The following is a 144179-nucleotide window of genomic DNA, read 5'->3' as shown; positions in this document are numbered from 1 at the left end:
CAATTTTGCTTTGTTCTGCTGTGACAGTTCTCTTTTCTTTGCAGTACGGCACCTCCCCTTTCCTGTTCTGCAGGTAGCTGCTAGCAGCCTTGTTAGCTGTTGTCTATGGCCCACTGTGAGTTCCTAGGTGTTAATTACTCATTTGTACTCCAATTACCATGCTGCAGCATTTCCTTATTCTCTTCCTGCATCCTTCCTGTTTCAATTATGGTGTGCACCGCACACAGCCATTTACTGGGTTTCGAGCGTTTTCATCCACGTTTACATGCACTTTCGGTTACCTTGTGTGCTCTCAGCTAAGTAAAGCTATGGCTACTTCCACACCCCTATCCTGCGGCTTTGCTTAGCAAAAGGCAACCCAGATTAGCAATGCTTCAATGTGCTTACAGCTACGGTGGCATCCCCCTCTCTTGATGTCATGTTTACCTCCAGGCCACACCTCGGTGTTGTACCACTACACTGTGTGGTACATCCTTATGCTAGCGGGGAGTTTGCGATTCAGTATTACTTGACTCATTTGCATGGCATTGACTACTAATTCCTAGTTACCATGCAGAACACTGTCACAGACCCTTAGCAACCCTTGCACCATGGTTGTGGTGTAGCATGTGTGCCATTGACTATTATGGGGAATTCATGAATTGTGTTACATTGCAGTTTTATGACATCTAAATATATTTTCATTGTGATCCCATTTACTGCGAGTTTACTTTGCGTTAGTGTGGCCATGACATTAAATGTTATTTTTATGTGTTGTGCATGTTTTTTTATGCCATTGGCTATACATTTAGCCATTGGCATATATTAACATTATAATACGTAAGTTTGGTCCACTTTCATGGCTCCGATTTTATGTTTGAAAAAATATAAACCGTTTTTTTGGTTTACATTTCTTCATGCTTACGCTATGCCTGCACCATTTCATGATACCGCTATATACCTTCATTTGCATGCTACACTGCTGCACATGGGGTAATTAGCATACATGTACTGGGAGATGCGCAGCTCTGGTGTACGCTGGTAGTGCACGTGGAAACAGCTCATACCTGAATGGCTCAGCGGCCATATTTAGAATTAGATCGCCGACGCTACTCCTGCGCCTGGCGCAAGCTTCATGAATCCCGGGGGATATCTATTTGTGAGCATAACTGTTGACCTCATATTTGCTGAATTGCTGTAATAAAGTGAAGAGTTCATTTGATATTCAATCTTAAGAGCACTGCTAGTGCTTTTCATTCATCTAACATTCTAACTTATTTCAGAGAAGAATGTTATATACTGGGTTTTCTTTGCCAGCAGCTGTCATCCTTAAAAAAATTATATATACCCTGGCTTATCAAATAATGCTTAATAACATGTTTTTTGACTGAATGACTTGACAGAAAATTGCATTTGATCAGATACACATTAAAAATAAGTGGAAGAAGGTTTTTGATAGGATAAAGCATTCCATTCCCTTTCGCAAAGACATTTCTGCCCTCACTGACATGGTAGTCAAACTTTTGACTGAGTACATGATCAACCTCCTCTTTAAAGAAGTCTTCAGATTTAAGTCTGTAAAACTGAACAGACACTGTGAGCTAAACTCAGACATCAGGATTGTTAAAATAGTATCCATACCATGTGGCCCACACTGTTGCCAGTGAGTGGTAAAACAAATGGCAGCACACATAAATACATAGCAGGAATCCAAAGAAGAGAGTATTATATGCAGTGCAAACAGAGATGCAGAGCAAATGAACAAAAACAACACTTCGCTCATATGGAGTTGCTATGGTATATGTGTTAAAGGAGGAGCTTCAGTGTGCTGTCTCGTAAGAACAAACTTTCAGAAAAATGCCATAAACATTTAAGCATCGTGTGCAGAGACAAAAGGATGTTTGATTGTATGAGGTAGTCGACATCGTCTGTTTTGAATATCTTCATGTCACAAACAGACATTCCTTATTTCTTACTACTGTTGCCACCTACTTGTCCTCTCGATGAGATTCATATTATATGAGCAGTTTGCTGCTTCATAAGAGTGTGATGGCCAGATGAAATTCCTGTTGAAAATAAGAGTAATTCTAGCTTGTTCATTCTTTTCATGCACATATTTATGTGTGCTCCCAAGTGTGGACATTGTTATATTGGCATGTATTGATTTTATGCATATTCTTATATCTAATGTAGTGCATGTCTATTAGATACACTATGACTATACTGTGAGTATACTGACATATTGTTCATTGTTGTTTCTCTTTTATTTTCTCTCTGTTATTATGCATCTTTCTAATAGTATTAGTGATTGTGATGCATACATTCATATATATATATATATATATATATATATATATATATATATATATATATATATATAAATGTAGATATATATACATATATTTTACCGGGTTGGTTCAACTGAGCCAATGGCTCATAATCAGTAGAGACCTGAGGGGAAAAGCTCCAATTACAAATTACAGTTATACAAAAAAGAAATTACATTCATACAAAAAAAATATCTCTAAAAGAGTTTATGCAACAAAAGATAACACAATTAAAATTGTTTTGTACAGGTTTTTGTAAAAATGAAATAATGTACAGTATCAACATGATGGTGAGGAAGCTAGGTGAAAACAAAGGAGTTGTTTACACATAGAGGAAGCTGGAGTTTTCCATGGAAGAGGGGTAAGAAAAGAAGAAAGAGAAAAGATGGTGGGTAAAAGGAAAAGGTTTTAGGAATTCAGGTTGGAGCTAAATAGGGGCAGGACCAGGTGTTCTTTAGGTAGTGCTTGCATGCTAGTTTGAATTGTGATTTATGGGGGATACATCTTATATTGTAAGGAAGGGAGTTCCAGGAGTGAGCAACTGAGTATTTATATAAAGACTTGCTAATGTTTTTAGATGGTTTGCATATATATATATATATATATATATATATATATATATATATTTAGATATATATATATATATATGTATATAGGGTCTATATTATAACCCGAAAGTTCTAAATAGTGAATACATCTACATCGACACATAAAGGTCAATGTACAAAAACAGCGAAATACGTTATCGGCGAAAATAAAAACATCAAACATATTTGCTTAACCAGCAGCGCAATTGTGGGGATGAAGAAATATATCATTTTCCCCACTGTAGTGCAGTCTCGGAGTTGGTATATTTAAGTAGGGGGGTGTGGGGAGGCGCAGGGGGGCTTGCCCCCCTACAAAAGTGTATTAATTTAATTTTATTTAGTTAGTTTGAGCATACCTGCGTGGCGCTTTTGGTTGATGAAACACGTTCGGTGTTTTCATTTTTGCAGATTACGCATTTTGCTGTTTTTGTACATCAACCTTTATGTGTCAGTGTAGATGTATTCACTATTTAAAGCTTTCGGGTTCATAATATAGACCCATATCTATATATATATATATATATATATATATATATATATATATATATATATATATATATATATATTTTTTTTTATATATATATATATATATATATATATATATATATATATATATACATTGTTTAATATTACTATTTAAGGCTTATTTAGCTACACCCTGGGTCATGGCCAGAAAGAGCCCTGGGGTCACTCCATCAACCCAATTTACAAACAAACAAATAGAAACTGCAATATCAGCAGACTGTAAATGGTGCAGTGCTACAAAGGACAGGCAGATGTTTGCATTTTTTTTTTATATTTCAAAATACTAAATAAGGGTGTAAAAATAATTAACTGCTTGCTTATATAATAGGTGTGCATTCAGCAACAAAAAGCAATAGGATATTAGTGCTATGACAGTTTATTTTAGATGATTGTGTGACTGTCCTTAGCAGAGTATGGTCTGACTTTGGTCAGGTGGTGGTGTGGGTTTTGGCAGAGGTCAGAGCTGTCATCCCTGGTAAATTGTAGTACAGAACATAAGTGTAGGTGGTAGTCACAGTCAAAATGTTTAGACATGACAATGCATGTTCACTGACAAGAGGCACTGTTGCATGAAAAGGAAAATTACTTTTGGTATTATGAATGCTTAAAGTACAACCAGTAAGGGGTGGCTACAGCCATACTTATGACAATGACACTTTTCTTGCCACACTTGGGGATCAGGAAGAAGTCTATAAAATCCTTGGTGTACATTACCTTTATGTATTTTCTAACTTGGCATTATATATGATTGCATAGCACAGAAAATTTGTTTTTTTCTTTGTCATGACATGTTGGTTAATACCTGCTTATAGGTTCATAGATTAGTACAAATCTAACTGCCCTTGCAAGCCATTTTAAGCATAGCCAGGTATCCCTTGTAAGACTCAAACCCTGCACCTTGTGCTTGTAAGGCAAACACCTTTACCATTAGGCCACCCTCCCTGCATTATGTTCTCTTGAAGTTCTGAAGATATTGACATTTTTGGGTTCTAACTTCTTGTCTCCAGGAAGGGTCAGCCAGGTATGAGATTAACATGGCACCCAATGGGAAGATGCAAGATCTTATTGCCATAGTCTCAGTGGTTCAACAGGCAGCACATCTAGTCTATGAAACTATGAGCATATCAACCTTTGGTGCTGGAAGGTCAGAAGATAGTTGGTTCTATTCTCACTCCAGATAACTGAATTGCTGACACTACAGTGCAGCATTAGGGGGTATTGCGCCCCTGAGTAAATTGTCCTTCAGATGAAATGTTAAACCAGGATCCCATCTGCTTGATTTGGTAGTAGCTTAGGTGGATGTAAAAGATCCCATGGCACCAATCGAAAATAGTAGGGGTCCTTTATTTAATACAATGTAAGCATTATTTACATATTTATATATTTACAAATTATACACATTCATATATATATATATATATATATATATATATATATATATATATATATTTATATATGGATTCGTATCACTTCACTGAAAGACCAATTCACTGACACCCATTGCAGTGAGACCAAATCACCTAAAGTTCATTTCACTGAAAGTGCATTTCACCTAAAACTCAATTCACTGACAAGTAGTACTCTAAGGCAAGTCAAAGGTATATGTCTTTTTTCCCACTGTAGTGTGATCCTGGTGTTAGTATATATAGTTGGGGGATGTGGGGGGTGTAGCCCCCCACTTAATTTATAGGTTCATAGGTTCATACTAGGCTATCTGCCCTGGGGCATTTATAAGCCTAGTCCGAGTGTGTTTGGCTTTCACCACCCTTTGATTTGAGTTTGCTGCATCCTTTTTAAGGTTAGTTTACTGTGCCTCTGTCTAGCAGTGACACAGAAGTAATCCCCAGGGTAAACCTACGATCTCCCATCCACTCATCAAGATTCCTCTTGAAGAGAGTCAGTGAGGTGCTCTGCCTAACATGGACTGGGATTTTATTCCAGAGCGAAGGGAGCCTCTGTGTTATGAATCTGTCCCTCCAGCATGTTCTATTTATTTCTGTGCTGAGGTTCAAGTCCCTCGAGCGCGTGGTTTTGAGGGATTTAGATTTTCTGAGGTGGAGCATGTCCATTAATTCTGGGTTGGACATAGCTTTGTTTCTGTTGTCTGGTTTTGTTTTTAATTATTTGGTAAAACCCATCTAAGGTAGGGGACTATGCCCTCACACCCCCAATGTATGGGTGTGTGCCCCTCACACCCCCCCTCTAACTATATATACTAACACCAGGATCACACTACAGTGGGGAGAAGGAAATATACCTTTGACTTGCCTTAGCGTACTAATTGTCAGTGAAATGAGTTTTAGGTAAAATGAACATTAGGTAATTTGGTCAAAGTGAAATGGGTGTCAGTGAAATTCAATGAAGTGATACAAATCCATATATATATATATATATATATATATATATATATATATATATATATATATATATATATATATATATATATATATATATATATATATATATATATATATATATATATATATATATATATATATATATATATATATATATATATATATATATATATATATATATATATATATATATATTCACTACTTCGAACTTGTAATAGGAAGCCTTACTTCTGCGAAAGTTCACCTTAATGAAAGTGAACTTTTGCGTAAGTGCACTTCACCGAAAACACCGCAGCATAGTGGAGGACATAAAAAAACAAGCTATGTCCTTCACTATGGTGCAATAGTCATGGACTTTAGGGTTAGGGCAAAGCTTAGGGTAAGGGAATAGTTAGTAAAACTATCCCCTTACCCTAACCCATGCCCTAACCCTAAGGTTCGTGACTATCGCACCATAGTGGAGGGCATTGCTATGTCCTTCACTGCGCTGCAGTCATCACGGAGCTTAGGGTTAGGGCACGGGTCATGGTAAGTGGATAGCCCTTCAGGCTATCCCCTTACTATGACCCATGCCCTAACCCTAAGGTCTGTGAGTACTGCATGGAAGTTCAGTACAACACCCATTCGTTGTACTGAACTTCGCATAAGTGGACTTTCGCTGCAGTGAGCATTCCATGCACTATTTCAAATTAGTGAAAAGTCGATCTAGTGTATGGCACCACACACAACCATGATCTGATTTTTAACAATATATCTGCAGCAATTAATTTCCCATTGAACAACATTTCTTCAATATTTCATTCCAAATAACTCATATTACATAAAACAAAAATTCTTACCTATTCTTCTCACATATTCTTTTTTCTTGTTTTTATAATATCCATACATAATCATATTCAAATTTATTTTGTTTATACTCTTTTACATTTCAAAAAACATCCTCTCTTGTCTCTTCCTTACCACAAAATAAACAGGCTCTTTCAACTTTCTTTTTAAATAGCATTTTTATTACCAATCTCCACAGGAAGTTCTCACGATCTACTATCTTGGTGTACAACTTTTTTCTTACTTTAATGGCTTCTTCTGGTACAATTCCCATGGATTATACAGTAGTATTGTTTCACCAAATTATTATACCACATCATTCTATCTTTTTCTATATCATCAATTTTTATTTTCCATGTTAGTATTTTTTCTTGATATTTTTTTATTTACATATTCTTTTTGTTATATTTAAACATTTTCACTATTACTTTCTCATTCTATTCCTTGACCCACTTTAATACTTTATTTACAGGTTTAAAGTAGACTAAACAACTAGATTTAGTAACCCCAATCCCCGTTCATCTTCACTCATATACAACACATCTCTTCTCACTGAGCTTAGTCTTCAAGCTCATATGACAGAAAACACCAACTGCACAATCTCCTTTATTCATTTCATGTAACATGGGTTATTTGGAATGAAATTAAAGATTTTCCATGATCATACAAACATTTGACATATATGCTTCTTCTTCTTCTTCTGTTTTTTTCCCGGTTAGGGGTCACCACAGCAAATCACCTGTCTGCTCATGATTGGCAGTGGAGTTTTATGGTGTTGAGTTGCCAGCCCATCACCCAATCTTCCACAGAAGGCACACACATGCATGAACTCACACCTAGGGCCAATTTAGAGTGTCCAATCTACCTACAGCATGTCTTTGGGATGTAGGAGGAAACCGGAGCACCCAGAGGAAACCCATGCATCCACAGGGAGGACATGCAGACTCTGCACAGAAGGCACCCCAGACAAGGATCGAACCGGAGAACCTCTTGCTGTGAAGTGGCAACACTAACCGCTGCACCACCGTGGCCACCCATATTTGACATATATGCTGTTTTTCACATTAATACAGAATTTGCCAGATAAACCATTTTCCTGAATGCTAATCTATACATCCTGCATTGAAGACATATTTCTTTCATTTCAGATTTTATCCCTAGCAAATTCACTTAATTCATTGAAAAATACACACTGGCAATTTTCATCACATCACCCAAACCCTTACTTTAATCTTTATTCAATGTCATTTCTAGTTTCTTTAAACATCCATTCAGACAAAGCAATACTTCTTTCATTCATATTTTATTCTTAGCAACTAAAAATATATCATCTGTGTATATAAAATCTATTGGAATCACTACCTCTTTTTGTATCACATATCTAACATCTTCTATTTTATAAGCAACTTCATTCACTATCACATTCATTACCAAAGAAAACAATACTCTACTCATGGGACATCCTTCGTGCATATTTCTTCACTTAGCCATCCAGTCACTAATTCGCTCACTCTGTTGTTTTGATATGCTGACATACACACTCTCCTAATTCTATTACCTATTCCATACCTTTCCATAACATCCATTAAAGCATTCTGCCCTGTTGTATTAAATGCCTTGCTATCACCTGCCATACATTTCACGTCCTCCTTTTTACTTATATCATCCACAATATCTCTCACAACCAATAAAAATTAGTGACATCCCTTTCTTTTTTATATTACATATACTTTCTTCCATAAGATCCTTCATCCTTCCTTCCTTTCCCCTCTGTATTATTCTCATAAAAGTTTTATAATCTGTGTTATTTACAGCGAGGGGTTTCCATTTTTTATTTAACTCTTCTCATATTTTTTTAATATAAATTGTAATATTCCACTATATAACTCTTCATAAAGAAACATTTTGTTCAACTATTCATTCAGTACATTTACAAAATACTTTTTGCCAGTCCATTAATTTCTTGAATATGCCATGCCCTATACCATCTAGGCCTGATACTGAATCAACATTTACTTTCCAAGTACTTTATCAAATTCACTAATGGTAATTTATTTTTGAAATTCTTCATTAACTTGTTCTGGATGTTTTTATTTTCTTTCCATTTTCTCTTATTTTCCTTCTTTTTACTGTTATACATAGGTTCTAAATGTTGTACTGCAATACTCATTATTTGTTTTTATCTTCTTTCTACTTCTCCTTTTACATTTTTCATTTCACTTATTATACTAATATCCCCTTTACTATTTTACCTAAAATATGCTCCTCCCTTTTCCCTTGTAATGAATATATGTTCCTAAACAGTAATCCCTTCATCCTGCTTGAGTTATCTTGTATATTTCTTTTTTGTATCATAATATTCTCATGTATTGCTCTCTGAAGTCTCTAAAACAGTTCTATACATTTCCACATACATTACTTTCTCTTCCTTTCTTGCATCATCCTATCAATGGGGAAAAAATACTTTTTATACTTCTTTATAGATTCAATCCACCATTCAAGCAAGGTTTTACAAAAGTCTGTCAGTTATATGACTCGTCCATAACTGCAATACTCCCCACTCTCTAGTTTCACCCCATAATTTATCATTTATTCATTTGATTCCCTTTCTTAACATACTCTCTTTCTTCCATCACCTCCATCCATATTGCTAAATGGTCTGAAAAACCTGTCACAACTGTGTCACCATCTGCTACCCCAAGCCTTCTGATAATACAAAATAATCAATTTCAGATCCAAGTGGCAGTCTTCTATAAGTCCATTGTTTTTCATTCCACAAAGTTAATTTACACTTTTTATCACTTCCTGTATTTTTTACATCTTTCCCTTTCTTTTTATATTTTCCCTATAAATCAGAATTAAAGTCCCATGTGATTATAATTTTCATGTTAACCATTACATAGTGTAATGTTTGATGAAAGAGATTCTTCATTTACTTTTTAGCTGTATATGCATGCAATACTATAATTTTGTAAACATGTTCTCTCCACCTCACATCCACAACGGTTAACCTTACCATCCTTACCAATACTGCATCTAGTATTGCCATTGTTTTTTACACATTACAGCTACTCCAGAACAGCTCTTACTTCCTAAGTTCCATATTATATTTCTATCCAACAAATTTTTCTATTTTCAGTCTTTCTTCACTTGTCAAGAATCTTGCACCCTCTAACACTATAGCATCCACATCACATTTAGCACAGCATTCCAGCATCCCTATCATTCCTACAGTGTTAATAATCCTATTCACATTTACTGAAAGTACTAAAGAAGTGTTGTCTTTCCTTCTTTTTAAGTTTAGAGGAATGAGTTTTAAATTTTAATTTTCTTATTTTTACTTTTTCTCCAATTAAAATGTTTTCCTGGGCTTGTATACAAATAATCCTTGATCTTCAGAATCAGATTTTTCACTGGCTAGAACTGCAAAAAATAATATCAATCCCTTCTCCTGACCTTTCTTCCTGCATGCACAGTTTCCTCATTTCCTCTCCATGTTCTTTTCTTCTACAGTTTCTTCTTTGCCTAGTTCACCTTTTTCCCAGCCTGTTGTTGTCATTCCTTGTGTATGTTTCTTCCCTTTCACCTTCTTTCTCATTACTATTTGCTCTTGACAATCCATCCAAAAGTGTCCCTTTTTTACACAATCTGCATTTAGACACACATATTTTTGCTGTTATCCCTTCCTCCCCACAATGGCTACCTTGCATCCTGTCATAGTCATTAATTTAATGAGAAAAGTCTCCCAAAAAATAACATGATTTAGGCTAGCCAGCATAAATTAATGTCTCTCTATGACTAGCCATAAAAATAATACTTGCCAAGTGTTTCTCCATTTTTGTCACATTTCAGAAAAGCTTCCATCTACCATCCTCCAATCCAAAACTTTGTCTTATTTTAAATTTTAAGACCCTGTATGCATCTTTTAATATTGTCTTCTTCTAGTTCATCAATTCTAAACTGCAAAGTAAATTTTTTAATGATTAACTTGCTACCAGAAAAAAATAATTATTCTATAGATGATATCTTTTTTGTTACACATTTCCAGAAATTCCATCATCAATCCATCAGTTTCAAAAGTTAAATCATAACACGTCTCTGTCCAAATGTGTACAAAACACTGCATTTCTTGAGCTTTAAGACCCAGAACAGTTACCAAATGGTTACATACTTAATGTTTCTTTATTACAGTGTCAGTTTTGATCATACTCCCACAGTTGATCTTCTTTTTAAAAGCAGTTTTACTTGCATTTTTTTCTGCTCTTCTTTTTTGCTAGCTCCCACTGCTGCATTTGTTTTAGTTACTGCATTATTTGTTGTCACAAAACCAGACACCTTCTCAATTTATTGCTGCTTTCCTCTTTTGCTTTTTCTCACAACTGCATAAGTTTTAACTGCTGCATCCTCTGTTGCCACATCACCTGATTCCTTTTCCACAGTACCATCCTCAGCATTTCTGAAAAGGTTATCTACCATCTCACCCCATGAAACAGTAGAACTGTCACCTGGATCATCCTGCTCAATCATTTTTAATCGAACATAATTTGAAAACCCTCCTCATGTCAGTTCTGTTATCTGCACCACTTTAATAGACTCACATAACTCCTCCATGGAGACAGCTAAATGCTGCTCATTTGTAGCATGCGCCACATAGGAATCATTGTTTATATTCTGAAGATCAATATCTAACAACCTTTTCTCTAAATTCTCACTTTCTACCTCCAAATTCTCCATATCTTTTTCTTTTTGTACTTATACATTCTTATTTAAATCTGACCCCCACTCTTTTTTCCTTAACCACCATCTATTTTTCTTAATATTGTCAACAGTATCCATTTCCCATTAAGCATAATTTCATTTATTCTCTCATTCCATATTACCCATACAACATTTTTATCCATTCTTGCTTTTGATTCTTTATTTCTGATCTTATAATATCCATATTCAATCATATCCTTATTTATATTGTTACTGTCTTTGAAATCTTCAAAGAAATTTTCATCATGCAACTTTTCCCCATTTCTTTTTACTCTCTTACATTTCAAAATACATGTTCTTAGGTTTCTTCTTCAATACAATATAAACATATTATTTCACTTTTCTTTTTATATGGCGTATTACCTTTTACTCGTAGTTTTTATTCCTAATTCAAATTTCATGCTGCTACATTCTTTCTTTTTATTGCTTTAATCTTTTCCTCTAGTAAATTTTCAAATGGATTTAATATAATAATGTTGTCTCATTATATTTCATACCATGTTTTTCTGTTATCTTCTAATACATCAATCTCTATTTTCCATAATAGTATCATTTGTTGATAGTTCTCTGTTTTGTCATTAAGACCTTATTTTATTCTTTTATTTCTTCTTATTTCCCAAAATTCTTCATACTTGTATTTAAACACTTTTGATACTGATTTCTCATTTAGCTATTTCAATACTTTGCACAAATTTAATAATGCTGCATTTCACAACTGGATTTAACAAACTTAATCCTCCTTCTGTTTTATTCATACATAATACTAACTGTGTTTCATCAATAACCCCATATAAACAAAAAAAAATCACTTCTAACAATTGTTTCTCTTATGTTTTCAGAAACATAAACACACTTGACAAATAGGACATTTTACACATGAATATTGAATTTATCAAGTTCACTTTTTATTGTAAGCCAATTTATATGTTTTCCATAAAAAACAGATTTTTTTAAATTCTTCCAACAATGATTCCCATTGTATTTTGTATATCTCTTTACCAAAATTTGTACCCAACACAACAAACTCTTTCATTGTAAATTAAATACTTGCTATTTTTACTATGTCTCACATTCCTTTACTTTTATCTTTATTTAATGTTATCCATATACTGTTTTTGCTGTTATAACATCATCTGCATACGTCATTAAAACTGGAATTTCTATGTCTTTATGCATAATATATTTTATTCTTCATTTTACAATTAACCTCACTACCACATTCATTACTAAAGCAAATAAAATTCTTGTAGGCTGTCATACAAACTTTCTTAATTTTATTACTAAAATTTTATCTTTTCATTAAATCCCAAAACATATCCTGTTCATTTGAGTCAAAAGCTTTATTAATATCACCTACCGTAAGTTTGAAATCCTCTTTTCATTTTAAAATTTCAATCACAATTTCCTTTATTATCATTAATTCTTGACTTCCTTTTATTTTCATACCATATAAACTTCCTTTCATCATATGTTCCATCTTATTTTCAAGTCTTTTCTGTATTATTTTGATTATTTTGTAATCTGTATTGTTTAACGCTATTAGTCTCCAGTTTTTTAAATATTTTTTCTCCTTTTTTCCATATGAATTTTAATATTCCACTACATGATTCCTTATGGTTAAAAAATATATATAATATATATATATATATATATATATATATATATATATATATATATATATATATATATGGGTCTACCTGATAACACCAACACGCCAAAACACTGACAACGAAACAACCGACACCACAAAACCGAAAGTTCAAAAACACGAAACTTCACATGCCCGACAAACCACAATCCTGACAATCAAAAAAACAAATACCTTTTCTGAAAAACACACACACAACACAAGCACACCAACAGCCTTACAAACCTACAATAAACCTTACATACACAACTATTTATGCACTGACCTTAACCCAAACCCTAACCCTAAGGTCCGTCACTATCACACACTTACCTTACCCGCACTCTATTCCTAACTCACTTAATCTGCCCCTAACCCTTAAGTCTGTCACTATCACATACTTACCTTACCTGCACCCTAACCCTAACTCACTTAATCCACCTCTAACCCTTAAGTCTGTCACTATCACACACTTACCTTACCCGCACCCTGACCCTAATGTCCGTCCCTATCGCACACTTACCTTAACATGTCAGTGTTCTCAGCGTCGGGATTTTCATCTTTCGGTCTTCTTCGTTGTTGATCTTCTGGTGTCGGATATCTCATTATTGTTTTTCCGAGCTTTATTTAACTGTTTTTCATAATTTCTTTAATATAATTCTTTCTCTTTATCATAATACTCTCTTATTCTTTTCTAATTTTTCAAAAGCATCATTATATGTTTTAGCATACCCTTTTTACCAATCTTTCTTAGCTTACTCTGTCATTATAAAAAAATCTTTTATATTTTCTTTTAAACATAATCCACCATTCTGACCAATTAATATACAATTTCCTCATAGTAGAATCATCTTTCCATGACTGTATTATTATTTTCATTTTTCATTCCATCTTTTTTTCATTTGTTATTATATCTATACCCTTTCCTATTCTAGTATATTCTTTATTTTTGTTTGCTCCAGTCCATATAACCAGATGATCAGTAAATCTGGTTATAAATGAATCTCCTTCTGCCATACTTATAAATTCTAAATTCAGATATTATAAAATAATTGACCTCAGATTTTAATATACCTCTCCTACATACCCACACTTTTCTAGCCTATATTACCAATTTACCACATTTCATGACTTCTTTCATTTTTCTTGCATCTTTTCCAGTCTTTCTTTTTCCCCAATAATCACAATTAAAGTCTCCTGTTATTATAATGTTCATATTTACTATTATGTAATCTACCAACTGTTGAAATAAATTTTTCTTTCTTTATAAACATATGTATATATAGTTATAAGTCTATAAACCTTTCCTTGGCACCATAAATGCACTATAGTAAGTCTTCCCATTTTAAATAATGATACACCCAAAATTATACTCTTCAGCATAAAACTGCTATTCCTGAAAAGCACTGTTTCCACAAATTCTATGTTATCTCACCATCACGTATTTGTTTCTGTTTGTAATCTTTCTTCATTTGTTAGAAACCTTATATCTTCTAGAAAAATCATATCTATATCACATTTATTCTGCCATTCTAAAATCCCAGTCCTTTTTTGTTATATTCTTCACACTGTCTATAGTTATTGACAGAATTTTTAAATTATTCATTTTTTTTTTTTATTTAAAGGAAATCATGTTCTTCTTATACTGCTTTTTAAAAGTATTGCTTCTTATCCATTTCTTTTTCCTTTTAAAATTATACATTAAATCCAGTTCTCCATCTATTATTCTTTTACCAATGGAGTTATTTTTTCCTTTTACTACTTTCTAAGTTATATCTTCTTCATCACTAACTTCTGAATGTATTCGCATTTCTTCCTCTTCCCTTTTATTAACATCCTTTTGTTTTTCTGAGTTTTTTCCCATTCTTATTTCTACAGCTTCTGCATTTTGTTCTTTGCCTTCCCTCTTATTTTTACTATCAGTTTCATTATTATTTTCTCTACAATCTATCTATACATGTCCATTTTTTTTTACATTTGTAACATTCAAGTTCACATTTCTTTACATCATGTACAGCCTTTTCACATATATAACATTTCTTTTTATCAAAATTATTTACTAAATGTTCTTCTCTGCCACAAAAAATGTTCTTGTTTGTCCCCAATATTTTACCACATCCTTCAACATTTATAATGCTTGGAATAGGTACATTCAAGTTCGTATTTCTTTACATTGTGTCCAGCTTTTTCACATATATAACGCTTCTTTTATCACAATTATTTACTTAATGTTCTTCTCTGTCATAAAAAAAGTTCTTTTTGTCCCTAATATTTTACCACATGCCTTCTTCCTTCAACATTTATATTCCTTAGAATATGTACAGTTGTTTTCGCTTTCCATTTTTAACACATTACAATCCCATCTGCAGTCCATAATCCCTTATTATCATAAACTTCAGAAATGTCCATCACTTCTTTACAAATACTTTTTAAAAGTCCTTTCAAAGTCTCTCTTTCAACCTCTGTCTGAAACTCTCTCTCTCTCTCTCTCTCTCTCTATATATATATATATATATATATATAGACTCTCTCAAAAAAAAACTTTTAGTACATAATCATTCCACAGATTTTTGTCTTTGTCTTTTCTCATATTCACAGAAAGGCTTTTTCATTCCATGTGCAGTCTCAAAAATATCTATTTATTAAAATAAATGCTCTTTTTTGTGTGTGTTTAACAACCAATGGAATCATTACAGGGTCCCATACCTAACATCTGTCTATCTCCTAGTTTCTTTTACTCTGAATCATCACCACAAATTTCCTTTTGGTGCTATCTCCTTTTTACTTTTCTTTCTGTTCCCTGCCATTATTAGCTACTGTCTCCACATATTTCCTTTAACAGGTAATTTGTTAATTTGCAATTTCCATAAAAAGTCTTGATATACAACACTTTTCATACACCATCTATTTCTCTGCTTTATAGCTTCAACTTTTTCTTTAGTTAAATGTTCCCAAGGATTCACATAATTTTTGTCATAATATCTTTGTACTAACATTTCCAATTTTCATCAGTTTTGTATCTACTTAACTTCCACACTTTTATTTTTTGTTGGAACATCCTTATCTCATTTTTCCCATTCCTGCTCTCTTGTATTCATTTTAATTAAATTCCATTCTTTCTTATATTTTCATTAAATATATTCATCACCAACTTATTCTCTTTTCCACTTATTCATCTCAGAACTTTTTATAAATTTAAAGACACTTCACACTATCAGATTCAATAAACCCAGGCCCCTTTTGTCTTTTTCCATATACAAAACTCCTCTTTTGACTGGATTCAATCTGTATCTGCAAATAAATTTAAAAAATAATATTAATATTGTGCCACACCACTTGGAATCATGCATAGATATATATACTGGCTAAATGTGACAAATTCACCATTCATATTGAATTTATCAAGTGTATTTTTATATAATGACAACTTATACATATTCCACATAACTTTAAGTCCTTGTAAATTTCTGAAGATTTCCTCCCATTGCTCCTTCATTATATCATACTCTCCAAATTAATTTCCTATTGTTTCCCAAATTGCATACCTTCCAAATCTTTCTCACCTTTTAAACTTTTACATTTCTTTTTATTAATATTCAGACCAACATCTTGTAATCTATCCTATACATTTCAAATCATTTTCCCTTTTCTTTTCCATTTTTGCTATTAATATATCATCAGCATAAGACATAATAACAATATACTTTACCCTGATTTATTGTATATATTTACTCTTATCCAAATCTTCATTTACTTATTTTATCACACTATACATAACCATTATAAACAAAAAAAACTGCTAATTGGGCATCTCTGTTTTAAACTTCTTTTCATCTCTATTTTTTCACTAAACCAAACATTTACTAAAACTTCAATTTTATTGTTTTTATATACGGATTCATGTACCTTTTAATCTTTGTACTAAAGTTATATTATTCCATTAATTGTTATAAAATTTCTTGCTCAATTGAATCAAATGTTTTATTTATATCTGACACTATTACTTTTGTTTCTGCCTGACCTATCTTAATATCATCTACTATTTCCCTAAGTATCATTAATATCTCTTGAATTCCTTTTCGCTTAATCCCATAAACATCTTCGTCTATTAGATAATATAAATTGTCTTTTAATCTTTTCCTTATTACTTTCATGACTAACTTCTATTCTAAATTATTCAACATGTCAGGTCTTCCATTTTAATTTAATTGTTCTCCCTTTTTCCATATAAATATCGCCACAGCCTAATATATTTTATCATAATTTATCTCATTTAACCACTCACTAAATAATTTTATTACTATTTCCTTCTGCCATATCATTAATTTTGCATACATTTGATATCATAAATCACCCAGTCCAGCTGCTATCTACATTTACACTACTTATTACCGTATCTATCTCAGTTATTATGATTTGCTTCTCCATTTCTTTATTTACATCCTCTGTAAACTGTTTTACCTTCCACTTACTTTTTCTTTTTAATCCTCTTTCTTGTACCATCCTTTTCACATATTTGAATACAATAGCCATTATTTTAGATTGCTCTTTTTTTCATTTTCCCATCACTACTTTTCATATCTATCATTACACCATGATCTTCTTTAACTTTAATATTTAATTATGGGGATATGTCTTCCTTCTTTCCCTGCAAAGAAAAAGATATCTTTGCCTATATAATAATTTTTGATTTCCTCTTGATTTTTTTGTAAATGTCTTATTTCCTAAAATAATAATTTGCATTCCTATCTAAACTATTCAAAACAATGTTTAATTTGTCCATATTCATTTTTATTTCTTCTTCTTCTCTTAGTCTCTCATACTAAATACATCTTCTTAGAATTCTCTTTAAATGATATCCACCATTCTGACCAAATTTTATAAAAATCTTGCATTGTTAAATGATCTTTTATTATGTCTTCTTGTTTTTTCTTAGTCCATTGTTTTTCATTTATTCAATCAATACCTTTTCCTATTTTAATATATTCTTTATTGTCATTTATCTCAATCCATATTGCTATGATCAGTCAATGATATGATCAACGATCTGAAAAAGCCATCTCTTCTACTTGTTCTAGTATAACTTTTATAGTTTTAGATAGAAGACAATAATCTCTGTTGAAATCTCCTTCTCAGATGTGTATTTTCACTTTCTTTAATTCCATAATTTTAGATTTCCACATTTTATTATCTCTTCCATTGCCTTCTTATCTATTCAACATTTTTGCTTCTTGTGTCTCAAGTTACATTTAAAATCTTCTGTTACTATAATATCAATATTCACTATAGCACTGTTTAATATATCTAAAATATTTGCTCCCTTTCTTTATATTACACATAATCATATATTGCTATTAATCTATACACCTTTCCTTCCCATCTAAAATCCACTACCATAAATCTTCCTAGTATAACTTATGTATAATCTAAAACTTGTATTCCTTTTCTATACTATATAGCAATACCTGAACATTTTTCATGTCCCAAATTCCATATTATACCACCTGGCCATAAGGCCTCTGTTTATTCTCTTTCTTCTTTATTCAAAATCCTAATATCTTCTAATATTATTAAATCCAGTTTGCAACTCTTACACTCTTCTTGTATTCCAATTATTCTAGCTAAATTATTAATACTATTAACATTAATATATAGAATTCTAATACTTTTAATTTATGGAAAATTATTTTAAATTATGCATTTCCTTTCTTTTTAACTTTTATTCCTGATTCCTGAAATTTTCTTTTCCGGTCTTTAACTCTTTTTCCAATCATATTATTCTTAACTACTTTCAATATATATCCTCTTCATCATTAATTTCAGTATCACTCTCTTTCTCCCCTTCTACGTTTTGTGTGTTTTCCAAACTCTCTTCTTGAGTTATATCATTATGTTCTCTCTTCTTTTTTGTTGCTCTTCCAAGCGTATTATTTCTTTATCACTTATATGTTGTTCAACTTCACTTTCTAACTTCCACTCTTTTTCAGAATCCATTCATATGTCCTGTTTGCTTACATTTGTAATATACTACTTTACAGTTCTTTACATTATGACTAGTTTTTCCATATACCTGATATCGTTTTTATCATAATTATTTACAAAATGTCCTTCCATCCTACAGAAAAAAAACATGTTTTTGGTTTGCCATTTACAAAATATCCCTTCCTCCCACAGGAAAAAAAAACATGTTTTCGGTTTCCCCAATATTTAACAACTGCTCTATGTCCATCAACATTAATCATTCTAGGAATACATACAATTTTACCATTCTCCATTCTCAGAATTATATTAAAGTCCCCAGCTCCTATCTAAAGTCCTCTATTATCAAACATGTTTGAAACATCCAAAATTTTTAATAACTATTTTTACAGCCTTTGGAGGTAGCGTTGTTACCTCACAGCAAGAGGTTCTCCTGTTCAATTCTCGGCTTGGCTTGGGAGTGCCTTCTGTGTGGAGTCTGCATGTCCTCCCCATGGTTGGGTAGCATTTGAAAGACATGCACGCGTAAATGGGTGTGCCTTCGTTGAAGATTGGGCATTGAGCTGGCACATCAGCGTTTCATAAAAGTCTACTGCCAATCATTAGTGGACCAGACTTCCGCTGTTGCAACCCCTTACCGTGAAAAAGCAGAAAGACAAACAACATTTTTACAGCCTGTCTTTCAATGTCCATTCAAAAGTGTATATTCATTTTTTTAATGTTTCTCTAGAGAAAGTATTTAAAACATAATTGTTCCAAGGATAAATGTCTTTTTTTTTCTCAATATTTCTTTAGAAAAGTTTTTAAGATGTCAGAAGTCTCAAAAAATGTCACAGTATGTCTCTTTTTAATTAGAATGAAACCTCTTATCTCCTGTGCCTTTATGCCTAAAGGCACAACAAACTTGTCCCAAACCTCAAACCTGTCCATTTCTAATACTTCTTTATTTTGTATTCTCACAACAAATTTCTTCTTTCCTTGGCTTCAATCTTCTTTTCTCTTTTTCATTTCTTCTTGTGTGCCTAATATCTCCTCAAATGATTTTTTCTGCTTTCCTTCCTTACTACTTAGCTTTTCCATTATTTCACCTCATGAAGCACCTTTCCCTGTCTCTAGTTCACTCTGCTCTAACAGATTTTCCAGTATATCATCCTGCAACCCTCCTCACTGGAGGCTTGTAATTATACTTCCTTCCTCACTTCTTGACCCCTCAAACAGTTCCCTCTGAAAGATTTTCTCTAAATCTTCCACTTGATTCTCTTTTTCAACATCTCAAACTGTGTTTCTTTCCTCAAGATCAGAAAACATTACGACGGATTTGGAATTTGCCTCATCTCCATCTCCTGCAGTTGCCAACTTTGTGCACTATTCTCACAGTCGCCTACATGCTAAGAATGGAACAGATGCTTGCAATCATTAGCCTCATGTACTATGAGTGCCATAACAAGTAGGGGAATTTAACCAATCGCCTGGTCAAATTTCAACCAGAAGTATGAATGCCATCTTGGGTTTGAAAAAAATGCCACTACCCTAATGGCACTAACTGGATCAACAGATGATAAATAAATAGATACGTGGATATCAGCCACTATCACTGATGTAATTGCAGTGCATTGTTGGAATGCCTGGTGCACCTCTTGATGTTGTTGCTCACAGGGACAGTCACTGAAAGTTAAATGGGTTTCACAGCTGTGGTGTATGTGATGTTCATATGCAATATCACGTTGTTGATAGGTTTATTTTTAAAGTGTGTTGCCTGTAATCTGTAGGTCCTATTTTCACATTAAGTGACACTGTTATTGTAGTTGATGCACAGGTGCAGATAACACTGTAATCTCAACTGCACTTCCATGTACCAATAAGGCACCTTGTCAGCCAGAGACATTGTTAAGGTATCCAGTGATGAGATGCAGATGACTAGTGCAGCCTTTAAGAAAAATACTCAGCATTAGTGACTAGAACATAGCATAGTCCATCATACATCAGGGAGTGAGATAACAGCAATGTTACTGACGGTGCAGAAATACTATTTGAAATTTTGTCACACTCCACAGACAAGGATATTGTATGTGAGAGTTTGGACTGCCTATGGCCTTCAATTTTGAGGAAGGTGACTCAGTCAGGATCACACGTGGTATTTTGGGGGTGTTAGTAGATGAACACTTAGGTCTTAGAGCCCAAGAATGACTATTACTACAAAACTTGTCTGCAGGACACGGACAAGATGTGAAGTCCAATATTCAGATAGTTGCAAAGATTACAAAGTACCAGTCAGTTTCCTCCAAGAACATACTTATTTTCTTAATTTACTGCACTTATACTTGTTTTATATGGTGACACTACTGTTTTTTGTGTATTTTTAAAGCATTTATTTAATTTTGTGGCAAATATAGTCATTTCTCTGTTTGATGGCTTTTCTAGTTCTGTTTGCCTCCAAATCACCTACAGAAGGGCAAATTAGCCAGGGACTGAGTTGTTTTGCAGTTGCTTGTTGTTTAATCTGTGTTTGAAAGCTGTTTTGGGTTGTATTTTTACATTAAGAAATTCCAGGAGCATCCAACTTGTGGCAGAAGGCTTTTACCTGGTCCCTCTGAGTTGGGAAGTACTCCAGGGAGCTCAGCATGTAGTTGTTTATTGGCTAGAAGGCATAGGATTCAGTTTTCAGTCTTTTCTCTGGTGTAAAGCAGGCAGGTTTACAAAGCTCTGTATTTCAAGTATTTCAATTATATCCAGAGACATGCAAGCTAAGACAAGGACATTTTCTGGATTTTCTGCACTTATACTTGCTTCATACAGTGGTCACAACTATTTTTGAGCATTTTAAAGCATATATTCAGTTTTGTGGAAGAAATAGTAATTTCTTTATTGACTTTTCTAGTTCTGTTTGCCTCCAATTCACTATGCAGAAGGGTGAATAAGCCAGCGACTTAATTATTTTTGGTTGTTGTTTAATCTACATTTGAGAGTTGCATTTGCTTTGCTTTTACATTAAGAAATTCTGGGATCACTCATTTTGTTGTAGAAGGTGTTTATCTGGTCTTTTTCTCTGTTATAAATCAGGCAAGTTTGTGAGGAGCTGCCCACCAAGCAATGCAGTGTATAGCAGTAAATGCCCAGAGAGTAAAATTTTCCTATAAAGTTAGGATTACGTCAAAAACCTTTTAAATGGTATGGCATTGTGCAGAGTTAAGTTTAGGGAAGTTAGCTTGCAAATGGAATAGCACTACTATATCCTATCAGTATATAACATTTTATCCTTAACCCAGAAACTACATATGAGACCCCTGTTAAAACCCAATACTTAATCCAAAACAGCCCGCCCTATCACAGAACCAGACAGCATGGATATGCAATTTCTAAATGTCTCTGTGACCAGATTGGTAGATTTGGGCATCCTAAGGCAATTGTCTCATATTTTCAGACAACCATTTATCATTAAAGAAAGTAACATGGCATGTGACAAATGTAAACATGCAACTTCCTTGGATCTTGCATATAAATGAGGCTATCAGACATATACACACTACATCCTTCACACACACCATTCACCAGACGCACACAGATTGCCTTATACTGAGGTGCTTTAAAGCAACCTTCCCAAATCTCAAAGACCTCCAAAGCCACCTAACAGCAACACTGCTCCTAAGCAATCACTAAAACACACACCAAAAGCAACACCAAACATCTTGCATAAGCCTGCACCCAATGTTCCTCCAGGTGCAAAACCCATAAGGTAAGACTCCATTGTCTGATGACTAAAACCCACGTTGCTTTAAATTGAAAGTGCTTGTTCACACTAGAACAATGCATTGGTTGGTTTAATCATGTGCCCCAAAAGGGTGTATATTTAAACCAAGAACTGTTTTTAAAATGTACTAGACATCTGAAGTAGTGGGGTTACCCATGAAAGCGCTTGTGTCGAATAAAGATTTTTATACTGGATTTTACAGCCATCTCCAAGTCCTGGCATTTTGCTTTTTACTCCGGATCTGTTTTGTGCAGGACAAGTGAGTTCTAAAGCTTTGGTGGCAGTTTTGTGTTTTTTACTTATTAGTATTTTATTTAGCTGTATAAGTCCAACAAGACCAACTGTAAGGTCAGGATAGCCTCACAAACTAAGGACAATCACAAGTTCTTCTTCAGCTATGTCTGTAGACTTAACAGTAACACACAGCAGTGTGCCGAACTGATGGTGAATGGAATCACCTTCACTCATCAGGGTGACAGGTGAGATGTACTGGGTAATAAATTCAGCTCAGATGTCACACTCCATTCTCCCCATCTCCACCAGGTGAAATCTTTTCCAACATACTACTCCCATCTATTAGTAGGGACCAAGTTGTGGCAACACTCGCTAAAGCCAAGAACACCATCTCCATGGGTCCCTATAGCATTCCTTGTTGCTTTCTGAGCAGTCTTAAACATGACCTGTTAGGACCACCTGAGGCACTCTTCAACTACTCTCTTGAAACAAGCTGCATTCCAAGTGAATGGAGAACTGCAACAGTCATTCCCCTCTACACAGTCAGACCATTAACTGACCTAGGGAACTACAGTCCCATCATTTTAATAAGCCTAATATGCCAAGCCATGGAACAAATTGTCATGGAAGTGATAAACAAGGACATTGACAACCTACAGACACTGGACCTGTCCCAATTTGACTTTGTCAAGGGAAGGGTATGCCTACTTAACCTGACAGACTTCTTTGAGAGGGTCATCGTGGCAATGGAAGAGAGTAAAATAGAGTATACAGCATATCTTGAACTAACCAAGACATTCAATGTAATATCCCACTCAGGCATGCTTGACAAGCTATAAGTTCTTTGAGCTAGTTATAAATCCCTCCATAACTCACTAAGTTACCAGCTGGCTCACAGACAGGGCCCAAGAAGTCAGGATCTATGAGACTACCTCCACCAAGAGACCATTCACCAGCAGAGGAGGGCTCCATGCTGACCCTACTCCTGTTTGGCATCTACTTCTTGGAAGTGAAGGTTGCTGTTCAAGACCTTTGGCTCATAAAGTTCACAGATGATTATAAATTAGGAGCTAATATAGTTTTCCTCTAAGACACCAACATGTTGCAAGAGAGTTTAACACAGACAAATGAGTGATGCCAAAACCATGTTTTAAAACTCAGTACCAAGAAATGCATTATAATTCTCTCTGGGAAACTCTCAACCCAAGTTAACTACTCCATCAATAAAACATCTCTAAGAGTCAACCCAGTAGTAAAAGATCTGGAAACATACATAGACAGCAATCTAGGCTTTGACTGACAGGTAGCTAAGATAGCAAGAAAATCATTCTATGTCACCAAACGTATTGGAACAGGTATGGCATCCAGGTCCAAGGAAGCTATAGTATCACTCTATTAGACCCTTTACAGGCCTATCATTGAATGCAATGCCTCCCTTGGCATGTATCTAACCAGACACTTGCAATAGTTAGCTTGGCCACAATGATTTCTCACCAGGAGAATTGAGGGCATGATTACCCTGTCTTACACCGATCGCCCAAAGGATCTGTCTTTCTTTTCATTCTCCTGCAGGCTGCTGAGGGGTATCTTTGCCTGTCTTACAGGGCTTCATCACACCAAGCCCTGATGGATCTGTTGCACATGTGCAAAACAAACACCTTCAGAAACACTAGCTCCAGAGATTTGAACTTCACTTGTGACATAAACAGAACATGCTGGAGAGACTGATATGTGTCCCAAAGGATCCTGCAATATGAAATAGGCATTTCATCCATTTAAAACAGAGTTCTTTCCTGATCCTATTCAAAAATAACCTTCACACTTAGATGGGAAATTGTAAATTTACCTCTGGTCTGGCCCCCATGTCCCTTATGGACAGAAACTATCAATAAGAAAAGTATAATCCTAACAACCAACCCCCATACAACTCCTTAGTTACCTCCCTACAAATATGTCCCCACTTCTCATATAGGTGTCCATGAAACTCAGGGACCTAAATGGTTTGAGGTGATGGCTAGGCTTGTAAGGACCCTATTGGTCATTAGCCTAGTAACAATCTATCAACATATACCAAATTTGACATGAATGATGGGCATCTGCAAGGTGGAGCAGGTCAACCAAAATCAGATAGATATGACAGACATCATGTATGAATATGCAAGCAATGATGACATAGACCACTCATTTAGTGTATATGGTTGTGACACTGTATCTGCAATGCACAACTATCCCACAGGCATTGGTGACCAACACTATAGCTTGTGAAAAGCTGGTGCTGAACAGTCAGTAGATGCTGCATATAAGAGTGATGACGTTCAAGTTGCAGCTGCATCTGCCATCACTGTGACACCTGAGTGCAGAAGGATATATTCCTCTGCATCATCTTCCATCAGGGACTATCAGTATCCCACTGAGTAACCACATCTATTCACTCACAGACATCTGCACACACACACACACACACACACACACACACACACACACACACACACACACACACACACACACACACACACACACACAGACACCTCATCTCCTCCTGGCTGTTTCCTCCAGTGAATGAAAGATCCTGACAGAACATTTCAAGGTGATGACATTTCCCTCATTATCACTGTTGTGAGAGTGCACATCAAACCATGCTGTACTATGACATCACCCTTATTGTGGCTGCATCACATCACATAGTATGACTGCTGTAAGAGTGCACATCATGCCATATTGTATTATGACATCACCTGTACTGTGGATACATCACATTCCTCAGTACTACTGTTTTGAGAGTGCAGTTCATACCATGCTGCACTATGACATCACCTTTACTGTGTCTGCATGACTTTTACCTGTGTCCTGTTTGCTTTTGTCATATAAACAGATGTCACTGACTGTAGCATGTGACAATATCAGTTTTATATTGGAATGTAGTTAATGTCGACTACACATTGTGGGTACATCATATTTTTGTCAGTATAGCCTGTATAGGCCATGCATTAAATCTCCCTTTAAGTGCACACTGCTTTGTTCTCTGTGATTCAGAAACATATGGTCTATTACAGTATATATTTGTCAGACATTCATGGCTTGCCTGCTGTCATGTGTGTTGTATACAGATGTAAGTCACTGTGGATTGCCTGCATTTTTATCTCTGCACTCTTAACTCTCAGTATGTGAGGGTTGTTGTGGCAGAATTGAGCTCAGAATAGACTAATGCAGTCATTGATTTCCATGCCTCATCTTGTTTAGAAATATGACACATCACTATTTTTAGGATCATATGATCACAGGAAGTTGCTAGGCTAATGGCCCCAGGGCCCTTACAAGCCTAGCCAAGTTCTACCCTTATTTCCATGATCAGCAACTATTGCCCCGGCCCAAGAGGGACACCGATGGAACCCCCAGGGTGAATTTATGGTTACCCATCCAATCATCCAGATTGCATTTGAAGAGGGCCAATGACATGAAGTGGGAGTCTGTTCCAAAGATGTGCTAACCTCTGGGAGACAAATCTGTCCCTCCAGCAGATTCTATTGATGTCACATACCAGGTTAAAGTCTATAGAGTGAGTAACCTATGTTACCATTTGACTTGCAGATATGCAGCATTTCCAATAAAGCAGGGTCAGAGATTGCCTTATATGCAAGGCAGTGATTGCCTCTGAGCAGTCTGTATGAAACAGAATAAAGTGGCAGTGATTTCAGATAATCCACATTGGATATATGCTGAAAAACTTGAATTTTCCTTGTGAGAAACCTCTGTGGTCTCTCCAATTGCTGCAGGTGCTTGGAAAGGTACATACCAAAAGGGGCATTGCACTCAATTATTGGCCTTATGAGGGCAGTACAGGGAGGTTATAACTTCTTTTTTTTTTGGAGGAAATGCCCTTGCTTATGAGATGAACAATATAGAATGCCCTTCTTACCACTGTGAAGACATGACGGTCAAAGGTAAGGTTGTTGTCAACGTGTGTGCCCAGGTCTCTCACTTTTGAGTGTGTACTTAAGGTGTTGCTGTTGATGTGGTAATTAGCAGGACCATCACCCTTATTAAAAGGGATGATAACACATTTTTTTTGCATTGAGTTTAAGGCCATGACTTTGGCACCAACCATTTGTTTGTGTAAGACCCTCTTTTAAGATGTTGACATCATTTAGAGATTCTATGACCGCTCCCAGTTTGCAGTCATCAGCAAACTTTGTCAGCCACAGACCTTTAGTTTTTCCTTGCACTTCAGAGAAATAGATTCCAAACAGTAGAGGTCCCAGGACTGATCCCTGTGGAACACCACTGGTTACAGGTCTGCTGTTGGAGGCAGAGTACCCTATTTAGACTATATGGGTTCTTTCAGTGAGCCAGTTAGCAACCAGTGATATAAGGATTGATACCTAGCTGGCTGAGTATGTCAATGATGCCTGAGTGGGGAATAATGCCAAATACCTTGGTTAAGTCCAGGTTGGCTGTATGCACTGATTTCCCCTCATCCATGGCCTTGGTGAGTTTGTCGAAGACATCCACCAGGTTTAACAGCCACGATCTCCCTTTGACAAATCTAAAACTGAGTGCGGTCAAGTGTTTGGACATTACACGCATCGTTGTTGATAAGGTCCATGATGATTCACTCCATGGCCTTGCTGATAAGGCTAGTCAGGCTAATAAGTCTATAGTTCCTGGTCAGTCAGAGCACCACCTTTGTGCAAGGGAATAACGGTGACCATTTTCCATTCAGCTGGGATGAAGCCAGTGCTTAGACTATGATTGAAAAGAGCATCCAGTGGTGTTGCTAATTCTTGTTGGAGCCCATGTAGGATGCAGCTTAGGATGTTATCAGGACTCATAGATGCTGTGTTTTTGGCCTTAGGGAGGGCATTTATAACCTGCTTTTTAGAGATACAAGGTAAGCGACAGGTGGTAGGGATGTCATGGGGGATGTCATGGGGTACATATGGTGGGGACAGAGGAGTGAAGGTTTCACAGAACCTGTTGGCCAACAGGTTAGCTATGTCCACAGGCTCAATATATGTGGTATCATTAACTACCAACTTGGCACAAATCAGGGCCTTTCCTTTTATGTTAAGGATATAACTAAAGAATGCCTTATGGTTGTCTTTAGTTGAAGAAGTTAATTTGGATTCATGGTTTGTTTTGGAAGATGTCACACAAAGGCATATTTGCTTATTTAAGCTGAGGAGGGAGTGTTTCCAAATTAGGGCTCACTCTCTCTAACTCTTAGATAGCAATTTCTTCCTCTTATTGTAAAGCCTGTTAATGGCAGTTGTCCACCAGACAGGTTTACTTTTCCTTGAGTTGCTTTTTTTGGTCCTATCAGGCATGACCAAGTCAATGACTTTATACAGGTGTTTGTATAAAGCATTGGTGTAGAACTTGGCATAGTTGTCAGTTCCATCTGAGGGGAAAGGTCCATTGAAGCTATTTATACTATCCTGTAAGAGGTTATAATCTGCTTTGGAGAAGTTTTTCATTTATTTGCTGTGTGTATGTGTGTGTGTGTGTGGGGGGGCACTCATGATATTTACTTCAAATAAGACTGATTTGTGGTCAGATCTCTCCCAGGAAGACCTCACAGTGGGCATGTTACAGTGAGTGGTCCTCGATATTGGTAAGCACCAGATCCAAGATGTTGGCAACCCTTGTGGAGGTTTCAACCAGCTTGTCCAGGGCTTTGAAGTTAACGAAGCTGAGGAACCTTTGGGCAACTGAGTCTGAGCATGAGTAATTTATCTAATCAATGAATGGGTAGTTAAATTCAGTCAAACCCATGGTGTTCAAATGTATCTTGATAGGCTCAAGTAGATCTAAATAGGCAGAGTGGGTGTCCTGATTTATGGACGGGGTCCTGTAGCTGGCAATGACTTGAATAGGTGTCCTGCCAACAGTTAATTGCAACTGAAGTATCTCCAGGGAATCATACTGTTTAACCAATCTGGAGTTGTATTTATCTTTAATGAATATTGATTCACCACATTCTTTAGTTTTCACACCTTCAGTTTGTGGTCTGAACTTGTGGAAGGATTATGGCTGGAGTGGTCTCCACAGCCTTGAACCAGGTCTCCATGACTGCACAAATATCTGTATCTCCTATACCAACTTCACCCCCCTTTCACCCCCTAAAGGGCCCATCTCAATACCAAAAGATTGCAAAATTCTAGTTATCACGGCCACACAGGTAGAAACCGCACTCTCCAAAGCTAAGAATACAGCATCCATGGGACCAGATGATATCCTGGGCTGTGTACTACATGAACTACAAAATGAACTGGGACCTCACCTAAGTGTCATGTTTAATCATAGCCTCACCTCAGGCTTTGTGCCCAATGAGTGGCACACAGCTATAGTTATCCCACTCCACAAAGGGGGATCCACCTTGGATCCCAGGAACTACCATCCCATCAGTTTGATGAGCCTGATCTGCAAGGGCATGGAACACATTATCATGGAACTTATAAACAAAGACATTGGCAACCTTCAAACACTGGACTCCACCCAGTTTGCATTCGTGAAGGGCCGATCTTGTCTCCTGAACCTGACTGACTTCTTTGAATCAGTCTCCAGAGCTGTGGACGAGGGTAAGAAGGTCGTAACAGCCTATATGGACCTTGCCAAGGCCTTTGACACCATCCCCCACTCTGGAATCATAGATAAACTTACTAAGCTGGGCATAAATCCCTACATCACCCGATGGGTTGCCAACTGGCTTATTGACAGAACCCAGACTGTAAAAGTAGCCAACTCCAAATCCAGCTCAAGACAGGTGACAAGTGGACCTGGGACTGCTCTTGTTTAGCATCTACTTCTTTGAAGTACAGGCCAACACTAAGGGACTCTGGCTAACAAAGTTTGCAGATGACTGCAAACTGGGAGCCATTATTGAATCCCCAAATGATGTGGATATTCTACAAAAAGGCCTTACAGAAACAGATGCTTGGTGCCAGAGCCATGGGCTTAAGCTTAATGCCAAGAAATGTATAGTTATCCCCTTTGGGAAAAAACATGTACCCATGTGGGAGTATACTAAACACCGGAATTGTGATGAGAGACTTAGGGACACAGATGGACAGTGGTCTTACCTTTGATAACCACATCGTTACAACAGTCAGGAAATCCTTCTATGTGGCACACCTCATCACTAAGGGCTTTTCATCCAGAAAAAAGGAGGTCATTGTCCCACTGTACTCATCCCTCATTAGACCCATTATAGAGTACAACGCCCAGTTTGGTATGTACCTCACAAGACATCTGCAACAGCTGGAAAGGCCACAGAAATACCTCACTAAAAGAATCACAGGCCTAAAGCAGATGCCCTATGCTGACTGTCTAAAAAAACACTAGCTATACTCTGTGGCATATCGTTTACTCAGAGGTGATCTCTGTTTAACATACAAGGCCATGTCAAACACTGAGCTGTTGGACATGCTCCACTTAAAGAAATCTCAATCCCTCAGAGCCACACTCTCCAGGGATCTAAACCTTGTCATCACAATGAACAAAACATGCTGGAAGGATAGGTTCCTGACTCAGGAACTCCTCATACTCTGGAATAGACTGCCCATACATGTCAAACAGAGCACCTCCTTGGCCCTCTTCAAAAGGAACCTTAACAATTGGATGGGAGATAGGAAATTCATCTCGGGGATCATGTCAGTCGCCCTGCTAGACAGGGGTCCAGGGAAGTAAATATTGTGGGAAGAAATATCCAGGGAATTGTTATGGCTAGGATTGTACAGACCCTAGGGCCGATAGCCTAGTACCAACCAATGAACCTATGAAGACTCCTAGTGTTTAGCAGCATAACCTTGAGGTTGCTTTTAGATGGGGTTTTTACATCAGGAATTTTGTCCTTGAGACACTGCCTATAAAAGGCACTATGGGGATGGCAAGAGCCTTAGCCAGCAGCCAAAATCCCAGGGGTGACAGATGATGATCATCTCTGGCAAACCATCAAGGTCTGTTGATCATGTCATCCCAGGCTGACAGATACTGGATCCCTTTAGAATGACACCATAAACTAAGCCAATTACTGAAGTCAATCATTTTCTGTTTGTATTGAGGCATCATCCTAAGTGATGGTAAAATGCTGCTTAAGGCTAGGGACATACTTGCCTGAGACATACAGTCCGAGAGCTCAGTCATGTCTCTATTCATATAGTCCAGAGAGGTACGTCTCAAGTCATTCACACCAGCATGGACTATGACGGAGTCATAACAGTACCTGTTGTTGAGAGACTTAAATGCATGTGTGATATGGCGTATCCTGGCACCTGACAGACAACTGACTGTGACCTTTTCCTTATCCAGCCTGGTGAGAGGGACACCTGTGTGTCTCACGATGGAGTCACCTATGACTAATATGTTTGGTTTTGTTGTTTGCCTTAAGGGCTTGACAGGTGAGACACTGGTGTGTGAGCTATTATGTGTATTGTGTTCTACAGAGGAAGTATTATGTGTAGCATGCTTGTGTATGTGTTTGGGAGGTCTCTGGTGTTTAGGTATGTTTCTGGTGAGGACCTCCGCATATGTAAGTATGTGTGATGTGGGTTTGGGTGGAGTAGGGGGTGAGGTGTGCATGCCGACAACCTCAGAGTTTGTGTGTTTTGGATAGTACCATCTGAAAAGTGGTATACATTTTTTAAAAGTGACAAGGGATTGAGGCAACAATATGGCTGTGAATATAAAATATAAATTTATGTTGCTCTACTACAGAAGCAATGCTTTATAAGTTGCAATGATTTTTTAAAACTTTCTTTGTCATAATGGCCCATCATTTTATGCAATGATTTGGAGCAAGTCAGGAAGGGAACATAGCCTCTTTACCAATGATGTGTGCTGTTTTCTCCAGACAAACTAAAATGCCTGAGGTATACTTCCTCTAAATATCTTCCTCTAATTTTTTTTGTGATTTGCCAGTATGCAGCTGTTACATAACAAAGAAGGAACAACTGCATTTTTATCCACTATGTCCCCAACACAAGTTGTCTGCAGCCTGAAACATGCTTGATCATCCAGGGACATGATGTACTGAACAATAAAAGTGAAATAAGATATGCTGTATTAGATAGAGGTTTCACAAAAATGTATATGAAGGTATACATCATATACAGAAACACACACACACTCACGTGCATGACTGTGCACATGAACTCACTTCCCAAATACACTCAGCACAAATATGCAATGCGAATTACTGCATTCATTTTCCTGCAGCTTTCTGATTCAGAATCTGTACGAGGAGATTCTAAGACATATTAAGAAGAAACTGCATTACTCTAGAACTAATCAAAAATGTTGTTAATCAATGAACTGTTGATAACCAGATTTATTGATTATCAGCTGTGTTTTATCAACTCAGTGGTGTTATAATATTGAAGCGTCCTAATGTCAGAAGATTTCTCCTTGCATTTTTCCATAGTATCTAATACCTGACAGACCTCTCTGTTCATTGAATGCAAATACTACACCAATTCCTTCTTACAGTTTAATTCAATAAATATGCATGAAACAGTCATGTCACAGTCAGATTTTTCTTTCTCTTGCCATCTTTTATCAAAATGGAATAATGAGTGTCTTGAAACAATATTAGAAAGTGCTCTATAGGAATACACATCCTGTTCTCATAGCTGAAAATGTACAGTGTTCTATACTTAGAAAATCATAGAAGGTATTGGCAAGCAAAGTTATCATGACTCATACAACTGTAATGTGCTTGAAATGAATGTATAACTCTGGAATGAGTTGGAGTTCCTTGGGGTGATTGTTTTGTTATTTCTGTTCCAGGCCATTCTGAGTTAATTGAGCATTTTAGCACCATGTAATTGAGCATTTTAGCACCATGGCTTCTGAAGGAGACGGAAAGAAATGCTTACTTTCATTTTTCTATGAGTCTCTCTCATATTTCACTTTGTATCAGCTATCCTTCACTGTTTCAAGTGTCTGCATTTTTTTCCAATGTTATTATTTCTTTGTCACACTGAAACACTTGCAGCTCATCATAATTTTGTCTGCCACGTCTTTGCTGCAGGGGTCACACACACAGATCTCTGATCCTTCATAAACTAGGACTAATCTTCACATGCAACAAATTCATCTTACAGTTATATGCTGCTCCTTCTTTTGATTGGTTTGTTCTTAATCTTGGCAGCAGTTGAATTTCCCTTGTAAATGATGTGTTCTGTAAATCAGTCAGAGCTTTTCCTTTGATATAAAGGGCTGATGGCATCCTTGAAATATTTTTGTTTACTACAAAAGCACATTTAGCATTAATCTATCCATACTTTTGAGTTACAGCTGACTCCTAGAGTGACCCCACAAAGGGTCGCTACTATCCAGAGTTTGCTAGGGAAGAAGGTAATGGAAGTAGATTGCTAGGCCTTTCTTCCGTATCTCACAAATTGAATGCACACCACAGAAAACTTTGAGTCACCAGTCAGTCCACTGCATGTGCTTGTGAGATGGAAGGAAACCACAGTCCTAGAGAAAATATACAAAAATACACAAAGACATATGAGAGGACTTGCAGATGCAACAGAGAAGGCATCCCAGCCGAGAATCGAACCAGAAAATGTCTTGCTGTGAGGCAGTAATGCTGCTCATGGTACTTATATAAAAAGGTAAAAGTACTTACTTTCTGTGTAGCAAATTCTAAGACTTTGTAAATGCTGTTTGTGCAATTTATTTTACATGGTGCAATGAATAAAAACAAGTAAGATGTTTATATCAGTAAGCTGTACTAAAATCCTTTGGTATTACTTTGTTTTTTATTGCCTTATGAATGTGTGGTGACTGTCAGAACTATTTAAATAACTTATTCTTTTGTTTTTACTTCATAACATTTTATGTTTGAGGCCAATACAAAGGTTTTGACTTTGAGTGCAGGTAACAGCCATGTTTGCCCTGAATAATCAGTATAACTTTAGCAGAGGAAGTGACAGATGGACTACGGCAGTGATTGCTAGAACTCTTTATATACAGACTAGCTGCTGAAATAAGAATGTGGCGCTATGGAACTGCAACTAATCTGAAGATAGTGCACACATTTTTTAAACTTAGATTTGCTGTAGTGTACTGGTTCATGACAGGGCAATGATAGTGAGCTCTAGGATAACAAATCCCCAAATAACCAGCACCTACAAGATTATTATGCAGAAGAGAAAGATTCAGTGTTCCAAGGAGCTTGTCTTAATTTATATAGTCAATCAGCAAATGTTTTCTGCAGACATCAAACAGTATTCATTGGAATAGGGCCAGTTATGAAAATGTTAAGCTCTCCTCTCAAGATGAGGACGGAGTAATCATATAGTCGTAAAGGTATAAATCTCTGAAATAAGTTAGTCTGCAGATTCGATGCCCCTGTATCGTTGTGGCTTCAGTAATGGATTCAAATAAATTAAACAGGCATTACTAGCTTGATGGAAAAGGTACAAATATCAGGGTGTAAGCCAACAAACAACCAATCACATGGCAAAAACTGAAAAGAGTAAAATAGATTTGTGATATTCCTGCATGCACTCATAGCCCTATGTGATTACCTGAAGATTTACACGCCTTAAGTTACTCCCGGTTTAATTTTTCCAAGTGTTTTGGGTTTCTAATACCATGATGGGAATGGACCCCATTCCTAAGTCAGGGTATGATTACATTTCATGAAATTAATATTGTTTCAGTCTTTGATGTCAGTCAAAAGTGGTCTTAGCAGCACCCAGAATGTGTACAAAATTGACACTTGCAATTAATATGCAGTTACATGTATTAGTAGCATATCTAAATATGACTGTAGAATCTTTTTATGAGACCCATTGTTCCCACTACTATTGCAACTGTGTAGGTATCTTTCTTCCACATTGCTCTCATTTCTGCCTGCAAATTCTAATATTTTATGACTTTGTGCCTCTCTGTATGTGAGACACGGTCATCATTAGGCATAGCAACGTCAATGATCAGTGTTACTTTTGCCTTTTTTTTCACAGACTACCATATCTTATTTTCTTGCATCTATTTTTTTTTTTTGAATTGTTGGTAATGGGTGATACAATAATACAATATTAATCCCATAATTAATATTAATTATTATCTGATAATATAATTTGATATTTTCTTGTTACTGAAACTTATATCATCTGAAAAAGTTTTAACCACTTCTTTTGTGCTTTCAATGCCTTATTTGATGAATTATATAATATTAAGCCTTCCACAAAAAACAGATGAAAAATCTTTAAGAAAATTTGTATACTGAGAGCCAAATTATAGCCAAGACCAAATCTGTTAATTAAACAGCTTAACAGGCTATGGGTAAAACATATACACACATATATATATATATATATATATATATATATATATATATATATATATATATATATATATATAAAATATTAGAATATATATATATATATATATATATATATATATATATATATATATATATATATATATATATATATATAAAATAAATCACTTGAAAACCAGGCAAAAATGAGGAGCAACTGTAGAACACAATGCAATGTAGGTGAAGGGCAATAAATAGCAAAGAAACATGGCAACAACTGTAGAGCTAAGTGCTTTTGTTCTTTTATATGAACTTCTTTAGAGCTGCAGTACAATGCCAACACATCCCAAGTACTAAATAAAATCACCTGACCAATTAAATTCATTAAAAATTTAATTTTGCACAGTTAAAAATGAAATATATATAAATAATCAAAAGTGTAATATAACAAAAAACATGTACTATCCATATATATATATATATATATATATATATATATATATATATATATATATATATATATGTATTTATAAAAGTTGATGTTGAGCTTTTTGAGTTTTAAAAGGCTGAATTTCCTAAAATTGGTCATAAGACCATAAGACCATTGTCAAGGGCAGTTTTCCTTCCTCTAGACCCATTATTGCAGCAAATGGAAGTAAAATGGAAACTATTTTCATTTTTTTATTCTATTATGAATCCTTTAGTCTAGAGTTTTATGTTTTATTTAAATGACTCTTGGGCTTTGTTGGATTTGCTGCGGCAGCACTTCTTTACTGGCTATGAAAAGTTTATGCTCATAGGTTCATAGGTAGGTACTAGGCTATCGGCCCAAGGGCCTAAGTAAGCCTTGCCAACAAGGTTCCCTGGATTACAGTACCCATGAAAGTTAATTTCCTGTGCCCCTGTCGAGCAGAGACACAGAAGTGATCCCTGGAGTGTATTTCCTATTTCTCATCCACTCATCAAGATTTTTTTGAAGAGTGCTAATGAGGAACTTTGCTGGACAATGATGGGTAGCTTGTTCCAGAGTATAGGAAGTCTCTGGGACAGGAATATATCCCTCCAGCATGTTCTGTTTATTGTGGTGACAAGGTTTAGGTCTCTAGAGCATGTAGCTTGGAGGGATTGGGATTTCTAAGGTGTAGCATGTCCAACAGCTCTGGGTTTAACATAGCTTATATGTTAGGCAGAGATCTCATCGTAGTAGTCGATATGCTACAGAGTAAAGCTGGAGTTTTTTGAGACGGTCAGTGTAAGGCATCTGTTTGAGGCCAGTAATCCTCTTTGTGAGGTACTTCCATGGCCTTTCCAGTGGCTGCAGATGTCTTGTGAGGTAGATGCCAAAAAGGGGCATTGTATTGTACTCTATAATGGGTCTAATGAGTGCCGAGTAGAGGGGAACAATGACCTCTTTTTTCCTGGATGAGAACCCTTTTGTGATGAGATGTGCCACATAGAAAGATTTCCTGACTACTCTGGTGATGTGATTATCAAAGGAGAGACTACTGTCCACTTGGGTCCCAAGGTCTCTTATCATACATTCGGCATTAAGTAGACTGCCATTTATATGGTAGTTCATGGGTATAGAGTTTTTACCAAAGGGGATGACAATGCACTTTTTGGCATTGAGCTTGAGGCCGTGCCTCTGACACCAGGCATTTGTCTCAATGAGACCCTTCTGTAGTATGTCCACATCATTCGGGGACTCGACTATGGCTCCTAGTTTGCAGTCATCTGTGAACTTTGTTATCCAGAGGCCTTCTGTGTTAGCCTGTACTTCAAAGAAGTAGATACCAAACAGGAGAGGTCCCAGGACTGAACCCTGTGGTACTCCACTTGTCACTGGTTTGAAGTCAGATTTGGAGTCTGCAACTTTTACAGTGTGGTTTCTGTCAGTGAGCCAGTTGGCAACCTATCTTGTGATGTAGGGATTTATACCTAGTTTAGTGAGTTTAGCTATAATTCCAGAATGGGGGATGGTATCGAAAACCTTGACGAGGTCAAGATAGGTTGTGTGAACCACCTTACTCTCATGTATGGCTTTGGTGACTGCCTCAAATAAGTCGATCAGGTTCAGAAGGCATGATCTGCCTTTCACAAACCTGAACTGGTGGGGTCCAGAGTTTGGAGATAACCAATGTCTTTGTTTATGAGTTCCATGATGATACATTCCATGGCCTTGCAGACCAGGCTTGTCAGGCTAATAGTGTGATAGTTCCCAGGATCAGTGGTGGTTCCCCCTTTGTTGAGTGGGATAACTGTTGATGTGCGCCATTCAGTGGGCACAAAGCCTGACGTGAGACTATGATTAAACATGGTGCTTAGGTGGGGAGCCAGTTTGTTCTGAAGTTCTTGTAAAATGCAGCCTGGGATGTTGTCCGGTCCCATGGATGCTGTGTTTTTGGTTTTAGAGATTGCAGCCTTTACCTGCATAGATGTGATTACAGGGACTCTGCATTCTTCCTGTATAGATATGGGCCCTTTAGGGGGTGAGAAGGGGGTAAAGCTAGCACTGAACCTATCTGCCAGTATGTTGGCAATATCAGTTGGTTCTGTAATTTTCATGCCGTTGTGCTGTAACTCAGAGCAGATCTGGGTGTTGCATTGAGATTCTTGACATAACTATAGAATGCTTTGTGGTTGCCCTTAGAATCATTGGCAATTTTGTTTTCATAGCTAGCTTTGGAGGATCTTATAAGGGATCTCAGCTTCTTACTGAGGCTGACCAGGCTGCTCCTGCACTCATGGGATTTTCCTCTCTTTTGAAACAGTTTCTTCCTTCTGTTGTAGAGATTGTTTATGGCAGGGGACCACCAGATTGGCTTCCTTATTTTTGGAAGATAGCATCTTGGTTCTGTTTGGCATAGCATGATCCATGCACTCACGTAAGTGCTTTTAAAGTGCATTTGTGTAGGATTCAGCAGTCGTAACTGTATTGTCCATCTGCATGGGTGTCATGAAGTTCGCCACTTCTGTCTTAAGAAGCACAAAGTTAGCTTTGGAGAATTTTTTTACCATGGTTTCCTTAATGGTGGGTCAGGGCAGGATGCGGATATCTAGGCTGATTAGCTTATGGCTGAATCTGACCAATGAGGAGTTGATTTTAAGTGTGGAACACTGGTCACTCATGTTGGTAATGACTAGGTCTAGGATATTGTTGTCTCTGGTGGGGGTGTGGATAAGTTGATCCAGGGCATTGGAATTTATGAATTCCAGAAAGCGTTGAGCAAACGAGTTGGTACATGAGTAGTTTTCCCAGTTAATGGTGGGGTAGCTGAAACTGCCCATTATTAGGGTGTTTGGCTGAACCCTAATATTTTCCAGCATATCAAAAAAAGAGGAGTGGAAATCCTAGGGCATGGTGGGTAATCTGTAGCAAGCTACAATTTGGATTGCAGTTTTGCCTAGAGTTAGTGTCACTTGGATAACCTCGGATGCATTATGCTGTGCAACTAGCCTGGAGGTGAGGATATCCTTAATGAATATGGACACACCTCTGCCTTTGGTGTCCTGGTCCAGGTCTTCTTTTTTCACATTACCAGCACCGGTGAAGAAGAAGAATTCTCGGAAGAAGAGTTTTTCACATCAGATGGACTAGGACTACAAGAGACGACGGACCTCCAATTGACTGTTGATAATGCATGCAACATTTGCAATGTTCTAATATCTCAGGTATTTCTCTTTCTGAATTACAACTATCAGTGTTAAGCAAGGTTTTAAATTTTGTACTGATTACAAGGAGAGATTTTTGTACTCTAATACCTGAGCTGCTATACTTTGCACGGAATGTAATGTTGAAGTGAATGTTTAATGATACTAATAGTGTTCAAACACCTCATGTATTGATGCAACCTAGCATTTATTTCACCTACTTTAAATTCTACACTGTTGTTTTTTGTTAAATCCTGTGAACGTGAAATTGAACAGTATCTACAGAATATACATAGATCTATGTATTTCAACTTAGACCAACCACATAGAAATGCACTGCAAGAGCTAAAGAATAATACCAACATAGTTATAAAATCTGCTGATAAGGGAGGTGCTGTTGTACTTAGCAAAGAGTTTTATAACACACAGATAGATCTGTTGCTAGCTGACAGACTGACTTTTCTTCAGCTGTCACCACTAATGGTGAATTCTTATATACAAAACGTACACAGATCTTTATTTAACATGGAAAAAACTGGTTTGATATACCATGAGCTGCTGACATTTTTATGTATACAACATCCTACTATCCCAGTTTTTAAAGCCTTACCAAAAATTCATAAGGATCCTAAAACACCACCCATGAGACCCACCATAGTATTGGGTAGGGGTTGGGTAACAGAAAATATTTCCATCTAGTTAGAATGTACTCAGACCAAGTTATAAACCTTCCCTAGAATTTTGAAAGATACTGCTACATTTCTGGAATCATTGTGTGCTTATTTACAAGAGAACAGTGACATTTCCTATATGTTTGTTATCCTAGATGTAAAGAATTTGTTCACTGTCATAGAAAATCAATATGGCATTACTGCCATGGAAGAAATACTGAACAAAAGGTGAATATACATATAGATGAAAATATACGGTTTTGTTCCTTATCAAGGCTAGTATTAGAGAACAGTGTTTTTCTTTGTCAAAGTATTATTGCCAGAGACAAGGTATAGCTATGGGTACGCCTTGTGCGAACACATATGCTAACTTAGTCCTGGCATATCGGGAAGATATGATGATATTTGAGGCAGCACATGATTGGTAAGACAAACTTTTCTTTTACAATAGATTTGTGGATAATGTTTTCTTTTTGTGGGGGGGGGGGCACCACATCAGAATTAACATCCTTTGTTAAGTATCTAGAGTCTACTACCAGCTTCTTCAGATTCTCATTGAATTAGTCTAGTTCAGTTATTGACTACCTGGATGTTAGTATTTGAAGAAAGAAAATGGGGAGGTAGAGACCTCACTATATAGGAAGCCATGTTGAACCAACAGCTTGCTTAGATATGATAGCAAGCACCCTAGACATGTACTCCAACACATAGGCAAGGGACAAGTCTGCAGAATATCCAGACATTGCACGAATGAAAATTCCTTTGTACAGGAATTGGACTCTTTAAAGAATAATTTTCAAGCACGAGGTTACAGTAAAAGTCTACTGAAAAAGGAAATGGACAGCAACAGTCTCTATAGAAAACAAAGTACAAAACCATGGTTACACAGAGGTAAAAAATGGCCTAATAAGGTAGATGCACAGGTCCAAAAAGCTAATGAAGGTTTGAAAATAAGTTAAACATACAGTAATGATATAGGTGGTATATGTAATATAATTAGAGACAACTGGAGAACTCTTTTAACAGATGAGATTATAACTAGAGTTGTAGGGACACAACCTAGATTTATTTTTAAGAGAAATAAAAATTTGAAAGATATTTTGTGTCAAGAACCTATGCATTTTAAAAATTCAGGCATTAAGAAGAAGGGAACTTATTCATGCCTACATTGTAAAGCCTGTAAGCACATTTTACAAGGGAACTGTTTTATACACCCCAAGACCAACAAGAATTACTTTTTGAATAGGTATGCTGACTGTAACAAGCAAAATGTTGTCTATATTGTGAACTGTCAACAGTGTACTGCATATTATGTAGGAAACAAATTGCAGACTTAAAGATAGAATTTTTAAGCATCTATCTATCTTCTGATTTATTTCTTAGAAAAACTGCATTGCTGCCTACTTTTTTGCATTTTCTTGCTTGCAAAAGTTGATATCTGTGTTAGAAACAGTATTTAGAACATACCTAGAGCCTGTTTATTGCATTTTTGTGTTGCACTTAATTTAAAATCGTTTTTTCTTAAAATTGCATTTTACCTGCCTCTGACCTAGCACACACATGTTGGGGTCATTTATTGCACTGTTCTGACTAGTTTGCTACTTGTGTGTCTCTGCTATCCTTAAACAAAAACAAAAACAAAAAAAACTTGCTATTTTCCCACTTTCTATAATTTAAAAAAAGTTCAGTTACAGAGTTGCTGTTCTGAACTGTTTGTAAGTTTCTTGGAGGCCAGTGCTTGCTTGGGCTAAAGGGAAGTCTCTGTGTTCACCAGTGGCAGTGGTTAACACTGAGCAGCCTGCCTGTCCCTGTAGGAGTGGTTACTGCCTAGTTTTATTGGCCATTTTGGGTCAATTCCAAACTCCTTGATCTCTCTCTCTTAAAACCCTGCAGCCGTGTGGTTTTGGCGTCTTTCCAGGCTTGATAGTTGTTGCTGAAGCACCTACCAAGAGGAGAAAATGCTGAGAGAAGAAAGGAGCCACTTTTGAGATTTTAAGTATTTTCTTGTGATTTATTTCTTAGAAAAACTGCATTGCCGCCTACTTTTCGGCATTTTCTTGATTGCAAAAGTTGATATCTGGGTTAGAAACAGTATTTAGAACATACCTAGATCCTGTTTACTGCATTTTTTGTATTGCACTTAATTTAAAACTGTTTTTTCTTAAATTGCATTTTACCTGCCTCTGACCTAGCACACACGTGTTGGGGTCATTTATTGCACTGTTCTGACTAGTTTGCTACTTGTGTGTCTCTGCTATCCTTAAACAAAAACAAAAAATCTTGCTATTTTCCCACTTTCTATAATTTAAAAAAAAGTTCAGTTACAGAGTTGCTGTTCTGAACTGTTTGTAAGTTTCTTGGAGGCCAGTGCTTACTTGGGCTAAAGGGAAGTCTCTGTGTTCACCAGTAGCAGTGGTTAACACTGAGCAGCCTGCCTGTCCCTGTAGGAGTGGTTACTGCCTAGAAACTGTAGTTTTATTGGCCATTTTGGGCCAGTTCCAAACTCCTTGATCTCTCGCTCTTAAAACCCTGCAGCTGTGTGGTTTTGGTGTCTTTCCAGGCTTGATAGTTGTTGCTGAAGCACCTACCAAGAGGAGAAAACGCTGAGAGAAGAAAGGAGCCACTTTTGAGATTTTAAGTATTTTCTTCTGATTTATTTCTTAGAAAAACTGCATTGCCGCCTACCTTTCGGCATTTTCTTGCTTGCAAAAGTTGATATCTGTGTTAGAAACAGTATTTAGAACATACCTAGAGCCTGTTTATTGCATTTTTGTGTTGCACTTACTTTAAAATCGTTTTTTCTTAAAATTGCATATTACCTGCCTCTGGCCTAGCACACACGTGTTGGGGTAATTTATTGCACTGTTCTGACTAGTTTGCTACTTGTGCGTCTCTGCCATCCTTAAACAAAGACAAAAAAACAAAAAAAATCTTGCTATTTTCCCAATTTCTATAATTTAAAAAAAAAGTTCAGTTACAGAGTTGCTGTTCTGATCTGTTTGTAAGTTTCTAGGAGGCCAGTGCTTACTTGGGCTAAAGGGAAGTCTCTGTGTTCACCAGTGGCAGTGGTTAACACTGAGCAGCCTGCTTGTCCCTGCAGGAGTGGTTACTGCCTAGAAACTGTAGTTTTATTGGCCATTTTGGGTCAATTCCAAACTCCTTGATCTCTCTCTCTTAAAACCCTGCAACTCTCTTTTTGCGCAGTCTTGCGCACAGAGCAGTGTCGGGCAGCGCCGGTTAGCTGGGGTATACTATACCTATCTCCACAATGTCTGCGCTGCAAATTTTCCCTTAGAACTAGGCAAGCCTCAACTCAAGTGCTTCATATCAACTGCTCTTATTGTAGCACTTGCATAACCCAAACCAGCACTTGTCCAAATCTCCTAGATAGCACTATTATTTTCCAAATCTCCTAGACAGCACTATTATGATACAGCGTAAGACCCTCGATTGTCCGCAAGACAAGTGAAATTTACTTTTCCAAGCATGTCCAGAGGTCAGCTTCAGGTGAACTCTCCAGTTCATCTGGTGGAATTAGGCATCCTGAGGCAATGTCACAACTGCCTCATGTATACAGACAACCCTCTCCTCTTACCTCTAGACACAAACACTTGTGAGAGATGCAAATACACAGCCAGACTGGAGGCTAAGCGCTCTCAACCCATGACTGTAACAGACAGTCAAGAGGAGAAGAGACACACTAGCATCACGCCACCAGTCACACATGGATCTACAAAACAAGCACCGGCAAAACATACACATAAATACACAAAAACATATTCGGAGGCACTAGGTACCAATCTGAAAAAGAAACAGGGCCCTCCAAAGCAGACAAGCAAGCAACCTGCACCCCCAAACATAGGCCAGAAAACACATAATTCACCTCAGCAGTGTGCCTCACGACAGCCCCTAAGGCAAAACACCATACCCAACACGCTAGTAATAGGAGACTCTATAGTAAGGCACACAGATGTTCCATTCACAAGGCTGAACAAGGAGAAGGTTACTGTCAGCTGCCTGTTGGGTGCTCGGATCCGCCACATAACACAGGCACTTAGGTCACTCCAGAACAAGTACAAGTATGACGCTGTCATTGTACATGTTGATGTGAATGATCTAAGACGTACCTCACTGGACTACATGAAAAGAGACATTGAGGAGCTCTCTGATCATGTAGCCCAAGCTGGTATGACCCTGACCTTGCGTAGCATACTACCTTCACCTAGAATGATACCACAATACAAAGACAAAATGATCAATTTCAACAACTGGCTAAGCTTCTGGTGTCATTCTAAGGGGATCCAGTGTCTGTCTGCCTGGGATGACATGATAGACAAGCCTCGCTGTTTTGCCAGAGATGGTTTGCACCTGTCACCCCTAGAATTTTGAATACTGGCCAAGGCTCTTGCCGTCCCCATAGTGACTTTTTTAGGCAAGGCTCGAAGGACAAACCAACCACCGTAACCAGCACAGGTAACCAAAAACTAAGGGTAATGCTACTCAATGCCAGAAGTCTCAACCTCAAAATGCACGCACTTGAGGCACTCCTCAGTATTGAGAAAATCTATGTTTGTGCAGTGACAGAAACCTGTTTCAAGGCTCCAGAGAGCACCCCAGCACTACCAGGTTACAATTCATATCATACCTTCCAGCCTCAGTTACCGGATCACAGTATAAAGGGTGGAGGTGTATACCTCAAGGATACCCACATCTCCAGGTTAGTGGCGCAGCATGATGCCCCAGAGATCATTCATGCACAACTATCAGCAGGCAAAACCACATTTCAAGTCGTAGCCTGTTATAGATCTCTCACCATGTCCCAAGATGCTCACTCAGCATTTCCTGAGGCATTGGAAAATATAAAGGTCCTACCCAACACCATAAAATTTGGGTGATTTCAACTACCCTGGTATAGACTGGGTGAACTACCAAAGTTCTAACTCCTATGCCCAGTGGTTCATAGAATTTATAAATTCAAATGCCCTTGAACAACTGGTATGTTCTCCCACTAGAGGGGACAACATATTGGATTTAGTCATCACAAATATGGGCGCCCATTGTACCACACACGTTATCACTCCCTCTCTGGTCAGATCAGACAACAAACTGATAACCCTGGACATCCTCACCCCTCCACCTCCCCCAGTCAAAGAAACCATCGTAAAAAACGTTTCCAAAGCAAACTTCAAACAACTTGCGTCAGAAGTGGAAAGCTTCACTATTCCCTTGCAGAAGGACAATGATATCCAGGATGCGGAATCCTACACCAAGGCACTCTATATGCATCTTCAGGATTGCATGGACCGTGCTATCCCAAATAAAACCAAGACTCCTTCCTCAAGCAAGAAGAAACCAGTCTGGTGGACCCCGGCCATAAGCACACTATACAATAAAAGGAGGAGACTTATACAAAAAAGGCCAAATCTCAAGTAGAAAAATCATCCCTGATCAGCATTAGTAAGAAATTGAGGGCCCTCATCAAGTCAACTAAAGCCAATTTCGAAAAGAAAGTTGCCAAGGATGCCAAGGATAACCATAAGGCCTTCTATGGTTACATCAAAAACCTAAATAGCAACGCTCAGGTCTGTTCTGAGCTAGTACAAAATGGAACAAAATACACTGACCCCACTGACATTGCCAACATCTTGGCTGACAGGTTCAGTGCAAATCCCCCCACCACCACCACTACCTGCAGGGCCTATTACTATTCCAAGGGATTGTGTAACTCCAATTATTACTGGTACGTTGGTTAATAAGGCTCTATCTAAAGCTAAAAACACTGCCTCCATGTGACCAGATGGTGTCCCGGGCTGTGTCATACGCGAGCTCCAAAATGAATTAACCCCACATCTGAATACCCTGTTCAGTCTCAGCCTCTCGACAGGATATGTTTCCATAGAATGGCACACAGCAACGGTGGTTGCGCTGCACAAGGGTGGGCCCACAACCAACCCTGGGAACTACCGACCAATAAGCCTGACCAGTCTGATCTGTAAGGCAATGGAGTGAATCATTATGGAACTCATAAAAGGAGAGAATGGGAACCTCCAAACACTTGACCCCACACAGTTCAGCTTCGTCAAGGGCAGATTATGCCTCCTGAACCTGATGGACTTCTTTGAGACAGTTACTCAGGCTATAGATAAGGGAAAGGGGGTACACACGGTTTACCTTGACCTTGCTAAAGCATTTGACACCATTCCCCATTCGGATATTATTGATAAACTCACCAACCTGGGCATAAACCCTTAAGTCACAAGATGGATCGCAAACTGGCTCTCAGACAGATACCACAAAGTAAAAGTAGCGGGATCTATATCTGAATCCAGACCAGTAACGAGCGATGTGCCTCAGGGCTCTGTCCTGGGGCCCCTCCTGTTTGGCATATACTTCTCAGAAGTACAGGCAAGCACTAAAGGGCTGTGGCTGACCAAGTTTGCAGATGACTGCAGACTGGGTGCTGTAATAGAGTCTCCGGCCGACATGGATATCCTCCAGAAGGGCCTTAATGAGACTGATGCGTGGTGTCAAAGCCATGGTCTCAAGCTAAATGCTAAAAAATGCGTAGTAATCCCCCACAAACTACCACATAGGAGGTAACCCCCTGAAATCTGAAGAAGTAATAAGGGATCTAGGGATCCAAGTAGATAGTCAGCTTTCCTTTGATAACCATGTTGCCAAGGTGGTTAGAAAATCATTCTATGTGACCCATCTGATCACGAAAGGGTTCGCATCAAGATCTGAGGATGTAGTGGTGCCCCTCTACTCTTTCCTCATCAGACCCATTATTGAGTACAATGCACCAATTGGAATGTACCTGGCCAGGCATCTCCAGCAGCTGGAGAGACCACAGAGGTACCTCACTAAGAGGATTACTGGCCTCAAACAGTTGCCCTATGCAGCACGATTGAAAAAACTAAGGCTTTTCTCTGAGGCATACCGCCTTCTCAGAGGTGATCTCTGTCTAACATATAGAGCCATGTCCAACCCAGAACTGCTGAACATGCTCCATCTTAGCAAAATCAAATCTACTCGAGCTACACGCTTTAGGGCTATAAACCTCAGCACAGCAATGAATAGAACATGCTGGAGGGATAGATTCCTTTTGCAAAGACTTCCCTTGCTATGGAACAAGGTCCCGATCTACATAAGACACAGCCCCTCACTATCACTCTTCAAGAGGAACCTTGATGAGTGGATGGGTAACAGAAAGTTCACACCAGGGATCATACCAACAGCTCTACTAGATAGGGGCCAAGGGTACTAGCTGCTAGATCAAGGGCCTAGGGAACTAACCAAAGGGGTGGTGAATACCGCACAACATGGCTGGGCTAATATATGCCTTCGAGCAAATAGCCCAGTACCTACCTATGAACCTATGAACCTATATAAGGTTAAGAAAAGAACACATTGCACTGTACAAGCATATAGAATTGCATAGTGATCATGTATTCGCCTTTATGGTTATATGTGTTGTAAATAGAAGTCAAAGAATGAGTGACTTGTATAATGAAACTGAATAGAAAGAGATGCGATGGATTCTTAGATTGGGAGCTGACAAAGACCCAGGATTAAATGATGTTGTCCCTTTAAAATCAGCTCTAGCAAAAGGAGGGTAAACTATTGATTTTCATTGGCTGTGTTGTACTATATTAGCTACTATGTTTTTACTAGTGTTTTATCATCTGATGAAGGGATTTACCCGAAAGCACTTATGATACTGCTTTTATTGTTTTAATAAAGTGAAGTTGCTTCATACACAGTGTGGTAGTACTTGCCTTACTTTTGGATTTAACCATCTATATGAGACAAGACTTTGTGACCATGTAATCAATAAGAATTGATATGGATGTCAGTTAGAGCATATAATGATGGTGTGTAGACACATACACACCTGTGCCATACTGCCGGTGTTACTGTGATGGTGGAATGTGAACTGTGTAGAAGGTTGATCTGCTCCTCTACAAAAACACATGCCCAGTATACTTAACAGTACATCATACCATGTCAACAGTTCTTAGGAGGCATATTACTATAGATGTTATAGAAAGAGCATGTACAACTATGGCATCAAAGGCCATCAATACATTTGCTCACATCAAAGATTGTAAGACCCTTTTGCAGCCGTACTATACATCCACACCACAATATAGAACATGTCAGTGACAGCAACATTGACATGTCAACCATTCATAGGGCCATAGGATATTATTAAGCTAATGGCCAACATCACCTAAAATCATCTGAAATCCTAGCCATTATTATACCTTGTAAAAAATCCCTTTAACTACCATAACTGCACCTCTTTACCGTAACTCTGCAACTCTGGTGGTGCACAGATACTAATGTAAATACAACTGATGTTTATGTGACTTTCTGAAGATCTGTATTAAGGATCCTGACAAAATTTCTGTGCTGACCACAAGTACTACCAACATGCAGAAGAAGTCCTAACCCGCCTTCCAATACCAGGCGCTATGGTTTCTGCAAGCAAACTAATACAATACTGCATGTGTACCATATAAAGCAATGTCCTTCTAAATATCTATAGCTACAAGTACTGTATAAAGCATATTTCTCTGTAAATATCTATAGCTCTAGGATTGTCTTAGTACCATCAAGCCATACTTCTGCTCCTAAACCCTTCTCGAATGTCGCTACTTCTTCCTCCCCTTCCTTCCATCTATGCTGATACTTTCTGTTTGTTACCAGAATTTAATATTTTTTTCTTCCACACCATCACTCTCTCTAGCACAAACATCTCTCCCCACTGGTAAGCCTAACAATTTCTATTACTAACCTGATTGTTTTCTTAGCTGTATGAAGCCATCTCTGTCTTCTCTGGCTCTTTATGCTCTGTTTGCCCTCGCTATGCCAAGGGTCACTTCGCTCCCCTACCGCTTTTCACACCCACCCTCCATATCAATAAACTTAAAGACCCCACCCGCAATTACCTCTCAACAAACCAGACTACTTCCCTCCAAAAAAAGAAAAAAACAGCACATTTTTTAAATTGTCCACTCCCCAAAAGCTACATTGAATTCAATCTATACTTTGATAAACTCTATTCTCCCTCCTGCACACCACAATGTTCCATAGCCTGGACCAAATACACAAGCAAACCCCAAAACCATAAACCTATTTACCTTTAACATATGAAGTTTATGCAGTAAAATAACTTCCCTGCATGCTTGCATAGAACAAAACAAACCTGATATTTTAGCCCTTACAGAAACCTGGCTGCACCCTAGCAGAAAAGACACCAAAATCATACCCAGTAACTTTGCCATATACAGACTGGACAGACCTAATAAGAAAGGCGGAGGAACAGCACTCCTATATCCCTCCATACTCAACATAACTCCATATCCATACATTATACCTAAATTCCATAACGCCAAATTACTAATAAGTACCCTAAGTCTTAACTCTAAAAACATCTGTATCATAACAGTCTATATCCCACCAAGAAACAATGTACTAGTCCTGGAAGATATACTGGCATGGATAACAGAAAACATCAAGCTAGAAACAGTAATCCTAGGTGACACAAACATAAACTGGAAATCCATCACTGCAAACTCCCACAACACAGATATATATCTATACAGTTTTAAACAATTAATCACTGAGCCTAGAAGGTACAATAAAGACTTCACTAGCTACTGCACCCTAGACTGGATCCTTATATCCCACCCGACCAAGTTCTCCTCCTCAGGTACACTCTTGGTCTCACTAAGTGACCAACTTCCAGCTTTTGGCATTAGAGCAACCACCCACCTTCCAAAAACACATACCATACAAAGAGTTAGAAATACAAGACTCAACCAATAAACCCTCAGCAATCTACTAATAAAATATAACTGGACACCCCTATAACTACTACCATTCACCAATGATGAACAATACTTTAATACTACCCTTCATGAAAATAATTGATAGTCTCACCCCTGTACAAACAATGAGAGTAAGGAAAACAAAATTCCCATGGCTAACAACTAACTGTATTGATCTCATGAAGTAATGAGATACTGCATGTAACAAATGGAAACAAAATCTGACCGAAAAAATCTCTAAGCCTTTAAAGCACCATGCAACAGAGTAACCAAACTAGCTAACAAATGTAAAAAATCCTACTACACTAACCTCCAGCTTCAACACAAACAGAGCCCAAAAAATGATAGCACTCTATAACTACCATCCTCAACCCAGACTCAAGCAAAGACCACTGCCCTTCACTGAATGCCCCCTCCATCACAAATTGTAGAGGAATTTAGCAAACACTTGGTCAAAAAAGTACCAGGGCACTAATGAAAATCAGAGACAGAGCCTGGGATCACTGGTGCTTAAAACCCCCCACCTCTAGACAGTCATTCCTAGAATTCTGTAATAAGGTCAATAAGCAAATAAAGGTAGACAAAACTCAATATTATCAGTCTAGCTTAAACTCCTCCCAACACATTAACTCCATCCTCCACCCCGGTAAAGATGGCAGCCCCTCACCCACCACTCCCTCTTCCTCCAACAGTATTGCCTCCTCATTCAATAAACACTTTACAGAATCTATACTATCTTTGGTTAAACAACATAACCTCCTACCCACACTCTCCACAAATAAACCAAATACTCTGCACACTGTCTTTTCATTCACACCTGTACCTACCTCCTACATAAAAAAAAAAAATTCTACTAAAACTTAAGCCCACAAAGCTTGCTGCTGACAATCTCCCCTGTGTGGATACCTAAAAATTGCAGCCAACGCTCTAGCCTATCCAGTCTCCATCTTGATTAACTGGTCTTTATCAGAATGCTATATTTCTACATTGTGGAAAATATTCCATATCATTCCCCTCCATAAAGGAGGCTCCTCCACTGAGCTCTCCAACTACCACCCCATAGCCATCCTCTCTCCTCTTTCCAAGATACTTGAGAAATGTATCCACTCTCAAGTTTCAAACTACCTCCTAACTAATAACCTCCTTTCCAGCACCCAGCATGGCTTCAGGCCACACCTTAGTACTACACCCACCCTGGTCTCATTCACTAACACTATCCTTCACCATAAAAATAACGTCCTTTTCTCCTCTGCTATATTCCTGGATCTCTCCAAGGCCTTTGACATGGTCTCACACAAACTACTAATCCCTGTTCTCACTAGCCTATCCTTTTCACAATCTGCTATTAACTGGTTTCATAGCTACCTAATTGGACGTCAACAATCCATTGTTTGCATAATGATCTATCTCCTCAACTTCCTGTTATACATGATGTACCCCAAGGCTCCATTCTTGGTCTCCTGCTATTCTCACTCTTCACCAATAATCTATTCACAGCTACCATGCAGGCTTCGTTTATCCAGTATGCAGGTGATTCCACCCTCATCTGCTCAGCCCCAATTGTACACAAACTCCACAAGGTCACACAAGAAACCCTTTCCTCTGTAGAAACCTGGCTATCTAATACCCAGTTAATACTCAATCCTAACAAGGCTAAACTCCTTATCTTCCAACCCACCAAATCTAAGACAACTGTCCCCACTATAATATTTTAGCCAATGACAATACCATCATCTCCCCAACTGAACATGCCAAACTACTTGGTGTTGAGATTTATAACAATCTCAGATTTGATACTCACATCTCCCTAACTATAAAAAAGTACACAAAAAACGAGGGGCATTGTACAGAAACAAACACTTCCTGAACAAAACAGCAAGAACTTCTGTTGCTAATTCCCACCTAATCTCCACTTTACTCTATGCCTCTCCTATACTCACCAAATGTAGACAAACTGATCTGAATAAACTAGAGACGTGTTACAACAAAATTGCTAAGTTTGTCACTGGTGCATCCTATCGTAGCCACCACTGTATCTCTCTTAGGGAACTTGACTGGCTTGAACTCCCTCAACTTTTTCACCTTAACCAACTCTCACTCACTCATAAGTTAGTAAACCATCCTTTTAAAGCCCCATCTCTCCAAAACCTCCTCCAGCCCTACTACAGCACTCATCCACTTCATTCCAGCAGTAAAAATCAACTTCTAGTAAACAAAGCCAAAAATTCAGCTGGGGAAGCACTTTTCTCCGACATAACATCCAGATTATGGAACACTCCCCCCTATAACCACCTTACCATCAAGCAAACACTTTAAGGCTGCAGTAAAAACTCACTTAATAAGTCACTGGTTATGTCCATGCACCATTTCCCATTAATGCTCTTCCTATTACTCCCTCTTGCTCTCCTCTTCCCTAGCCACTGTTACACAGTAGGGTCACCACAATAATTTCCTCTGCAGGTTTTTGACTGCTGTCCTCCCATGCCCAATCTCTCTGCCCCTTCTTACATAATCCTCAATTACCATCCTTCATCTCAACTAGTTATTACATCTCCAGCTGTCACACAACTAACCACCTTTCACCATCGCTTTTACTCACTCTATCACTTCTCGTACTCCCTCCTTCCTATTCCCCTAGTATACCTCTGAGCCCTTCCAGTTTTTTCCACTATTCCACTGGTATGTCTGTATATATATATATATATATATATATAATTATTTGATTGCTATCTGAATATCCATAATAGCTTCTTCTTACTTTCTAGGTAGATTTAAAATTTCTCTGTTCAAGACCATGACTATTATTTGTATGTATAAATATTGTCTTCATTTGTTTATTATGTACTGTGTATTTCATTTATTGTTGTATCTTGTAATGTGGAGCTTTTCTCCCCAGGCTTCCACTGAAAATGGATCTGTGTTCAGTTGGAATTTCCCCATAAACAAACATAAATAAATAAATAAATAAAATAATAAATCCATAGCAGACCTTCTCACCACTAATAACTCAGAACACCCCAACCAAACCTTCAAACCAGCAACTATACTTCAACACCCCTCACAACAGAGCAACCCCTTAACTATACCACTAACCAACAAAATAACTCCAACAATACTTTCACCTTTCAGCCTATAACCACTTCTAAAATAAAAAAGGTACTACTCAAGTTAAAACCCTGTTCCACATCAGCAGACAACCTCCTACCCAATACCTGAAACTCACTGCTGACTCAATTTGCATATCCAGTCAGCATTTTAATAAGGAGATCACTCTTAGAAGCTACAGTCCCCACAATATGGAAACAACATAATGCCAATTCATAAAAGAGGACATTCCATGGAAATATCCAATTTCCACCCTATATTATCCCCTCTACTTAAAATCATGGAAAGGTGTATACACCAGCAATTAATGTAATATCTACTCAGAAACAACCTGCTCATTCCAACTCAGCATGGCTTCAAGTCAGATCATAGCACATCCACTGCATTACTGTCCTTCACCAACACTGTTAACAAAGTTAACAAGGCCAGGGACCAATGTTAGCTAGTATGCACAGTATTCCTGAACCTCTCAAAAGCCTTTGACACAGTTTCACACTCTTTACTGCTTAACACACTTTCCAGCTAAGGTTGCTCCAACACACTTCAGTGGTTCCACAGCTACCTATACGATTGGAAGCAAACAGTAAAATGATGTAACCAACTCTCCCCCTTCCTCAAAGCCCTACAGGAGTCCCCCAAGGCTCTATTCAAAGACCCTTACTATTTAACACATTTACCAATAATCTACTAACCTCCACTTCCCCAGGAACATTAATATGGTATGCAGATGACTGAACCTTAATCTGCACCTTCCTTACTGGCCGTTAACTCCTAATCAAAACTCAATAATCATTCACAACAATTGAATCCTGGCTCACAGAGACTCTTTCTAAGCCCCTCCCCCCCAAAAAAATATAGTCTTTCAAATACCACCCTCAACCCAGTCCAATTTAATATTCTTGCAGCTGGCAAAACCATCATAGACATCATACAAGTAACAAAACTGCTAGGTGTTATTATCGATAGCAAACTCAACTTTGACCTTCATAGCCAATACAACATCAAGAAGACACATAAAAAACTAGGAATCCTTTTGAGAAACAGACAGTTCCTTACCACTCCAACCAAGATGACCATGGCTAAAACTTTCCTGCTCCCCTCCCTATTCTACAGTTCCTATATACTAACCAATCTGCAAAACACCACCAAGACTAAATTAGAGCAATGATACAACAAAGTTACAAAGTTTGCAACTAACTGCAACTACAGTACACATCACTGTATACCACTAAAGGAACTAAACTGGCTGGAATTATCACACCAGCAAGCATATACATACCTGACTACAACACACAGCCTATAATATAGACTCACTGCCTGTCCTGTGGTAGTAAACCTAATCCAACACTACAAACAAAACAGAACTTTCAGATCTGAATATAAAGACCTCATAGAAATCTATGAACCTACTAGAAACCCAGGAAAATTGGGCTGGATTTGAATATTATGCCTGTGTAGCTATAGAATATGAACACCATGCACTGTCACAGTAGCAACTCCACATATGTTTGACTGCAACACAGTCACTTGGCACTTTATGGAATATGATGTCATCACTGTATGCTGAGGGAAACATGTTGAAAGCAGTGTAGGATATGGATGTGGAGTCACATCCCTGTGTACAATTGTCTCAAAACTTATAGGTGTATGTACAGACAAACACGTCATCTACTGTCAGATTAGAACCCCTACATGTGTAGGTACAGTAGGTTGCAAACACAGTAGTTAATGTTACTGCTACAGGACAAGTTTGTCTTGAATTCTGTCAGAGTGCATGTAATACAGGATGGCATCATCATTGTACGCTACAATGAGATGATCAGAGTAGGGTTTAACATAGCTGTTGACTCACATATCATTTTAAAATTGTCAACACAGTGAGTGCTGACTGTACACACAGTTGACTGAAATGAGAATAGAAACTACCTAATTATTTACAAAGCACAGTATTTAATGCAAGTACCTCAAAACATGTCTAGTATTTATAGTGTCTGACAACTATTTATATCTGATGACATCAGCAGTGTCTGGTGAGAAAGAAATGATAATAGCAATGTTTTACATGCTGGTGTAAAATGCTCTCTCAAATGTCAACCAAATGAACACACTCACAGACATACCAATTGACCACAGTGAGAAAAGAATCCCTACCTATTTTCAAAGCACAGTACTGAACACAAGCACCACAGTGCAAGTCTGACTTAAATCATACAGAAGTCAATTCATAGTGGATGACATCACCGTTGGATGTTTGAAAGTAGATGTTGTGAGGCCTGCTTTAAAGGGATGTGTAGGCATGTACAAATGTGAAAATATTGGTATTCCATGGGATGGTACTGATGAGTAAAGGACACATAGAAAGATACATGAATTGACCACAGTGAGATTAATACCCCTCCCTAGCTAGATACACTAGAGTACTCAGTACTTAATGCAAGCGCCATGGCACAATACATGCTAATAAGCACTTTCCATAGCACACCACCAAACAGCTGGCTTGTTCAATGGCCCAGTGTTTGCACATGCAAGATAAATATTTAAGGACTCTTATTTGAACTTGAGACATACTTATCCATACTGGCGATGGTAGATACAACTAACGGACCCTATGTTGTTCATAAATAGTTCATATGGGAAATGTAGTGTTATAAATTGTCGAACCATAAACAAATACTTATACTGCTTTTCCCATTTGCACTTAGTTAAGCAAAGAGCAAATGTGAGCCTCTGCTGCAGTGAGAACATTATGACAGTTCTATTGATTTGCTTACCTCTGCACAAACTTGTGAAGTGGCGACTCATGGTAGTCAGCACTGTGGATAGTACTGTGTGTCAGAAAAACAACTGCTGCTTAGCTGACACTGTGATAGTAGGTGTAAATGTCCTGAGAAGTTTCTTTTTGAGCCCAGATGATACAGTGTTCAAATCTAGATGTATTTAATACTTTTAAATATGCATTTATAATGCAATGAAATAATTCTTTATTCTACTTTCACTGTGTGTTAAGTGAGCACAGAGTGTTTAAACAACACTGTGCAGAGGTAATTGCACCAATGGCATTGGTGCAAGATGCCAAACTCCACACAAACACAGAAGACAAACATTAAAGGGCTTCATTTTTTTCACTTATGTGTGTAGTGTGTGATTCTATTTTTTAACCAGATTAAAGGTGTTAAAATGGGGTAGATATGAAAGTGGTGAAATGGGGGCAAGCAGGGGGAAGAACAAAGGGAAAACAATGTAAGAATGTGCAGGAGGGAGGTAGGAAAGAGCCATAGCTATCCACTTCTTCAACAGTGTAAAATGAAAATATGTATAAAATATTAACTGAATTTGAACTGTCACCTCAACAAAGAGGGGTGACGACAATTCAATCAAGTTGAATAACTAACTGGACTAAATCAAGCATGTCAAGAAGATACCTGTGTGAAGTGGAAAGCTATTTATGGGATGATATTTTTGTGGGACCAGTGCCCATTTTTGTTTTCTACTTCATTAAAAAGGGAGTGTTGGGTAAGGGACATAGGTATTTCTTGGTCTGTTAAGTTAAGTAGGTAAGGAAGCAGATGCAGACAGTAAAAAAGACAAGACAAGGGGACAGTAAGGGACACAACAGGTTGGGGGCCATGATGAATGGGGATAGAGAGGGGAGATCAGATGCCCATGCATGTCAAACATGGAGATAGTAAGAATCTACTCCTCACCTGCCGGACTGTCATCACTGTCCCCTTACTCCACTGACTGTTGGATTGCTTGACATCTTCTCCTACAGACCATAAAAGAGAGCATTGTCTCTATTTGGCATAGGTGTGCACCAATCGTGCTGTGCAAGACCCTAAGCACAAAGCCTGGCAACTCCTGGTGGGTGACAAAATCCCCACCTCCACTACTACTCCCAGAAGATACCACATCACCAGCTGCCAGGATAGTACTACCTGAGGTGGAAGCTCCATGTAGTGCAGGGGCAGCAGAGGTAGTACTGGGAGGTTGAGTCCCAGATGTGCTGGGCATCAGTGCAGGAGCCGATGGAGCATGGGCAGGTTGAGCCATGGAGGTTAGCCTACCTCCCTGTACTGTAAAGCATTTTGTGATTTGTCAGAGATGGATGGCATGGAAAAGTTTTGAGCACACATATAAAAATAAAAAAAATAGAGATAAGGGTTGGGGTAGGTGAAAAAAAAGATAATTAATACCATCATATCTGATGTACAATGCATTATCATAATAATAAAGTATTTATTTATTTCTACTTTTGTATTTATGTATACTTCTTATCAACTACAAACTATAACCAATGATCGCTCAAAGTAATCCTTGTAATGTGCATCTTATTGCATATATGCTTAGTCAAATTATACAGATTAAGTTAACAGTAGGGCATTTATGCCGATTCTCTCAAAATTATGTAATATTTTTTAAATTTTTACTATATATTTGTTACTTGTGGTATTTAAACCAATAATGTCTGACTACAATAATAGACTTGATTCCTACAGTTGGCTTGTGCTGCAGGCTGAAACATGCATGCTTGCTTTTACAGTTTGGATATGCATGCTTAATTTGCTGCTACTGTATAGAAGAGCAATACCTTAGATACAATAATAGTTATGTTGTGCTGCATACATATCCCTTGCTTCTTTTAGTCTATCTAAATGGTTAGCATGGGCCTCTTTGTTCATCATTATCTCCTGGTTGGCAATGGAATAAAAAAAAAGAAAACAAGAGAAGAGCATTAAGCATACTAATCTTACTTATATGCAGCTGCCTGTCTAGTTTTATTTCTCTCTATCACAACTGTGGGATGTCAGCAGTCCTAAACACAGCCAGCCACTGGTTGAGTGTATCCTGCTTGCACCTTTTGAGGTCATTAAAATGATGCCTGCACAGTTGTCCAGTGCGTGGAATGCCATTCACACTGGAGAGAGCCTTGGCGGGACTATTCCTGGCCTCAGACTTCTTCTTGGAGCCAGTACAGTCCCCCTGCAAGAACCTTCACCTGTGGTGCTTTACAAGGAGTCCAGTACATATTCTGGATTTCTTAATACCCCACCTCTGTGCCCTAAATTTTACACCTTCCCTTCTACATCTGGACATGTCTGATCAGGGCAAACAGTAACAGATAATATTGCTTTCCCGCCAATTCCTTTTATCGCATTTACTACTGGTACACAAACCCAAACAACAATGCCAATTGTATTTATGCAATGTTAAGAGGAGAGCAACAGTACCAAACAGACAGGTAAGTGGTTTTTGAAACAGGAAAGTTAAGCTGACAGTTGGCATTAGTTGATGGGCTGGTTGCTGTTGTAACTGTAAGATGACAGAACTTTGCAGGTATGTTTTGAGGCCATACATTTTAGGACCTGACATTTTTGGTGTGGCTTTACACACTCATAAAATTAATGTGTACAATCTGGGATTCAAATCTATGCATTGAGACAAAATATAGGTGATCTTGCATTCTTGCCACAGAGGAGGTGCTTGTTGGACATGCTTATTAAAAAAAAAAAAAAAAAAAAATATATATATATATATATATATATATATATATATATATATATATATATATATACACACACACACATAACAAGAGTGAGGGGTTCACCATGTATGTGTGTGATCTGACAAGATCCTGGATTATACACTCATGTGTGTTTGACTATCATTTATGTCTGAAGGCCATTCAAAGCCAGTGAAGATAATTACAATTACAGCAACAGAATACTCAGTATATCCTCTGTCACACATATAATTAATTTGAGCTCCACTGCTATACATACTTATTGTTACTTATTATTATGTTTACATTTTTTATTTTTTTAATTGAGTGAACATGCATTAATAAAATAAGGAGTGTGCTAGATTAGAACCCTGGCTCCCCTGTATTGTGAGCACTAACTTATACCAGTTGTCACAGGGAAGGATGGACTGCAAGTGTATATTTTACACTCATTACTGTTGCAGAGTGCTCATTGAAATTGAGACCTTGTTTGTCAGACCATTAGTTATACATATTCAATAAAGGGTTGGGGTGTTTAAACATAATGTGTATGACATGACAGTTCAGAAAATGAATGTGTAGTTGTAGAACCATACTTCTACCAACACCAACAGCAATGCATTTAATATATATCTGATATCCTGTGTATACTCAGTGCTCCTGCTAATGATAGTTATTTCCATGTTTTATTGTTTTCATGTAAATTCTAATATAAAATAATCTGGAATGACTGGTGTAAAACTTTGGACTTTGCTGTATTAGACCCCTGACTCACCTGTATTGAATCCCTACACTTACACCTGCTGCCATAGGAGCAGATAAGGCACAGCTGCATACTTTCATATTCATTATTAAGTATGTGTGCTGAATGCCATGCAATGCTGCTTAGCATGCTTACGCAGTGGCAATCCATAGAGGATAGAATGTATCCATTTTGAAATTGTCTAGTGTCTGCTTCCTCTCTGCAGGTGTTCTAGTCTTGCAGGTATTGGGAGGTTTGCTAACCACAGCGCAATGTCACCTTACGTCAGCTTACTGTGTTTGCGAGCTGTATAGCAAAAGATGCAGCAATGTATCCTTTTTGTAATCAAGAACATCAGCTTCCTGTCCACAGCTGTTCTGTCTGCTTCCTGTATGGGTCAATAGTCCAGGTTTGCATGAAGTTAAGTGATGCACAAATACGACAAACAAAGCTCACTTTGTTTTATACTTGTGAGTAGAGTTTTGTAGGTTTTATCCTTAAAATGCAAGTGTGGGACTTAAACAGCGATCAATGGATACTATATACCGTGGGATCCACCATGTTTAGCAGGTGTGCCACACATGTGATCTACAGGTGTAGTTTATGCAGCCTTTAAAATAGTAGTACATTGCAAGATATTTATTGAATTTATCCATTTCCCTGTATTTGCGCTAAGTGATCCATCATGCAAATAGTGACATTAAAAAAATTTTAAAGAAAAATAAAACAGAATAAACATTACAAAAAGAATGCTAGTACATGTTAAAGAAGTTTACCTAAGTCTGGATTTGAATTGTGATACCAATGAGCCTACATGGCACAGTAAGTGTGTCTTATTCCTCTTTGCCACAGAAATAGCTTTGCAGCAAGAATGAAAATCATTGTGCATACAAGCAAGTTCCATATCATAACAGTAAAAAATCCAGGAATTGGTAAAATGCTCTCTGTTCAAATAGTCCAAGTCAATTCCAAAAAAGAAAGAGAGCACACCACGGCTGGAGTGCTGTAAAAACTTTACTTCACCATAAAACAATAAAAGCAATAGAACACGGTAAGTGCTTTCACAGTCTATTATACAACTGCTTCTTCAGACCTAAAACCACACACAGCCTAAACTCATTTATGCTAATGAAAGCCCAATCAGCAAGCAGCAGTAATTAAGGCTTCTTATTCACTCAGCTAGATTACAACAGAGTAATCTTTAGTGTGCAACGTGTCGTGCTTTCAAAACTGGTTTCAAAGAGACCTTGTTATTAAACCCAGGGGACTTACATTATTCAAACTTATAATCCATTCTTGTTCTTTCACCTCGGTTAAGTTCTTAAAGTCTGTCCCTTGTGGAATACATGCTGGGTTAGGGTATTTGTAGTTTTCATATTTTTAACGTCATTGACATGCTGTAATACTCTATCATTCAAATGTCTGTCAGTTTTCCCTACGTAAGGCATAGCATACCACACAGTATGAAAAATAAATCAAGTCCTTAGTTAGACAGTCTGCATAAAGGGATGTCTCAGTAACAAAATTCAGCACAGGATGTACAAACCTGTTACTGTTTGTATAAACCTACAAGCCTTACATTTCCTACAACTAAACGTCCCTTCACGATCTGATAGGCGGGTATATAAATCCCTCTTCAAGGACACTGTATTCCTGAATGTAAAGCTGGGTTTCTCACTCAATACTTTCCCTATTTTCTCATCTGACTTCAAAATAGGCCAGTTTTTCTTAATGACATCACAGACCATGTTAATATTACTGGAGTATGTTAGAGCTAACCTTGTTTCATTCCTAGGTCTCTGTTTTTAGTGTGTCTATGTCTACATGGGCTCAAAAAATATGGTCTCGCCAAACCTTCTCTCTCTGATAGCAGTTCTTCTATGCATTTATCAACATCATGACTGTTGTATCCTCTCTCTACAAAACTTTGTTTTAATTCAACTAGTGCTTCATCTAAATCACCTTCATCAATATGTAGCCTCATAGCTCTTACTACTTGTCCCTTCACTACATTACGTGATACATGTCGAGGATGCATACTGCTATAGTGTAATAAATTATTCTTTTTGCATTCTTTCTTAAATATTAGCATTTTAAGACTACAACCTTCTGTCTTACTGATAGCTACATCCAGGAAATTACTAGACTGCTGTGGACAAGTGTCTGTAAACTTTAAAAAGGGTGTCTTGGAGTGTAAATAGTCTATAAAACCTTTCACTAGGCTTAATGGTCCTTTCCATAAAATGAACACATCATCCAGGAATCTCAATAATAAAAAATGTGGTCCATAAAATCATTATTTTTAAGTATAAAATCATGCTCCCAACTGGCCAGAACAAGGTTAGCCTAGCTGTTGGCACAAGCTGTGCCAATCACAATGCCAACCTTCTGTAAATAATGGTTTCCATTAAAAATAAATACATTATTATTCAAAACTAAATCCAACAGCATGCATATTAAATTAGTCTTATCTGATGTCATATGATCACCAACCGTTAAAAAAGACATGATATTCTCAATACCCAATTCATTGGGTATCACTGCAAAAAGTGAGGCTATATCTAGTGTGATAAATATAAAATTATCATTCAGATTCACATTACAAGTCACATGAAACAAATAATGTAAAAACTATGTGTCCTTTAAAACTATAGTCACAGTATCCAAAACTGGTCTTAAAAGTTTTCTCTGTATAAATCGAGAGGGGCTCAGTAGCCCAGCCTCTACTAGAAACTATTGGATGCATGGGGGGGGGGGGGCACACCACATCCGTGTGTACTTTGGGGAGTCCATACAGAACTGGTATCACTGGGTGCCTAACCACAAAATAATTATATAAGTCTTCAGTAATACGTTTTGTCATACATAAGTCAAATAGGCAGAACTCCAATCATTCTGTAATGCTAGATAACTGACTTTTAGAAATCAAAACATACACTCCATTATCACTCTGTATCTCAAGCATTCTTTCAATATAAACAGTTTTATCTAATAGCACTATACCCCCTCCCTTATCGGCTGGTCATATTTCTATTGAAGATAGTCCTTTCAATTCTCTCAAAGCCTCACATTCAGAGGGTTCCAGGTTAAAAAACTTAGTTATCTTTGCTAGACAAAACTGAATATATTTCATTTTCACAAACATTAAAAAATATTTCTAAAGCTGCAGTATTGTCAGGTATATAAGTGCTGGGTTTCAAAAAAGTCTCAGGTGTATTCAGTATCAGAAGTAAACTGTAAATGTAAAGCAACATTCCTTATGAACATCATTAAGTCCATATAAACATCCTCTATACGCGTTTTATGTGCTGGTACAAATGAGAGTCCTTTTCATAAAAGTGTAAAATGTTCAAGTGTTAGTGTAACAGAAGACTAATTAAAAACTAGCTCACCTGAGCTGTGCTTCATGTCATTACCTTGTACGCCATTGAAAACTTCTGTTGGAGTCATCCTTTCCTTGAGCGGCTCCTCGACCTGCCTTTTCTGGGTTCTTGCTGTATCAGTAGGAGTTCCTTCAATAAAAAAACTGAGGGGTGTGCAGCTGATGAAATTATCTCTCCATTAGGAGCTTTATTCCTTGTAAATAACTCAATGTTCACTGTACTTGCTACTGCATTGGAGGATTCCGCCATTGTAGAGGTGCTTGCTCTAGCCTGTGACATCACTTCCTCAAAACCATTCAAAGGAACCTCACTCTATCTAGAGGGAGGAACTCCATTCTCCCTTAAAGGAGACAGCTCACTCTCAGCATGATTCTGTTCTAATTCATTATCTGCAGTATTATCAGTGCCGGCTCTCTCTCTCATGTTTCTCTTTGGCTACAAAAACACCATTCTTGCATTAAAATCATTCAGATCTCTCTGTAGCTTATGTGGCTTAATGCCCTGTTGTCCCTTGTCATATGCTGCAACCTTGTCGAATGCTACATCAAACTTATCACCAATAATCAGCCATGGTATGCTCTCTGTCTTTTTTGGAATTTAAGTCCCATATCATCCACAGTATTAACAAGACATATCACACTTGAACACTCTCAGCTGATTGTACGTGTTCATTACAGATTTAGTGTAATAAGTGTTCACACAGTCATTTATGACTATTGTTTGCACCAGTGCAGCTCTGTCTTTTCTTTGTAATGTCTTCATTCTTATTTCATCTGAGCATGCAACATGTAATGCAATCAACAAGATCTAAGGCAAAAATTGCATCATGGCTTTCCAAAGAGTCTAGACTAAAAATCACCCTTAGAAATAAGGCATGGGTATTACGGCAAACTACTAAAGACCCCCAAAATCACATTAAATATAGACAAATAAGGAACAACACTTAAAAAAAAAATTCTACAAGACTAACAAAACTACTACTATAATCTACAGGAAATTAATCAAAATAAGCCTCAGAAGTTCTGGGCAGCTTTAATAAACTATTACATCCTGGACAAACGTCTACCCCAGTCCCTGCAGCCACCATTGACAAACCTTCTGAGGAAGTCTCTGACAGTTTTAACCATTTCTTTACTGAAACTATTCAAGCCCTAGTGAGCCAGGTAACTCCCAGCTCCCTTTGCTATGAAAGTAACTCCCCCAGAAACCAACTCACATTTAGATTCCAACCAGCTGCCACCTCACTCATCAGTACCTTGATTAAAAAACTAAAACCAACTACACTCTCCGCTGATCAACTCCCTGCCGAGTATCTACAAAAAGCAGCTGATGCCATTTCTTAACCCATTCAGTATTAATCAATCGAACGATAGCAGAAGCCAAAATCCCTTCTGTATGGGATTATATCATATGTAATCCCACTTCACAAAGGAGGTAGCTCTACTGAGTTATCCAATTATAGGCCAATAGCAATACTATCCCCACTTGCAAAAATTATGAAATAATGTATCCCTAGACAACTGATGCATTACCTAACTCAGAATAACCTCATGGCAGACTCCCAGCATGGCTTCTGATCTCATCAAAGCACTACTTCAGCCCTTCTAGCCTTCTCCAATACCATAAACCATAATTACAATAACAATAACATATCCTCTGCCCTTTTCTTGGATCTCTCCAAGGCATTTGATATGGTGGATCACCAATTATTAATCCACACCCTGAAAACATTCTGCCTAGATACTACAGCCATTCAATGGTTCCAGTCTTATCTGAATGATAGACAGCAGGCTGTCCTTTGGCAAAACAAACTTTCTAAACTCCTACCCAACACACTAGGTGTACCCCAGGGATCCATACTAGGGCCCCTTCTATTCTCTATCTTCATTAACGACCTCTATACTGCTATCCCTAACGTCAGCTGTGTCCAATTTGCTGACAACGCCACCCTGATATGCTCAGCCACATCTCCGAACAAACTGTGGTCAGCTACACAAACCACATTCAACACAATTGAAAACTTGCTTTCGGGTCATCGTCTGATCTTAAATCCCAAAAAACTAAACTGTTGCTTTTCTCGCCAACACACAGGTCTACTGAATTCACTTTTATCATTAAATCTAATAATGGCACAATAATCTCCCCAGACTCCTCTACAAAACTGTTAGGTGTTATCATCAATAATAATCTTAAATTTGACCTACATGTTAATCAGTCCATTAAGACCATCAATAAAAGACTAGGCTCACTTTACAGGATAAAAGCCTTCTTAACCCCTCCTGCTAGATTTGCCATAGCTCGCTCTCATCTACTTTCAACTCTCCTGTATGCATCCCCGATACTGTCCAATCTAAACAAATCTGTCCTTAACAAACTCTCTATCTGCTATAACCATATTCATAGGTTCATAGGTTAATACTAGGCTATCTGCCCTAGGGCATTTATAAGCATAGCCAGAGTGTGTTTGGCTTTCACCACCCATTTTAAATTAATTTTAATATGCCCTTTTTCAAGGTTAGTATACTGTGCCTCTGTCTAACAGTGACACAGAAGTGATACCTGGGGTAAACCTACGATCTCCCATCCACTCATCAAGATTCCTCTTGAAGAGAGTCAGTGAGGGACTCTGCCTAACCTGGACTGGGATTTTATTCCAGAGTGAATGGAGCCTCTGGGTTATGAATCTGTCCCTCCAGCATGTCCTATTTATTTCAGTGCTGAGGTTCAAGTCTCTCGAGCGCGTAGCTTGATGGGATTTGGATTTTCTGAGGTGCAGCATGTCCATTAATTCCGGGTTGGACATGGCTTTATACGTCAGGCACAGATCGCCTATGAGCAGGCGGTATGCCACTGAGTAGAGCTCGAGTTTCTTTAACCAGGCAGCATATGGCATCTGTTTGAGCCCTTTGATCCTCTTGGTGAGGTACTTTTGGGGTCTTTCCAGTTGCTGCAGATGTCTGGTAAGGTACATCCCAAAAGGGGCATTGTACTCAATTATGGGGCTGATGAGGGATGAGTAAAGAGGCATGATGACCTCCCCTGATCTAGATGTGAATCCCTTCATGATTAGGTGGGCTATATAAAATGTTTTTCTAACCACTTTGGCCACGTGGTTGTCAAATGAGAGACTGCTATCAACTTGGGTCCCCAGGTCTCCAATTACTTCTTCTGTACTTAATGGATTACCACCTATGTGGTAATTTGTGGGCACTTTGTTTTTGAAAAGGGGATGACTATACACTTTTTGGCGTTTAGCTTGAGGCCATGGCTCTGGCACCAGTTGTCTGTTTCTATGAGGCCCTTTTGGAGGATGCTTGTGTCGGCTGGAGAGTCGATTATGGCACCCAGTTTGCAGTCATCTGTGAACTTGGTCAGCCACAGTCCTGTCATGTTGGCCTGTACCTCCGAGAAATATATACCGAACAAGAGAGGTCCCAGGACTGAGCCTTGTGGGATGCCACTTGTAACTGGTTTGGAGTCTGACATGGCTCCAGCAATTCTAACCATGTGGGTTCTGTCCTTGAGCCAGTTTGCAACCCATCTAGTGACATAGGGGTTTATATTTAAGCTGGTGAGCTTATCTATAATGCCCGAGTGGGGTATTGTATCAAAGGCCTTTGCGAGGTCCAGGTAGGCTGTGTGGACCACCTTCCCCTCGTCAATGGCCTTGGTGACTGTTTCAAAGAAATCAACCAGGTTTAAGAGGCAGGATCTGCCCTTAACAAAGCCGAACTGGGTAGGATCCAGTATCTGTAGGTCCCCAATATCTTTATTTATGAGGTCCATGATGATCCTTTCCATAGCTTTGCAGACCAAGCTAGTCAGGCTTATGGGGTTATAGTTTCCAGGATCCATTGAGGCACCACCTTTGTGGAGAGGGACCACTGTTGCTGTACACCACTCTTTGGGTACATATCCTGTAGTAAGGCTGAGATTGAACAGTAGTTTTATGTTTGGGTTTAGCTCTTCTTGGAGTTCATGTAGGATGCAGCCCGGGACACCGTCTGATCCCATTGATGCTGTGTTTTTTGCTTTGGAGAGGGCAGCTCTTACCTGAGCATCTGAGATGTCAGGGGGGCAGCACTCTGCTGGGATTGATATTTGCCCTTTTGGTGGGGAGTTTGCGCTGAACCTGTCAGCTAGGATGTTGGCAATGTCTGTGGGTTTGGTGTATTTTTTGTCATTTTGGACTAATTCTGAGCATATCTGGGAATTCCCACCCAGGTTCCTAACATAACTAAAGAAAGCCTTGTGATTATCCTTAGTGTCCTGTGCAATTTTTCTCTCGAGCTGGCCTTAGACAATTTAATGAGTGCCCATAGTTTTTGCTAATACTGATCAGAGATGCCTTCCCTTTTTGGGATTTTGCTCTATCATGTAGTAGCTTCCTCCTTCTATTGTATAGTTTGTTTATGGCTGGGGTCCACCAGACAGGATGTCTGCCTTTGGAGGATTGGGTCTTGGTTTTATTTGGGATTGCATGATCCATGCATTCCTGAAGGTGTTCATAGAATGCGTTTATAAAGGATTCTGCGGTCTGGGCCATATTTTCCACAGGCCCGGGGGCTTTGAAGGATTCCACCTCAGTTTTGAGGAGTGTGAAATTTGCTTTAGAGAAGTTTTTCACTGTGGTTTTCAGGGCAGGGGTTGGAGTCGGGATGTGAATATCCAGTGACATTAGTTTATGGTCTGGTCTTACCAGTGAGGGATACACTTCTGGTCTGGAGCATAGAGTCCCCATGTTGGTGATGATCAGGTCCAGTATGTTTTCCCCTCTTGTGGGAGTGGTAACAAGTTGTTCCATAGCATTTGAGTTTATAAATTCTAGGAACCTTTGGGCTAGGGTGTTGGAGCTAGAGTAATGCTCCCAGTCTATGTTTGGGTAGTTGAAGTCGCCCAATATAATGGTGTTTGGAGAGACCTTCATATTTTCTAGTGTTCTCAGGAAGGCCGAGTGGGGTTCCTGGGTTTGGGAGGGTGGTCTGTAGCAGGCTATAAACTGGAAGGCAGTTTTACCCTCTGTTAGTTGCACATGGATAGTCTCTCATGCTTCGTGCTGTGCCACCAACCTGGAGTTGTGGGTATCTTTGACGAATATTGATACTCCCCCTCCTTTTGTGGTTATGTCCAAGTTTTGGGGCCAAAAATCATGGTATGAGGTATAACCTGGTAGTGCTGGGGTGATCTTGGGAGCCTTGAACCAGGTTTCTGTTACTGCACAGATATCGATATTCTCCATGCTAAGGAGAGTTTTGAGTACGTGCATCTTGAGGTTTAGACTTCTGGTATTGAGCAGCATTACTCTTAGTTTCATATCCCTTGTGATACCTATGGAGGTGGGTTTGTCTTTTGAGCCTTGCCTAAAAAAAAGCACTATGGGGGTAGCAAGAGCCTTTGCCAATATCTGAAAGCCCAGGGGTGACAGGTGCAAGCCATCCCTAGCGAAGCATCGTGGCTTGTCGAGCATGTCATCCCAGGCTGACAGGCATTGGATCCCCTTTGAATGACACCAATACTTAAGCCAATTGTTGAAATTGATCATCTGGTCTTCATAGTGTGGCATCATTCTTGGTGAGGGTAAGATGCTACTCAAGGTCAGGGTCATACCGGGCTGGGCTACATGCTCAGAGAGCTCCTCTATGTCTCTTTTCATGTAGTCCAGGGAGGTACGTCTCAGGTCATTCACACCAGCATGGACAATGACTGAGTCATATTTGTACTTGCCTTGGAGTGACCTGAGTGCTTGTGTTATGTGGCAGATCCTAGCGCCCGACAGGCAGCTCACCGTGACCTTCTCCTTGTTCAGCCTGGTGAGCGGGACGTCAGTATGCCTGACGATCGAGTCACCTATTACAAGTGTATCAGGTGTGTTGTTTAGCCTTAAGGGCTGTGACTGTTCAGCACACTGGCTTTGTGAGCTATGTGTTGCATGTGTTTTGTTTTGGGATAGCGGTTGCTTGGGTGTCTGCTTTGGAGGTCTCTGCTGCTTAGGCAGATTTTTATTTAGAGCCTCCGAGTATGTTTTTGTGTGTTTATGTGTTTGGTTTGCTGTCATGGTAGGTCTATGTGAGACTGGAATTGTAGTGAGTGTGGTTTCATTCTCCTCCTGACTGGTTTCGCCAGTACTGAGTTGAGAGAGCTTAGCCTCCAGTATATCTATATGGTTGCATCTGTCACATGTGTTGGAATTTGTTGGGAGGAGGAGAGGGTTGTCTGTGTACATGAGGCAGTTGTAACATTGCTCAAGATTCCCAGATTCACCGGAGAGGAGATTGACAACTGACCTTTGGACATGCTAGAATAGTATTGGGAATTCCTTTATAATTGAAAAAAAGGGACAATGGGGAATGAGGCACTCAAGGGGAGTTTGTAAGGGTGTAGTGCTTTTAATATTTTAGTGCTGACTTATATAATTGCTTTAGTGAGCAAGTGCCACGTAACTTAAATGCAATGTGTTACAGGTAACTTAAATGTAAAAATGACAAACAGTAACTTTCTTTCAAGTGAAACAAGGAAATAAGTACAGTAAGCAATGCAGATATCACTAGGGATCCACAGAAGCACTGAAAAGCTACGTTTTAGGTGGAATTAGAGTTTCAGGGAAGTAACAAGCAAACAAACAACAAGCATACAAATAAAGATAGATTCAGCAGGCCTGGATCTAGTCTATGCTACAGCAAACAAGGTGTACCAATTTCAGTAAGAAACAGTTCAAATATGCAGGCACTATAAGCCTTTAACCAGAAATTCCCAGCTCAGAAGGGCAGAGTCCAGCCTCTCTTCCCACAAGAGTGCAGACCACGAACCTTCTTAATGTAAAATAACTGGCCTGAAGCCCAAGTGCTTAATCCAGAACTAATACACTTTTAGAATAACAGACACTGAGCCCTCAATCAGCAGTTCCCAACTTAGAAGGATGTAAGCTACCTGTCCTGCCACCACAGTGCAGGCCACAAACCTTCCTAATGTAAAACAACTGGTCTGAAGCCCAAGTGCTTAATCCAAAAGACTTAGAATGATAGCTACACTTTAATCAAGTTACTACCAAGCAGTAATAAATACAAGTGAATACTTTAAAGAATGCTTGGATTAGTGCTCAAGTTATACAAACAAAGCTAGATTCAGCAGGCCTGGATCTAGTCTATGCTACAGCAAACAAGGTGTACCAATTTCAGTAAGAAGCAGTTTAAATATGCAGGCACTATAAGCCTTTAACCAGAAATTCCCAACTAGAAGGGAAATATTGCCAGATTTGCCACTGGCCTGCCTTATAGGACTCATTGTATTAACCTCAACCAGCTTGGGTGGCTAGAATTACCCAGCTTGATCCAGTATAACCTTATGATTACTGCCTATAAGATCCTTTACAATCCAGATAATTCTCCTGGTCTTAAAAATATTATCATTCCCTATCACAATCCCCGAACTCTTCGATCCTCTAATAAATTAGTAGTCCAGACTATCAAAACTAATAACTCCGCCGGTGACTCTCTCTTCACAAACTCTGTAGGTAGATCCAGGAACTCTCCCCCACCCAAAATTACTTTGCTCAACTCCCTGAGTTAATTCAAGACTAGATTCAAACAATATCTGACACTAAACTAGCTACATCAATGTAGCAAACCTGATTAACTCTCCTTGACAATGAGACAAAAACGGTAATTTTAGCCTACTTGTGGCACTATCCTGACCTCTACTTTGTTTAACTCTAAACATGTTTAGGTATGTAACCACTGCCTATATTGCATCTGTAACTTATTGTATGAGTTAATAACAGTATTTTGTAGCTGACTTGTGTTACTTAATGATGACCTACTCTTGGGATTTTTCTTTAACCCCAGAACTTCTATAATTTGCTTAGGTATGTAACTTCTGTAAATATTGTATCTTAAACTTAACTGCTTGCTTAGATATGTTAACTACTGTAAATACTGTATTTTTTAAATCTAAATTGCTGACCTTGGAGCTTTTCTCCTCGGGCCTCCGCTGAAAATGGACATGTATCCAGTTGGACTAGCCCGGTCAACAAATGTAAAATAAAATAAATACATTTTATATCATTGTCCTTAAAAGGTATGAAAATATTACATGACAATAATATATAGTTTTCAACAAAGGCAGGGGAGTTTGGATATTAGTGAACAGTAACTATGAAATGTTTGCTGCTTACTTACATTTAAGGCCTTGATTCAGGTTCTTCCACACTGTGTAAGTATAACCTGGCTAACACACACACTGCAGGTAGGGAATCTGAATTGTGTATTCGTTCACCTTCCCACTAATCATACACAGCTGCAATCCTTTAGCAAAAACACTGAGGTAGTTCCTACACTATGTTTACTTATGCTACACAAAGTTGCAACTTTGGGATTCAGCAATTCTAATGCGTTCACACCTTATTTGCATCTTCACTATCCTCAGACACCTAAATCTACACCATCAGAATGTGACCATGTAGCTAGGGAACTTGACAGTGAGGGGAACTGTGTATATTGGGAACACAGAGGATTGATATTCCTTTTGATTTATCTGCACAAAATGTTTTGGATGTTGCTAAGAAATTATTGTATTTTTCAAGTACATATTAGATATGTTCACATGTTATAAAGAAAATCTATTTTATATATATATATATATATATATATATATATATATATATATATATTAGAAATTAAGATTTTTATCTGTATACACATATTATATTTCACTCTTGGCATAGGCAAAATTATTTTATAGGCATTACCTTCACGGATAGACAGCTGTATTAACTGTCATCACAAGTGTTATTGATAAAACAGGTTATCTTACAGTCTTCTATCTTATTTCATGTAAATGTACAGTACTATATTGTCAATGACACAGGAGTGTTATGATTCTAAGAAGGCCCATAAACACCTCCAGCATAGTGCTTGGCACAGTGAGGGGTGACTGGCAATGGTATACAATTGACTTTTCTGTTTTATGTGTACACATTTTGTGAGAGTTGTGTTGAAAGTACCTATAAGACGTGATTACTGTGGTATTCCTTGGATTTTTAAATTGTCATTTTTTTTTGTGGGGGGGGTAGGGTCAGGGAGCCAAGTACCATTTGTGTGCTGCCACAGCAGAAGTGTGTTTCAGAAGTTTTGCTATTGCAATTCTGTAGTCATCTGTGTTATTTCCATGGTAGACAATACGGTACTCCATTGGCATTCTTTGTTTTGGCCCAAACATTGGTTTGTGAGTGAATACAATATGGTACAAACACAACAATCTTACATCACACACCATCTACTTACATACATTAGCAAGTAACAGTATACAAGGATATGTCATTCATCTGTGTTCTTTTTACATCACACACCATCTACTTACTTACATTAGCAAGTAACAGTATACAAGGATATGCCATTCATTTGTGTTCTTATACATTTATTTTTCTATTCTGGGTTCAACACTTACCTTGGATTCCATCAGTTGCAAGACTGTCTGATGCTAGCAGTACACAGTTATTACATGGGTAAGTAAAGGTTGTGAACATTGCCTTGCATCAATGTTACTGTATGAATGTACATAGAATGGAGATTCTAGCCCCTTAGGTGATGAGCGCATGTGCTATCTGTTGCTTCTTGGCCAGTGAGAAGGCATATTATGCATGCCTATATCCACCTGCACCCACAGCAGTTGCTGATTTCCCCTCTGACTACTCATCTGCATGTGGCTATGGTGAACTTGCCAATGGTGGTGAGATGTGTGGACCTTCCCCTTGCCATTTCTGCTGAAGCTGTTTTCTCAGTATAGTGTTGTGAAACATGACACAGACAGTGAAAATTTTAGCACATGTATGGGGATTTTACTGCAGGGCTACCCCTAGATGTACCTAAGCACTGGAATGTGACTTCAGCAGACCAAACACATGCTCTATGATATTTTTTGTTTGAGAGTGTGCCTTATTATAGCGTTCTTCTGTTGGTGTATGTGCATTCCTGAGGTGTGTCATCAGCCACAGTTCCAGCGTATAACCTGCATCCTCCAGTTAATGACCTGTGGGATATCCCTCCCTAGAAAATATCTGATACAGCTGTGAGTTGTGTCAGATATGCGAGTCATGGTAACTGCCTGGGTTGCCAGCACACACATTCAGGATGAGTCCCTTAGCATTGCACACAACATGGCAGTTGATGGAGTGGAAACCCTTTCTATTTATGTACACCCTTCCCTGTTCTCTAGGTGTTTTTTTTTTAGTTCTATAAGTGTACAGTCTGCAGCACTCAGGACTTCAGGGAAGTGTGCTACAGGGTAAAACTCCTGCACAGTTGTGGCTCTGTCCTCCAATGTGCATGAAAAATATATGTACTCATTTATATGTTGCAACATAACATTCAGGAGCTGATGCAGGATCAGAGATGCTGTGCCTGTGACACCCCCAACATGTCTCCTGTTAGTCTCTGGAAGGTTCCTGTATCTAACATTCTAAGTGCTACACATACCTTAGTCTCCATTGGTATTGGTTCCCCTTGGTTTGCCCTTGCTCTCAGCTGAGGATGACAGAGGTTGCAGAGTTTCTGTACTCTAGTGCTCTGCAATCTCCACATCATGCAGACCATAGAAAGTTAATTGGGGTCTAAACACCCTTCTCATTCATGGCCAATCAATATTAGGAGCAGCAGCATAGACTTCAGCCTGTTGCACATACACATGAATAAGAACAACTGCAGCCCCTAATGTAATTTCTGTGTAGAGAGGTTTCAGTGGCTGTATTCCAGCAGGTTTTGGAATTCAGAGGAAAACCAGCACTGAGTCTACATGATTGTTTTATAGCTTGTTGAATAGCTCCTCCATCTTGGATTGGTTGATTAGCATACAATTCAACTTCTTATGCTGTAAGTAGTATGCCACTTTGTTTACTGTATTTTCATGGCTCTACATGCCATGTAGAGACATTTACTGAATACAAAATGGCACACTACCACGTGCACGTCACGCAGGACCTTTGTGTATTTGTACAACAAATCATTTGTCTGCTGCTCCAAGTATCTGTTAATTGAATGTTGGATTCTCTTAATCTCTGCAGGTTTAAGACAGACATTGTCCTATCTGACCTTTCTCTGCCAAGCTGACTACACATTTCTAATTTTCTCTGATTGAAGTAAAACAGGTACAATAAGCACCTGAGTCTTCATTCTCCTTCTGCTCAACAACTGTGAACTTGAGAGCTCTTTTGGTTTCAATGCAGTGCTTCTGTACTCAATGACTGTTAAATAACAGTCTTGCTTGGGACTTGCAGCACATTTTTTCATGATATTGTTTTAAAGTTCAGAGAATTCTTTCTGCCTGTTCATTTAACACTTGATTGCATGGTGAATAACTTATATCCTGGAATTGACAATTTTGTCAATTATAAATAACTGGAATATCAGGGATATCATGGTGTGAAAAAATGGATTTCATTAGTGTGATAACTGTGACAATGTATCTCTCAGTTTGAAGAACTCAGAACATTTTGAATGGTAGTAAACACCAGTGAGGTTCTGATTGTCCTGGAGTTAAAACAAACCAGCTATTACTTTATTCCATGCTCTTTCTTGAATTTGCTGCAGTATTAGAGTATATTTTACTTAGATCTTTTTATTCAGATTTTACGGTTGTATTGTAATAGCTTCCCTCTGATTGGACATACTATGCAAGAAAATAGTGCCCCATATTCTTTCTTCAAACTTGGAAATGCCAAAGTATGCATTGTAAATTTTTCCCATCTTTTGATTATGCAGATGGTTTTGACACAATCAGTCTTTTGGATATGAACAAAAATCTTTGGGATTCATGAATTTCATAACAAAAAAGATAATGGACTTGAACTGGTAATGGAACCCTTCATCTGGCCATCCTGCCATTACCATGTTTTTAAGCAGCTATAGTTTTTTGTTTGTTATATAAAGTCATGTTGCTTTCTAACATTGGTAGGTAGAAAACAATAGCCATGCCTTACAGGCCATGGTAGAAAAGATGCTTCCTACATTCCGTGAGATATGCTTTAGGTAACACATTGGCTATGTCCATTTCCAAGCTAAGTTTATTAACAACAGATAAGTCAAATCATTGTGGTAAAATTAAAAGCTCCTGTAGCTGCAGGTGTGCTTTGTATAATGGTTTACAGAACATGCTCTGCAGTGTTTTACGATCAGATTCTACAAAGCGTGATCTGTCATAAATATTTTCATTAAATGTTTGTATCCATACACTGCGGTTGACAGTACCTTTTCACTTTGGCATAAAAGACATGTGCCAACCATTGCTTTAGAGGTGTATGAATGAATGGCATCAAACTGCAACACCACAAGCTTTGAGTCACTTCACACTATTAATAAGTCAGGGCTTCAGTAACTTGTTTTTTGAGGAGTAGGAAACTTTTCTCTTGTTGCTGTTTCCACTGATATGTAACATCCCTTTCTGTAACTGTCTCAATGACATTGACTCTTCAGACAAATTTTGAATGAACTTTGATAAATATTGTACTCTATCCAAAATATCTTAACAAAACATCTTTATTAGTATAGCCCACCTGGGCTTCTGCTCTTGGTTTTATGAAAATTCATTTGAATGCCTTGGGTGGTTAGCATATGTTCTTAATTACATAACACTGGCTATCCAAACTTGGAATTTCCCTTTGTTCATTTTTAAATTATTGGGCCTGATTCCAAAAGAATTGCTTTCATTGTAAGTTAACATTTACATTAAGGACAGGCTGAAAGCTGTTGTTTTGGAATCTGGCCACCTGTGCAAACCTGTTTATAGACAGACCTTACACAGAAGTAAGTCACTTACATTGACAGCAAGTCTTTCAGAATTAGGGCAGACTTGCAGTGAGAGCAATTGTTTTGGAATATGGCCCATTATGTCACACCCTGTCAAGCAATCATTTAAGTATGATACTTTGTTGTTTTATTGATTAATGTCATACTAGAATGTGATATATTATGTTTATGACACCTTCACTGACCTGTTGTATGGCATACTGGAAACCTCCGTTGCTGAAGAAATTAAAAATAGATGACTAAATAAAAATCAATGTCTGCCAAGTGAAATTTGGTAACTGGTGTCATATCTGGCTTTATTTTAAAGCTGTACTAACTTGCTATACATCCCAAGCCAATATAAGTCAGCATATTGTCTAAAATATTAATTGCAAATTTGCTCTTTCTCTTTTCTGCAGTTTAACTATTTTTTTCCTCGAAATCAGAAGCTACAGCTATGAATTGATTTTGGTTTTATAGTTTCCAATGTTGTTTTTTTGAGCTCTTACTTGGATTAATCAGCACTGCTGCATCTAATTACTTTGCTTTACTTACTTTTCAAATTTAGAGCTTGCAGCCAGTTTTAGCCAGCTCTCTGAATTTTCTTTAGTGCTTGTGGTAATTAAATCCAGTGGTAGTGGGGGATTTCTGCAGTTCTGAGAATATAAGCCGTATTGGCTACAGCTTTAAGCCTCACTTACTCCTGGTATTGTACATTACTCAAGTAGTCAGCTATCTTTGTCTTTAACAGTCTTGGAAACTGAATGTTTTTCTGAAGCTAAAACCACACAAAGCATTTGGGCTTCATTATGAATCCAGGGAAGCACATTTAAACTAGTGCACTTATCTTACCATTTAAAACAGTTTGTTGTTTCCCACCCACAAACTCCATCCCATTTGTGCTTTTAAACTCGAAGGCCTTTGAACTACCCACCTCTATTGTGGTGCTCCTCCAAGTCTCATCTTCTATATACTTGGCCTTGGTAGTTCTTCCCAGTCTCATCCCCTCTGCTAATTTTATTAGGCACACTGACAGAGATCAGACTTAAATACCTTCCCTGTTTACTGTTAAAACTTGAGTTAGCTTCTGTTTCTCACATTTTCTGGTTCATATTATATATTTAACCTGTACTTATAGTTGTATACGCTTTGATACTTTTATGTCTGCATTTTCTGCCACTGATCTAGTTTTGTATCAAAAGTAACATGTTCTAAGACCTTGGACTTGTAGCTTCATTTGCAAATGTGGGAGAATTGTGAATTACTGCAAGATCTACACTTCATTTATACATAATACTGCACTTCTGTCTCCGTAACTGGAATTACTTATAAAAGCTGTTTGCATTTGAGTTCAGTATGAAAGCTTATTCTTGTAGTTTCATTTACAGTAATGGGAGAATTGTGAATTAGTGCAGGATAACTACTCATTTATTACTGATTTTTTTTCCATAATCTATTTTACTGGTAATTCTTTGCCTGGCCTGAGGGCCTTAGGCTGTAGTTTGGATTGCAGTGGTGGTAGTTTTGAAATTTTTGCTAAATAATATGTGCTTCTGTGCTTCTACAACTGTTTACATTCAAGCGTTGCTGCTAGAGTCTTATATTCTGGTTATCATATGTCTTCTTAAAGTTGCATTATAGTACCTGTTTGTTACATTTTTTACTGTTGACACATTTGCTACAATTTCCCCTGTTGTTTAGTCTGATTCATTGTTACAGCCCTCCTAGAACCAACTGATACATTAAGTACTACTCTCCCTGCTGCTCCCTACTGCTTTGTTGCACTTTTTTCTGCCCCTACTGTGACAGCTAAAGTTTCTGAAATTCTAACCTATATGTGGTCATTCATTGACTTAGAGCTAAGTGACACAGGACTGAGTAAACTGTGATTTGCTACAGATTCTGAAGTCACAGAGCTCCACTATTGGCTTCATTTGATTAGATCTCGCTTTAGCTAATCTGCTATTACTTGCACAGAGCTACACCTACCCAGGGTCTTTTATTCAGTACTTGGAGAACTATGGAAAGCCATGAACTGTGAGAAACTAGCTTTTCATCAAAAAAGGATGAAAAAAAACAGTGCTTCACTGCACTAAGTGCACCTCAATCTTTGGGCTTGCTCTGTAGTGGGCTGTCTGCACAAAAACTTAAGAGGCGTGCAGAATATATACAACCTTAGAGCTCCAGGTATGAGGCTCATATAATTCGAACAAAGGGCATATAAACATGCCTTGAGATGTAGTACACCATGGACCAGATAACTAGGCGATTACCCTACCTTTCAAGTAAGGCTTCCCAAAAGTTATCCTACACAAACTGAACTCCAAGCAGTTATACTCACCCTTGCCCCTCCAAGTCATTCCTCTTGAAACCATGAACCAGCATTTCCACACAACTTCTGTAGCCAACGTGATTGAGATAGGTCCCAAAATAGTCAGCAGTACTCGGCACATCATACCTCACTAAGGCTATCACAATACATATAATCCATCATATATCATATGCTGAGGTTCTAAACATTAACATGCCTAAACCTCAAAGACTTCCAAGTATACAACACAGTCAAAAAAGCATACTCAAAAAGCTAAATCTACCTCCTCTCATAGCACAAGGAGTCCCAAAGTCACTGATGCTGAGCCCATAAGGCAGGCATCTAACCAACCAAACTTTCTAGTTATAATTGACTTCACTGTAATATATACAGGTGCAGATCTTAATAAGGATGAGCAAGGAAAGAGCAATGGTTAGCTGCTTATGTGGTGCCAGAATCAGTCTAATCACACATGCACTCAAGTCCTTGAACAAGTACCGGTATGACCCTGTTATAAAACGTGGTTGTTAATGTCTTGAAATATACTTCCCTGGACTATATGAAGAGACATGATGGAAATCTCATACTATGTGCCCTTGGGCAATATAACCTTAGCACTAAGCATTCTACCTTCTCCAAGGATGATGCTACTATATAAGCTAAAATAGTTGCCTTCAATAACCGGCTTAGTATTTGGTGTCATTCAAAGGGGGTCCAGTATTTGTCAAAATGGGAGGATATGCTAGACAGACTATGTTTCTTCACCATGGATGACCTGCATACCTCCCCTTCTAGGGTTTTAATTATTGGCAAAGATATTGTCCACCCCCAAGAGTATCTTTTTAGGCAATGTCAACCTGATAAACCTGCCAACATAGTGAAGTATGCAAAGGAAAATATTAAGGCGTTAGTGATCAATGCTTAGAGCCTAAATAAGAACATCCTCTCCCTATAAGCCTTCTCACCCTGAAGGATGTATGTGTCTGCGTAGTGACTGAGACATGGTTTAAAATAGAGGAGAACATTTCAGCCATGCAAGGCTATAACACTTTCCACACATTAAACCAGCTACTATGCAGAAGGGAAAAAAAGGTGGAGGTGTTTCAATTTTCATCCAGAAGAGACTTACATCAAGGCTGGTAAAGCCACATGATGCACAAGAGCTTTGCCATGTCCTAATATCCATCAGAAAGGTCCTGTACTATGTATTAACTAGCTATAGATCTCAAACCATGACCAAAGAAAGCCACAATGCCTATCTACAGGAACTAGAATCACTCACTATTAAACCCAGTACAATTTTCCTAGCTGGCATAAATCATCCAACTATAGACTGGGAAGCCTACCCCACCACTGGTGCATAAGCACAGAGATTCTTGGACATTATCAATGCAAATGCCTTATAACAATTAGTCAGAGTACCCACTATAGGAACAATATCTTGGATCTTGTCCTTATTAATATGGGGCATCTCTCATCATTTCTTGTGTATCTTTGTCATTTGTTAGGTCTAACCATAAAGCTGTCTTACTGGAAATAAAATTTGAAATCAGAGACCACTTCTACTGAATGTACCTTTAGAAATTTCTCTAAGACAACTTATCTACTCCCATTTGATAAATTGGGAAGCTTCAAATCCACACCAAACAATGTTCTCTCTGCTGAATTCATTAAAGCATACAATACTATATTTACATGTTAACAGATGCATAGATGCAGCTGAACCCTGTAGAACAAGGGCAGGGCAAACCTCAGAAAAAATCCATAGTGGAACCATAATATAAACAAGCTTTACAATAAACTGAAGATAATTTTGACTAAAAGTAAGAAGAGTAATCCCCAGAATGATAGAGCTCACAACAATACAAAAAAAAAAAAAAAAACTCAAGAGCTTAATAAAATCCACCAGAGCCAAGTTTGAGACTAAAATAGCCACTCAATCAGAAGGCCTTTTTTAGTCATGTTTGTAATCTCAGAAGCACAACACAGCAATATGCTGAGCTAATTATGAATTATATTAGCTACCCTGAGGTTGAGCAATAGCAAACTTGCTGGTTGATGAATTCAGCTCATACTTTACCACTCTCTCCTCTCCTTCTGTCACACAAGATATTCCTGAAACAAACTCATCTCTACCTGTCACATAAGGCCAGATCCTAAAAGTGCTATCAAAAGCTAGAAGTACTGCATCCATGGGTCCTGACAATATCCCTGGAAGCATCTTAAGTAGCATGAAGCAGGATTTAGCCATCGCCCAATAACATTGTTCAACCTCAGCCTCTGCACTGATTTTATACCAAGTGAACGGAGAACAGCTACAGTCATCCCCCTGCTTAAGAGAGGACCTTTCAAAGACCCAGGAAATTACAGACCCGAAAGTCTGACCAGCCTTATATGCAAAACCATGGAAAGACTTATCAAGGAACTAATCGGTAAGGGCATAAGGAATCTCCAAAAAATGGACCTGTCTCAGTTTGGATTTGTCAAGGGCAGGTCATGCTTACTCATCCTGGTGGACTTTTTGAAAAGGTTACAAAAGCAATGGATGAAGGTAAAATGGCACACTCCACATACCATGACGAGGCCAGAGTTTTGACTCAATCCTCCACTCAGGCATAGTAAAGAAATGTAATAAACTGGGAATAAACTCCTATGTCAATTGATGGATTGCCAGCTAAATCACATATAGGACACACAAGATCAAAGCAGGGAAATCTATCTTCACAAAGAGATCCATCTTCAGTGAATTCCCCCAGGGTTCTCTGCTGGGACCTCTCCTGTTAAGTACCTACTTCTCTGAAATAAAAGTTAATACCAAAGGGCTCTGGCTGACTAACTTTGCAGATGACCGCAAGCTTATTCATTAAAATCACAAATGGTTTAACATACCTGCAAGAAGGTTTGTGCAAATCAATTAACTTTTGACAGAATCACAGGCTGAAACTAAATTCCAAAAAATGCATTATTGTATCCTTTGACAATACATTCCTAAAGGCTCACTCAGTTGTTTGAGATTTGGAAACTTATGTGGACAGTGACCTAACTTTCGGCCAATATGTGTCCATTGTTTGAAGAAATTCCTTCCATTTTGTGCCGCTTATAAACAAAGGGATTGGTTTTAGATCTAGGGATGTCATTGTCCCCCTTTAGTCAGCCTTTACTCAGCTTTCTTAAGGCTAGTCATTGAGTATAATACCCTCTTTGGCACATATCTGTCCAGACACATGCAACAACTAGAATGCCCACAGAGGTATCTTACTAAAAGGATACAAGATCTTAACAATATGTTCTACATGGACTGACTCAAAACCATCTCACTATACTCAGTATCCTAAAGACTGCTAAGAGGTGACCTGTATCTGGCATTCAAGGCATTCTCTGACTAAATACCGATAAACCTACTGCACATCAGCAAGTCACATTACATCAGAAATACTTGGTTCAGAGATCTAAACCTCTTCTGAAACATTAAAAAGTGGTTTGCAGGGACAGGTAATAGCTTGCACAGGATACCACTGCTCTGGGACAAACTCCCCATCCAGATAAAGCAAAGTTCATCCCTGTCCATATTAAAGTGTAACTTGGATATATGGATGGGTAATAGAAAGTTTACCCCAGGACTGCCTCCTGCACTACTAATGGACACAGACAACTCTTAAATGCTTTATCCCACACATGGATCTTTTCAAGTTATCTATGATATAATCCCAGTCATTCTCACAAGGAAGTAATACATAATTATCAACCAAGTGATGGCTAAGGCCAATCTAAAACTAAATGGGATAGGTTAATTTGAGAAAATAAAGTGAAATTGGTTAAGCTTAAAATGTCTGCAAGGGCAGCTAGCCTAGTACTCACCTGTGAACCTATGGACCACTAATGACCCCACAACACTGCATAATGCACTCTGTGTCTGCAGTAATATAGACTGTGCTGCATTCACCAATGAATTACTGTTTATGTAAACATGTGAACTATGTGTTTCATGAACAAAGAAATCATGTTCACTGCCAATCCATGAATATTTGACTCTCTGTTACTGTGTGAATCATGGTTACTCTGTTTCCAACTATTTGATTCTATAATTGCGTGACTTGTAATGATTGACTGCATTGTAACCTATGGAGTTTTGTTCATACTATAAACTTGCTTTATCAAATCCAGCTGTTCAAAACCTGTCTTCCAAAGATACTCTATTTCTGTAATGACAGAACCACAAGCAACAAACTGTACTCTTTTTATTTTGAAAAACAGTCCAACTTTATTTTTACCTAGTGGTTTCACTTTATGAGTGGAATAAGTTAGTGTGATGCCTAATTTAGGCAATTAATCAAGGAGCCTCAATCCTCAGCATTGGCACCTATGAGGAACGTTCACTGGGAAGAAAGCAGGTACACGCACAGTATCTCCAGTTGCAGCTCTCTACATCAAGCGCAATCAAGCACAATTTCCCTTAAAAGCACACAGGGAACACAGTCAGTCTGGGGGCTGGTTCCTCTCTCTTTCTCCAGATCCCCAATAAGGCTCCCCACTGGCACAGCTATAGAGTTGAGTCCTTAGCCAGGGTTCCAAGCCAAGTCCTCTGACACTCCCTCTGTCCAACCAGTGCTTCCTGTCCCTGCCCAAGAGCTGACACACACACACTGTTTGAGATTTGATTTGCACACACACACACACACACACACACACACACACACACACACACACACACACACACACACACACACACACACACACACACACACACACACACACACACACACACGGGAAAGGCTGGTACAGATTTACTAGCTATGCCCCCTTTTGCCCAGACTATAAGGTAGTTATCACTGCCACTAGAACCCCTCTCCAGCTACTTTAAGGCCGTTAACAAAGGGTTCCAATTTTACTGTGTAATATTAATACTAATACAAATGGTAGTTTGACCAAGAGCAAGGCTATTAGGACTGTCCCACACAGTGTCACCAAATAAATATGCAAATTCTCTCCTAACTTAAATATCTCTACAAAGATCAACCACAATGAAAGGTTTAAATATATTTAATAATAAATAATAAAAGAAGAAGACAATACCAAATATCTATTCACAGTAATATCAGAGTTCAAAATCACAGGAAATATTTAAAATAATATTGAAGGACAGACTCAGACAAATAAAGAAAAACAATATTTAAACTAAGCTTCACTGTATTCCTGACTGAATCCGAGAGAATTACTATTCCCTACTTACTTAATAGAACAAGCCAGATGATGTGGTAAAAGGGCATTCTTGCTGTCAGGCCCAAGACAGAATGCTCAGCCTCACTAAGAGACTTCTCAAAATATTATCTAAAATATAACTTATAGGATACCTTGCAAAATTATATCACTTCTGGTCATCTAACTTCTAGTTCCCATGCAAAACCTTATTGCTGGAACCTGGCAGGATTTAGCACCTACCTGTAACCTACAAGGGATTTTGCTCAGATCTGTTGCAGGTGCTCGAAGTCATAAAACAATTTCATACCTCCCTGCTTCCAGAGCAGGAATTAGTTCACTCCAAAGACAATACAGAAAAATTACTAGTACAGACTTTGTATCTCAGTCTGCATTAAAACCTGTGAGATAGCATATTTATGGTCTAGCTCATAAAGTGAGTTAATTTTAGATATACTTTAAAGTTTGCTGGACTGAGGTTAACCTTCCAGTTTTCTCTGTTAAAACAGACACATTTAAACAGTTACAGCAGTGCATAAACATTTCTGTTCCCTCCAGTATAGCACAGTGTGGATACATTTCAAACACAAGTACTTTACAAATACCTTTTTAACACAAACACCTGTACAAATCAGTTTGATATACACATGACATACAGTTCTAATACATTTGTAACACAAGCATTTTGTGTAAATCAGTTTGATATTCACAAATGACATATAGTTATTTACAAAATTTCAGCTAGCTGTGCTGGCAGTATCTCCTATCATCACACCTCTCCCCCTTCAAAGACTTAAGCTAGTATTTCAAGTAATCCTTGAAAAACATTGCTTGACAGGAATGAGCCAGTCTTGGAATACATTACCGAATACCCTGTCTTGAGATCCCAGCTGCCTTGGCATTGCTGACCCCAGTACACTGCTACACTGTCATATCATATACCTGAAACCTTAGGCTCCACCACTGTAACTTGGGATTTTGCTGATGGGCTTGCTGTAGCCATAGAGCCCCCTTATACTCCTCCTGACATATATTGAAAATACTTAGCACCAGGGCCTCCTTATCAATGTAAGAGTTCATGGAGTTAGCATGGTACAATGTGTGCCCCTGCCTCCTGTCTAGCAGTTCTGCCATGTAGTTAATAGCACTGACCTTCCTTACACTTTGAAGGGTTCATCCCACCCTGACTGCAGGTTACTGTGTCTAACAGGAATGAGAACCATAACCTGCTGCCACACAGTATATTCTCTAGCTCAAGCATTCCTGTCATAATAAACCTTTTTCTGCTGTTGGACTCCTGCCAGGTTCTCTTGGGCCAAGCCCATGAGCTCCCTAAACCTTGTCCTGAGGTTTAGGACATGTGCCACAACAGACTCCTTGTGGGATTGACACTCACCCACCCACTCATCATGAATCAAATCTAAAAGCCCCCTCACCCTATGCCCACACAGCAACTCAAATGGTGAAAAAAGTGGATTCCTGGGATACTTCTCTGTATGCAAACAGCAGATGGAGCAAATATTTGTCCCATTCTCTCTTAAACCGGTCTGCAAATGCCCATAGCATGGTCCTTCGTGTAGAGTTTAACCTCTCCATAAAACCATTTGTCTGGGGATGGTGGGGGTTGATCTTTAGGTGCTTCACCTCACAGTGCCTTCACAGGCAAGCCAGCAGGTCTGACATGAAATTGGCACCTCTCTCAGTCATTATTTCTCTTGGGAAACCTACTCTGCTGATAATCTGTAATGAAGCATGTGCTACTTGTTCTGCCTCAATGGAGTACAGACCCACTGCCTCAGGGTATCTAGTAGCAAAATCTACTACCACCAGGATTTTCCCTGTGGAACTTGGGGTACTCAGAGGCCCTACAATATCTATAGCTAGCCTCTGAAATGGCTCCTGAAACACAGGCAAAGGCACCAAAGGAGCTTTGACCTTGTCTCCTGCCTTGTTTACTTGTTGGCACTGCTCACAGGTCCCACAGTACCCGGTTACATCCCTTGCAATCCCAGACCAATAAATGTTCTGCATAATACATCTCTTGGTATGCTTTATACCCATATGACCTGCAAAAGGAATGTCATGGGCTATGGCTAAAAGTGCCAGATGGTAGGCTCTGGGCACTACCAACTGCTGTATTCTCTCATCATCTAGCCCTTCCTCAAGGGGCCATTCTTTAGACAGTATCCATTTGTTCTAGTATATGGAATCCCCTTTTCCTTGAGAAGCAAGCGCCTCCCTAGCTACCTCCCTCAAGCCTTGTAATGTAGGGTCTGAGAGCTGAGCCTGTCTCACCTCTTTCTTTGTAACCCTTCCCAGCTCCCCTTCCACAGGAATTCTGGTATCCTCTGAAAGTGGTGCCTTACTTTCAGCCTGGGTACTACTACTCACATCTGCCCTTGCCATCAGTCTGTCTAAGGGAGCATCACTACCCACCAGCAGCTGTGGCTCACATTCAGTCTCACTGCTACAGGGTAGCTCCTTCCCTGATATAGCTGCCTCACCAGTCCTAGCTTCAGGTGTGGTGTCTTTCTGGGTCTTCCCCAGGCTAACAGACCCACATGTCTGTCTCCAAGCCTGACTGTGTATAACAGCATGCACACAAGATACTGCATTATCAAAACCATTCCCTATTAGGACATCTGTAGGGATATCCTCAAACACACCTACTTGCTTCCTTCCCCTCCTCCCTGTCAAGGAGAACCCCAAGCCAAAGGTATTTGGATTGGGGTGCCTCCTAAAGCTCTGACTGGAGTAGACTACTCAAGCAAGTAGTGCACCTCTTTAACCATTACAGGCTTCACAGTGGTTAGGTCAGAGGCTGTATCTCTCTTAGCAGTGGTCTGTTTCCCATCTACTATGATAGGATATAGCCTCTTGTGGTAGTTTGGTACCCTTGTTGTCTCCAGACAACTTACCACAGGCATTCTGTTATTCCCACTTGCTGGCAACCCTTGCCTCTGTGGACATCTATATGATACATGGCCCCACTGGTTACATTTAAAACATGTAACCCCTGATCCTGGCTGTGTACCCAAACTAGTGGCTTCCCCTATTTCTGGTGGACTCTGTTGAGGTGGCTTAGGCAGCCCACCATGGGTTCCCTTGTATCCATGTGCAGCACTGGGTATCCCTTTCCTGTGTAGTGATGCCCTGCTTGCTAAGTAGAGATCCCCTTTTTTTCCCCAGCTCATCTACAGTGTTGCATTGCTTATCTGTTAACCAGATTTTCATGTCCTCAGGCAAAGTGCTAAGGGCTTTTTCCCTCACCAAAAGGCCTGCCAGCCCATCAGAAGTGGTGGCCTGACACTCACTCACCCACCTATGAAAATAAGTGCTTAACTCACCAATATAATCGCATACACTTTCATCTGCCTTGTGTCTATGATCATGAAACTTTTTTCTATAAGCTTCAGGCTAGCTGTGCTGGCAGTACTTCCTATTGTCACTATTAGTAATAAAGTTTTGACTCAGATGGTGAGTTCTCTGCATGTACTTTTAGGTTTAATATTGCTTTCTGCTCTACTGTCAAGCAGAAGTGAAATAAATAACTTATTGTGTACAACTTTTTAGTCTGTTGATTTTTAATTAAAAATACTGATTAATTTCTATTCCCAACAAAGAACTAATGCGCATAATTTCAAAACACACATCAACTTCATTCACAAATAAATTATTCTCTTGAGTAGGTGATCAAATAATATACTTATCTGCTGCATTCAAAAGTGAATCATTATTTATATTAAATTATCTGCATGGATCACTCTAGGAATGGTTAATTCAGAGACTGCACACGTCATTTCATTTTCATCAGTTACATCTGTTCTGCTAATTAAATCTTGAATAAGATGATAGTTACTGAGATAAATGCTTTTTATTTGTAATTACATTATCAGAAGCCTGCATTACAATAAATGTCTTTGCAGTCATACTGTTTAAAACATTTCAATGTTTCTCACATTGTACTTTACCTTAACAGTATTATTATGAATAGCACAAACATATTTTATCTTTATTTTAGTTTTGCACACATCCAGATCACCTGCAATCTCTCACATCTAAATACTTCTTGTTAATTTTGTACTTTACACAAACTGGCAAATTCATCAGTGTTAATTCAAACCAGCAAATGTTGTCATTAATAATACCACAACAGCAGTTAACCATGCAGCCTACTGAATTCAAAGTCTTTAGCTGTATACTTTAATTCATTCATTATATATGGCATTTTTTTAGGCTCACAGTACTTCAGGAAGTTGTCTTTAATGACAACCAAGCCAGCCTCAATTCCTTTACTTTATTAAGAATAAACATAGTAAATTCCTTATCTCTATCCTCATCATCTAGGCAGTATAAGAAAAGTAGCAAATTGTACCTCTTGGCTTTTTTTCAGTGACAGTAGTGCTGTAAATAATGAATTTCTGTACCCTCTGCTCCCAACTTCCTGCTGAATTACCTTGTAACATGAAATATACTAGTGGAATAACGGGCAAGATGACCAACATACTAATTGATATAACTGCAGTCAAAAGGAAACAATGAGAGCTGTCAAAACATTTGCCTAGACGGATGTTGATTGATTGATTGATTGATTGATTGATTGATTGATTGATTGACAATTTCCCTTATGTTTTACCCACACTTGCAAATAAGTTTTAAAGCAAACTTGTTATCATTGCTAATGTATACTTCTTGGTTCCTTGGCATCTTAATGATCTGTCATTCTGAGTTTTAAGTATCAAGCTATGTTTTTCTTAAAACTGTGGAAACTGTATATAGTCTTTATAAAGTCTCCCCATTCCAAAAAAACATGATCTGGTAAATGATATGGGCAAACCTGGAAAGACATGACCATTTTAAGATTATATAATAGGCTAGGTCAGTATATTGAACAAATAATGCAGTATTTAGCAGAAAATTATGTGAACTATGGTCTGTAAAAGGCAGTACATTTTCTGAACTTTATTAATTTTTCATTCTGAAAGATCTTATATTGATACTTTGTAAGATCTGAAACTTTTGGCTTCGTCTCAGCACTTATGTGTGCAGCTGACAACACACAGTTAACTTTCCCAGTCATTATCACATGACCTTTGGGGAGGTCTAACAGTAGATTCATTATATATTTAGATATACTCCATGCCAGCATGCAGGTATGTAGATGCAAGAACGCATTGTTCCTCATTAAAGGTGTCAGTTACTGTCTGTATCATATTGTATCATGACACAATTTTGTATACAGCATTTTATATGTCACACTTTTTGTGTAAGGTGTGAGAGTAAGGAGCAAGCCCTTGTTATCCAGATCTAAGAATTTTTAAGTGACACACACGAGCTTCCAAAAGAAATTAGTTATCTACAACTGAAGCTCATGGCCATGAAAAAAGCACAAGTGTTTCTCTGGGCTGGACAGATCAATATTTCATTTTATAATATATAATCTGTATGGTTAAAGGAAAAGAAAAACATTTTTTCATAGACAACACATATTCCTCTTCCTTCATCTTCTCTGTCAGTTTCAATCTTATGAAGCATAGATGTGAGTTTTGAACTGAATCACTCTTAAAGGATTCAGCAGTGCTCACAAATAAAATAAATGAGAGTCATTGTAAAATGTACTAGGTTATGGAAGATGTATGATCAATCTACAGCACAAAGGAAAAAATAACAGAATAAAATAAAATGATCTACAAAAAACAACCTAACTGGTACAACAAGATGCCTGCTGGAAGTCATGAACAAAAAGCATCATACCTAGTACAATTCTATACCTGCTGGAAGTATGAAGTATCAGGTACAGGATACGAAGCTTGTGCTTCATTGTTTCCAGGAAATATATCCTGAATGCTACAAGCCTTAGTATAACCACCAGTCTTGTCCCACATGATCCATTCTGCCCCTAGATCCTAGAGAAAAGAGCATTATACAACGACCCCCCCATTAATATTCCAAAACGTGCACTCTGATTGGTCAACGTGCACATTGTAAATCAGAGTTATACTAATGGAAAAGGTCCGGTCGCCCAGACTTTTTCCATTAGTATAAGTCTTTTTTTACAGCAACGGAGAACGCAAAATCTCTGTTGATTTTTACACACTGTCTCGCTATGTTAAATGAGTTTAACATAGCGAGACAGCTTTAAAAAATGTAGCGGAGATCTTCCTATCTCTGTTGCTTTTTTTAAAGCTGTCTCGCTATGTTAAACTTCTTTAACATAGCGAGACACTTTGTAAAAAGCAACAGAGATCTTGCTTTCTCCATTGCTTTTTTTAAAGCTGTTTCGCTATGTTAAATGGGTTTAACATAGCGAGACAGCTTTAAAAGAAGCAACTCAGATTCTCTGTTGCTTTTTGGAAAGCTGTCTCGCTATGTTAAACTCCTTTAACATAGCGAGACAGTTTGTAAAAAGCAACAGAGGTCTTGCTTTCTCCGTTGCTTCCGCCCACAGCTCTGATGTACTGCGTAAACATACGCATGCGCAGTACATCAGAACTGCCGCAGAATACCAGACAGCTGCGGAAGGGAAGCAAGGAGGCATTATACAATGCCATTATTTAAGAAAAGTAATTATTTTTTTTCTTAAATAATGTCATTGTATAATAGCAATAACACACTTCTGGGTGTGGGTAATGCTGAATTTACCCATAGTTGTCTTTGTTTGGCCACTCGTGCTTCATCCTCGTGACCAAACCACATCAACCGTAGGTAAATCCAGCATTATCCCCACCCAGGCGTGGGTTATTGCTATAGTATTCCTCAGTAGTCAATAGTTTCATGACAGAAAGTATGGAATGTCTAGTCTGATGATATTCTGGGAAGATACTTAATCTAATAAAAAGGAGCTACATTTCCCATTGACTAGGGGTTAGATGTAGTGTGTGTGTGTGTGTGTGTGTGTGTGTGTGTGTGTGTGTGTGTGTGTGTGTGTGTGTGTGTGTGTGTGTGTGTGTGTGTGCATGTGCGCACGCACTTGTACACTCAGTGAGTGTCTAAGCTCTCTTGTGTAGTGGTAGTGTTATGGAAAGGGTTTTTAAGGTAAGCTGCACTGTTGGGACAGGGGCAGGAGTGAGGTTAGAGTTTGTCATTGTTTATCGTTTCCATGATAATTCTTTCCATGGCTTTGCATATGAGACAATGGGTCTGTAATTTCTTGGATCCATAGATGGCCTGCCCTTGTGCAGGGGGATGACAGTTGCAGTCCTTGATTCACTTAGCATAAAGCCTGGCTGATGGCTGTGGTTAAAAAGTGATTCTGGTGATCCTGACCCAGCTCTGTTAGAAATGCTACATCTAATGAAATCCCAATCCCTCTGCATCACATGCCCCAGAGATCTCAACCTCATTACCACAATAAATAAAACATGCTGGAGGGACAGGTTCATAACCCAGAGACTGCCCATGCTCCGAAATAGACATGTCAGGCAGAGAAATCTTGATGAGTTGATGAGAAATAGAAAGTTCACCCCGGGGATCACTCCAGTGTCTCTTCTTGATAGAGGAACTGGGAACTAATGTCGGGCAGCACGATGCCAGGGCACTTCTATGGGCTAGGCTTATAAAGGCTCCAGGCCCATTAGCCTACTACACACCTATGAACCTATGATGGATTGTGTTTCATACTGCTCAGAAGGCATCCTGTCCCCCACTCAGGCATCATTGACAAACTCTCCCAACTAGGCATCAACCCTTATATTGTTAGATGGGTCACTAACTAGCTCACTGATAGAATTCATATAGTCAAAATATGGGAATCTACCTCCAACAGTGGACCTGTAACCAGTGGTGTTCCACAGGCATCAGTCCTGGGACCTCTACTGTTTGGAATCTATTTCTCCAAAGTACAAGCAAAAACTAAAGGTCTGTGGCTGACAAGGTTTGCTGAAGACTGCAAACTGGGAGTGGTCATAAAATCTCCAAATGATGTCAACATCCTGCAAGAGGGTCTTACACAAACAAATGATTGGTGCCAAAGTCATGACCTTAAGCTTAATGCAAAAAAATGTATTATCATTCCTTTTGGTAAAAGTGATGTTCCTGCTAACTACAGCATCAGTAGCAACACCTTAAGTATGAATTCAGTGGTGAGAGACCTGGGCACACAGGTTGACAGCAACCTTGCTTTTCACCACTATGTCTCCACAGTGGTAAGAAGGGCATTCTATATTGCTCATCTCATAAATAAGGGCATTGCCTCCAGCAAAAAATAAGTTATTACCCCTCTTCAGGCCAATAATTGAGTACAACGCCCCTTTTTGCATGTACCTTTCTAAGCACCTGCAGTAATTGGAGAAACCACAAAGGTTCCTCACAAGGAATATTCAAGGTCTTCACCATCTGTCCTATGGGGATTGTCTGAAATCAATGCCACTTTATTCGGTTTCATACAGACTACTCAGAGGTGCTGTCTGCCTTGCATATAAGGAGATCTCTGACTCTGCATTATTGGAAATGCTTCATATCTGAAAGTCAAATAATAGACAGGTTACTCACTCTAAAGACCTTAACCTGGTATGTGACATTAATAAAACCTGCTGGAGGGACAGATTTGTGTCTTAGAGGTTACTACACCTTTGGAACAGACTTCCACTTCATGTCAAACAGAGCACCTCATTGGCCCTCTTCAAACACAATCTGGATGATTGGATGGGTGACTGTAAATTCACCCCAGGAGTTGCACCTGTGTCCCTCATGTACAGGGGCAATAGCTGCTAATGGTGGAAATAAAGGTATGAACATGGCTAGGCTTGTAAGGGCCCTAGGGTCATTAGCCTATCAACTTCCTATGATCCTATTATTGGGGTCCATCAATGCAGAGTTCTTGGCCTTAGAAAGTATATTGATGACCTGCTATTCAGAGGTAAGCGGGGGGTATTGTTGAGGGTATTCCCTGAGGGATGTCTGGGGGAAAGTGGACTGAAACTGGAGTTCAGTTTGTCAGCCAGCACATTTACTACATCTTCTGTCTAAGTGTAGGTAGCTCCATTCACAATTAGTTCAACACATTGTTGGCTATTGCTTTTGAAGTTCTGGACATAGCTGAATAATGCCTTGTGATTGTCTTTGGCCTGGGAAGCTAATTTTACCTGAAATTTTGTTTCAGTAAACTTGACTAATCCCTTAAGTTGCTTGTTTAGATTGATGAGAGAGTGTTTACTTTGCTGGGTATTGAGTTTCCTAATTTTTCCCATAATTTTCTAAAATTTGTTATACAACCTACTGATGTTGGGATTCCACCAGGGTGGCTTTCTCCTTTGTGTGGATAGGTACAGCTGTCTCTATGCTGCTCTTTATATCATTGTATAGGGTCTCCATGAATTATTCTGTACAGACAGCAGTGTTCTCAGGGTTTGAGGGTGTGCTTAATGTTTGCCAGGGCATCAATTAATACTAGAAAGTTTGCCTTAAAATAATTCATAAAGATTTCAGAGTTAGCTGTGGTCTTGGGTTTTATTTTTATTTCAAAGAGATAGCTTTAAGGTCTTACCTAACCAGGGAGGATATTATAGTGGGTAGTAAGGTCGCTCATAAATAAGGTATAGGGTTGAATGGGAATGTATCTAGTATATTTAAATATGTTATAGTTTGAGAGGATATGGTGTGGAATTTGCCTTGCTGAAAAATGTCAGAAACAGGAAGTTAGCAGATAATATTTACCTCTGACTATATTGCAGCTGTTACAAAACTCAGCTATAGAGTAGAAGTTAAAACAGTTCTTGTCATTGGGCTTCCTTTAATATGTAATACATTTTTATAAATCCATTTCTTTCACATATGAACTGTTACTAAAAACTGATAGGTTACCACCTGAATAAAAAGAACATGCTCATCATTAGTGTCCTTCATTTGTTAAAAAAAATGAAAGCTCATATCTGGCAGGTAAATGTATTTCAGGTTACTTCGTTGTCAAGGCTGAGTATACATTTTAGCAATAATCCACAAGTGGGTGTTGGTATCACTGGATTTAGCCATGGTTGGCATGGTTTGATTCAAGAGGGTGAAGCAGTTTGGACTTACTGAGACACTGGGCTATGCTCCTGAAATGATCTTGTATATGTTTTATGTCTGGGTTATTTTCCACTCATAATATGCTTTTTTGGCTTTAACTACCATTTGATCTGTTAGCCTGCATTGCATGTCTATGTGTTTGCTTCCCCTACTTTCTTGAATCATTAACTATAACCCCTCTAACACTTCTACCAATCACATACATTTTTCACTGAGCCTTGTACTATACCACACCCCTAAGCAACCCTTCCAAGTGAGTCACTACAGCTGACCCAACCCTGTTATATACCAAATCAACCCTATTAGCAATTCCACTCCCACCAGATCTCTTTTCTCTTTTTCTTTTTACTCCTATTAACTGCTCTTAACATGGCGTACCCCTATCCTACCATAATCCACCATATTTGCCTCACACTAACTCTTTCACTCCTAACACATTGCACAGCACTCAAAACTCAATGAAATCAATATTATCAAAAAATCTATCACATCTGACACAGGCCTTGACATACAAACAAAAAGTTACTCTAATGTATTAGCTAGCCTACTTATGTCACACACCCTTCTATTTATAAACTATAAGATTTTGTATCCCTGCCTTAATTCTGAGCTATTGCTCCTCTCAAAATCATAATCTAAAATAAAACTGATCAGCACCAACCATTACTCCTCCCATTTCTCAGATTTACCCAAGTGTGGGAACATCCACCCAAACCCAGAACCTACTTCAACTTCCCTTTCTTTAATAGATCCTCTTCTAACACACTGTTTCTAGTCACACTAAACCTATGTAGCATCTGTAATAAAATATCAGACTTCCGTGTGTGCCTATCGCAATATAACATCCTGATATACTCACAATCACAGCGACATGGCTAAAGGGAAATATACAAGACTGTGAACTACACCCTCCAGGCTTCAATGTAATCAGATCTGACAGAACTCATAAATAAGCAGAAGCTTTAATCTATCGCAATTCATATACAATAGTACCCTACTCCAGGACTATCCCTAAATTTAGTAATGCAGAATTCCTCATAGCCTTCTTAAAACGTAATAAAGCTAAACAACTTTGTATTACAGTTCTGTACATCCCCCCTCGTCACAAACTCTCATACTAGAGGGCATCCTGTCCTGACCTGAATGTCACAAAATATATCCAGTGAAACGATTATCATGTGTGATGTTAATATCAACTGGCAAAACTTAATCTTGGACTTCCCCGACAACAGTAAAAATCCTTTTGATTTCACACAACTTATAACAACTCCAACTAGAATTCCTAAAAGTAACAATCAAGAATCAATGTTAGACTGGATCCTATTCACTGATCCAAATAAATATTCCAACTCCGGTGCTGTCCCAGACACATTAAGCAACCAGTTACCTGCATATACTTATAGATCAACCACCCATTCACCCAAAGGCCATAACTATAAAACCTCCCACTACCTAACTAACTTCAACCAGCAACTCTTTATTAATGTACTAAAATCCTTAAACTGGTACATACTGAAAATGCTACCCCTAGAAGACACAGTTAATTACTTTAACAAACTTTCTAAACACCCTTAATACCCTAGCACCACTTTGAACTAAAAGAACTAAAATTAATCATGGCCCATGGCTAACAAAGTCCACAAAAAGACTATTAGTAAACAGAGACAATGCCTTGAAGAAATGGCAGAAGAACAGAAATTACCAAAATCTATAAAACTACAGATATCTATGCAAGCAGGCAAATAAACTTATAACTATTAATAAGAAACAATACTTTACAGAACAACTAACTGACCACAAAAACAACCCCCCAAAATTTTTAGTCTACTATCTAATCACTTATCACCATGTCAATCATGTCATCACCGGGATGACATGATTGACATGGGATGACATGATTGACAGAGCTTGATGCCTTGCCAGAGATGGCCTGCATCTGTCACCCCTGGGCTTCCAGATACTGGCCAAGGCTCTTGCCACCCCTATAGTGCCTTTTTTAGGTGGTGTTCCAAAGACCAAACTACCACCGTAACAGCTACAAACAAATGCAATCTGAGGGTCATGCTGCTCAATGCTAGAAGTCTAAATCTCAAAATGCACTCACTCAAAGCACTCCTTAAAATGGAGAACATCGACATTTGTGCTGTAACAAAGACCTGGTTCAAAGCAGCAGAAAGCACCCCTGGACTACCAGACTATTACTCATTCCACACCTTTCGGCCCCAGAAATTGGACAGAAGCTCCAAAGGCGGTGGTGTTTCCATATTCATAAAGGATGCGCACACCTCCAGACTAGTAGCCCAACATAATGCATCTGAGATACTTCAGGTGCAGCTAACATTGGGTAAGACAGCGATTCAGGTCATAGACTGCTATATGTCCCCAACCATGTCCCAAGACTCACACTCCATGTTCTTAAACACCCTGGAGAATATTAGGGTCCAACATAGCACTCTCATACTGGTTGACTTCAACTACCCCTCCATTAACTGGGAAAACTACTCATGTACCAATACACTTACCCAGTGTTTCCTGGAATTCATTAATTACAATGCCCTGAACCAACTCATTCTTATCCCCACTAGAGGTAGCAACATCCTTGACCTGGTCTTTACTAACATGGGCGACCATTGCTCTACACCAATAATCAACTCATCCCTGGTTAGATCCGACCACAAACTGATCACCTTGGAAATCCACATCCATCCCACCCCCCTGCAAAGGTAACCACCATGAAAAACTTCTCCAAAGCTAACTTTGGGATCCTAAAAACAGAGGTGGCTAATGTCATGGCACCCATGCAAATGGCGATCAGTTGCATGACCACCGAATCATACACCAATGCATTGTATGAACACTTACACAAATGCATGGATCTCGCCATACCCAACAGAACCAAGATGCTCTCCTCCAAAAAAAGGAAGCCAATCTGGTGAACCCCTGCCATAAACAAACTCTACAACAGGAGGAAACTGATGCAGAATAAGGTGAAGTCCCAAGACTGGAAAAACTCCCTTATCAGCCTCAAGAAAAAGTTGAGATCCCTCATCAAATCCTCTAAAGCTAGCTATGAAAACAGAATTGCAGCAGATTGTAAAGACAACCACAAGGCCTTCTATTGTTATGTAAAGAATCTCCACAGCAATACCCAGATTTGCTCTGAGCTACTGCACAATGCCACCTCCTATACTGAGCCAACAGATATTGCCAATATACTGGCCGACACATTCAGTGCCAACTTTACCCCTCCTCCCTCAAGGGACTACTCACAATACCAGTAGATTGCCAGGCACCCAGTATTACTGCTGCACAGGATAAAAAAAAGCACTGTCCAAGGCCAAGTCTATGGGACCTGAAAATATCCCTGGCTGTGTTTTACATGAACTACAGAGTGAACTGGCGCCTCACCTGTGTGCCCTGTTCAATCATAGCCTCACCTCAGGCTTTGTCCCTACCGAATAGCTCACTACTACAGTCATCCCTCTCCACAAAGGAGGAGCGACTACAGACCCTGAGAACTATCGACCCATTAGCCTGATGAGTCCTGTATGCAAAGCTATGGAATGCATCATCATGGACCTAATAAACAAGGATATAGTGAATCTCCAAACTCTGGATCCCACACAGTTTGGTTTTGTGAGGGTAGATCATGCCTGCTCAACTTGGTCAACTTCTTTGAATCAGTCACCAGAGCTGTGGATAAAGGCAAGATGGTTCATACAGCCTACCTTGATCTGGCCAAGGACTTTGGTACCATTCCCCACTCAGGAATCATAGAAAAACTCACTAAGCTAGGCATCAACCCCTATATCACTAGGTGGGTTGCAAACTAGCTCACAGGTAGAACCCACAGTGTGAAAGTAGCTGACTCCAAGTCAGACTGCTGACCAGTCATGAGTGGAGTCCCACAGGGTTTGGTCCTGGGTCCTCTCCTGTTTGGTATCTACTTCTCTAAAGTTCAGGCCAACACAAAGGGACTCTGGCTGACAAAGTTCACAGACGATTGCAAGTTGGGAGCTATTATTACCTCACTGAGTGATGTTAACAACCTACAGAAAGGCCTCACTGAGGCCAACAACTGGTGTCAGAACCATGACCTTAAGCTCAATGCCAAAAAATGTGTCGTCATCTCCTTTGGGAAAAACCCAGTTCCCATGAATTACCACATCCATGGTAGTCCACTGAACAGAGAAGGCGTTATAAGAGATCTGGGAACACAGGTTGACAGCAACCTCTCTTTTGACCACCACATTGACACTGTGGTCAGAAAGACCTTCTATGTGGAACATGTCATTACTAAGGGTTTAGCATCCAGGAAGAAAGAGGTCATTGTCTCCCTCTACTCTTCCCTCATTAGGCCAGCCATTGAGTACAATGCCCCATTTGGCATGTACTTTACTAAACACCTGCACAACTGGAGAGGCCGCAGAAGTACCTCACAAAGAGGATCCTAGACCTTAAACATTTGTCCTATATAGACAGTCTAATAAAACTCCCCCAACTATTCTCTATCTCATATCGCCTACTTAGAGGCGATCTCTGCTTGACTTACAAAGCCATGTCTGAACCAGTTGTGTTAGAAATGCTGCATCTAAAGAAATCTCAATCCCTCCACAGCACACGCTTCAGAGACCTCAGCCTCATTACCACAATCAACAGAACATGCTGGAGGGACAAGTCCATAACCCAGAGATTTCCCATGCTATGGAATTGACTTCCCATACATGTCCAGCAGAGCACCTCACTGGCCCTTTTCAAGAGAAATCTTGATGAGTGAATAGGAAATAGAAAATTCACCCTGGGGATCACTCCAGTGGCTTTACTCGACAGAGGCACTGGGAACTAAGGTCAGGTGGCACAATGCCAGGGTAATCCTCTGGGCTAGGCTTGTAAAGGCCCCAGGGCTATTAGCCTAGTACACACCTATGAACCTATGAATTTCTCACCCCAGGGTCCAAACAAAGCCCTTCCCCATTTATAGACAAATCTCCATCTCAAATTGTATAATTGTTTAATACTCACTTTAAAGAAAGTATAGCTAACTTGGTCAATGATCCCAGCAAGCTCCATAGTCCCAACCCCATAGATAACCTCAATGCACCTTTCTCTCAAATGACATCCAAACATACCATACTCCCATCCGTCTCTGCTCAAAACGTTTCAGTTACAGCTTCTAAACCTCCAAGCTTCTCACTGCATCCTGTAAACACTAGCTATATATGTAACCTACTACACAAAATAAAACCCTGCACTCTTTCTGCAGATAAGCTTTCAGCCGAGTAATTGAAAATTGCTTCTGATGCCATTGCCTACCCAATCAGTATTCTCATCAATAGATCCATCAAAGAATCCCATGTCCCCTCCTTTGGAAAAATCATTTTAACCCTATTACATAAAGGAGGTAAATCTACTGAACTGTCTAATTTTCACCCTATTGCCATCCTAGTTCCTGCCTCCATACTCTTAGAAACATGTGTATGTAAACAACTCTGACTACCTAATCCACAATGAACTACTAACACCCACCAAACACAGCTTTAGACCTGCTTATAGTACAACAGCCACAATACTATCCTTCATAGACACAATCAAAAAAGGAAGAGACTCTGGTCAACTAACCTCAGCACTATTTCTTGATCTATTGATCTATTGAAAGCTTTTGATACTGACTCACACAGTAGTTTTCTAGCTACCTATCTGACAGACAACAATGTGTAAAATGGCAAGGCTGTCTCTTTCAGTATCTAACCAATAAAATGGGTGTTCCACAAGGATCCATCCATGCCCCCCCCTCTTCAATACCTCCATAAATAATCTCCATACTATCTCCTGCCAAAGTTGCCTAATAAAATACACTGATGACTCTACTCTCATCTCTTCTTCAAACAATGTAGTACACCTCACACAAATAACCCAAGCTGCCTTCTCTTCCATCGAGTCCTAGCTCAGTAATGCACAACTATTTTTTCAACCTAACAAAACCAAACTCCTCCTTGTTACACCAAGGGTGGTCTCAACTGACTTTAAGATATTTTCATTAAATAACACATAACTTGAAGTAGTCATATATACTGAATTATTAGAAGTAACAATAGATAATAAACTTACCTTTGACCTTTATATACTTAACACTATAAAAAAACACACCACAAACTAGGGATGCTCTACCGGCACAACAATTTAATCAGTATAGCCACCAAAACAACATTAGCCAAGACCTACTTGCTACCCTTCTTACTATATGGTGCCCCCATTTTAACCAACCTTCAGAATACACTAAAAATAAGCTTGAATCCTGCTATAACAAAAAACACTAAATTTGCAATAGATGCATCATAATTTAAACACCAGTGTTTGGCACTTATTCTCCTTAACTGGCTAGAATTCTCTCAACATCTTAAATACATCCAACTAGCAATTGCCCATAAAATTGTCTATAATCCCGAGACCTGTCCTATCTTAAAATCAGTACTTCAAACCTACACACCTAACCGGAGTCTCTGTTCTGAAAACAAACAACTTCTAACTCTATATAAGCCAAATGAAACTGCCGGACAATGTCCATACTCCTACTCAGTGAACCCACTACCCTTAGATATTAGAAATACCTCTAATTCAAGAAATTCAACTTTAAACTAAAAGACTTCCTACTCAGGTTATGTGTCTGTCCCTGTTCCAAACCAAGTTGACTCCCACCCCCTTTACTTTACTTTACCCTAGTTCAAACATTCCACACCTACTTCCTTCCCACTTGCCTCTTTTCTTCTACATTTATCTGAATTGCAACTATCACCTCTACTAAGTTTTCACCTCCCTCCTTCCAGCTTAGATCCCCTTACTGTACTCAGCCTAATCACCATCTCCCTGTGCTGATGAATCAGCTTACCATCTACTTATCTAATCTCTTTCTTAATTCTTCCATTCCACCCCACACTACCACCTTTCACCTCCATTACCTCCATTTCTAACAATGTTTCTCTACTACTTCTACTAACTAGTGATGATCTCTGTATTTACTCAAATAGCCTGAAATACAGTCTCTTTTTATTGCCATCACACCTACCTATGCAATTTCATCATGATACAACCATGCCTCCTATAAAAATAGCCTATCTACCATGACTTGTTAAACTTCCTATGTAAAATGTATGCCTGCAGACATTTATTTATTTACTATTTATTTGACACTTGTTAACCGCATTGGTCCATCTGAGCTAGGGACCCATTTTCAGAAGAGACCCAAGGAGAAAAGCTCCCAACAATATACAGCCATGTAAAAAAATATAGACAAGTACAAAGACGTCAAAATGTACAATTACATAACAAAGCTATAAGTAGTTCACTGCACAGTGATCAATAATTGAGCATAACATCCATTCAAAGGTATACAAGGGAGAAAATGAAAAAAAAAATGATAGTTGTAGTAGAGTATAAGCAGAGTAGGTGAGATAGGTGTCATGTGGGGGCTTGGCACTGGTAGGGCCAAGTCTTTTGAAGATAGCATTTTAATTCTCTTTTAAACTGGTGTTTATGGGAAATATTTCTTATATTGAGGGGGAGTGTGTTCCAGATGTGACCTACTGAGTACTTGTACAGGGACTTTCCAATGTTCATACTGGGTTTGTAAACATCAAGAAGGTGTTTGTCAGGTGTGCAAAAGTGTCGGAGGGGAGTGTAATAAGATATTAATTTGGAGAGGAAGGGGCAGGAAGTGGGATTATAGAGAATGGAGTGTGTGATATGTAATTGAGGAAGCAGTAGCTGATGAGAGAATTCAGGCCATAGAAGTGTCTTGTGGGCAAGGCAGTGATGAGAATTGTGAGGAAGGTTAGTGGAAAACATGGTTATTTTATTGTATGTTTGCTCAAGTTTGGACAAAAGAGTAGATTGAATATTGGTAAAGTTAGGGGCGGCATACAGTAGATAAGGTAAGAGAAGTGATTGAGCCAGAAAGATAGTCTGGAGGAGGGTGTAAGGAATTGTTGATTTCTGTAAGGTAGTCCAAGTTTCTGGTGTTTTTTTTTTTTTTTTATATATTGTTAGGTGTGTAGGTCGAATTTTAGTTTGTCTATAATGATGCCAAGTAGTTTGGTATGAGGTTCAGCTTTAATGATGGTATTGTTGAGGGAGGTGATGGCAAAGGAGGATGTGTGTTGAGCCAGTGCTCTAGGAAAGAAGAGACTGAGTTTTATTTTTAGGATTTAGTACTAGTTGATTTTCTGAGAGCCAAGTTTCAACAGATAAGAAGGTGTATTGAGTGAATGCTAACAGATTAAGAATACTATAGGTGGTGGTCATAAATGTTGAATCATCAGCATATTGTAATAGTGTTGAGAGCTTACAAGCCAAATGTAATTTATTCATGAAAATATTGAAGAAGAGGGGGCCCAGGATTGATCCTTAAGGAACCCCTGTGTTGACCGGAAAGAAGGGGGGGATGACAGCTGGAGAGGTAGCTGGAAAACCACTTTACAGAGGAGCTAGAAAGATTGAGGTCTGAGAGTTTAGTTAAAAGTTTAGCATGAGAGACAGTATGAAAGGCCTTAGAGAGATTAAGAACTAGATAGGAGATCAGCATGTTGTTGTCACGGGCCTCAGTTACTACTTGAGTGAAAGAAAGAAAGAAGTGCAGTGGAAGTTCTGTGGTGGGGTCTAAAGCAATGTTGGGTGGAGGTTATCAGGTTATTGTCAACCAGGTGTTTGGTAAATGGATATGTATGCACTTCTCAAGAATTTTGGAGATAGGGGACAGGATGGCTATGGGCCTATAATTAGAAGGGTCAGTAGAGTTTCCACCCTTGTGTAGCAGAATTGTAAGGAATGATTTCCATATATCAGGGACACAGGCTTCATAAATGGATTGATTTATGGGTAAAGAGACAGAGTAGGCAATAGATTCTGCAGCAACTTTAGGAAACTAGGAAGGTAATTTATCAGCGGAGGGGGAGCAAGGTTTGAGTTTGGTCAAGACAGATTTGAGGTAGGTGGTGGGAACTGGTTTAAATGAGAAGTTATTGGAAGGTGTTTTGTTGTGGGATGAAGGAGGGGTAGAGGAGGTGTTCTTCTTCTCTGTAAATATTTTAAGTATGTTAGATATGTTTAGAATTCGATGTTTACCTTCCAATGTACAAATGTATGTATATGCTTTTTTTCTTTCTGGGTTTATCTGCAATTTGACTTTTCTTATGTTGTTAATTATGTAAAAGCTATATATTTGTTTTCCTTTTCTTTTTATTAGAATCTTTCTCCTCGAGCCTCCACTGAAAATGGGCTTTCTCACCCAGTCAGACTTTCCTGTTAACCAGATGTGAAATAAAAAAATAAATAAATACAAATATTCAATTTACAATGAGTATTCCAATGGGGCTGTCCAGTCAGAGTGCATGATTTTGAATGCAAATGACATGATAACCTTGTAGACAGAGTTACCAAATGATCTGCTGTTTTGTTTAATGAAACAGCTGATCTATTAGAGATAGTAGTGTGCAGAAAAAACATTGCCATTCTGCTGTACTAAAGCAGGCAGGAAGGGAGTCTGATGAGTCTAATGCTCCATTGTTAACTGCATCTCCGTCTGCTATAGTGAACTTTAGTTGATGCTTTGTTCTATCTCTTTCTAAGCTATATCTACCAATCTCTTAAGATGTTTTGTTACTAGAAGAATTTAATGCTTACCAATGTTATTTGAAGTCTTTTATTACTACCAGAATATGCTTCTGTTCTGTACAGCAGGGAATGGTTCCCATAGTGACTTACCATCAAAGCAGTAGTGATGTCAGTCCTGACATAGTTTTACCCAAAGTATGTTTTATTCACTGTTCTGTCAAAGGAATCTTTATTCCTTGTATCCTCCAATGACATCTTTGGAAGTTATACCTAAGCCCAGTAAAATTACTTTTTTACCTTGCAGTGGCTATTAGGTTATATCAGCTGAGACAGTTTAAATGTTAAGAAGAGTGTATGTCCACACGGCCTTGGGTTTCCATTTCTAACATCTCATACTGACTCCATTTACATAGCATTGTTTTATTGTATTTCATTTTATTGCTTGATTGATAAGATCACAGGACAAAAGTTCTACTTTCCAGATATGAGTATGTAGCTTTTATTTTATTTTGCTCATGCAATGTAGTTCCAGGTCAAGCCAAACTTCAGTAGTGACAGATGTTTTTATATATATATATATATATATATATATATATATATATATATATATATATATATATATATAAGTTTACTATTGAAATTCAGAGTCCGCTTCGGTCGACCATTCAGAATGTCGACCCAAAATGCTAAATCTGGAATTTTGAAATAGCAATCAAGGCAAAAATGAATACATTGACATCCATAGTTTGATGTATTCAACATAGCAGGAGGTGATGTGACTCACCTCCTGCTATGCACATTAGTGTACTGTTACACTCTACAGTCAACAGTATGTTAATTTGGGTTCCTATGAGATAGTTGAACTTCTGCAAGTTCGAACCTCATATGGTCGAGACCATAAGTTCGAATTTGCAGAAGTTTGCGCATTTCAATGGAAATCTCTGTAAGAGGAGGCTTCCGTTTTGTTCAATGTGGTGCGATCTCGGAGTTGGTATATTTAAGTAGTGGGAGGTGTGGGGGTCACAGCCCCTCATGTGGGGGATGCAGGGGTGCTTGCCCCCTTGCTTACAAGAGTGTATTTTGTTTTTTTTGTTTTTTATCCATAGTCAAAGTTTTCTAACTTCGAACAGGATGGTTTGAACATTCCATGTTCTTGGTTATTAAACTTCGACTACGTGATATAGACCCTGTTAATTTTACTATTTTGCAAGGGGACTATGCCCCCTGCACCCCCCACACCCCCTGCACATTAAATATAACAACTCTGAGATCACACTACAGTGAGGAAATGGGCTAATTCCCTGTTCTTCACTGAAGTGCAATCTTCCTGCACAAAGTCAAACCCAAATATATGTAAACTGTATATATATATATATATATATATATGGATTAACTTCACAAGCTCAAAGTTTCAGAACTTCAAACTGCAAATGGTTGAGACCATAAGATCAAAGTTTTGAAACTTTGAACATTTTGATTGGAGATTGCTGTACAGTGAGGAACAGGAAAATTACCATTTTCATCTTGGAGTGCAATCTCACAGTTGGTATATTTGAAGGTGCGGGGGGGGGGGGGGGGCTTGACCCATTCAAAAATGTAAATAATTTTTTTTGTTTTTATTTTTTTATTACGATTTTGAAATTTCAAAACTTCGATCTTATGGTCTCATCTCCACCATTTGCAGTTCGAGGTATTGAAACTTTGAGCTTGTAAAAAAAAAATATATATATACACACACACACACACACACACACACACACACACACACACACACACACACACACACACACTGAGATAGTGTTCACTATTATGGTACATTTTTTGCACAGTATGGCTCGATCCTAGTCCATGTAGGTGTAAACATCCTGAGACATATGTCTCTAGACTGTATGAAGAGAGACATGATGGAACTCTTTATGTGTCCCAGGCCGGAATGAGTCTAGCATTGAGCACCAGTTTACCTTTTTCAAGGATGATGCCACAATATGAACAGAAGATAATTGACTGTAATAATTAATTAATTTTTGGTGTCATTGGAAGTGGGTACAATATTTGGCAGCTTGGGAGGATATGATGACAAACCACACTGCTTTGCCAGGGATGGTCTATACCCGTCCTCTCTAGGCTTTTGAATATTGGCTAAAACCTTGTTCACCTCCACAGTGCCTTTTTTAGGCATTGCCAGCCTGATAAAATTTCCAACATAGCAAACCTGACTGAAAACCGTCTAAATATTGATCAGTGTCAGGAGTGTAAACAAGAAGCTCCACACTCTGCAAGTTTTCTTCACCCAGGAGAATGTAAACATCTGTGTAGTTACAGAGACATGATTTAAAGCCATGGATAATACCCCGGTAGTGCAGTGTTATAATTTCTTTTACACAGTTAGACCAGCTACTGCACAGGAAGAGACAAAAGGTGGAGGTGCCTCAACTTGCATTAAAAATAAACACACCTCATTGCTGCTCAAATTGTATTATGCACTTAAGCTTCTACATATCCATACTACAAATTGTACCAGGCTTTATCCCCCCACAGGGACATCTTGTGTTGTTATTTTGTATATGCAGAAAAGAAACAGTGGGAGTTGCTGAAAGTCACAGCCCACTTTTTTAATCTTAGAGTGATTTTTGTTCTTATCTCAAACTGTTCAACGACTTAGTGAAACCAATAGGACAGTGAGATTTTTTAGCTACATGGAATCTTTAATCTTAGTTTAATTAGCAGTGTTGGTCTCTTTAACATAAAGCAGAGCTCAGATTTTATAGATGCAAACTTATTGTTGTATTATTGTATAAAAATCTGAATCAGACATATGGACTTGACATCAAGGCTTCATCATCCAGGTACACAAACTGCACTTTTATCACTTTATTACCTGCATTGCATATACCTCAGTTGCTCACATGTTATTGATTATAATTATGCTATCTGTATGTTCCCTGGATTATCTTTTCACAATGGTGATTTAAAATTATTTATTTATTTTTTATTTATTTATTTATTTATTTATTTTATTTTACATTTGTTGACCGGGCTAGTCTAACTGGATACATGACCATTTTCAGTAGAGGTCCGGGGAAATAAGCTCCACTATAATCTACATATATATGAGACAGACAAAAAGTACAAAAAAACAATCTAAAATACATAAACTTGAAAATATCCTTCAACAAGTTGATTTATACAGAAACTAAATTCTACTGTGGATGCATACAATGTTTAGCAACGCAAAAATACAGTAATGTTGCCATGAGAAAGTCTTAGATAATTCACAAAGAGGGGAGTGAGAGGATTAATTTACTAAATTCAGCAAGGTGGGTGAGTGGAGGGGAGATGTAGAAAAAGGTAATACTGGGGGTGGGGGTTAGTCTGGGTTAGTACATGGACATAGCCATTGTAATTTTACTTGAATTTTTAGTTGTTTTTTAAAGAATGGTAATGATGAGAGAGATGTCAGTTTACTGGGAAGCTTGTTCCAGATCTTCCCCACTGAGTTTGAGAAAAGAGAGTTACCTGCCTTATTGTGGGATTTCTGAATGGTTACCAGTAGTTTATTTGCAGATCGAAGGGTAGTAAGGTTTGTGTAGGGGGAGATGAGGTTTTTGAGACTAGGAGTATTATTAGGTTGGTATAGAATATTTTGGGTAATGGAGAGTTGTTGAAATTGTAGTTGGTTATTTAGTTCTAGCCAACCCAGAAGTTTGAGATTTAGACAGTGATGAGTTCTAAATGGGGACCCTGTAGCAAACCTGGCAATATTGTTATAAGAAGTGATCAATTTGTTTAGGTTGCTTTTGGAAAGATTAGTAAAAATAGGTGAGGCATAGAGGAGGGTGGAGATCAGATGGGTCTGGGCAATAGTAGCTCTAGCATCTGGGGTGAGAAAGGGTTTTATCCTATACAAGGATCCAAGTTTTCTGTTTACAGTTTTAATAGCAGCATTAATATGTGAGTCGAAGTTGAGGTTGTTATCAATTATTACGCCTAAGAGTTTGGTAGTTGGGTCAGGAGCTATGATTGTGCCATCGATGGATGTAATAGAGAAATGTATTGGGGTGCATTTTATAGTAGGAGTGAAGAGTAGTAGTTTGTTTTTTTTGGCGTTTAGGAGTAGACGACGTTGTTGGAATGAATTTTCTACTAGGTTAAATACTGTTTGGGTGATGGAGTGCAGTTCAGATGAGGTGGAAGCTTTACAAATCAAAGTGGAGTCATCTGCATATTGTATGCAGGTGGGTAGAGGTAATATAGTGGAAAGGTCGTTAATGAATATGGAGAAAAGTAGGGGTCCCAGGATCAATCCTTGAGGGACACCAAGGGTAATAGGGAGATGTTTGGATAGGTTGTTGTCCCACAGGACAGTCTGCTGTCTATTGTCCAAGTAGGACTTGAACCATTGTAAAGCTTGTGTGTCAAGTGAGAATGAATGTTTATGTTAAGTGGCAATCTGAACTGATGACTATATGTGGTGCTAAAACCAATGACATTTTGGAAATGGAAGCTGAAGAGGACTGTGGCAAAGAACTGAAAGAGAAGTGAAACAGAGAGCCTTTATCAGTACCTCAGTCAATCACTGTGAAAGGTTTAACTCAATACACTAATGTCTTTTTGTTGACTCTGCTAAAGGAATGGCAAATATCTGCTGTACTAATTGCTGTAGAACTGTCTACTGCTGCCCACTTCAGTCATCTTTGAAGTGTACTTATCTGCTTATCTCATTGTCAGACCATAGAGATTTTTTGTCATTTATATATGTAAAAGACCTTGACTTGATGAACCAATGTATTGCACTTATGCATGTGTGCAAAGGAACAGTTAGTTCACTATGCTCACTAGAGTACAATGTAAGAAATGATCATCTGTCATGCAGTCAGAGGTAAGCATATATAAATATATCGATTTAAATATTTATTTCAAATTTATATGCAAAAATAAAAGCATATATAACAATATTAATCAGAAAATATAAGAAACCATAGTAAGTTAAAGGAATGAGATGAAAATTAGAATGTAAATAGAAAGCTAGGAGTGTGAAAGCAAATATACTGGAAGAAAGGGTAGGGATACCATGGGAGAAAAAGATAGTGTAAAAAATAAGACTGATAATGTATGAAACATAGTAGGAAGTGAGGGAGTTAAGCCACAGCAAGGATAAGAAGTGAAACAAAATTATAGAGATAGATAACAGAGACATAAGACATGTGATTCTTAAGCACACAAGAAAGCTGAATAAAAAAGAAAAAGCAGGAATAGAAGGAAACTAAATGTACAAAAAAAGGAGCAATAGGTTCTAAACAGGATATGCTATAGTAACAATTGAGCAAGACATGAGCAGTGATCAAAATTTAAAGATGGGAAGGATGGTGGAGCTAAAGGGATGAATGGTAGTAAAGTAATCATGACAAAGAAAAGAGGCCAGAAATGCAATAGAAAATACATAGTATAAGGTAAAGGAGTTGAGCAGAGATCAAAAATAAAAAAAAACAGAGACTCACTCCTCAGGTTTCATGTGACTAAGCATGTTCATAGGATCATAGGTTCATAGGATGATACTAGGCTATTGGCCCGGAGGCCCTTATAAGCCTAGCCAAGAATTTTGCCCATGTTCCCTCAAAGTCAGCACCTATCTTCCCTGTTCAGCAGGGACACAGGTGGGATCCCAGGGGTATATTTTCTGTATCCAAGTGCAGGTCCTCTTAACGAGGGCTAGAGAGGTACTCTGATTGACATGGAGTGGGAGTCTATTCCACAGACGGGGGAGTCTTTGGGACACAAATCTATCCTGCCAACAAGTTCTATTAATGTCACAGACCAGGTTAAGGTCTTGCGTGTGGGTTGCATGAGTGAAGTTTGTCTTACGGATATGCAGCAACTCCATCAAGGCTGGGTCCGAAATAGTCTTGTGTGCCAGACACAGGTCACCTCTGAGCAGTCTGTATGCAATTGAGTAGAGGGACAGGGCTTTTAGCCTATCTGTATAGGACAGGTGTTTGAGACCCTGGATTTTCCTTGTCAGGAACCTTTATTGTCTGTCCAACTGCTGAATGTGATTGGCAAGGTACATGTTGAAGGGGGCATTGTACTCGATAATGGGTCTGATAAGAGAGGACTACAAAGATGTTATAACCTCCTTGTTCCTGGGTGAAATACCCTTATTTATGAAGTGGGCCATGTAGAAAGCCTTCCATACAATGGAGGCAACTTGGTGGTAAAAAGTCAGGTTGCTATCAACCTGAGTGCCCATGTCCCTCACGACTGATTGCAGGCTTAGTACATTGTTATTAATGTGATAATTAGTGGGGGTGACATTTTCCCCAGAGGGTATAATGATCCATTTCTTGGCATTCAGTTTGAGGCCATGCTTCTGGCACCAGTCATTAGTTTGGGTAAGGCCCTCTTGGAGGATGTTCACATCACTAGGGGGATTTAAGACAGCACCCAGCTGGCAGTCAGCTGCAGACTTGGTCAGCCACAGACCACTGGTTTTGTCTTGCACCTCAGAAAAGTATATCCCAAACAGTAGAGGCCCCAAGACTGATCCTTGGGGTACACTGCTTGTTACAGGTCTACTACTAGAGGTGGCTTCCCTTACTTTGAGTGGGTTTTATCAGTGAGCCAGTTAGCTACCCATGTGGTAACATATGGGTTGATGCCTAGCTGGGAGAGTTTATCTATTATGCCCGAGTTGGGAATAGTGTCAAAGGCTTTGGCTAGGTCAAAGTAGGCGGTATGCACTGTCTTCCCCTTCTCCATAGCTTTGCTGACTGTTTCAAAGAAGTTGACCTGTGTTACAAAGAAATGACACTTGAGGGGGTATCATCCATAGTATAGTCACATAAGAAAGGAATATAAAATCATACTAATAATTATTTGATTTAAAAATGAGAGCTGTACTTGAAGATCTTAGCGCACTTCCCGAGCTCTACCATGTTAAGTTTGGGGTTCCACTGTGGCAGACTAAAACCTTTAATGGTAATTGGCAATTAGTACCCTCACACACAGAATTTGTTGTTGATTCTGCAGAACTATGTACTTCTAGGGGCATGCTTTCTTTCTTTCTTTTTGACAGAGGAGAGTTTACTTTAAGGTTTATAAGAAATTTTTAATTTGTATTACATTTGTTTTACTTTCCCTGTGAAACCAATGCAGTATTTCCATTAGACATTATTAATTTGACTCAGAGAGGTTTTGGAGATTTTCAAAGAACTTTTTAGGCTACTAAGTGAAGCAATTCAATGACTCCATCCTCAGGAGGTTCACCAGTCTACACATATCCTGTGCTTCGTGTTTACTAATTTAGAATGGTGCAGAAACATAAATGCAGTTTCACATGGCAATTTTTCTTTGTGGTTTAGTATTTTAACATTTTGGATATTAAGAAGACTGAAACTTTTAAGATATATATATAAATATAAAAATATTTATACTGTATCTGTCATTGGTTTTGATAAATATGCTTTATTAGCTTTCGTTGTTCTAATTATAATGCCACCTCAGCATATCATTACAGTATGAAATGATCCTAAATGATCCTAACAGTTGTATATTCTTAATTACTGCCATTAAAATACTATGTCTATGCATGTATGTATGTATGTGTCTGTATGTGCATTTGTGTGTGTGTGTGTGTGTGTGTGTGTGTGTGTGTGTGTGTGTGTGTGTGTGTGTGTGTGTGTGTGTGTGTGTGTGTGTGTGTGTGTGTGTGTGTGTGTAGGTTACTTCTTTGCATTTAATTAATACACTTTGGGTTAAGTTAGAAGCCAGTGGTTGGGATTCATACTGCTCAGATACTGAAAACAGGTATAAAGATTCTTGAAAAGTAGGGACATTCAGCCAATAAGTTGGACATCTAATTAACATAACGTTTGAATATATATTTTTTTAGTTTTAGTTGAAATGTGAGATACTGCTCAGAAACAAATTTGAAAAACAGAGAGTGGTAAAATGGTGGAAAATAAAAGCACGTTATCAAAGAGTCGGTGTAAAATTTGTTGAATTTAATGAACTGTATTGCAAAATTCTAAAATACATTCCCCCAGATTAACGCATCCTCTGTGTAAGACTAAATAAGTCTTACTCGGAAACTGCAGTTGAACGGTATGATGTCAGCGTGCCATGCATATTCATGAGGGCATGCTGACTCCACTCCAAGTCTAACACGGGCCGTGCAGGAAGGCAGGGGGCGTGTCTGACTGCAGAGCATTTCTAAGGTCCACACCCCTGCAAGTGTCTGAATTGTGAAATGTCAACACACATGAGCGAGTCCGCTCAAATGTCAACGTACCCAACACTACACTCCCTCACATTGTAAACCCCCAGTAGAGTTATAAAATGTAAAATTTTTTTTTTATAATTCCCAATATAGCTGCCCGTATTTGCGCGTGTTTGTGCGGGTGTGCCCATAGCTTAGCTGCAGTTAGCAATGTCGACATTGAAGAGCATAATAACAAATGTTTATGCAAATCAATCCAAATAGCAATAGAGTAGTGGTAGAGCCTTCGCACAAAGAGGAGGCATTCAGTGTTCGAGTCCCACCACTCCCCTCTCTATTTTATCAAAACCAAAACTGGACACAACCACCACGATGTTATAAAACCAGTATTTAATGTCGAAGTAAAACAAAGTGAGATAAAATAAGTGCTTTCACATGCTACACAGGCATGCTTCTTCAGATTTCACAAACACATTTTTAAACAGTTCTTAAGTACTAACTGCACAACCAAATAATTGAATAATGGATACAGTAATTGAATTCAATAATTGATTGATTGAGCAAGCAATATTTTAAAGCAACCAGCTCCTGGTTGAAAGCTAGATATAAAGTGAATCATATATAATGAAACGTGTGTATGTGTATCCTGAATACAAAATATACAATGTGATAAGTAGTATAAAGTAATAATAATTGACTAACTAAAAATTAATAATTTAAACAAAACACAATTTGCAACATCATATTACACTATCCGATGTAAAAATATATAAAATATATCAAAACACTATTTACTAAAATGCGTGTACTAACATTACATCTACACCCAGGGTATAAATTTGGGTCATTAAGCATGTCCAGTGCTTATAATTCATCACCTCTTAAAACATTAATGATGGGAATATTAATAATATATATAGTATGTAGTATAAAAATACAATATAGAAATATATATACATATATATATATATATATATATATATATAGATACATATACATATATATATATATATATATATATATATATATATATATATATACATATATACATGGTTGAATCCAAAAATACATCTAAATGCGTGCATCCAGTATTGGTTTAATGCTAATAGACTGGTTGAGCCCTGGTTCTACATGTGCTCTCATTCTAAAGATCCATTCAAGCTCAACTGATTCTAAGTGATTCAGGTTACTGCCCCCTCGTTTATTCTGCAATATCAGCTGTAACACCCTGAACCTAAAAGTATGACCTACATTTAAACTAACATGTCTGGCCAACGCGTTCTGGTTGTTCATTTTCCTGATATCGTATATATGATTATATATTCTGTCTTTTAACCTCCTCGCTGTCATGCCCACATAAAACCCTGTACATTTTGTGCATGTAGCTAAGTAAATTAGATTCTTACTATTGCATGTAGCATAGAACTTAGGTTTAACCTCAAACATCATGGTAGGGTGAACAAAATGTTGTTCGAATGTTATATATCTACACATGTTACATCTCATACAGCAAAAAGTACCCATTTTATTTATACTTAATCTGTTGATTCTATCTTTTGTGTGTTCCTTACATAATAGCTTTTTTAAATTCTTACTATTCCTATAGTTGAATCTTGGTTTATGTCCCACTATATTCAACGTTTTAGCATCTATGGTGAGTACACTCCAATGTTTGCTTATTATGTCCACCACTTTCCTGTTGTCATTAGTGTATCTCGTAATAAACGGGGTTATATTATCATAACTCCCTCCTGATCTATTATTTGCATGATTCATGGTGATTTTAGTATTCTCATTTATATTACCCATAATGGAACATCTAACTTTATTTATCATAGAATCATTATACCCCCTGTCTAAAAACAGGGTGTGTAGATCATCAAGCTGTCTCTGTAAGTCAGAATTCTCTTTACATAACCTATATATTCTGACAAACTGTCCTTTTACCACATTAGGAAAGACATGTCTAGGGTGCATGCTACTATAACATAAAAGTGTATTCCTCCAACAAGGTTTTCTGTATAGACTCGTGGAGAGACCACCATCCATCATCCTGGTTATTTTAACATCCAGGAAACATACTTCTCTTGCAGAGATTTCTGAGGTAAATCTCAAAAAATCAGTAGTCGACTCCAAGAAACTGATAAACTCTAAGAGATCCATCTCAGTTCCTTTCCAAAATAGTAGTATGTCATCAACAAATCTTTTATATAGTAGCACTTGTTGGTAATATGTGCTACTAAATAAAAACTCCCTCTCCCAATAATGTACCACTAGATTCGCGTAAGAGTTGGCACAGGGGGTGCCCATTGCTACCCCCCACTTTTGTGCATAAAGTTTATCACGATATATAAACACATTATTGTTGAGGATGGTATCCAATAAAGTACATACCAATAACTCTTGTTCATTTGTTACCCCTTCTGTTATTGATAGCATACTCCTAACTGCTTCTATGCCATAGTCATTGGGGATTGCTGTAAATAAATTCCTTACATCTAAAGTTACCATTAAGTAAGAAGTATCTTTAAATTTATAATTGATGGTTGATATATCATGGATTAGCTGGTAGCTATCTTTTAAGATGCTCGGAATGTTACGAACAATAGGTCCTAGTACGCTCTCTAGATATTGTGATATCCTTTCAGTCACCCAGCCCTCACCTGCTACAATAGGTCTCATGGGGAGGGGAAAAACATCTTTATGTATTTTGGGAAGACCCTTAATACATGGTATTGTGGGAAATTCAACCAGAAAAAAATCATATAGCTTCTTGGTGACCTGCCTGCACATCAATAGATCATAAATATCATCATATACTTTGTTAATGATTTTCATGAGTGATCCAAAATCTATCTCTACATAAGTATTAATATCACATAGCAAAGTCAACATTGCATGGTCATAATCTACATCATCCATTATCACTATCCCTCCCCCCTTATCAGCAGGTTTTATTACTATGTCATTATTAGAAGTTAGGTTACTCAAAGAGCTTCTCTCTTCTTGGCTTAAATTAAAGTACATGCATCTAGGTCCTTGTTTAGAAAAATATGCATAGAAATCATTCTCACATAGATTAATATAACATTCAGCATTAATTGGTATTTGTGGACAAAAAGAACTTTTACGTTTAAAACGATCTATCGAACAATCATTATTATTCTTATTGTTAGCGTGCATCAACTTTAATGCCACTGAGCAACCAAAAAGTCTGAGATCGACTAGAATTTCGCTGTGTTTACTTACTTTACTTATTTTTCTTTATCTCTCTATTTTATGTTTTAATTTAGCATATGAAATAATTCCTGACATATATGACTAAAATATTACTAAAAAAGCATTTAAATGGCCTATGTATCAGTGAACAAAATATATATATATAGAAATGTAAGAAGGATCTTGACATATAAATGCTCAGTAAGCTAAACAGCGCTTTACCCAGCGCAATCTAGTTGCCCACAGCTAAGCAGCGCTTTACCCAGCACAATCTAGTTGCCCACAGCTAAGCAGCAGTTTACCCAGTGCAAACTAGTTGCCCACAGCTAAGCAGCGCTTTTCCCAGCGCCAATAAGTTTGGCTGAGCTGCGTACCGCGCTAACCAGCGCACCGTAGGGCAACGTGGAGCAACGTGGAGAAACATAGAGCAAAGTTGCCTAAAAACAGCCACACCCCCTAGCCTGTCTGGACAGTAGTAAAATAAAATGCAATGACAAGGTTCAAACCCAGGACACTGTGCACCATAATCAAAGTACTGAACCACTAAGCCATGACAGTTTAAGATAAACATCCACAGTAAACATACATATACTTATAAATGGTATATTAACCATTGCTAAGCAGGTCTGCAGTCAGCCGAGAATTTTCAAAAACGGACAATCACAAAAAAGTGTGGGAAATGCAGCATATTTAAGCTCCATAGGCGGGAATACTCGCCATACCTGATTGTAGCTCCCATCTGCAGTTAAAATGTCTGGTGCTGGAGAGGGTACTCGCTTTCGAGTGCAACGCTGGGGCATCGAGGAGTCAAAATACATGGTTTGGCTCCTTGTCCATCATCATGAGTCTTGACTCCTGCAAGGCCAGTTCCAAGGGACGGAGTATAAGGCAGAGGCTTGGAACCAGTTAGCTCATGATCTCACCAGTGCCACAGGCATCCCTCGGACTGGTGAGCAGGTCCGTCACCACCATGCAGACCTGAAGAGACGGAAGCAGGACCTACTGAACCAATGGATCCAGGAGGCCCGTCATATGCAAGATGCTCCACTTCTGAGTAGGTAGCCATGGAATGCAGTATGTAAGACATGCTAATATAGTCTATATAATGGATAGGTATGTCTCAATATCCCTTCATTTACTTCACAGCTGCAGGTGTCCGTGCTGCGAATCAGCAAGCCTATGCAGATAGGCTGCTAAGGCTACGCCACCAGGCATGTTAGTAATTATTCTGCATGTATTGTTATATAAACTATGTGAGAGAGCATGAAAAAAGTGTTGTGGCCCAATAATACAGCTATAAAATGCCCTGAATCATTTCTCTGCATGTACTGTTATACAAAATAAGTCAGAGAGCCAGAAATAGAGTGTAGTAACCCATTAATAAAGGTAAAATAGGTCTGGAATATTATCTCTGCATGTACTGTCATATAAAATAAGTGAGCGAGCCTGAAAAAGAGTGTTGTAACCTACCAATAAAGGTATAATATGTCCTGAATAGGTGTTCCGTCTGCACTGTAATATCAAATAAAGGAGAGAGCCTGTAGAAAAGTGTGTAATGTAATTAATAAAGGTATAATACTTGGAGTGTGTCTGTGTCACTTACTTTGAAATGTTGTTGTACCCTTGCATTAAATAAATAGTACTGTTGTATTAAGTGCTGTCAACCCACAGTTGGGCAGTCCCATATAAAGTGGATGAAGGAAGTCCTAGTAGCATATATACAGTCCTCAACAGTCAGTAAATGGCTGGCATGCATAGGTAAATCTGGCACATGAGTAGCTTGTTAATGTGTTCCCCAGAAATGTGAGTGCGCTACATGAAATGTAGGGTTCTGTAGAAATTTAACTGAAAATGTCACGTGAACACATCCAGATATGTAGATACATAAATATAAATATAAAATATAACTATGTAGCAGTAACATCTGCATCTTGGACAGTTAGTATGTCAGGTATATGTCAGGTATATAATGAACTAGCCAAACCCATTACACAATCTAACGCATGTTGCCTAGTGTAATAATACATGTAGGGGATATACACCTGCATTCAATAGGAATGTAGTGTAGAGTAAAAGTACTTATAAGATGTTAATGGAGGTTTCTTTTTACCTACTCTATGTGCATAAACAACGCAATTCCACACCTCAATGGGTATGTCTAATCTCAAAACATTTGTTGGGACATATGTCCTATTGTTCTATAAATATCTGCGTTTACTTTGATGCAGGCTCCCTGTTCAAACACCACAATCTTGGTGGCCTGTTGCCACCAATCATCCCTGCACGCTGTTGTAATGTCCACTGTCGTTCAATATATGCATGTGTTATGCTTGCTGTTCAGCTGTTGGAACCCTGGTGTGTTGGGTTAATGGAATCTTACTGCATGCTGTTACAACTAATTTGAAATGCTGTTGTCTATGTTGTAATTAAACACACCTAATCACAGAACATATGGGAAGGCCGGTCCCAGCGGACCCACCTGTCCCTGCTCAGCTGGCGATTGCACCTGGCACCAGCAGGTCCGGTGCCCAGCCCAGGCTACCCTCCTTCGTTGGTCCTGTGTCACCTTCGGGTGGAAGCACTGCAGGGGATGGGGCTCATCCCCCCCTGCAAGCGTGGGTGGAGAAGGGCCACCTGTCACCCTCCGAAGGGTCGAGGTTGTGGTGCGTAGGGAGATCCAGCGTTTAGTCGCTGATCCCCTATGCCAGCTCGAGGCGAGAGTGGCCTGACTCACGGGTGAGCCTGCCCCTCCTATGCAGCCCCCAGCACAGCCACCCTCGGGGCTGTGAAGGTGCAGTGGTCACTGCCCATGGGTGGGGAATCTCAGTCCCACTGTTACCATCTGTGGGCTCATGGGCTTGCGATTTGCAAACATCTGTCCCCGTCAATTGTGTTCACCCACCCCATGTGTCATACTCCGTCCCTGTATGCATCTTGTTTGTCTTGTCTGTTTGCCTCCCCAACCTACCTCCCCAAATATACCTACTTCCTCTACCTCCCATTCCACTCTCACCTGAAAAAAAAAAAAAAAGGGCAATCTGTTCCCACAAAAAAATTACGCCCCATACATAGCTGCCCATTTCACACACGTGTCCGCTGGACATGTAAACTGATAATTAGAATTGGCAGTACAACATACTTTGTTGTCCTCACCCCTCTCTCAGGGGTGGAAGGTTTAAAATTTCACTCCAAATTTGTAACATATGCACAGCTGTTGCTGGTAAAGAAATGGGCAGCAATGGACCTTCCCTACACCCGTCCTGCACATCCTGAGCTGGTTTCCCCACTGTCTTTCCCTCTTTGTGCCCCCTTTTTCACCACTTTACTATCTCCCCATTTTCATTTCTTTCAAAGAAATTAGCACGGGGGTTAGCGGAGTAAACACTTTTAAGCAGTAGTTAGCGGGTTTGAGCGAGTGTGCACATGTGCGCTTAAGCTTAACATCGCTAAGCATCATACAAACTCATAAACCTGCTTACAACTGCTTAAAAGTGGCTTAATCCTCTGTATGTCAGGGCCCTTGTTCTGCTCAGTAGCAAAATAAAACACCTCTGTCAGTCCCGAACCACAGACCTTGGACACACTTGACTGCATGAAGTACCACTAAGCCACAGCAGATATACAATAACTTGGTGCTGAAATAAATATATCATGCAAAACAATGAGTGAATGTAAAGGAAAAATAGGAAGGCCATAAGACAAAGCTTGTTCTGTGGATCTTTACCAGCAATTGTTGTGGAATTGCATTACATGACTGTGATAAGAGAAGTAGCCATTCTAGCAGCAAATAATATTATTGAGGCACTTTACAACCCCCACACAGTATCATAGCAGGACAAACACTGGCATATCTGATTAGGGCAGAGGCCATACTTCCTGATTGTGAAACATATTTTAGTTGTGTCCCTCTGAATCCCTCTGAAAAGTACTGATGTTAGTCAGAGAGGTGGTGTATTACACAATGAATAATCACAATAATAGCAGTAGACACCGCTGATATAAGGAGTACCTTCCTGATACTTTTTAATCTGTTGATTCTATCTTTGTGTGTTCCTTACATAACAGCCTTTTTAAATTCTTACTATTCCTATAGTTGAATCTTGGTTTATGTCCCACTATATTCAACGTTTTAGCATCTATGGTGAGTACACTCCAATGTTTGCTTATTATGTCCACCACTTTCCTGTTGTCATTAGTGTATCTCGTAATAAGCGGGTTATATTATCATAACTCCCTCCTGATCTATTATTTGCATGATTCATGGTGATTTTAGTATTCTCATTTATATTACCCATAATGGAACATCTAACTTTATTTATCATAGAATCATTATACCCCTGTCTAAAAACAGGGTGTGTAGATCATCAAGCTGTCTCTGTAAGTCAGAATTCTCTTTACATAACCTATATATTCTGACAAACTGTCCTTTACCACATTAGGAAAGACATGTCTAGGGTGCATGCTACTATAACATAAAAGTGTATTCCTCCAACAAGGTTTTCTGTATAGACTCGTGGAGAGACCACCATCCATCATCCTGGTTATTTTAACATCCAGGAAACATACTTCTCTTGCAGAGATTTCTGAGGTAAATCTCAAAAATCAGTAGTCGACTCCAAGAAACTGATAAACTCTAAGAGATCCATCTCAGTTCCTTTCCAAAATAGTAGTATGTCATCAACAAATCTTTTATATAGTAGCACTTGTTGGTAATATGTGCTACTAAATAAAAACTCCCTCTCCCAATAATGTACCACTAGATTCGCGTAAGAGTTGGCACAGGGGGTGCCCATTGCTACCCCCCACTTTTGTGCATAAAGTTTATCACGATATATAAACACATTATTGTTGAGGATGGTATCCAATAAAGTACATACCAATAACTCTTGTTCATTTGTTACCCCTTCTGTTATTGATAGCATACTCCTAACTGCTTCTATGCCATAGTCATTGGGGATTGCTGTAAATAAATTCCTTACATCTAAAGTTACCATTAAGTAAGTGTCTTTAAATTTATCCTTGATGGTTGATATATGATGGATTAGCTGGTAGCTATCTTTTAAGATGCTCGGAATGTTACGAACAATAGGTCCTAGTACGCTCTCTAGATATTGTGATATCCTTTCAGTCACCCAGCCCTCACCTGCTACAATAGGTCTCATGGGGAGGGGAAAAACATCTTTATGTATTTTGGGAAGACCCTTAATACATGGTATTGTGGGAAATTCAACCAGAAAAAAATCATATAGCTTCTTGGTGACCTGCCTGCACATCAATAGATCATAAATATCATCATATACTTTGTTAATGATTTTCATGAGTGATCCAAAATCTATCTCTACATAAGTATTAATATCACATAGCAAAGTCAACATTGCATGGTCATAATCTACATCATCCATTATCACTATCCCTCCCTTATCAGCAGGTTTTATTACTATGTCATTATTAGAAGTTAGGTTACTCAAAGAGCTTCTCTCTTCTTGGCTTAAATTAAAGTACATGCATCTAGGTCCTTGTTTAGAAAAATATGCATAGAAATCATTCTCACATAGATTAATATAACATTCAGCATTAATTGGTATTTGTGGACAAAAAGAACTTTTACGTTTAAAACGATCTATCGAACAATCATTATTATTCTTATTGTTAGCGTGCATCAACTTTAATGCCACTGAGCAACCAAAAAGTCTGAGATCGACTAGAATTTCGCTGTGTTTACTTACTTTACTTATTTTTCTTTATCTCTCTATTTTATGTTTTAATTTAGCATATGAAATAATTCCTGACATATATGACTAAAATATTACTAAAAAAGCATTTAAATGGCCTATGTATCAGTGAACAAAATATATATATATAGAAATGTAAGAAGGATCTTGACATATAAATGCTCGTAAGCTAAACAGCGCTTTACCCAGCGCAATCTAGTTGCCCACAGCTAAGCAGCGCTTTACCCAGCACAATCTAGTTGCCCACAGCTAAGCAGCAGTTTACCCAGTGCAAACTAGTTGCCCACAGCTAAGCAGCGCTTTTCCCAGCGCAATAAGTTTGCGCGGAGCTGCGTACCGCGCTAACCAGCGCACCGTAGGGCAACGTGGAGCAACGTGGAGAAACATAGAGCAAAGTTGCCTAAAAACAGCCACACCCCCTAGCCTGTCTGGACAGTAGTAAAATAAAATGCAATGACAAGGTTCAAACCCAGGACACTGTGCACCATAATCAAAGTACTGAACCACTAAGCCATGACAGTTTAAGATAAACATCCACAGTAAACATACATATACTTATAAATGGTATATTAACCATTGCTAAGCAGGTCTGCAGTCAGCCGAGAATTTTCAAAAATGGACAATCACAAAAAAGTGTGGGAAATGCAGCATATTTAAGCTCCATAGGCGGGAATACTCGCCATACCTGATTGTAGCTCCCATCTGCAGTTAAAATGTCTGGTGCTGGAGAGGGTACTCGCTTTCGAGTGCAACGCTGGGGCATCGAGGAGTCAAAATACATGGTTTGGCTCCTTGTCCATCATCATGAGTCTTGACTCCTGCAAGGCCAGTTCCAAGGGACGGAGTATAAGGCAGAGGCTTGGAACCAGTTAGCTCATGATCTCACCAGTGCCACAGGCATCCCTCGGACTGGTGAGCAGGTCCGTCACCACCATGCAGACCTGAAGAGACGGAAGCAGGACCTACTGAACCAATGGATCCAGGAGGCCCGTCATATGCAAGATGCTCCACTTCTGAGTAGGTAGCCATGGAATGCAGTATGTAAGACATGCTAATATAGTCTATATAATGGATAGGTATGTCTCAATATCCCTTCATTTACTTCACAGCTGCAGGTGTCCGTGCTGCGAATCAGCAAGCCTATGCAGATAGGCTGCTAAGGCTACGCCACCAGGCATGTTAGTAATTATTCTGCATGTATTGTTATATAAAATATGTGAGAGAGCATGAAAAAAGTGTTGTGGCCCAATAATACAGCTATAAAATGCCCTGAATCATTTCTCTGCATGTACTGTTATACAAAATAAGTCAGAGAGCCAGAAATAGAGTGTAGTAACCCATTAATAAAGGTAAAATAGGTCTGGAATATTATCTCTGCATGTACTGTCATATAAAATAAGTGAGCGAGCCTGAAAAAGAGTGTTGTAACCTACCAATAAAGGTATAATATGTCCTGAATAGGTGTTCCGTCTGCACTGTAATATCAAATAAAGGAGAGCCTGTAGAAAAGTGTGTAATGTAATTAATAAAGGTATAATACTTGGAGTGTGTCTGTGTCACTTACTTTGAAATGTTGTTGTACCCTTGCATTAAATAAATAGTACTGTTGTATTAAGTGCTGTCAACCCACAGTTGGGCAGTCCCATATAAAGTGGATGAAGGAAGTCCTAGTAGCATATATACAGTCCTCAACAGTCAGTAAATGGCTGGCATGCATAGGTAAATCTGGCACATGAGTAGCTTGTTAATGTGTTCCCCAGAAATGTGAGTGCGCTACATGAAATGTAGGGTTCTGTAGAAATTTAACTGAAAATGTCACGTGAACACATCCAGATATGTAGATACATAAATATAAATATAAAATATAACTATGTAGCAGTAACATCTGCATCTTGGACAGTTAGTATGTCAGGTATATGTCAGGTATATAATGAACTAGCCAAACCCATTACACAATCTAACGCATGTTGCCTAGTGTAATAATACATGTAGGGGATATACACCTGCATTCAATAGGAATGTAGTGTAGAGTAAAAGTACTTATAAGATGTTAATGGAGGTTTCTTTTTACACCCTACTCTATGTGCATAAACAACGCAATTCCACACCTCAATGGGTATGTCTAATCTCAAAACATTTGTTGGGACATATGTCCTATTGTTCTATAAATATCTGCGTTTACTTTGATGCAGGCTCCCTGTTCAAACACCACAATCTTGGTGGCCTGTTGCCACCAATCATCCCTGCACGCTGTTGTAATGTCCACTGTCGTTCAATATATGCATGTGTTATGCTTGCTGTTCAGCTGTTGGAACCCTGGTGTGTTGGGTTAATGGAATCTTACTGCATGCTGTTACAACTAATTTGAAATGCTGTTGTCTATGTTGTAATTAAACACACCTAATCACAGAACATATGGGAAGGCCGGTCCCAGCGGACCCACCTGTCCCTGCTCAGCTGGCGATTGCACCTGGCACCAGCAGGTCCGGTGCCCAGCCCAGGCTACCCTCCTTCGTTGGTCCTGTGTCACCTTCGGGTGGAAGCACTGCAGGGGATGGGGCTCATCCCCCCCTGCAAGCGTGGGTGGAGAAGGGCCACCTGTCACCCTCCGAAGGGTCGAGGTTGTGGTGCGTAGGGAGATCCAGCGTTTAGTCGCTGATCCCCTATGCCAGCTCGAGGCGAGAGTGGCCTGACTCACGGGTGAGCCTGCCCCTCCTATGCAGCCCCCAGCACAGCCACCCTCGGGGCTGTGAAGGTGCAGTGGTCACTGCCCATGGGTGGGGAATCTCAGTCCCACTGTTACCATCTGTGGGCTCATGGGCTTGCGATTTGCAAACATCTGTCCCCGTCAATTGTGTTCACCCACCCCATGTGTCATACTCCGTCCCTGTATGCATCTTGTTTGTCTTGTCTGTTTGCCTCCCCAACCTACCTCCCCAAATATACCTACTTCCTCTACCTCCCATTCCACTCTCACCTGAAAAAAAAAAAAAAAGGGCAATCTGTTCCCACAAAAAAATTACGCCCCATACATAGCTGCCCATTTCACACACGTGTCCGCTGGACATGTAAACTGATAATTAGAATTGGCAGTACAACATACTTTGTTGTCCTCACCCCTCTCTCAGGGGTGGAAGGTTTAAAATTTCACTCCAAATTTGTAACATATGCACAGCTGTTGCTGGTAAAGAAATGGGCAGCAATGGACCTTCCCTACACCCGTCCTGCACATCCTGAGCTGGTTTCCCCACTGTCTTTCCCTCTTTGTGCCCCCTTTTTCACCACTTTACTATCTCCCCATTTTCATTTCTTTCAAAGAAATTAGCACGGGGGTTAGCGGGAGTAAGCACTTTTAAGCAGTAGTTAGCGGGTTTGAGCGAGTGTGCACATGTGTGCGCTAAGCTTAGCATCGCTAAGCATCATGCAAACTCACGCAAACCTGCTTACAACTGCTTAAAAGTGGCTTAATCACTCTGTATGTCAGGGCCCTTGTTCTGCTCAGTAGCAAAATAAAACACCTCTGTCAGTCCCGAACCACAGACCTTGGACACACTTGACTGCATGAAGTACCACTAAGCCACAGCAGATATACAATAACTTGGTGCTGAAATAAATATATCATGCAAAACAATGAGTGAATGTAAAGGAAAAATAGGAAGGCCATAAGACAAAGCTTGTTCTGTGGATCTTTACCAGCAATTGTTGTGGAATTGCATTACATGACTGTGATAAGAGAAGTAGCCATTCTAGCAGCAAATAATATTATTGAGGCACTTTACAACCCCCACACAGTATCATAGCAGGACAAACACTGGCATATCTGATTAGGGCAGAGGCCATACTTCCTGATTGTGAAACATATTTTAGTTGTGTCCCTCTGAATCCCTCTGAAAAGTACTGATGTTAGTCAGAGAGGTGGTGTATTACACAATGAATAATCACAATAATAGCAGTAGACACCGCTGATATAAGGAGTACTAATCCATATGCACTGCTTCACTCAAGTCTACACTTACTGTCTCTGTTAGTTGGAAGGTGTACCTCACTTTTAACTACCTATCCCTGACTCCAAGCAAATATGTATCTGAATGTTTCATAGGCCTGGCAGAGGCACAGACACACAGGCATATCAGCTCATCTGCTGTTACACACTCTGCAAATAGCTTTGTGAGGACTTCCACAAACATACCCTTATGTAAGAGTACAACAAAGAACTACCAAAGGATCTAGCCATGTACTGGTAGCAACTGACTGTAACAATGCCATTGTACCAGTGCTGAAAACACCTGTGGGTTGCAGAGACAAAGAATAACAGGCTAACATCTGGCTACCATCTGGATAGGTTCACAGTTGGGAACTATGCAGACAGACCACCTGTCTTGATAAACTAACAGGTACACACCAATCAATTAAGTCCAGTAAGATAACACTCACACAATAAGACGTAATGCTCTCTGTATGTCTGCATCCCCCCCCCATATTTTAAATATACGTGTGTTTAGGGTCAGCCAAGGATGTAGGTAGTCATATTCAGTAGTGGAATTGTCCAGTTTACCTGAGACTCCTGTGCTAATGTCAACAATAAAAATACACAAACCCTGCAGACGTGAGTACATCAATATGCACACAATAACAGTCCCCAAACAGTTCATGTGTCAAAAGAATACTTCTCAATAACTACTTTTGTATGGCAGTTAATTACATAAGTAGAAAAGAAACTACATACTCACATATATCTTGTGTAAGCATTTGTAGGAGTGAGTTAAACTTTACACTGATAGCTCTGTACTGGAAGTGGCAACAGTCAGGTCTGAGTACAACATGTACATCACTGTCTACACCTCTAGCTTCAGATATAAGAAGTATACCAACCTTCTGACTTAAACAACAGTGTCCACAGCAAACAAGCATGGGCCCCACTCTGGAAATCTGAAAGGGCTACGCCTACAAAACTTAGCAATTTATAGCATTGGGTTGCTATGACAGTGAGCACTGCAATTACCACACAGCAGGCTGTATGCATTTACCAAATGCTGGGCACCAATTGGTGCAGAGGTCATCACATGCACATGTGCAGATACCTATAAAAGCAGACTGTACTTACTATCCCCACATGCAATCATTGCATTGCATGTGATAAAGCATCACTGTACTTGTGGATGAGTAAAAACGAGTTATTACTTAATAACACAAAGGTTTAATTAAGTAAAAAGACTTGAGTGAATCAGCAACCAAATATATTAATTAAGTAAAAAAAAACGTAATTAATAAGCAAAAGGAATTAAGTAAAAGCAATCTTTACTTAAGTAACACAAAAAAAAAAAAAAAATTGTCAAAACATACGTAGACGGACCTGAAAGTGACAAACAGGTATGTAACAGATATGTGATTACCGGCAAGTAGTAGATGTTTATGAAGAGTACTGTAAATACTTTGAAACATGCATATGTGGCAGTAGTAGGTATGTATGCACTGATGTCATGCATGACTACAGCAATGGACAAATTAGTGTGTGGCTGTGTGCAGTGGGACATAGCTGTGACATATGTAGCTCAGCATTTAATGTCAAACATCTGATCATGTCATCTATGTTCTGTACAGTACTGTGTATAATGGCTGTCTGGGGAGTAGTACAAATAGCTATATAAACCTGGATGTGACAGAGTAACACATGCATGATAGTCATATAATGTGTAGCTTAGCATTGGCAACTGCTGTACCAGGCTAGTATAGTAATGTAGCATTAGCAGCTATAAATACTCCCTGTAATATTACTGTTATGCACACATGTGACACCTGTTCATGTTGTAGCAAGGCCCAACAGGTCATCCGTGAGGTCTACGGACGTACAACAGTGTGTACCTTGTGTGTGTATGGCACACACATATGTAGAGATATTAACATGTGCATAGAGCAAGGTACATACTGCAACTGTTTGTGAAGGGTGGACATATATATGTTGGTGAAGGTTATGTGCATATTTTCATGTAGGTTGTAGTGTGTGGCAAACAAGACAGCATACAGTGCTGGTATATGACATGTGGTGTTTAAATGCTGTGGGTATGATTTGCTAAGTTTATAGTCTTCCAGACAGGGAGTCTTGCTAAAGATACATGGCCTGAGAATACCCTCAATGCATTCTGAACAAGACTGTGCAAAATTATTACATAACTGTATCTCTCTCAACCCTTGCATAATTGATATTCTCACCATAAAAGGTGGACTGTATATGTGCCTACATGTAAATCTATATGTACACCAATGGATGTTTATATGTACGCTCAAGCTCAATGTTGTAAATGTATTGCCATCCCTTTTGTAAAAAACCCTGTACCCATGAACTACCACATAGGTGGTAGTCTACTCAACACCAAAAGTGTGATAAGAGACCACGGGACACAGGTGGACAGTAGTGTCCCTTTTGATAATCACAGTGCCACACTAGTCATGTAAACTGTGTACAGTCCACATGTCATCACAAAAGGTGTGTCATCCATGGAATGATAGGTCAGTGTTCCACTCTACTCATCATTCATAACACCCATCATAGAGTACAATGGGCCTTTTGGTATGTACCTCAGAAGACATCTACAGCAACTGTAGATGCCAGGCACAAACACCACAAAAAGTATTACCAGACTCAAACAGATGCCCTTTGCAGACTGTCTTCCAAAACCAAAGCTACACTGTGTCACATACCACCCACCCAGAGCCAACCTCTGCCTAACATATGAAGCTATGCCAAACCCACAGGTGTTGGACATGCTCCATGTAAACAGATCGAAATCCCTACAAGCTACACACTGTACTGATCTAAACCTTGTAATGTCAAAAATCAGAACATGCTGGAGTGGTACATTCTCATCTCAGACACATACCATACTCTGGAACTAACTACCTATCAATAGCAAAAAAAGGTCCACATTAGCAGTCGTCATGAATAATCATGATGAATGGATGTGAGATAGGAAATACAACCTGGGAATCACCTCTGTGGCTCTGCATGACAGGGGCACATGAACTTAAATTACATGGGTGTTGAAGGGCAGGGTACAATATGGCTAGGCTTCTATAGGCCCTACACCTAATAGCCTATGAGCTATCTATGACCTGATACACATATTAAGTGCTATGTGAGGTTGACTGTGTGTGATGGTGAACATGTAGGTGAATGTGTCAACGTTGTGTATATGTGTGATAAGCTAGTGGGAAACTGTTTATATCATGGTATGTAGTGTTCTAGCCCTGATCCCTGCAAAAGATATGTATGCTATTGCTAGGCAGCGAAAGCAGTATGGTATACGGTGTGACATAGTCCCATGGTGTTGACTGAAGTGTGCCATTGTAGGCTAAAGCAGTACATGTATGCTTATTGATTGTTAACACTAGTGAATACAAATCTCGTATGAACTGTAGTACTACCTGAAGCTGTAGGCCTAAACAGCACAGTATGGTGTATATCCACATTGCTTGGAAACACTGTTTTGCTTGTTACCTGTAGTCCTCACACATTACATACCTCAGGCATAAGGTTTTGTAAGTGCTGACACACAGTACTGTATGGTACACAGGTAAAGCTAATCTGGGTTGCCATACCTTTGTGGCTCGTAGGTATGTCTGATGTGTGTGTGGGTATGCCTGTAACATGGCCTCGGTCATATGTGTGTTACAGGATATAAGTGCATATCTAGCAACATGTATAGTGTAGTACAGCAGTATGCCACCTATATTGATGGATGTGCACATATATTACTTAGGGGTTTGCTATCAACAAGTAGTGTGGTGTACTGATAGTACTGTAACTGTACTTTACAATCATTTCAATGGATGACATATTTCTGTATGCATTAGCTTTATATATACCTCCTGTGGCTAGGTGGTGCATTGTGTCACATACAGTGTGCCATGTGCTGTTGTATAGTCTTACATACTGGTTTCACTTTGTTGCTGTGCAGAACATGGTTTAATATATAGAACATGCCAGGCACTGTCAGGCAGTTGTGGGCTGAGCACTGATGTGTGGTATTAAAAGTGTGTATCTACTGACAGCCAATATGTTGCTATATATGGCATTTCATTGATATCTGTACTTTAAAATGTTAAGTGTGCCACAAGACTTGCTCACAATAATTGTTTTATTTTCTTCCAGGGACATGTCTCATCATCGCAACCCTGTGTATTCCCCTGAAGAGGAGGAAATAATTATATCCACCCTATTACAACATCACATCCTGCTGTTCTCCAGAACCAGCCAGGACCAGCATGAGCACATTGCACTGAGGCAAGATGTTGTCCATCGGGTTAATGACGTAGGCATGCATAACTGGACTTATGAGCAGGTACGCCATCACTGCAGTGATTTAATCAGACATGTCCGGCAGCATGCCTCTGATGTCCGCAGACAACAGCTTGCCACAGGTGGTGGTGCAGCATCACATCCACCCCTCACCAGAGTGGAAGAGCTGCTCCTCAGCATGGTGGCTCCTGGCCAACCACTACAACAGACATGTGTCATCATGGAGGCCGGAGTCACCCAGCAAGTTGACTCGGAGCATGCAGGTAACATGCCATATCTGTAGACTGCTGTTAGCTCGATTGTTAGAACATGCATATGTCAGATGTGTACTGTGTATTTGGAAGATGTGGAGCTTGGTGTTGTGCAATACTGATAATTTGGAACATGATCTGTATGCCTGTGACTGTCAACCATTGTACTACTGTAAAATTGCAAACTCACAGCAGCAATGCTACAGTTGTTGACACTGACAAACTGTCTCATATCCTTGTAGGTCCCTCTGGTGTAACAGCAAGACAGCAGACCCATGCTGGTGAGTGTTCTACATTTCATATGGCAAATAACATGTGCATGTCATAGGTGGGTTTTAGGCCATATACACATGTACAACACCTACACATAATGCATGCTCTCAAGTTTTCTGTGGGACTATGCACATCCCAGTAACACGAGTGGCTGCCTCAAACAAATGCTATACACAGAGCATCCCAAACAATTGTGGTACACTGTAGTGGACATTGTATAGGCAGAGTCAATACACATGCACACAACATACACCACCTTGTCATACACAGTACGTGTTAATATGATACAGATGGCATATGTAGACACCTGCTGTAAGGTCAGACTCCAGTATCCCAAATGTCATCCACACAGCACACATACTATACCTGAGGGGTAGAGGCCTATCATGGGGCGGTGCAAAACTCTTCAACAAACAAGACATTTATGTTAGGCAATGCTCCCTATTGAACACCTTGCATACCCATGTAACAACTGCCTGTGAAATGGTTAATGTAGCCACAGTGCTGCAGTTCAGGTACAGCAAGATAGTTGCCAGTGTGGCACACATTAGTGGCCTTGAGTGACCACATGATGCTGCCTGATGATGGCTCATGGTACTACACTACATCCAGTTACAGTAGCTACAGTACAACACATAGCATTCATTGCTATACACCTGACAGTTGTGTGCATCCAGCCATGGTATATATACCTGTGAGTGATGGTGCACAGGACATTGAAAAGCATTTAATACTTGCACAGCAATGTTGTGTCCATGTACACATTGTGTTCCAGGGTGAGGCCAATCATTGAACAACACACATGCATCAAGCACATGTATACTGTTATTAACAAGGACTCTCTACACTCGCACTGCATGCTGTTGAGCAACACACATCTTGCATGCTGACACGTGTGATAGGACTCTTTGGCTTGTGATACTGTACTCCACCATCAACCACTAATGGGTATGTTCTGGATTGCTGTTGGTGTGTGTGTGTGTGTGTGTGTGTGTGTGTGTGTGTGTGTGTGTGTGTGTGTGTGTGTGTGTGTGTGCCTACTTTAGTGAGTAGTGTATTTGTGTTCATGTGTGCATGTGTGCATGTGTTCATGTGTTCATGTGTGCATGTGTGCATGTGTTCATGTGTGCATGTGTGCATGTGTTCATGTGTTCATGTGTGCATGTGTGCATGTGTTCATGTGTGCATGTTTGCATGTGCTCCTGTGTGCATGTGTTCATGTGTGCATGTGTGCATGTGTTCATGTGTGCATGTGTGCATATGTGCATGTGTTCATGTGTGCATGTGTGCATGTGTGCATGTGTTCATCTGTGCATGTGTTCATCTGTGCATGTGTGCATGTGTTCATGTGTATATGTGTGCATGTTTGCATGTGTTCTTGTGTGCATGTGTGCATGTGCTCATGTGTGCATGTGTGCTAACATCTTGTACAGATTGTAAAGTGTGTTTCCTGTCCCCATCTCACAGGTGCTGAGGTTGTGTTGGTTGAGTGCAGCAGGGAACCTGAAGACATTGCCACAAATAGTGGAGATGATGAAACATGTGTTGTGGCACAGGCAGGTTTGACAGGGTCTGTTGTTGGTCCGCCAATCGATAGTACACAGCTTTCCACATCATCTATACGCTCATTCATACTGCCAATACATCCCTCATCACCAATGGCCTTAGCTGAGGGACAGCATACAGTAGGCATTGACCAGGATAGTGTGGTATCTATGACACATGCATCCCCTCACAGCAGCCATACGCAGATTCCTGGAATGGTGCCACATAGGCGGATGTCCAGGGGTTCTTGTGGGAGCACTGCTGGTCATAATGCCCCTGGCAGACGTGCCCCCACAGGTCTTACAACCTCAGGTATGTTCCGGGCTGTAATGCAGGCACAGGCACGTATGGAACGGTACACCAGACAGGGACTGAGGGCGCAGAGGGCCCATAACCCCGCTATCAATGACAGTATCCGTGACCTTGCCGGTGCAGTGCGTCACTACACCGAGGTCATTGATAGACATTGGGGGGAGACATTAGATGTCGTCCGCAATGTCATGTCCTTGTGTCAGGACAGTGCAGGATGGCCGAGACGTCAATGTGGACGTATGCCAGCAACATCATCTGCTGACAGTCGTCACGGACGACACACAAGTCACAGCTGCTCCCGTAGTGGCAGTACCAGCCCCAGCAATGTTGGAGCAGGTCTGTCAATAGACTGTCATAGAATACCATGTGCACGTGGCTCTGGCCATGTCCCAGCAGGGACATGGGTCCAGTCGACATCCCTCTGCCTCTGATGATAGTACCCAGCCTGGCTTTGTACCCGATACTGTCCGTTGCACCCCTGCCAGGCACAGGTACTGTGTCCATGGCCAGAGATGTTGATCTGTACAGCCTGGCAGGTACAGTCTGTGGCTGTCCCACAACCTCCCGTATATGGCAGCCACATGGTGGAACTTTGTGCATGCAGACACACACACATAATCCAAACACCTAGGGCTAACACATACACACACACACACACATTACATCAACATTGACTCATGCTGTACTGTTGTCCCTCACACACACACACACACACACACACACACACACACACACACACACACACACACACACACACACACACACATGTCGATTGGATGGGGCAATGTCCGGCTCTGGCAAACCAACAACACACCCTGTGCATATGATGAAACTGTGCCACCTCCTGTCATCTGTAACATTGATGCATTGACAGGCTAACATGGTGCTGATGCACGGTGTGACTTTATAGCAGTGTAGCAATGTTAGCATGTTGTCAACAGTACAGTGTTATGATATCCCTGTAGGTATATCTGAGCAGGCATGATGCATTAAAGCTATGATTATCAATGTAGTATTGTTTACAACAGTGTTAATTCCAAAAATGTATTGTCCGCCCATGTGCAACTTGGCTGATGTGTGTAGTTTTGGCAGCACATGCTGGTGAGTGGACAGTACGTGTGCGATGTGTGTACAGATTTGCAGGTGTACATTTGTGAACATGGTGGAGGTGCACTGTCTGCATGTATGTGCATAGTGGACACATGGGAAGGGTGACATGCCCTGTATTACACAGTGTGAAGACTTCATTGTTTCTATTGGTGGCCAGTATGCATTTTAATACACATATGTTTTAACTTGGGTACACATGTGTGTATGATATGGTTTGACACTATGCTGTGGGTGATACTGTTACTATCTGTCATTGGTTTGCATTCTGGTAGTATACACAACTTCAACAGCCTGATTATAACCAATCGTTAGATGATGTCTTGACAACTGACACACAGATGTAGGAAACTCAGTAGCATTTGGATCCATCTGGTACTATACTATACCAGTAACCAGTGGTATTGACTGAAACCCATTTCTGGGACCACTCCTGTTTGGCATATCGCCCTCTTAGGTACAAGCAAACACACTAGGGATATGTCCGTCCACATCTGGAAATGCATACAGTGGCCTACAATGCATTCTCCGGATGAGACACTTATCCTCCACAAGGGTATCATACAGACAGATACCTGTTGTCCAACCCATGCTGTAAAGCTCTACGCCAAATATAGCATAGTCATCCACTATTAATAAACATAGTATCCCGACAGTACCACATAGGTAGTAGCCCCAAACATGTAGAACGGGTACCGATGTGTACATACAGCCAAGTGTTATGTCATATGTCCTTTGGTATTCACATTTCCATAGGTATTCTGACGTCCCTCGGTGTATCACATAACCAATAAGGGGTCTGTATGCATATCCACAAAGTTGATGTACACCTATAATGAATGTCTATTATTGACAGACGTTGTTGTGTTTGACCATGTCTGAAATATACCCAAGGCATGAACCCTCACTCACACTATTCTATAGAAACTGTTATGGGTGTGTGTGACACAGATGACCTAGGCCACAGATCACTACAGTGGCTGGCCTTGTCACAAGCATACATATGTGACCCAAGGTCTGAGAAGCAGCAGCACAATCTGTCATAGATAACAGATGTATTCATGTAGAAAGCAGGCTTCGCACCTATGAACTAATGGAGGTCACATGTACATATATGTATTTGCCACACAGATACCTGAAGTGTGCAATGCACATACTGTTGTTATACAGTAGTAAAAGCTAAACTCACAACACATTGACCAACTATTTAACTATGTGATGATACTAGAGAGATACGCATTAACACGATGTGCTATATGCTTTACTGGGAGTTTTCATTTCCACTGCTATATTTGTAGGATGCTGACATCATCAGACTTGCCAAACAGGAATATAACACTTTTAAGGTGTTTTCCTAGTCTCCAAAAAGGGCAATACTCTCAAAGTAAATCACACAGAAACATACACACCCCCCATACATGCACACACACACACACACTCAGCAATTGAAGAATTCAAACCCCTACCTAATTATGTTATGATATTAGAGAGATACGCATTAACACGATGCGCTATATGCTACACTGGGAGTTTTTATTTCCACTGCTATATTTGTAGGATGCTGACATCATCAGACTTGCCAAACAGGAATATAACACTTTTAAGGTGTTTGCCTAGTCTCCAAAAAGGGCAATACTCTCAAAGGAAATCACACAAAAGCATACACACACCCCCACACACACTCAGCAACTGCAGGATTCAAACCCCACCTAACCATGTTCTGATACTAGAGAAATACACATTAACACAATATGCTTTACTGTGAGTTTTCATTTCCACTGCTATATTTGTAGGATGCTGACATCATCAGACTTGCCAAACAGGAATATAACACTTTTAAGGTGTTTGCCTAGTCTCCAAAAAGGGCAATACTCTCAAAGGAAATCACACAGACACATACCTCCACACACACACACACACACACACACACACACACACTCAGCAATTGCAGGATTCAGACCCCTACCTAACTATGTTACGATACTGGAGAAATACGCATTAACACGACGCGCTATATGCTTTACGGGGAGTTTTCATTTCCACTGCTATATTTGTGGGATGCTGACATCATCAGACTAGACATGGCAATGTGTGTGCACTTAGTTTTATGCAATCCCAGGGCTGAGACATGGGGGACAGCAAGTGTTACCAGCTTGAACAGGACTCCACAGTTCTTACCTTGTGTGATCTATCTGTGGCCCAGTTGCCAAACCATCCGATGACAATACATATTTATGCACAGGTGGTTGATTTTGTGGATACAACATGTGTCTGGGATGTTGGAAAAGGCCTATTCAAAGTGTATGTGGGACGTGTGTAGCTCATTTTATTGATGTATGTCCTGGGTGGCTGCCTTGCAAACAGTCTAGCAGGTTTGGGAAACATGATCTGACCATGAATAGTCCAAAGTTGGTAGGGTTGTGTGTTTATAGGCTTCCAATAGCTCTGTTTCTGACTTCAATCATGATGGACTCCATGGCCTTGCAGATCAGACTTCATCAGCTTATAAGTCTATAATTCCCATGGTCTGTTGTGCACCAACACTTGTGTAGTGTGACATATGTTGCTGTAACCCATTCAACAGTTTCATATCCTGTAGAGAGGGTGAGGCTCAACAGACTGCTCAGGTGCAGGGACTGTTTGTTCTGCAGTTCACTTATGACACATATAGGGGCACAATGTAATCGAATTGATGCCATGTTTTCAGCTTTGGAAGGAGCTGTTTACCCATTCTACATGTGATATCTCCTGGTATGATGATAGGGCCTTTTGTCAGTGTGGGGTGAGTATGTATGTATGGGCCTGTCTGACAGGATGTTGGCATTGTCATTCATTTACAGTTGGCCCTGACTCAGGACATATATGAGTGTACATTGCTATTTATGACATAGCTGAAGGAAGTGTCATGGTTCTGTATGGACTCCTTCACAGATAATCTTTCCATGACCTGGATTGGAAAGTGTTTGGAGTGCACATTGTTTAGTGATGATACTGATTTTGTTTTTTGTTTTCTTTGCTTTTCAACTTTCTATGAACAACCTAAGTATCTGTAGTACATATTTGATTATGACAGGGTTCCAATATATTATATATGTGTCTGTTGTCATATCACTGTGTGCACAAGTGAGGATTGGTGAATTGAGAGAGGTTCCTGGGTTAACACATGCAACTGCTTGATATGTGTGGCCCACTGTTGTACTCAGACATAGCCTAAGTGTGTGAGCATGCCCAGTTTGGCCTTTCAGTATGTTGTTGCCTGACATTTGCCTCATTTATTCCAGTGTGTGAGCATGCCCAGTGTGACCTTTCAGTATGTTGCTGTGTGAAGTCCACTACATTTGTTGACGTGTGTGAACATGCCCAATATTAACATTTATACTATATGTGTGTTGTAAATCGAGTTGTATTTTTACTGCAGGGCTCACCTTTGTGTCATAACTCTACAGGGATTATGCTGTGCCTGCGGGGTTTCCATGAGATACTTTGCAAATATGACCATGTTTACCTGCTTTTGTCCAAACTTGCCCAACATTGCTCAACGTTAACCAGCATTGCTGAACAGTGCCCAATATTGCTCAACATTGCCCAAAGTTGTGCTACTTAGTGTGTGCAATTTTATTTACATATACTAAATAGTGGTAAAAGCTGTTTAGCACTGCTTTATATTGCTTAAAACATGGCAATCATGCCTCAGGTGGTGCTGCAGGGCTGCCTATGTCTGATGCACATATTACACTCCCTATACATGTTTGAAAACAGGTAGTGTCAAGTTAGGCATCCTTTTTACTATATGTGTGAGTCAGAGAGAGGTATAATTTCCAGGGTTCCTACTGAGCTAGTGTATATGCTATGCGTTGCCTCTTTTCCAAGGTCAAAGCATACCGGGCACGCCTCCTTCTGCCTACTGGGGCAGGCTCAGGTTGTTCCTCCCCGAGGCACGATCTGCCTGTGATGGCCTTGGCAATGGTGTGGGGCTGTTTGGCCCGGCCCTATGCTGCTCCTGCTGCAGCTGTTTTCGCAGGATCATATTATGTAGCATAGCACATACCATGACTATTTGAGTACATGTAGTTGGTGAGTACTGCAAGGCTCCACCATATGTATCCAGGCACCGGAACCATGACTTGAGCAGCCCAAACACACTCTCGATTACATTTCGTGTTTGTGCGTGTGCCTCATTATGGCGTTCCTGTTCAGGTGTGTGTGCATTTCTGATGGGTGTCATAAGCCATGGATCCAGTGCATATCCAGCATTCCCCACTAGGTGGCCATGAGGGATGTCCCCATTGGCAAATGTCTGGTACAGCTGTGTCGGATGCCAGATATGGGAATCATGATAGCTTCCAGGGCAGCCAGCACACACATTCATTATTATGCCCTGGGCATCAAACACGACCTGGCAGTTGATGGAGGGGAAACCCTTGCGGTTAAAGTAGACCCTACCCCACTCACCAGCTGGTGCTTTGATGCATATGTGCGTGCAGTCTATTGCACCCACTACCTCAGGGTATTCCGCTATTTGCTGGAAAAGACGCATATTGCTGGCCAATACCTCACAGGAATTGGGGAAATATACATGATCACCGACATGTGCTGACATGGCATTCAGGAACTGGTGCAGTACCCTGGATGCTGATGCCTGTGAAATCCCCATCATATCACTAGTTGGTCTCTGGAAGGTACCTGTTGCTAGTATTCTTAGGCCAACATATACCTTGGTTTCCACTGGGATGGGTTCCCCTCTGTTGGTTCTGTGTGTGAGGCCTGGCCTGCACAGCTCAACAATTTGCTGCATGAGGTCTCTGTCCACTCTATAGCGCTCCACTATCTCCAGCTCATGTAGCCCCTGGTAGGTTACCCTGGGCCTGTACACTCTTCTCCATCTCCTCACTGTGGGTTGCTCAGCAGCATTCGCATTGTCACCACCCTCAGCATGTTGCATATGTCGCCTTATAACAGCAATGGCAGGCCCTAACATTTCTTTATCTCAGTAAAGCTTTTTCAGTTTTAACTTCTATTAGCTTACTGCAGTGTTGCAGTGTCTCTCTGAGAAAAACATAGTGGAAAGTTGTTTGCAGAGTTTTAAGTGCTGGGCTGGGCTAGTGTACTGCCTGTGTAATTGGCTGATTCTGATTGTTTTCACCTGCTAGCTCTGCTAGTTCTCCTTTGTTAACTTCCTACTATTTGTTGTGCTTCCCTTTCCCTTTCTGTTTCCACAGAGGGCAGTGCCGCGCAAACAAGCGCAAACACATGCACACCAGCTCACACGCACGCACACATGCTTACATGGCCTAACACTTGCTGACTCCGGCTTAAATGTGCGCACACAGGTGCAAACGCGCTTACACAGGTTTCAACAACCTTACACTTGCTTACTCCAGCTTAAACGCATGCACACAGATGCACACGCGTGCACACAGTCTTACTCGGTTTTACAGGTGCACACACATGCGCATACACATTGCAGGCACTTCTACAAGAAACTTTAGTGTTATCCATGGCATACACCTTCAATTTCTTGCCTTTAGCTAGGATACCTGTTGACACACCTCTTCCAGTGATGAGTAACTGACAGCAAACACATGGCACTCTGCTCCAATGCACTTACATTCTTTCATACATACCCCCGTCATGATGTCACCTATCTTCTACTCTGATACTCCCCTTATCCTACTCTTACACTCCATGGACTTTGCTCATATGCCATGTGAAATTGGGATTCACTATCCTTACCCTCATTTGCATAGGATTGCCTACTAATGCTTGGTTACATCTCTTAGACTGAGCTTCCCCCCTTAGCAACCTCTAATCAGTAACCATGTTTTCTTCAGCTTGCCATTCACTTGCATGGCAAATGTATATTTGTAATAAAATGCCTATTTTTGTCTTTTATTTATTTTTTTGGTTTTTGGTGCAGAGCACTTTTGCGCGACGCTGCGCAATGCTTAAACTTCGGAGATCGAGGTAAAAGAAATGTATTATTTTTTTTATTTTGCAATGGGTAGAATTGCCAATGGCCGTATATTTGGCCATTGGCATGCTTCCTCAACTGGATGCATCCTTTATTTGGAGCTGCCACTGCTCTGTTTTGCTATTTGCAGAACGGTACTCAGTTGACAACGGAGTACACTTCTGCAAATAACACTACTCTTACTCGGACAGGTTAGGGTTTCCTGGATCGCAAATTTACCTCATTTGCATACCTTTCAGCAGCAAATGAGGTAATTTGCATAATCTAGCCGTGTCCGTGTAAGAGGCGTTTTAAGAGCTCTCTTGCATGCCCCTGCCAGCTGTTCCTGGATCGCTTGGCAGACATGTTGGCTGCATGGAGTCTTACTCCACTTTTAGACTCCATGCAAGCCTTTGTGAATCCAGCCCAGTGTCCTTTTTTTGCTTCTGAAAAAGAGAGATGTAATATGTGTGTGTGTCATCTTTCATTAATTATTGGTGTCACAAGTATGTTAGTCATGTGGTGTGGTTTCCCATTTACCAGACAGCTTCAAATTCATGTGTGATGAGGAGGGGTTCAGAAAATTGTGTGAAAGGATAAAAGAAGTTTAAAAATAGGGATATACATCCAAAAATAGGTGCATCACATGCAAAGGTATATCAGTCCTGAAAGTAGCTATGTTCCTCCAAAATAGGGACAGTTGAGAGGTCTACTAAAATTTATGAGAAGAAAGTATGGACATTATGCAAGTTATGTATTATGAGGACAAAGAGGTGGACTGCTGTGGTTAAAGGAAGAACGAAAGGTAATATTGTCAAAATGGGAGACTACATATAGTTACAGGACTTAGAAGAGGAAGCTAAGTGGATATTTGTAAAAGAGTTGTACGATTCTAAGGTCCACAGTGTACCCATTTAGGGGACATGAGAGTGATAGTTTGGGGATATGAAGATGGCATTTTTTTTGTTTGTCCTGTTAACTTCAACTGACTGCAATAGCTAGAGAGATTTGCTAGTGATTGTGAAATAAATAGGATGAAAATCATCCCTTGCAATCAAAGACTGTAGTTCCTTCCAAAAAACAAGTAGACTACCCTATGTTCATGGGGTCATGAGGCAGCTGCATCAGTGGGGCAATTTAAAATATTTTGAGATATTGTTCACAGTTGATAGTACAGTGGACTAAGACATTTACCACCAAACAGGTGGAATCATTGTTGTACTGCAGATGTTACACAAGATTATGGTGGTAAAGTGAAAATTATATTATAGCATAACTCTCTCAGTTTATGGGTTAGCGTATGTCTCATTCCTTACATATGGTCATGAGCATTGGGTACAAATGGCAGAAAATAAGTTATTTGCCAGAGTAGTTGGGCTCACATACCACATCATTGCAAGGAGTTTTGTAACACATTTCATAATATGGCCATTGTTCTTCTGAGTTGAGAGGCATCATTTAAGGTGGTTTGACCACATTGTGAGACTGGCCTAAGGATACTTCACATAAAAGGTTTACCAGCTACAACCAGCTGAGAGGAGGCCCATGGGCAAACCCAGAACATGTTGGAAGAATTTTCTCTCTCTCTGGTTGTCTGGAAGCCACTGCAATCCCACGGTAAGAGTTAGAGACTGTTTTCAGAGTTATGGAATCTGGTCTATATGGCAAATCTTGCTATAGCAAGGACTATCACCAGGAAAAGCTATTTAAATAATAATTGGCCATTAAAAAATAAATTAAAATAAAAAATAAAAAAAACAAAATGCTTGTGTCAGAATGACGGGATTATAAACAATGGTAGAGAAAGTGAAAAGAATTTGATTATAGGAAGTGAAAGTATAATTATGTTGAATAAATATTTCTCAGGCATGCAAGATATATAGGACTATAAGATGTGTTTTTACAGATGCTGCTATGAATTTTTAAGGTATATGGAAATATTGGTTGCACCCATATGTGTAATGCATGTGTATTTTAATTAGCATGTATTTTTTATTAAACTAAAATAATAAAATTAAGAGAAACAAATGTGCATTTTGCAGTAAAGTCTTTTATTCTGTAGTCACCACCATTGGTAAACATTCTGTATGTTGAAACTAAAGTGAACAAATAAATTAAAGACAAAAAAATCATAAAAAAATTATGTGTTGTATCTCACATCATAAAACATAATTCTATCACAATACACACATTTTTCTAATTTTATTTTTATATTCTTTTTCTGCCCCTCCTCAAACATACACACCACACACACACAGGCCCCGGAATTCATGAAGCTCGGTGCAAGGACGGCGTTAGCCTTGTGCCAATTGTGAGGTGTAGAGATGGATTAGCAGCACCACATGCATATTAATGAAGGCACGCTGCCGTAATGGCCACGTGCATAGGAAACGTGTACAAGTGCAGGTGTCGTGTCCAAGTGCTGCACGGAGGCATGAACATGTTGGCTGCATACGCGCAACCTAAAATGCTGACTAGTACAGCCTGCCTCTAACAGTAACCACTCCTGTCAGTGTCTGTGGATACTGAAATGTATGCAAAGCATACAAGATGTCACTGCAAACACCACAATAAGAAGTAAACACAAAGGCATGTAGCTGAATATTGAGTCCCCGTCCCTCGAACAAAGATATTTAAAACCCCGTGCCTGTAATCCATTATAGTGTCGCTAGTTATACCAAGTGAAAGTGAAATGCATCATGTTAGTGCACTGCCAATTGACAAGCCTAGCCCAATGGTTTGGGTTACCACCTGTCCTACATTGTGAGGGACAGTTCCCCTCTAGGCAGGTGTGTCAATATCAAAATCATAATAAATGTGAAATGTCCTGCGATAGTAGGACATAATTATGTCCCATATGTTATGTAATAGTCCCATACAGTACATATGTCCATATATACAATACCTATATGTTACAATTTACAGAATAAGCAAGTAAATGAAACAGAATAAGCAACTACACCGCTACAACAATAAAAGCTTATATGTAGGCATGATACTAAAGTACTATCCTTTGTAATGACAGTGGGTATGTGTTGGCCTGTAAACTCAGATGTGTGCCACAAAAATATCCCATCCAGGTTATATGAAAAGGTGGCAACTCTACCAATGGTCAGAACATTTGCCCAATATCTGCCCATTCATGGTCCAAGCCGTCCTTGTCAGGATGGCCTATAGATGAACGGGTATTACCCAGGTCTACCTACCATGTCATGAAAGATAAGTATTTGCCAGTACCTGTGTGCATGAAGTACAGCATGTGGACGATCTGTAATGTTAGTGTAGACCTCGCAACCATATTGGTCCCAGAGATATGCAGTGTATGCAATGTGTTCTGCTGACTGTCCCATGGGCCATCAACTAGAGAAGGGATGAATGTTGTTTGTGGAATATGGGGGTGGGGGGTGATGGGTAATGTAATAATTCGCCAAGGGGAGACTGGGTTGGATGCACAATAGGTGAACTGGAGGTCTATGAGGGAGCAGTGGGTGAATCAGGAAAATAACCAAAGAACAAATATACACATCCACAATACAATCCCACAAACATGTGAACATTAAAATGTGCAGTACACATGTACAGAAACGTTACCGGCACATACCCACATAATGGTCTGGCCTGAACTGAGCCATCCAACCGCAACACACCTGGATACATAATTGAATACCCATCATCCCCTTCACAGCACACCACCCCCCTTCCTGAATGTTCACCAAAACCAGCCATACTCGGGCTGCTAGATAGGCACGGCCGTATCTGCACATAGTGACCCCTACCCATATCTAGTAGGCAGTCTCGCCCTAGGCAGTCTCAGGATTGCAAACTATGTATCCCTTGCATGTATAACCCTACCTTACAGCCGTAAAGCAAAGATGGTCATTGGTCCCCACAATTTTTGGATATCCATCATGGGATATGTATCTGTTCTAAATATTAGACTTGGTGTCACGACATGATGTCCAGTCCTGTATACATCTGGACACAAGTTGTATGAGCAGTAGTTGCCCACAAGACTGCTCAGCCTCCAGCTGGTCCTGCAGAGCCTACGACCCGGGTCGCATAGTGGCAGTCGGATATAGGGGGCTTAAGGCACTTTAAAGCAGATGTAAGTAGGGTTACCACCTGCCCCACCTTGCGAGGGATTAAACACCTGACCATGATGCATGTCTCCCCACGTGCATTATCGGGAATATATACCTTACACATTTGCATAGTGGCAATCGGATATAGGGTGCTTAAGGTGCTGTAAAGCAGACGTAAGTAGGGTTACCACCTGCCCCACCTTGTGAGGGACAGTCCCTTTTTGGGCAGTTGTGTCCAGAACAAATATAATACAATGGCAAATGTCCTGTGATTGTAGGAAATATGTCCCATATTTCACGTAACAGTTGCATAAAACAGTTATTTATGTAAAATACTCAAAGTTACAAGAAACAGATTAAGCAAACAAACTGCTACAAGAATAAGTGTTCATTTAGGCAAATAAGTAAAATTCTAACCTTTGTACTGACCGTGGGTATGTGTTGGCCTATAAAATCTGCTGTGTGTACTGAAAATGCTCCGCTTTCACCATATGAAAAGGTAGCAACCCGAGACGTAAGCGGGTATGCAAGCATGTATGTGGGACGGTAGGTAACGGTGATTCAACGGTATGGGAAATGAGCATGTAGGTGTATATGCATGTGTATGTACAGACAGATATATACACACACACACACAAACACACACACATATATATATATATATATATATATATATATATATATATATATATATATATATATATATATATATATATATATATATATATATATATATATATATATATAGATATATATATATATATATATATATATATATATATATATATATATATATATATATATATATATATATATAAGTAAGTAATATTCCGATGTGAGTAAAGCAGACGCCCATACCTCCCAAACTGTAAGAGCACATCTACTGGACAGTCCGTAAACCATTGGGGGAATACATAGGGACCATATCATTGAACTGTCCTCAATTACCAGGGACGTCCATGATTACGAATCAGAATCTTAACACAGTCCCAACTAAACCATCCTAGAACTAGTGATATTAGGAGGAAAGGTGGTGGAATACACGTAATGAATAATGACAACATGTAAGAGTCATAAACTGCATGCACCTCAGACAATGTGTATGAATACATATGTGCTCTGTGTCCGTCAATGTGTCAGGTTAATAGCACCAACCTTGTGCCACTGAGGTCATTATGCAGTGTTCCTGATTCAGTGTTTATTCTTCCCCATTCGTATGAGAGGTCTGATAGTTAAAGAAAGCGCATGTTCCGCAGACTACCTTAGAAAGGTGATAGAATAATAGGTTTAGGGTTACCACTTGTCCACCTTTGCGAGGGCACTCCCCTGTGGGCAGTTGTGTCCTGCATAATAACTGTAATTAAGGCAAATGTCCTGTGATTTAGGGCAAAGACTACCTATATTGTCTGTAGTAGTAGCATAAAACAATTATGTTCCTCTGAAATACCTAAATGTTATAGGTAACAGTATAAGCAACTATAATGCTACAAGAGTAACCTTTTATTTAGGCGAAACATTGAAGTACACCCCTTTCTACTGGCTATGGGTGTGTTGCCCTGCAAAGTCTGACATCTCTACATACAGGTCCTATAGGGTTGCCACCTTTCCAAATGGCCAGAGCGGGACATGTTCTGTAGAAATGTCAGACATTCCAGGACTAAACATACCTACAGCCATGCATAGTACAGGATTACACTTATTTGCACAAATAAAAGCTTAATCTAGTTGCATTTGAATTGCTTATGCTACTTCACATAACATATAGAAGTGTCATATATAAAATAACTGTTGTATGCAATTATTAATGAAACGTAGAATATAATAATGTCCTGTAATCTGGACATGTGCTATGTCTTGATTATTTTCGCACTGTCTCTCGTAAAGTGGGACAGGTGGTAACCCTAAAGTCCTACCTTGGCCAATTGAGAAGGTGGCAAACCTATAATAGATAGGCTGTAGCATGACCCGTCTGACGGATGTGGCTACCACAACCCAACTACTTGTTTGTAATGCAGGGTCTCGGTTCCCAAGTATCAGCCAGATGGGAGCAGAGTGTATGCGGAACACACAAATATGATTAATTCACTGGACAGGCCGCTGCTTCCGTACAGTCGAATGTTATGCCGTCGCCTAATCGGCAGCCATTCCCGATACTGTAGTCATGTAGTCCGATATGATAGGCATTACAAGGTGGGAGCAGATTTTAAGAGGAATACACAATTATGAATGATTCACCGGACAGATCACTGATTCCGTGCAGTTGAATGCCAGGCGGTCGCCTAATGGGCAGCCATTCCCAATACTGTAGTCAGGAGTGGCCTTAGGTCAACTGGTGCCCTAGGCAGAGGGCACAATGGCACCCCCCACCACACCACCCAGTGCCCCCATCCTGGTCTGCCTACACCAAATAAATACTGGTAAAGTGCCCCCATTAAAGCGGCGCCCTAGGCAGCCACTTAGTTGGCCTATGCCTAAGGCCAGCTATGACTGCAGTCATGTAGTCTGATGTGATAGGTATCCCAAGGTATGCCTAAGAGGAACACACAAATATGAATGATTCTCGGGACAGGCCACTGATTCCGTACAGTCAAACGCCATGCCGTTGCCTAATAGGCAGCCATTTCCGATACTTTATTCATGTATTCTGATGTAATAGGCATCACAAGGTGGGAGCACATTGTATGAGGTACACACAAATATGATTGTGTCACTGGACAGGCCACTGATTCCATACAGTCAAACGCGATGCCGTCGCCTAATGGGTGGCCAACCTGATACTGGAGTCATGTAGTACGATGTAATAGGAATCACAAGGTAATATTGTGGTCCTCGCTCACACCCAGGTGTGTGAGTGACAGATGCAAGCACCAATGCCGGTGCATTAGCAAGTGTGGGATCGAGCGGGTGTAAGCGTGTTTGGCTACCAGTATGCGAGTATTGCATTGGTTAAGCAACGTAGAGGCTAATCAAGCATAAGAGGCTGTAACCAGAGGATATCATACAGTGCAGTCATTCAACAGTATAGGAATGTATCCCATCATGTAGATGTACATGTGAGTGTTTATGTCCGGGATATAGGTACATACATATATAGAGATGTATCAGGGACATACCATGTGGCAACAAAGCATTACAAATGAATGAAACGGGAAACACCAGCGATGCCTGTATTATGTAGTGGTGTTGCTCTATGTGATCACA

The sequence above is a fragment of the Protopterus annectens genome, chromosome 1.part0, assembly GCF_019279795.1.
Source record: "Protopterus annectens isolate FY-2018-M chromosome 1.part0, PAN1.0, whole genome shotgun sequence".
Lineage (NCBI taxonomy): Eukaryota > Metazoa > Chordata > Ceratodontiformes > Protopteridae > Protopterus > Protopterus annectens.
This window is presented reverse-complemented; position numbering follows the sequence as displayed.